Genomic DNA, 144,179 nt, shown 5'->3' with positions numbered 1-144,179 from the left:
TGCTCACCCAGGATGCGTGACCCTCGGCTGACCGCCGGGTAGCTGCATTGTTCAGGGGTTACCGCGTGCCCTCCCAGCCCCCTGCCTCCTGTCTGCTGGACAGGACATCTTGCAGCTGGCTTTGGCAGCCTGAGCCTGTCCCCCACCCACTGCGAGACCTGCTTTCTAAATCTGCCATTCCGCCTGGGACCTCAGAGCCGTGACCTTAGGGAATTCTGGTCCAGGAAGCTTCTCGATTCTGTCGTGTCTGGGTGGCTTGCAGTGTGTGATATGGGAGGCTCTCGCTATCCTCCCAAATCTCTGCAGCACTTACATCTTTGGATATGGATGACTGCTGTTTTCTCAGTCCTGTGTCCAGTGCCTACACACTCAGCTTTTCTAGTCCTCTTCCAACCAAACAGCTGTCCCGGAGTCCTTCCCGAAAGTGAACTCCTGGAGCCGCCACTGCCCTCTTGCCTTCTGCCTGGACATGCCTTGCCGCGTCCTCGTAGCTGTCCCTCAGATGGAGCCATGGCTGTCGTCTCACATGCAGCGGCCCAGCTGCCAGGGCTCCGGCTGTCTGTGGGCCCTGGTGTCCTGACCACCGTGGTGATCACTCCTGTTTAAAAGACCTGATGGTTCCCCTGAACTGTCCCCATGGCACACTCAGTCTCTTTATCCTGAGACTCGGGGGAAGTTGTTGGTACTTCTGGACCAAGTGGATGGGGGGAGGGGGATGGTGCAGGATAGAGATGGCATCCTTCAGGCTGACAATCTTTACTTATTTATTTTATAAATTTATTTATTTATTTATTTATTTTTGGCTGCGTTGGGTCTTCGTTGCTGTGCACGGGCTTTCTCTAGTTGTGGCGAGCGGGAGCTACTCTTCGTTGCGGTGCGTGGGCTTCTCATTGCGGTGGCTTCTCTTGTTGCGGAGCACGGGCTCTAGGCGCGTGGACTTCAGTAGTTGTGGCTCACAGGCTCAGTAGTTGTGGATCGCAGGTGCTAGAGTGCAGGCTCAGTAGTTGTGAAGCACGGGCTTCGTTGCTCCATGGCATGTGGAATCTTCCTGGACCAGGGCTTGAACCCGTGTCCCCTGCATTGGCAGGCGGATTCTTAACCACTGCGCCATCAGGGGAGTGCCTAGGCTGACAAACTTTAAATTCTGCTCGACACATTTAGAGGGGGCAGGGACAGTATGGGGAAGAACTGTTTCTAATTTTTACTTCAGAACCTTGTCTCCTTCTGTGGCAGAGAAACCAGTTTACTTTTTGACCATTCTGTAATGAGTCCAGATGTGGGGTTCTGCGGTACAGTGGGCCGCGCTTTCGGGTATATTCCCGTAAGATTTTAGCTGTCCTTGTAGATGGAAGCACCAGAAAGCATAACAGGGCTCTGGGCCTCTCCAAATATCCTTGGCACCTGGACATGCCTCACCTTTCGCTGAGCTGTCTGCAGTGTGACATGCCAGCCTCTGTCCGTGACTCCAGCTTGTTCAGTTTTCCCACGTAAAATGCTTTTCCAACCCACTACCCTTGAGATACAACCAGCACTTTGCAAAAAAACCTCAAAAACCAAAAAAAACCCTCCAAAAACCCAAAAGCCAAAAAAAACACAAAAAACAAAAAAAACCCCACCACTGTGGCTGTTAGAAACAAGGACAAATTCCAACATATAGTAGTCTGTCCTCTGGGGACCAGTGGAGTTTCTTCTCCAGGACTTTCTCTGGTCCAGATGAAAATGACTCTTTCAATGAGCCTTCCATCCGATCCTTCAGGACGTGTTTCTACTCTCATAAATTTTGCTATCAGGATCATTTTAGGAAAAAAAGCCATTTTTGCTTCTTCTCCAGGAAATTGATTTTGACATTTCCATCCTTATGGGAAGATTCTGATGGAAGACTTTGAGCACAGCTGAACGACTGTGTGATGTGGGATGGACTCAAAGGTCCTCAAGAAAATAAATGAAGTGGCCAAAGTCCTTTGAGGGAGAATCTATTTTCTTTTTTTCTTTTACTTTTTTTTTTTTTTTTTTTTTTTGCGGTACGCAGGCCTCTCACTGCTGTGGCCTCTCCTGTTGCGGAGCACAGGCTCCGGACGCGCAGGCTCAGCGGCCATGGTTCACAGGCCCAGCCGCTCCGCAGCATGTGGGATTTTCCCGGACCGGGGCATGAACCCGTGTCCCCTGCATCGGCGGGCGGACTCCCAACCACTGCTCCACCAGGGAAGCCCAAGAGAATCTATTTTCTGATAGTTTTCTAGATTTTAAAAAGGGCACAGGTGAGGCTAGTTTCAGTGCGTCCAACAGGGTCACAGAAAGTGGCCAACTGAATTTGAAATCTTCTCACGTCACAAGGCTGGGAGCTAGACTGATGATCATGGCATTTTGCTGCCATTGGACGTGATGATGAAGGGCAGAAGCCCTGGGATCAGACTGCCACTGTCTGTGTCCTGGCTCCACCAGGACAATGTCCCCATTCTCTGCCCCTTAGAGCAGTCTGCCCAACCTCAGTTAGGGCAGGTATTGCATCATATCGTAATCAGATGTTCGCCCTTCTCTTCTTCACTAGATTGTGTGCTTTTTGAGGGCAGTGACCATTTCCTTTTCCACCATCCATCCATTTGTAAGTTCCTCCTCATATGGTACTTATTCATCCATGTAGTGCCATGTAAGGAGGCACTTATGTTTGTGGCCCTACCCCATTCTACATACAATAGTAAGTGGTCTTTTAAACTCACTGCAGGCCTATGGAAGAGATGTAATCAGCCTCATTTTACAAAGGAAGAGACCGAGGTTTAAGATATTAAGTTATTTATCCCAAGTCATGCAGTTAGTATGTGGGAGAGGCAGGTCGACCACCCAAAATGAGAATGCACAAAATGATCCCCAAATCGACTTGAGTCCAAAACTCAAGCTGTTAAGCCTGATGCTGTTTTCCTTGCCTGATCACAAGCAGCTTGGCAGGCCTCCAGATCTTGTGGTTGACTGATGTGCTGTGCTTCTTTGTCAGAAGGTCGGCTAGAAGGCTTTCACCAACTGTCTCCTAATGTCTCTGATAATAAAAATGTATTCCTTTCATGATGCTGTCTTCTGTGGCCCAGGGAGTTTTCTTTTTTTCCTTTCCCAAGAAGTACTAAGTTACCAAGTAAAGGATATTTTGTTGTTCTGACTTCTCTGATCCTACTTTAAAAAACTTCTTTTTTGGAGCATTTCAAATCAGTCCTGGATAAAAACACACAACCTTCTGAGAAATATGGCAATTCTGGCTCCTGTGGGAAAACATGACTTTGGGCCTCAGTCACATCTTTTCTGGCCTCAGAGCAATACTAACGTGGGAGGTAGAAAGGCGATGGGTCCACTGAAGATGAAACCAGGCACAAGCGGGAAGGAAGTACGACCCTACTGTTTCCAGACAGTCACAGACAGGTAAGCATGTCTTTATTCATGGGATATATTGGGGTTGTGAATTCTGGGGACAGTGGGGTGTGAGGACCCAGAGTACTGGATACTGGGGACCAGAGTTAACAGACCCCGATTGCACATCTGTTTGTTTGTATTTTTAACATCTTTATTGGAGTATAATTGCTTTACGATAGTGTGTTAGTTTCTGCTTTATAACAAAGTGAGTCAGCTATACATATACATATACACATATCCCCATATCCCCTCCCTCCTGCGTCTCCCTCCCACCCTCCCTATCCTACCCCTCTAGGTGGTCACAAAGCACCGAGCTGATCTCCTTGTGCTATGCGGCTGCTATCCCAGCTATCTATTTTACGTTTGGCAGTGTATATATGTCCATGCCACTCTCTCACTTCGTCCCAGCTTACCCTTCCCCCTCCCCGTGTCCTCAAGTCCCTTCTCTAGTAGGTCTGCGTCTTTATTCCCGTCCTGCCCCTAGGTTCTTCTTGACCATTTTTTTTTTTTTAGATTCCATATATATGTGTTAACATATGGTATTTGTTTTTCTCTTTCTGACTTACTTAGCTCTGTATGACAGACTCTAGATCCATCCACCTCACTACAAATAACTCAATTCTGTTTCTTTTTATGGCTGAGTAATATTCCATTGTATATATGCACATCTGTTTGAATGAATCCAAAAGATTTCGAATACTTGGGCTTTGTGTACTGACACACCCCAGGGGGAGGCATGGAAAAATCATCACGGCTCAGCCATTGGGGGTTTCAGAGGTAGAATGAGACACAGGAGCCCGCTGACCGGAATCCCAGAAGATCTGGAGCTGAAAGCTGTGGAGAGCCAAAGAGGGCTGGGGGTGTGTGAAGTCTAGCCGCTCTCATGCCCACCCCCCGAAGATCGGGTAGGGACGCCTGCCATCTCGTTAGTTCGTGAGTCTAGCTCTTGGCAGTGGTGGATCCATGAAAACAATGTTAATCTGGTTCAACGGACTCTCCTGCCTTCTCAGCCGGAGTCAGCTTGTCACAGCCTCCAGGGAGGGAGGGAGAGGAAAGCAGAGCCAGGAAGTTCAGTTTATTTCTGAAGAAAATAGAGAAAGAAAGGTCGATGTTGAAGCCACCTGTGCAAATCTGTGAAGGGATGCATTACTTTTAGTCAAGGGATTACGAGGTTAAAACAATAACATGACACACACACACACATGCACACACCTACAAACACACACATGCAACAAACCCAAATGCCTTATGCCGAAGCCTGAAACCACTGTCAAACTTCTGGCCGCGTGTAAGTTATTTTACTTTTCACCGTGATTGATTCAAAACTCAAGTGTCGCGAAAGAAATTGGGTAGGATCTTCATCCCCTCTTTACTTGAGTTTCATTCACGTTCTGCTGGGTTAGCTGTTTGCTCTCTGGCCCCCGGCAACTAGTTTATTTTTTAACCTACGGATTGTATGAGCTGTTGGATTACTTATATTAAACATGTGCTGAATGCCGGGTGTTCTACTAGATACCTGACTTGTGTAGCTCATAATTCTAAGAGCTGATTATTATCACTCCCATTTTCTGGAGGGGGAAACAGACTTAAAAGTTTCAATGACTGGGACTCAAGGCCACAGAGCTGGCTGGACCTGGGATTCAAATGTAGGTTTCTCTGACTGCAAGGCCCTCCACGGCATTGATAAGGCTTCCTAGATCAGGTTTCTTCTTCTGTATTAGCTGCTAGCTTGCTGAAGACAGATTCATCACCTATATCTAGCAAGTGTACAGAATCTGATGAGAGGTATTAAGTGTATTGAATTAAATTCTGTCTTTCTTTTATTTTCTCTACCCTTATTTCCCCATTTCCAAGATGTATTTACTTACTTATTTGTATTATATATATATGATATATATATGATATATATATATATATATATATATAGTAAGCTGTCTAAAATGTTTTTTTGGCAAGATATTTAAGGGATGTAATAGCAACTGGGAAGGAAATACCTATGTAAATAAATACTATCTAGACTCAATAATTGTTTATAATTTTTCTTAGTCATAAAATCTAGCCTATCTCTCATTTCTTTACTGCCTTCCTTCTCTCTGTCTCTCTGTCTCTCTCCCTTCCCCTCTCCCTGTCTCCCTCTTCCCCTACCCCCTTTTTGAGTTGTAAAAGTCTAAACCTACTGCCAGACTTTTGGCTACAGGCAGATAATTTTTCTTTCTTTTTTAAAAAAATTTATTTATTTTATTTATTAATTTTGGCTGTGTTGGGTCTTCGCTGGTGCATGTGGGCTCTCTCTAGTTGTGGCAAGTAGGGGCTACTCTTCGTTGCAGTGCGTGGGCTTCTTATTGCGGTGGCTTCTCTTGTTGCGGAGCATGGGCTCTAGGCGCACGGGCTTCAGTAGTTGTGGCACTCGGGCTCAGTAGTTGTGGGTCGCAGGCTCTAGAGTGCAGGCTCAGTAGTTGGGGTGCACAGGGCTTAGTTGCTCTGCAGCATGTGGGATCTTCCCAGACCAGGGCACAATCCTATGTCCCCTGCATTGGCAGGCAGATTCTTAACCACTGCGCCACCAGGGGAGTCCCAAATTTTTTTTCTTTTTTAATGGATTGACTCAATCTTAAATATTGCTAAAGAAATGTTTGGAAGCTTTTCCCATTCTTTATTCTGGTGTCATTGAAGTTCAGCTGATTTTAGTTATGAGAGTTCCAACTGTTTTATAATGGGTCATTTGCCCAGGTAAAGTAGCAAATGAAATGCTTTATACAAAGCTAATGAACAATATAGTTTTATCCCTTTGTTGAGAGACAGAGAAAAAAATGACCATCCTGGTCACTGTTGGGCATTCCTTTAACCAAACACATTCTCCGAGCTTGGAGACAGATTAAATCCTTAGGTTGATGAAATAGCCCCAACTTCTTCCTAAGTAGGACAGTTATTTCCACCCGTTTTTGGAAAATCAAAGGCTTAGCTCACTGGCAGTTTAAGTCAGAATGATGCTTCCTGTTAGTCTCACCAGTAGGTGTACAGAATGTGTTTAATTGGCACAATAGGGGACTTTTTATTTTTAAAGTTTTATTATGAATTAGGAAAAGTAGAATGAACACATCATATCTGTTATTTTAGGGATATAATGATTCCTTAGTATCAATCTAAAATTTTAAAAATGAGTTGATTTTGGAGACAATAATAAGTAAATAATTGTCTTGGTGGCAGCACGCAGGGAAAAACTTATTAAGGTGATAAGACAATAACTTGGAAAGCTTCAGTGAGAACAGTCATTCATGGAGAAATATGGGATGAAGGAGGCCAGCTGGTGGATACCTGGATATCTTGCAGTAATTGAGATTGTTATGCACTTGGAAAGCCCTGATGCCTTTCTGCCCTTCTTCACCTCTCGAAACTTTGCTACATGTGACCTTCTTGCACTGAATAAAGGGTGCTTTGGTTTCTATCGTTAGCGTGCTGTTGATGGATGTTCTGCACATCAGCTTCCCTACATTGTGGCAGATTCCCTTTATGTTTCTTGGGTCATAGTTTTTCAATTTGAGCACCAGTCTTTAAGATTTTGCTTCCATATCCCCTAAATGAATTTTGAACATTTAGAAATAGGCATCTGATATTTTTCATCATCATTTTAAATGGTTGTCAAGGATCTAGTTCGAAGAATTTTATAAATATTCGCACAAAAATAAAAGCTGTTCATCACTCGTGTACTAAATCCAATGGAATCGTGACCTATTTAAGAAAAGAATGTACAGGTAGGTTCTTCTATACCAATCAAAAATTTTACATCAGTGCTTTTTCTCCTAGAGCTTCACCACTCTATGCTCTGCTGATTCCCTTTGTATGGGTTACATTAAAAATTCGTGGGCTTCCCTGGTGGTGCAGTGGTTGAGAGTCCGCCTGCTGATGCAGGGGACACGGGTTCGTGCCCAGGTCTGGGAAGATCCCACATGCCTCAGAGCGGCTGGGCCCGTGAACCATGGACGCTGAGCCTGCGCGTCCGGAGCCTGTGCTCCGCAGCGGGAGAGGCTACAACAGTGAGAGGCCTGCGTACTGCAAAAAAAAAAAAAAAAAAAAAAAATCCCCAATGTAGTGGGACTCATTGGTTTGGCCAGCTCTAATCCCGTAGACGTGCCTCTTTGGGCAGAGTTCTACAGCAGGCCACTTAATAGGCTACTGGTTCTCAGACCTGGTTTCACCAGCTGTGATCAGGTGGGGTAATTTAGGGAAAAGCATGGCGTGAGGTAGAACCGTAAAGGGCTGCTTACCTCCAGTCTTCCTGCTATGTGTTAAAATCACCATAAATTAGATTTTTCTGTTGCTTGCTGCCGACGGATGTTACTAACGGCTGGATTGTTCTTCGGTTGTCTGCTTAGATGGCATTTCCTCTTAGATGTCTTCCCACATCCTCAAAGATGCATTTGGGGTTCTCCCTTCCGAGGACCCTATTATAGTAAGCAGGGCCTCCTCTTACCTTAGCACTCAACTTATCTCTTTTTGTCTCATTAGACCATAAAATCCTTGACAGTAGGAGTTGTATTTAATATTCAGTGTGCTTAGCACTTACAGAGTAGATGCTCTATGATAGTTATTATACAAATTGATAATTTTTTTTTAATCAACATATTCCCTAAAGGAAAGGGCTTCAAAGTAAGAGTAGAGGACATCTCTCTATCTGCCATCTCTCTAACCACACTCTCTGTCCTTAATGGCTAATTTACTAAAGAACTACCTCTTGAAGGGAAGATTGCAACTTCCACGGACCTTGAATGGAGAAGCCCACCTTACCTCTCAAGAGCCCTATTTGCAAACATTTTTGTACTCAGTGACCTAAATGAACCTGGAATTTTTTCAGATATTATTTAACTGTTGGTTCAAAGCTTTTACTGAGTGTAAGTCCACAATCTCTTCAGCTAAGTGGATCTTGCTTTAAAAAAAAAAAACAAACCCTGCATAATTCAATTTCCACTGTACCTTTTTCGATTAGTAGCGTACCATCTGGCAAAATGTGTTTGTGTGTTTAAATGCATTGTACTGTATTTCATGAGTACTGGGCAACTTGATATTTATTTATAAAACCCATAATAACTATGGACTGAGGGCACTTAAAATGAAAAACACAAGATACCTTCTTGTTTAAAGGGTTATTTTGTCCTGTTCTGTTGTAAGTAATGTGCAGAGGAGAAACAAGGGGACACAGCAATGCTGGCAATTCTAAGAGCCATGAGTGACATGCTGAGTCACTCCAGAGAATAGAGGTGACACTGGAGTCACCTCTAGGAGCTTATTGGACATAACCGCTGGGCCTTGGGTATCACAGAAAAGCTGGCTGGACAGCATTAGCTGACCTATTTTATAATCACCCAGATTTACCTTAAATATTGCATTCTGTAATCCCTCAGTGGAAAACCTACCGCTATAGAATCAAGATGTATACTAGTCTTAATGGTGGAAGAGCCAACATTAAACATTTCTGCAGTTTCTGGTCTGATAAATGTGTCATGCCGTTTATTTTTCAAAAAGTGACACATGAAACACTATTTAATTTAGCAATAAGGTTTGGCTTCTAGGCAGTTTCTCATGTGTGACGTCAACAGGTTTTTCTGGGTTGACTCCTGGAATTTGTAAGGGGTAGCACATGAATTAACGACAGTTGTGCATGGAAAATGAAGTGTTACCTTGCTGTTTATGCTGCTATATCTCTCTATGCAAATCCCAATGGAAGACCTACATCATGAGCAATTCCTAGCAGGAATTGTTCTGCTGAAGGACAGCCTTGCAGTTTCATGATACTAGAGAGAGAACATTGAACATATGAGGGAAGAAAATGTACACTTGGGCCTTTCGTTTTTTATTACCTTGGTGGAGTGGTCACACACTTTTTTGCAAAGCCAGAAAGCTTTGGATGCAATGAAATCCTTCCTGCCAGGCTGCCCAGCAACAGCTGAACCTTAGTAAATGAGGACGATTTCACGCTGGTTACAGAGACAATCTTGTGTAGAATGAGACGGTACTATTAAGAATCCTCTATGTCATGTGTTATTCAAATTAGCAGTTTCAGTCCTCCCTAATTTATTGGGAGGCAGAAAGTCTGGGCTTAGTCCTGCCTGGTCTCCATCTCAGGTCTGGTTGTGTGGAGACACACATGGGGGTGCTTTGTTGATATTACCCTTGTAGCAAAATTGGGAAGAGGGACAATTTTGTCTTCAAAGTCAGCTCTGTTTCAATCTGTAATCTCTTCTCAACATGAATTACATGGTAATATATGAATACATTCTTCTTATAAAAATAACATGGTATGATGAGTCTGAGTTTCCCTTAACCACTCTTCCCAAGCCTACCCTGTTCCCAGAGGTCACTGTTATTATCAGTGCATTGAGGATCCATCCAAGAACATTGGTTACGTATTTACATACATGTATATGCATGTGTGAGGTTATGGGACATTGCTTTGTGTGGACGTATGTGTGGTATGTGTGTTTACTTTACCAAAAGGAAGATCAGACTACGGGTTTTGTTCAGTCAGTTGCAATTTTCAATCCACAATATTTCCTGGAGATCTTTTATATAGACTGTTCTTGTTAACTGCTGTGTATATTATTTGGTGTGGTATACAAACAAGAGTTGACTCAGCCCTTGTGTCTTTGATGAACAGGTACGTTGCTTCCAGTTTCCTTTTACTTTCCTACCTCCTGGAGTTGGCTGATTCCTTCTAATTCTTGGGCTCCCAGGGTCTACATGTTGTTTCCAGGACGCAGAGAAGGACACCCTAAAGCTACTGGGTCACCTCCTGTCGTGTAAAATTTCCCTTCCATCTGCTGGGAGGAAAGTACCCGCTAAAACTAACTTATTCTGGAGTCCTCCTCCATTTCAGAATTTGGGATTGCTCCCCGCTACCTGCAGCAGTGGTTCTCAAACTTTTATTGAATATAAAGATTGTCTGAGGTGCTTATTAAAAACGAAGATTCCCAGAATTTACCTCCAGAGAGCCTGCTTCAGGAATTCTGGGCTGAGGCCCAGGAACCTGCATTTCAACACATACTTCAGGTGATTCCACTGGGAGAGGCACCAACATTTTGAGCAATGACCTAATCACACATTTCTTGGCACTTTCCCACCCTCCCTTACCAGGTTCAACCTCTCACCCGCTTCTGTTCACACATCAGACTCCTTTCTCTAGTCTACAAACGTGCTTATGCTTCTGAACTTTTCTTATTTTGTTTCCTCTGCTTAGATTTCCCTTTTCACTGTCCCCTTCTAGCCCTTGATTCCACCTGGCAAATTTCTACTCATCGCTCAAAGCCCAATTTAAGCGTTGCTTTCTCCACAAAATCTTCCTTCACTCTCTCCAGCCCATCCTCTTGCACTTCGTCCTTTATTCTGTTACTAATAAAATGTGTGCTTGTGCATGCACACACAGGTACATGCATATACATACACACACTTTTTTTTTTTTGGTGGTACGCGGACCTCTCACTGTTGTGGCCTCTCCCGTTGTGGAGCACAGGCTCCAGACGCACAGGCTCAGTGGCCATGGCGCATGGGCCCAGCCACTCCGCAGCATGTGGGATCTTCCCGGACCGGGGCACGAACCCGTGTCCCCTGCATCGGCAGGCGAACGCTCAACCACTGCGCCACCAGGGAAGCCCCACACATATTTTTTATGTCCAGCTATACAGGGTCCCCATATACGGTTGTTAAGGCTGTATACTGCGCTTACCTGGGGGCATCATTTACACGCATAATTATTGTAGCATATTTATTTGGAAAAATTTCTGGCAGATGACAAGAAAGTGTCAAGAAAGACAGCTTTTTCAAAATTGCACAATGCACCATTGGGGAAACCCAAAGCCTGGTTATATAAGGCCTATTTTCTCCTTAGATTATGAGTCATTCAGGGGATGAATTATATAGGGCCTAGTGATCTATGATTTACCAAACTGTTAGCATAGCCATTGACACATAGTAATAAAATTGTCAACATCTACTGAACATTTACTATGAGTTACACACTTTCTAAAGACTTCTCATGTTTCAATTTATTAAGGTTATTTAATTCTCACAATGACCTTACGAGACAGCTGTAATTATCATCCTGTTTTAGAGACGACAAAACTGAAGCACAGGGAGGTTAAGTAACTTGTCTGATGTCACACAGCTGGGATTTAGCTCCGCAGCCTGACTCGTAGCTCAAGCTCTTGACCATCCAAATATAGTTATTTGAATTATTGTGTTCTGACCATAGCTAAATTTTTTTTATGTTAATAGTTATTTAAGTTTGTTGGAATATGAGTCATTGAACAAAATTGAGAAAAGAAAATTTAGCATGGTATACATTATGTTAAAAAGCAAATACAAGTAATTATTATTTTATTATTAGTATATTTAACCTAATGTATAAGAAATTTATTTTTTTATATTTAGTATACTGTTGTATTTGATTTAGTAATATTTGGTTTAGGATTTTTCCAGCTACATTTTTGAATCATATTGTCAATAACGGTACCATTTTTCTAGATTCCACATATGTGTTAATATATGATATTTATTTTTCTCTTTCTGACTTACTTCACTCTGTATGACAGTCTCTAGGTCTATCCACGTCTCTACAAATGACCCAATTTCATTCCTTTTTATGGCTGAGTAATATTCCATTGTATATATGTACCACATCTTCTTTATCCATTTCTCTGTTGATGGACATTTAGGTTGCTTTCATGTCCTGGCTATTGTAAATAGAGCTGCAATGAACACTGGGGTGCATGTATCTTTTTGAATTATGGTTTTCTCTGGGTATATGCCCAGGAGTGGGATTGTGGGGTCATATGGTAGTTCTATTTTTAATTCTTTAAGGAATCTCCATACTGTTCTCCATAGGGGCTGCATCAATTTACATTCTCACCAACAGTGTAAGAGGGTTCCCTTTTCTCCACACCCTCTCCAGCATTTATAGTTTATAGATTTTTTGATGATGGCCATTCTGACCGGTGTGAGATGATACCTCATTGTAGTTTTGGTTTGCATTTCTCTAATAATTAGTGATGTTGAGCATCTTTTCCTGTGTTTGTTAGCCCTCTGTGACCATAGCTAAATTTATTTACTTTTCTAAGGTAATAATTTAGGCATTACACTGTGTATCTTAGACATTCTGAGGAAAAAAAGATAAATTAATAATAAGTTATATGTGTATAACCTTGCACACAAATACAAGGCATATTCACATCTAATAATAATAGTTTCCATTTTATTCTTTTTATTAAGTGCCTCTTATATGCTAGGCATCCCTCTAGAAGGCTCTTTACATGCATTCATTTTTCCGTTTAGAAATTGCAATTACATGCAAAAATAGGTAATATTAGTTCCACTAAACAGTGAAGAAAACTGAGACTCAATGACAATGAGTGATTTGCTCAAGGCCACATCACCAAGTACAGGTGACGGCTCTGAGCTCAGGACTGCCCGACTCAACACCTAGGCCTACCATTGCCCATTTTACAGATGAGGAAACAGAATGGCTAAGAACCTTATTCTTATCTAGTGGCTCAAAAGCTCCTATGTTTTGCTCTACAGCATATTGGCCCTTAGATTGGCTTAATATTGGAATCAGAATGCTCCAACTGCTGTCATTTCAACTGTGACAAAACTTATTGATGGTAAATCTACATCGTACAGGTGAGGAGACTGGAGCTGAGACTGTCAATGACTAGTGGATGGCTAAGCAGGAACCTCAACCCAGGGATTCTGACTTCAAAAGCATTATCAATAGCTTGAAGTCCAAGTTCTGGACTGTACCATTAATAATTGTGAATTACTAATGCAGCAGGTCCGTTTCCCCCTGAGCCTCCCTAGGGTGTCCCTCCAGAGCTGGTACCTCGGACAACGGCTGGCAGCCCACATCACCAACCCCAATGATGTGATCCCTTTTGAACTTCTGGTGATAAAAGCAGAGATATACTTGGCTCTGACTAGAATGCCAGCAGTGCCCAGCTGGCTGAGGTTCCCTGGGGAAATGTGGAGCCTTCCAGGGAGTGGGGAGATCTGAGTCACACACAACCGAGCTGCCTGGAATCCAGGGAGGAGAAGCCACGAGCTCTCTGTGCTTGTAGGTTCTGGTTAGAGGCTGATACACTTGCACTGGCTCTGAAATTGTCTTCAGCTCATGTGAGTGCTGTTTTGAGAGGTGTAGCTGTGAGGCTGTGTCCCTGTGGGAGCTCCTTGGCTCACCAATCTGCCTCTTACTTGCCAAGGGGAAGGTGAAGCCAGGGCTTTGGGGAATATTTTAAGAGATGCCTGCTTGGAACACTGGAGATGGGCTAAGGCTGGTTTTTGAAGGGAGTTGTATCAGTTAGAGACAGATTGCCCGTCTGGAGTCAGGGGAGTTCCAGCTTTTGAATGCAAGGCCACCTGACTATAACGCCCCAGTTGTTTTCTCCATATCCCAACACCCATCTCACCATTAACTTCCTAACTTGGTATTACAGAGTAGAGAATGAAGGTTCAGAGGGGTTCAGTGATAAGCTCACACTTTAAGGCCAGAATTCGATTCCTGGTCTTGGGACTCAGAAGGCCATACTCTTTGCCCTGTGACACGTTGCCTTTAGACTGGCTTAATATCAGAGCCCAAATTGACGGCTTTTTGAATTTTTTGTGTTTTGTTTGTTTTTTGAGGTAACAGTACAAGAAACTTTTTATTTTCCTGGATCATTTAGGACAAGTTCCCAACCTGATATCCCATCACCCCAGAATACTATGACGCATATTCCTTACCAACAAGGACATTTTCCTACACAACTATAATACAACCACTGAAATCAAGAAATGACCGCCAAAGCATCACTAACATTTAATCCTCAGGCCCCATTTAAATTTCACCAGTTGTCCTAATAATGACCTTTATGATAAAAGGATCCAGCTTAGAATCACAGCATACATTTAGTTGTCAGGTCTTTTTAAAAATTTTTTTATTGGTGTATAATTGATTTACAATGTTGAGAATTTGTTGTTTGTTAATCTAATTTTATATAAAACAAATAATCAGGGACTCATGAACTAGTTGTGGGAAAATCACCCACTGTGCCAGCCCTCATCTATAATCTAGCCATTGCATGAGGTTTGAACAGTATGTTCTGCAGCAATGCCAGGGACCAGGATGCAGATGTGAGGCCGGCAGGTATGACTGCGGTCAAGTGTTCACGGTGGGCTTGAATAATGAAGTGGGTCTTGCGATTCTGTGCAGGATGTGCAGCCAGGAGGGGGTGTGATTCAGTAGTTAGTCCGTTTCCCCCACTGTGGGAGCTTTTCATGTTAAATCTATTGACGTGACCTGGCTCCACATCCCTTCAGTCCTTTGAGTGCTGACTTTGCATCAGTGAGTCTGAGAGTCTGGCTGTTGCAGTGGGGTTCACAGCCTCCTCGCTGGGACAAGTGGGCTTGGGGGCAGTTCCTGCCTGGGGCATGGACACTTCAGAGAGTGAAAATCCCCCAAGTTTTTGTAGCTCATGTGATCCAGGCACAAAATGATTTGAAACAAAGTAAAGCTGGGAAGGCAATCATGACAATAGAGCAAAGAAACAAAAACATAAGCAAAAATGAAAACAAAAGCAAAAATAAAAGGCAAGACCTGGAGCTCAGGTGAGGGGTGGAATAATATCTCCTCTGGGGCACATCCAGAGGCGTGACCTGGGACAGATGGGTGCAGCAGAGGGGAGCCGTAGCAGTCTCCTTGGGGAGCAGCACCTTCTAGACACGGGCAGCCCCGAAGTGGAGGAGAAGGGTGCATGGCTGCTTGGAAGAGAGAGAGGTCTCCAAGTAGAAGTGTTCATGGAGTCCAACTCTTACCTGTGATGGGGAAGGTGAAACTGTGGGGTCAGACAGTCAGAATCAAAGTCTGCAAGAGGTGGGCACCAACTAGGCGATGCTTGAGTCTGGTTCTCCACACGCTTGTTGCCCCGCAACAGCAGAGCTGACAGTCTGCAGTAGAAAACATCTGGTGCCGACTGATACCTGGCCCTGGTGAGCCAAGAACTGACAACATCCCCTTAGGAACCAGGTCCCGCCAGGCTCAAAGACCATGGTACATTCAGGAAGCAGCGATCTTCATCCCTCAGCTGTGATTCCTCAGCTGAGATTTAAGCTCATGCTCTTACATACCTTGTTTCCATAAGTCTCCAAATCACCCAGGTAGAAGCTCTGACCCACGGCTCTGAGACATTGTCTCTGATTCCCTCAGTGCTGATTTGGACACCGTTGAAGTAACTGTGGAAAATTCATGATTGACTGGTGGCCAATGTGGCCCTAAGAAGCATTTCTCAGCTCATGGTGGATTATACTGATGAACTAGAGTCTAATCCATGGTAGGAATGTTCCCATGTGCTTCTGCTACTAAAATTACTTAATTAACCTGCCAACTCCTCAATTAACAATCAGAAAGTACACTGTGGACTCAGTGGAAATCATATGTCACAGGCAGAGACCAATTTGAGGAAAAGCAAATCTGATGCACAAATTCCCAATCTGGGTTTTTTTAGGCTCAAATTCTTCAATGTCTAATAACAAAAGATGTCTCTTCCCATTAGGAATGCCAGACCACAAAGAGTTTTCCCCTGGGAATCTCACACATCCGGACTGGAAATTAAAAAAAAATCATCAGTTACTTCTACATAGTTGGAGGGTTAGCATAATGCAGATATAAGGGCCTGTTTTTTCCCTCCCGACACAGAGCTCTTCCTGACTCACCTGTAGAAAAATTACTAAACACTACTACAAGGTAGAGACTCCACTGGTGAAGATGAACTCTGAGCTCCTAAGCCTTTAAGACTTTGTTCTCTAAGAGTTAATGCTGGGGAGTTTGGGAGGTAGAGCAATGATTTTTTTTTTTTTTTTCGGTACGCGGGCCTCTCACTGTTGTGGCCTCTCCCACTGCAGAGCACAGGCTCCGGACGCGCAGGCCCAGCGGCCATGGCTCACGGGCCCAGCCACTCCGCGGCATGTGGGATCTTCCCGGACCGGGGCACGAACCCGTGTCCCCTGCATCGGCAGGCGGCCTCTCAGCCACTGCGCCACCAGGGAAGCCCGAGCAGTGATTTTGAATCACTTGGGGAGAATAAAAAAGATTCCCTTGTGCAGATGGCACCCAAGATCAATTAAATGGAGTCTCAGGGGAGACCTTGGCCTCTGTAATTTTATAAAAGTTCTCTAGTGGATCCACGTGTGCAGCCACTGCTGTTGGACAAATCATGCTAAGACCAACTTCTAAATCTAAACCAGGTTGTGGGTGTGATGGGATACTGATTTTCTCAGTACTTAGTGTACCAGGGCTCCTGGTCAGGGCCAGGCCACCTCTGGCCTCAAACCTCCCCACCTAGGTTGCTGAGAAATAGGATCTTTTTTTTATGTGAAACAGGCTGAGAGCACCTGGTGGTTTAAAATCAATCCTCTTATTTACAGGAAGTTGGCGTGAATGTCATCACGCCACAGGAGTGGATGTCCTCCGCCATTTGGCTCAGTGCTGCAAGCTGGCAGCTCCCCACAGAGGGCACCTGTCACGTCTGTGCTCCATTTCCCTTTCACTCATCTGTCTGTGCCTCTGTCTGCCTGCTTACCTGTCATTCAATCTACTTATTTAAATTATTTTTCCAACAGTTTTAAAAGGGAGCCCTAGGAAAATCTGGTTATACATCTTTATAAGTAGAAGACATGAACAGCTGGTTGCTTAGGGTCCTGTCCTGCTGGATCCACTCACCTGATCCCTTATTCTGGAATTCCCTTACCTGTGCACTTTCTTTATAAAAAAAATCTTTTTAATTTTAATTTTTTAAATTGAAGTATAGTTGATTTAAAATGTGTTGGTTTCGGGTATACAGCAAAGTGATTCAGTTTTTTATATATATAAAATACTGAGTAGAATTACAAAATATTGAGGTTATTACAAAACGTTGAGTAGAATTCCCTGTGCTATACAGTAGGTCCTTGTTGACCTGTGCGCTTTCTTGTGACTCAGGACTTACTTACTGGTCTCTCACTGGAACCCCCTTATCCACATTTCCCAGTTTACATACCATGCTTCATGGCCCACTAGCAATGTTGCCTTCTCGGCGCACCCCTGCCATCAGAAATGTAATCTTTTGCATTTTTGAACTGCTGTAGCGCTTGCCCGCTGTGTCTTAACGCACTGATCGCTTTGCACAGCAAGCAGGTGGATGTCTGAAGATATGTCTGATCTCCTGGTCGTGGATGTTATTGGTGGCCTATCAACCTCTCATTTACTTTGTGACAGACTGTGTTTTCCAAAATAAGTTGCAACAATCATTCCGGTCTCATATGTTTTTCCAGAATCTTGCCATGGAACCAGCAAGATGTGGAATTTATGTTCCTTCCCCTTGAATCTGGGTGCGCTTTTGTGACTTCTTGTACAAATAGAATGAGATGAAAGTGAGGCTAAGTTAGAAAAGGCTGCACAGCATCTCCCTGACTCTCTCTTATCTTGGGATAGGTGTCTTCAGAGCCCTGAGCTGCTCTGAAGAAATCCAGTGACTTGGAAACTACCGTGCCGGGGAAACGATGCAGTGGCTACATGGAGATAGAGAGAGATCCTGAGGGGCCCCTAGTGATCTTCAAGCAGCCCCCTCCCCCAGATGTTGCCACATGGCCCAGAGAAGAGCTGTCCCCACTGAGTCCTGCCCAAATTGCAGATCTGTAAGCTAAGTAAGATTGTTTTTAGTCACAAGTCTTGGGTGGTTTGCTCTGCTCATACATAAACAGGACGTTACTTTTCTTACTTCCTCTCAGTTTCAGTTTTGTTCAGCTCGCTCCCACCAGCTCTTGCACCCAGCCTAGAGAAAGCTTGGCACATCCTCAGTTCTAGGGGATGGTTCTATTTGGTCTAAGAGCATAGGAGCAGGTCCACTTGCCAGTGATTGTTTCAGGATTCAATTCAGACCCAAATACAAGAGGAGACGTTTGTTGGGGACTTCTTGTCATGTTCTTTTTCTCTCTTTTGGGAAAACTTCTGGAAGCTACCTTCTCCCTCCCTCTGTAGATTTTTGTCATGTGCAGATGTGAGCTTCAGAACCACTACACCTATATCATCCCCAGCTCAAGATGAGTCTCCATTATGGAGGAGAGCAGAGGCCAAGGGTATCACAGAGGAATAAAGCCAGAACCACTAGATCACACCGCTCCTGAAGCTCACCCTACTGCAGGACTTCCCGTTATAGGAGTATATCATTTGGGTCAGGTTTTACTGTGCATCATGCAGACCTGAAATAACAATGACTTAAACAGGATGGATGCTTAATCCTTTTTCATGGAAAAGTGTAGGAAAGTAGATCAGGGCTGGTGTGGCAACCACCATTCTTTGAAGTCCTCCGAGGCTCAGGATTCTTCCAGATCATCACTCCACTATCTCTAGGATATGGACCTTATCCTTAAGGTCTAAGATAATGGCACCCGTTTTCTAGGAGGCTAGAATGAGGAAGGCATAAGGAAAAAGAGGTCGCAGTGTATGTACCATCTGCCTCTTGGGGAAGATTCTTAGAAGCTGCCAAGTAGACTTTGGCTTCTATCTTGCTGGCTAAAACTTAGCGTGAGGGAGGCTGAGAAAGTAGTTTTTATTCTGGGTGGGCTTATGCTCAAGTAATCGTGGGAATTATATGGCTATGGGATATTGCGGGACAATTCAGTCTCTGACGCAGTGAGGCAATAAACTTCACCATTTAAAATGAGTTTATACTGGATTTTCTGTTAACTTGTAGCCAAAGCAACCTTGACGAATACACCCTATTTCTAGCGTATAATCTAAAATACTCTTCTTTCACCAGTCTCTTTGGCCAGAAGTTCAAGTCCTGGGGACCTCGAATCAACATAGAGAAAGAGTAGTTGTGTCTGTTTCCCTCATTCATCTTACATCTTTTTAAGGGAGAAGATGTAACAGCTTGTGGATAGTCTAAGTCAAGGATGGAAATATCTTTTGAATTAAATGCCAGCCTCATCATACTGCCCTTGCAAGAGGGCAGGGACCATATCCTATATTGTTCACTGTGATAGACTAGCACATGTTACAATGCCTGGCACATAGTAGGTGCTCAATAAATACTTGTTGAATAAATGAATGACGAGTTGAGTTCTGACATATTGATATAGATTGCCTAAGGAGCTGTGTGGAGGATTCCAGGGCTTTGTCTTTGCTGAGCAGCAGATATTACCGATATCTGCTGTGAGCTTAGGATGGGGATATTTGCTGTTGCTGGTGATTGATGGAGAAATACCTCAGATGATTCTTTATAGCAAGTGTCTGTTATTATGCATCTTACACATATTATGCATACTTATTTTCAATGAAAAACCATCTTTTCCTATAAAATGACAGTTTTTCCACATAAGAAATCCTGCCCCAGAAACTTGCCCGTGGCAGGAATCAATCGATATTTGTTAAGTATCAGTTACGTTTTTCCACAACAGTGACATGCGCTCCGTGTGCAATCAATCATCCGCCACTGACTGATGTGTTTGAATTAAATATTTCTACATATGCCTTCATGTGCATTTATCCAAACGATCATCTTTTGAACCTAAAAAATATAACCAGCACCTCACAACTTGGAGGTAATGCTAAATTGAAGGAGTAGCAACTATCAGTGAAGGACTTGAATAAATTAAAAAAAAACCTAGGTGAAGATTTTTTTTTTTTTAGTTTCAAGGAAAATAATTCAAAGTATATATTAAGCTCTAGGAGCAATGACAAGGACACAACTGTTGAAGTGGTCACGGTGACAATGGGAAGCCAGTGAGATCCATGTGTGTAACATGATCTAGTGGGAGAGAGCAGGGGTCTTTGGATGCAATGCCTTATGGAGGAGAAAGGGCCAGTCCCCCTTCTCAGCATCTTTTAGGTACCAGTGCATTTAGAATGCCACGTCCGGTTTTTACATCCATGTGTCCCATCTTTAAAGAGGCTCATATGAGTCGAATAAAAAGAGAAATGTACATGAATAATAATGGTTCATAAAAGCCAATATTGATCGAGCTCTTTCTATGTACTGGGCCATACTCTAGTGATATATTTATGTTTAATTTAGTTCTCATAAAAAGCCCATGAGGTGGCTACTAATACTTTAAGGAACTAGGGATTGATTTATGAGTAGAAATATAAGGAGAGCATCATGCACAGCTCAGTTGAGAAGGATCAAGAAAGAAGTCAGAGTTGTTGACTCAGGAATTCACTGCAATTATTTAAGACCAAACGAGGGTCACACGTATTTGACGTAGAACATGGAGAAGAGATGTGCTTCAGAAAAGGAACTCAGGCTGCATACTGTAGATGGCATTATAACGGCAGTAGGATGGTCCAGATTGGTCCTCAGGGTCGTGCCCTTTTGAGATGAGATGCTGGACTCTATTAGCACGGATGGAATGGGCAGCATCTGAAGGTGTTGAGTTTCCCTTCGGTAGCATCACACGTAGGATATGCCCCTCCTCCCAGCCCTCTGTCAGAAAAATGGTAGAAGAGACGTAGGTACAGAGAGGTTTCTTTGAGGTGATATTCTATGATCTTTCTAACCCTTAGAAGTTATACGTTAGAATATCTCCAATTCTATTTTATTTAAATAAACGTTTCCATTTCTTCTTCTATCTCTCATTGTCTTCTGTGTCATCTGGTTTAAAGGCAAGGATGGTGCTTGAAGCCCAGCTCCCTTCCTCAGGGAAGCTCTGGGTTACTCCAGGCCAGTGTCTGAAAGTCTTTAGAGAATGTCTAACTCGATGCTGTCCATGAGCTATTAGCTTGTGGAGGAGACTCTGAAGAGTGATTTCAGTGACGGGAGAAAAGAGGGTACACGTGGTCAGGAGTAGAGGAAGTCACTTAACACCTAGGAGGTAGAAAGTGGGCTAAGAATTTAAATCCTGCTGTCATCCTTGGACAGTTTCTCTCCAGTGTCCCAGCATCTGCCAGTTAACTGACGAAATAAGGGCTGTGGTTCCCTCTCATGGTTAGAACTCGTGATATTCTCTCGTGAAGTTATAAGAGAAATGAACATAAGGTGGTATCTGTTCCACATGTTCAGAGGTTTTTGAACTAAAATTGCTGTAAAATGAGAGTGATTGAACAAATGTATGAGATTCCTAAATGACTAAAGGGATAGACTTGACACTAACAGGAACTGAGTAACACAGAGGGGATGGAAGTGGAAGCAGAGAGTTGCCTCCTGCCAAGTGATGTGAAATAAGGAATCCAGTACGAAGACAACTGGCAAAGAAATTATTTTGGAAACAACTTACCAGCCACCAAGCACATTTTGGGATCTCTTCCCTTCTGCCATTTGGACCTCTAATCATTTGAGATCAATACCTCCAAAGAAATTTTTTAAAATGTTGATTGACTTTTAGGACTCACTCTCTGACTGCTGGTGGAGAGACTAAGGTGTGACCTTGGGCTATTTGTCAAGACTTTGATGTCTTCCTATTCTCAGGTGCCAACTGCAACATTCCTGCTCTGAAGGAGAGATTTCTGTATGAAGAGTCAGAATAGTTAAGGGACTCAGTTTTGGCAATAAAATAAAAATGTAATAAAATAAAATGCTTGCATTCTTGGAGTCTTTCCTCTGGAGTTCTTGTACATTTTAGGAGCACTCTAATGACTTAAACATTAGGAATAAAATCAGATCTTCTTGAGGTCTGCAGTGTTTTCCCCAGTGATCTCAGTCCTATGCCTGAGCCCTTCTGCTTTTTCTTTCCTTTATCTGTGGACTGAACGTGACTTGGACATTTTCATTTTAGGAAAACGGAGCCTGTCTATACCAGGGCGGGGTGGGTGTGCACAGTGTCAGGGCTTCTGGGGGCAGAGCTAAGTGCTCATTGATCACCCCCAGAAGCCCTGACACTGCATGCCCGTCTGCTGCAGGACTGGCCCTGCAACAGTTGCATTTTAACAGAAGCTGTTTGAAGAGCTTGCTGTACTCACTTGCAGATTGTTCTTTAGGCCTAGCTATGGTTCTTCAAAGTCTAAACTCAGTGTGCCGGGGCAGTTCCGCATTTCCCCCAGCCTCTGTTTTTTTAATTTTTTTAATATCTTTATTGGGGTATAATTGCTTTACAATGGTGTGCTAGTTTCTGCTTTATAACAAAGTGAATCAGTTATACATATATACATATGTTCCCATATCTCTTCCCTCTTGCGTCTCCCTCCCTCCCACCCTCCCTAACCCACCCCTCCAGGCGGTCACAAAGCACAAAGCTGATCTCCCTGTGCTATGCAGCTGCTTCCCACTAGCTATCTACCTTACGTTTGGTAGTGTATATATGTCCATGCCTCTCTCTCGCTTTGTCACAGCTCACCCTTACCCCTCCCCATATCCTCAAGTCCGTTCTCTAGTAGGTCTGTGTCTTTATTCCTGTCTTACCCCTAAGGAAAAAAAAAATGTCATGAAGAACCTAGGGGTAAGACAGCCTCTGTCTTTTCTCTGGCACGAGAGAGTCCCCACAGCCCCCATTCAACCAGATATCTAGATTTTTTGTTTTTCTTCTTTCTCCCCTCCCTTCCACCCTTCCTCCCTTCTCCCTTTCCCCTCTTCCTTCCTTCCTTCTTTCCCTCCCCCTCCCTCCCCCTCCCTCCCCCTCCCTCCCCCTCCCTCCCCCTCCCTCCCCTCCCTCCCCTCCCTCCCCCTCCCTTCCCCTCCCTCCCCCTCTCCCCTCCCTCCCCCTCTCCCCTCCCTCCCCCCTCCCCCCTCCCTCCCTCCTTCCTTCTTTCCTTCCTTCCTTCCTTCCTTCCCTCCCTCTCTTTCTTTCTTTATTATAGCCAGCATGTTTTACATGAGATCCTCAGACCTTATTCATCTTAGAGATGAAAATCTGTGCCCTTTAACCAATGTCTCCCTATTTCCCCCAGATAAGAATCTAGTTTCTTATCCTATTTTTAGTTGTTAAGTGGGTAAGTTTCAAACTAGATTAATGTCTCCTGCAGCCTCTAAATTTAACCAGGTTTCCAAGTTGAAACCTGACACTGATTCTATGATACAGGTAACCAAGAGGCAATTGTTAGGGGTGGGAAGCAGTTTCTGTGGCAAGAATTCAGAGGCTGAGAAGAATAATAATGAGTCTGACACCTGGAGACTCCTCTAAGGTGAGGAAGGAGCTTGGGATTCTCGAAAATAAACCATTGATTCCCTCCCCTTCCAAATCAGAGGGGTGATCCGTGACTTCATTTCTGCTGGGAGTCAATAGAATTTTTCTTAAAGAATTTATTAAATTTTCAAAACAATGGAAAGATTTCCTTCTGTTTGTTTCTTTTCTTTTTTCTTTCATCTTCCTCTCTCCTTCCCTCCCTTCCTTCTTTCTTTTTTTTTCTCTTGTGCCAATGTTTCCTAATGTGAAGGATCCAAAGAAAGTTATTTCTTCATTGAAAAGTAGAGGATCTGGGCTTCCCTGGTGGTGCAGTGGTTGGGAGTCCGCCTGCCGATGCAGGGGACGCGGGTTGGTGCCCCGGTCCGGGAAGATCCCACATGCCGCGGAGCGGCTGAGCCCGTGAGCCATGGCCGCTGAGCCTGCGCGTCCGGAGCCTGTGCTCCGCAATGGGAGAGGCCACAACAGTGAGAGGCCCGTGTACCGCAAAAAAAAAGTAGAGGATCTGCACAAATTATCCATTACATTTTACGTTGCCCTGGGTGCTCTAGTTAAACCACATTGCTATATTATGATGCCTACCAAGGATTGTGGGTACAGGCATTAGGAAAAATTGCCTTTTACGTTTATTCATTTCATAGTTCCTCCACCTACTGCCTTGACTTCCACATATAATAGGCAAGAAATAGAACCTGGAAAGATATGGCATACCAGGCATTTAAAACTCAATGTAGCCACTCAAGGGGACTCTAAGCCTGTCCCTGACAGCAGAGGCCTTGCCTTATACACTCTGGTGCCCTGGAGAATCCAGCCTAGCATCTTACACAGAGTGACATTCATTCAACTTTGTAGAAATGGAGGATATTAGTCTGAACTGGCTGTCTCCCTCACTCTACTGTGACTTTCTGGAAGGAAGGAACTGTGTCTTCAAAGAAAAAAAGAAAAAGAAACCAATACTTTAGGTCCCCCCCACTAGATATTATGTAGCACAATAATTAAACTATAGTACATGATTTGTGCCCGATAAGTTATGAGAGAGTTGATTTTTAGGTGTATAAGCAACTCCTGGATTGCTTATACACCTAAAAATTGCTTTTGAGAATACACACACACACACACACACACACACACACACACACAGTATTAGGTAATGTCTATTCTGCTATGATTTTAGAAAAGGGATAAAAGGACACCAAGATAGTTATAGCTTGGGCTGTAACAATCTAAATGTGCATGACCAGCTTGGGTATTATTTTAGTTCTAATCCCATGTTTTAGAATTCAGTGACGGTTGCTTATTGGCTTTTCCCTGTAGAATCCCCCAGAAATCTCCAGCCGTGAATAACTAGCATGAGAGCTTCAGCAATGCGTGAGCTGTGTGTGCAGAGCCCTGCACGGATGCCGTGTATGAAGGGTGAGCAGGGCAGGAGGAAGAGCAGACACCAGATAGACCGTCACAAGACAGCTCTTTGGCTTCTGGAAATTACCACCTTGCTGGGTGAATAGAAGACACAGGAAAACCCATCACTGCTCACCACCTGCCCATGCATATATGGCTGTTGACTAACCTCATCAGTAACCACAAAGAAGGGCTTCCCTGGTGGCGCAGTGGTTGAGAGTCCGCCTGCCGATGCAGGGGACACGGGTTCGTGTCCCGGTCCGGGAAGATCCCACATGCCGCGGAGCGGCTGGGCCCGTGAGCCATGGCCGCTGAACCTGCGCGTCCGCAGCCTGTGCTCCGCAATGGGAGAAGCCACAACAGTGAGAGGTCCAAGTACCGCAAAAAAAAAAAAAAAAAAAAAAACCCACAAAGAAGCTGTTTTGAGGCTGTTGGAATGTGGTTTCTTGAAGCAATGAGAGACAAACTCAATTTTTCCAGATGGAATTGGTTTCTGCAGGTTCTGACTGTGTGGCTGAATTTTACAGATGCACACACACTTGTGGTTTTCTTTAGGAATTTTACACATGCACACACACTTGTGGTTTTCTTTCGTTAGGGTGGGTCCCTTTTGGCCTTGTCTGAGGTTTGTCACATTCTTTCACACACACAGTGACTACTAAAGATATCAGGTTTTCCTCACAGCTCCTGGCAGCCCCTCAGCTCTCAGCAGGTGTGGTTTCAATTTATATTTAGTCTCTTAGATACTCTAAGCAGGATCATTCTCACCTTGAGGCAAACGACGTGGGAGGACCATACTATAAATCTCCTTCCTGAGCGTGTTCTCAGGGAACCACTTCTAAGGAAGAGGGTAAGGGCAACGGGTGGAGTATTTTCTACCATCAAGTTCAAAGCGATTGTAGAGAAAGCCCCATTGATCTCAGCACACCTTTTCTTCAGAGGAAGGTGGGGTATCCTATTTAAAGGGAGGGAAGCTGAGACACAGGGGTGAAGTTACTTTCTTGAGGCTGTGGAGAGCTTGTGACAGGAACAGATGCCTCCAGCAGCGTCCCTTCTTGTTTCCAGCCTCCTGCCGTAAGCTTGGGTCCGGCAAGACTGATTTTGATTCAGAGTGGGTTCCCTTCACTGATTCTCCATCCAAAAATGGGAGTGAGGGGACTTCCCTGGCGGTCCAGTGGTTAAGACTCCATGCTTCCACTGCAGGGGGTGTGGAGGGTTCATCCCTGGCTGGGGAACTAAGATCCCACATGCCACGCAGTGAGGCTAAAAAAAAAAAAAAAAAAACCCAACAAAACAAACAAAAAAGACAAAACCAAAAATGGGAGTGATCTCTCCTTAGCCAGCCTACTTCCCTTGAAGTCCAGGAAGAACTTTTGCACTTCGGGGCTTTGGCTGATCAAAATACAGGGGTTTGATACAGGAGATCTGATTGCCCAGCTAGTGGGACCTCTTAATAGCTGTGTGGTCTTGGGAAAGTCACTTTACTCTCTGAGATTCAGCATTTTATGTGTCAAATGGGGATGCAATATTGATGACAGGACAGAATTTCTGTGACGGCCAAATGTGTGTTTATTTTTAAAATGGAAAACTTTATACCAACGGAAATATGCACATATTAATATTCGCCCCTTTGGGAGCATGAACATTCTGTAGGAATCTATTTATTTACCACTCACTTTCTTTGGCATTTCTTGAAATCAGGATTCTTTTCTTCTGTGTCACCCACTGACCCTCACTCTCCTGAGGTCTTTCCCAAAGAACTTGTCTAGTGGTTTGTGTCTCCACGTTAAGTCTTCTAGAATAATGTAGCTTCTGACACTTTCCAGGTCTTCTTGGTTACAATTATTTATTTGTATTTTACCAAAAAAAAAATCCCTTAAAATACATGCATGTCGTAACAGATCAACCTATGCCCAGAAGTATATAAAGAAAAAGTTAATCAATTTTCCTCCCTTTGCTCTCATCCCACTTCAGTAACCAAAATTAACAATTTGATGTTTATGCTTCCCCTCTGATATCTGTACTTATACAAATGCATTTAACTGCATATGCATAAACAGGCATTTAATACAGAAAGGGAATCATACAATAAATATGGCTTTGCAACTTGTATTTTGCTTTAAACTATATCATTTAAGTGGATATATTCATTTTCATGGATACACAATATTTCATGGTATGAATATGCCATCATTTATTCAATTATTTTCTGATTTACCTGGATTCAATTTTTCAAGTCCCCCCAACTACCAAAAAATGATGCAAAAAACAATCAAATACAAGGATCTTTAAATATATCGGTGCTTTTACTTCTATGAGATAGATTTTCAAAAGAGGTGTCATTGGGTCAAAGGTATGTGCATTTGAAAATTTATTAATGCTGTCAGAGGATTATCAAAAAGTTAGTACCAAATTACACCTCCACCGGCAATAAATGAAAAAGCCTTACTTCATGTTGGACTCCTGGCCAGCACGGATGCCATCAACATTTCTGATGGGTTTTCTTTTGCATTTCCTTAGCTATTGATGACTATGAGTAGTGTTTCATACATAAGCCGGCCATTTTCAGTTCCATCTCTGTGAAATTACTATTCATCCTTTTTCTATGGAAGATTCTTTTCATGTCAATATCAACTCATCTGCCATATGTAATTCAGATGTTTTCTTGTAGTATATTGTTTGCTTTCTGCTCTTATTTATGGCATCTCTTGCCACATGAGAATTTTTAAGTAATTAGCTCTGTTTTCAGAAACCTTTCTCTTATCTTCTGTGGTCCTGTGGTGCTACAGTATCTCTGGTTTCTCCCTTTTTCCCGGAATGATTCCTTTTCCATTTATCTCCTTGTTTCCTCTTCTTTTTCTTCATTTCTCCCATAGCTATGAATTGTTCCCACTTGGTCTTTTTTTTTTTTTTCCTCCCTCAAATTTAGGAACATCTATCAATTCTTTGTCATGTCTCACCTTTATACTGATGACATCCTTGTCTATATCTCTAGCCTTAGGTGTTCAGTTGCCCATCACATATCTGCACTTGGATCTTTCTCCCTCAGAAAGATCAGCTTGGGTAAGAACAAATTCTTTGTTTTAACCCCCTAAACCAGTTCTTCACACCAACTTCCTTGAATGTCTCAATACAACTAGTTCTCTGTCACCTGGACTTGAAACTTTGGGTTCGCCTTCAACTCTTTTTTTTTTTTTAAATCAATTGTTATTTATTTATTTATTAAATATTTATTTATTTTTTGGCTGCATCGGGTCTTAGTTGTGGCACATGGGATCTTTCATTGTGGCGGACTCTTCATTGCGGTGCATGGGCTTCTCTCTAGTTGTGGCTCACAGGCTCCAGAACACGGGGGCTCATTAGTTGTGTCATGCGGGCTCTCTAGTTGTGGCTCACAGGCTCCAGAGCACGTGGACTCTGTAGTTGGGGCACATGGGCTCTCTAGCTGTGGCTTGGGCTTAGCTGCCCCGTGGCATGTGGGATCTTAGTTCTCTGACCAGTGAAGGAACTGTCATCCCCTGCATTGCAAGATGGATTCTTAACCACTGGACCACCAGGGAAGTCCCACCTTCAACTCTTATAGAAAAACACTTATTCCAGTTGTGTTAAGGCCAATCTTTTTCTTTCTGTGTCCAATGCCCCCTCCCTGTCACCTTGTGAGTAAATACTCTCAGTTTTACAGGCAGGTAATTCCTCCCATCTGGAAACAGTGTTTGGTATAGTGTATCAGGAAATGCTCTTGTACTTGGAAGAGTGAAGACACACTTCAGGGTGAAGGTTAGGGGCACAGGGATTCTGGACAGGAAATCTCACTGGTAGAATGAAATCATGTGTGATGTCAACACCTGGGGAACAGGTGGACACTCATATAAATCTGTGGAAATGAGGAAGGAGATCTTCTCTGAGTTAGATGTCTAGGTAGTTGCTCTGTATCACATGTTTTTTTTTTTTAAATTAATTTTTATTGGAGTATAGTTGCCTTACAATATTCTGTTAGTTTCTGCTGTACAGCAAAGTGAATCAGCTATATGTATACATATATCCCCTCTTTTTTGGTTTTCCTTCCCATTTAGGTCACCACAGAGCACTGCGTAGAGTTCCCTGTGCTACACAGTAGGTTCTCATTAGTTATCTATTTTATACATAGAAGTGTATGTATACACTTCTATCCAATCAATCCCAATCTCCCACTTCATCCCACCCTACCCACCCTTTCCCCCTTGGTATCCATGATTTAAAGATAGTTTTACCACATGGAACAAGCTAAAAGGTGAGGATCTCAGGCAAGAGGCATGCAGAGATATCAGCCCTTGGGGTGAGTATAGTATTCAGAGGAAATCATGTAGAACAGGGCAAGCTAGCTAGAAAAGGATTAAAGGCTTGTGCTTCACAAGTCAGATTTCTTTTCTGAGTACTCTTCCTGTGTTTCCACTTTGTTCTCCTGTATGATTTAGTAAAGACTTTTACAGGGGTTGGCTTGTGTCAGCACTGCAAAGGGACAGAGCCGACCTCCCCTAGAATCAGCACGGTGGCTGTGGGTGAGCTCAAAGGGAAGGTACCAAGTCAGAGCAGCCACAGTACTTGGGAGGCAATGTCGTGAAGTGACTGAAGGCGTGGCTGCATAGTCAGACTCCTGTCCCACCACCAGCTGGCCGTAAAAACGTCATCAAGTTACCAGACTCTTCCTTGTCTGTTTCCTCATCCATAAAATGACAACATATACTCAGCAGGTTGCTGGGAAGATTTAATATATTGATGTTTGTAATGTGCTTAGAACAGTGCCTAGCATATAATGCATATTATATCAACCTTTCTTTTCACCAGGAAACTCTACTTTGGGTACTAAATTTTGGAGGTTCCGCATTTTACTTTCTTAAGGGAAATGACATTATCCTACACGCTTCATGACTTGAAAAATTTACTAACCTCCCATTTGCCACTCGGATCCAGATTTTCTAGTCTCTAAACCATGTATTACATCTTATCACCAGGATACTCTTCCTTGGAGCCCATTTTCACCATAACCTTGGATTCATTCTGTCTGTGGAGCATCACCTTCTTTTTCTCCCCGTTTGCTTTGTTCAGGGTGGTCTCATATACTGTCCTTGTTCCTACCTCTTTGTTCTCATTCAGAATATTTCTTTACCTGGAATGTCCTTCATTCCCAATTCTTTCCCCCTTCCCTACCTCCCCTCCACAAACTCTACCTATTCTTTTAGATCTAAATTAGTCCAAACTTTTTCCAGGAAGTATTCTATGGCCACCTTAGCTTTCAACTACTTATAGGTCATCTCCATTAGATGGTTCGCATGTACTTTGAACTCATCTCCATTAGATGGTTCGCATGTACTTTGAACTCAACATATTTAGACCTGAGTTCTTTATCCTCCACTCTTCCCATTTATTTTCTTATAGTTTTTCTTTTGTTGCTGCCAGCCAGGGTGTGTGAGTTGAAGACACCAAATTATGACCCAGTAGAAATTAAGAACATCCAATAAAAATGCATCATCATTGATCCTGATCATATTTTATCCTCAGTATCAATTGGCTACCATGTTGTCTTGGTCCTACATCCTACGTAATTCTTTATTCCATACCTCTCATTAGCTTTTGTCTTAACTACTGAGATAGACTCCTAATTATTTCCTTGCCTCTAATCTTGTCTTAGTCCAAACCATCTTCCACGCAGCAATTAAGATAATCTTTCTAATACACAATACAATTGCCCTAGTCTCCTCTTCTGATATTTTAAAGGCTTTCTATTGTGTAAAGTTAAAATCTCCATCCCTATTGCCACTTGGTTTCTGCCTCTCTACCATTCTCATATTCCATCATTGCTCAATTTTTTTTTTTTTTTTTTTTTTTTTTTTTACCGTACGCGGGCCTCTCACTGTTGTGGCCTCTCCCGTTGAGGAGCACAGGCTCCGGACGCGCAGGCTCAGCGGCCATGGCTCACAGGCGCAACAGCTTTGCGGTATGTGGGATCTTCCCGGACCGGGGCACGAACCCGTGTCCCCTGCATTGGCAGGCGGACTCTCAACCACTGCGCCACCAGGGAAGCCCCATTGCTCAATTTTTACTCTGACTTCAGCCCATTAATGAGCCACCATGCCATTTCCTGACTCAGTGCCTTTGCACACTCAGTTCTTTCTACCTGGAAGATCCTTCACTCATGAGTCTACTTAGAAAACACCTTCAAGACTCTCCTCAGATGCCACTTTTTTTGTCATGTTTCTTCTAGTTCTCATGCTTATCTTAAGCATTATCTATCTATCTATCATCTATGTAAATTTTCTATCCATAGATAGATAATTATAGGTATTTGTAGGAATCTATCTACAAATAGTTCAATCTTCAAAGTAATAAAAAATATATATTACTACACACATGCACACACGCACACATACACACACACACTACACTAAAAGTAAACAATTTGTTTACAGTCTGTCTCCCCTACCAGCCTGAGTTCCTTGTGGGTGGGATTGTGGGTTATTCATATCCCTCTTGTTTAGCAAGATGCTTCCTATGTTACAGGTGGTCCATTAATCTTCATTGAACAAATTAATAAACAGAATAAATCATACTCTTTACAGCAAGAGTTTAAAGTCTGCAAGGGAGAGCACAGTGCCTTTTACATACACTCTTGCAGCTCATTCATGTTTGGAACTTAGTAGGCGATCAACAAATATGTATCGACCATCTCAGTTGAACTCCGCCACACAGAAGTAGAATCTGTTTTATATTATTATTAACAAATATTTTTATGCATATATGCCATGCTCTCATAATTAAAGTTCCTTTAGGGTAAGGACAATATTTTACACACTGCTTTCCCCGCAGTGATCCATGCAGTGCTGTTTAATGAATGTCCATTAATTGAATAACCAGGTAGCAGAGCCTAGATTATTTCTTTCCAACTCTTATGGCTTTTTGTTTCCTGGAACAGTATTTGGTCTCTCCCATTAACGGTTCCTAGTGAAGAAGTTGCTGAGGCCTCTGGGGACCAACTTCGTTGGGCCAAGCAGGGGCTCTAAGCTCTTTATGAGTGTTCTGATGTGCTCTGACAGGAATAATGTCTCTAGGTGTCTCAGATAACACACTCTTGAAAGCACCTGGTCATTGACTTTCGTCAGGAAATGGCAGTGCTCCAGGGCCTGTTCATTCTGGCTGGCAGTGAGTTGAGTGAATTCTGGGCAGCCTGTCAAACGTGGGTGGCCATTTTCCATTCTGCCCGCACCAGCAGAGCGCTCCTCTGCATTTCCTTATCTGCCAAGCAAAAATGATAATTGCCTCTCATCTATCTCAATGAGTTATGATGAGGCTAAACCAGACTATTCAATGTGGAGGAAGCACCCGTTGGAAGTGCTTGAACAGCATCAATGCTGAGTAGAAACCGGAAGATTCCTTCTCACCCGATATTAATACCTGCTGTGACCTATAGCTGAGTGATGAAAATTATAAATGATTAGGAAGTAGAGATTTGTTCCATTAGATAAGGATAATTATAGAATGATGAATATGGAAACGCCTCTTTTTTTCTTCCTTTTTAATACATTTTAATCCAATTACTATATTTGTCATCTGTGAGGATTATGTATTTTATTAGTCATGTAAAAGGAATGAATAGCGTTTTACGCCCATTTTTAACAGATGGGGCAGGCAGGGGTGGCTCCCCTACAAAATGATTGCTAGGGTCAGAAAAGTTGTTGTCACAGGTGGTCAGACACTGCCCCCTGGTGGTCCAAAATGATCTCACATTTCCTCCAGGAGGGAAAACCCGCAATCCAAAGGCAACACATCCTTAGGGGGTCTGAGGGTCTCTCTCTCTCTCTCTCTCTCTCTCCTCCTCACACACATAAAACTTCTTTCCCTACTGTTCTCCCTACTCCACCATGTTATTTACACCATCATAGCTGCCATGTTATAATTTTATTTTTAAGAAAATTATTTATTTATGTATTTATTTGGGGCTGCGTCGGGTCTTGGTTGCTGCGCCTGGGTTTTTAGTTGCGGAGAGCGGGGGCTACTCTTCGTTGCGGTGCGCGGGCTTCTCATTGCGGTGGCTTCTCTTGTTGCAGAGCACGGGCTTTAGGTGCGCGGGCTTCAGTAGTTGTGGCTTGAGAGGTCAATAGTTGTGGCGCGTGGGCTTAGTTGCTCAGTGGCATGTGGGATCGTCCCCGGACCAGGGATCGAACATGTGTCTCCTGCATTGGCAGGCGAATTCTTACCCACTGCGCCACCAGGGAAATCCCCATGTTATTATTTTTATACATAAAAGTTTATGTATAAAAATCTAAGTCTAATTCCAATGTAGGCTTGCTGAGCACAGTTTTGAAAGTTAAGGAAACATTTACTGAGCACCTCCTATGTGCCAGGCCTCCACCTCAGATAAGAATCTTTGGACAACTTTATCTTCTGTATCCCTTTAATCTAACAGAGTATGAATCTCATCATTTTCATGGCCATTTCCCCCAAGTTGTATGAATGTATCTATATGACTTATTTGTTGTCCATCTCCCCTCACAACCACGTAAGATCCATGAAAGCAAGAATCACATCTGTTTTACTCAGTATTGTATAGTTAACAGCTAGTCAAATACTTGGCACTTAATAGCCCATCAATAGTGTTTGTGGAGTGAATGGGTAAAACTGGAAGAAATTATTTCAATTGCAATGTGATCATTGTTGACACAAGCAAACACAGGGAGCCACAGAAGCAGAGGGAAGAGTCAGCCCATGGGGGGAAGTGGGAAGGGATGGATATGTGTTCAAGATAGGTTCCTAAAGGAACCAGTGGATGTGTGAGCTGTAGAAGAAGGCAGGTAAGCAAGTAGATAGGACAGCACGAGCAAAAGCATGAGCCTGAAAATGAGCATGGCGTGTATGAACAGTGCGCATCAGTTCAGTCCTGTTGGAGGGCACATGCTTAAGACCAACCAGTGGGCAACGGGCAACTATTGTAAGAATGTGAGATAGCTACCTTTGTGTTTTAGGCAGATCACCATTTGAATGGCCTCACACCTGAGGATCGGGTTCTATTCATTTATATATGCAGGGCTTGGTGTGCACGAATCACTCTCTAAATGTTGAATGCAAATGTGAGTCAGTAAGAACAGGAGTAAGAGAAGGGCAATCATGAGGATGGTCGATGCAAGTAGAAAATAAGTGAAGAGAATGGGCACAGGTCTGTGTGTAGAAGAAAGAGCAAAAGATGGCGAATGCATGTGATAGTTTTCTCAGATTGTGTAAACTCCATGCTGGATCCTCAGTGAATGTTTGCTGAATGACTCAGTGAACTGGAGGGCTTGTTACCAGAGAAATAGTGAGCTGAATGTGTTGCAACACAATTCTACAGATTGTGCAGTTTCAATCCCCGTTTACCATGTGCCAGGCATTGGGCCAATTGAATTAATCAAGTTCTACCTTTGTTCTTAGTTTGGTGCTGTACTGCTCATTCCGTGGTGCCTTGGTTGTATATGCCATTTAAAGAGCAAGACCATTGATTTGCTTAGATGTAACTTACTTTTCATAAGGTTTCAACTGTGAAGTGAGTGAGGAAAGCCCCCTGAAATCTGGGTTTCACTTCTGGAAATTGATCCCTACTTAAAAGTTTAGAAGCTTTGTTCTGAGTGTGCTGCCATGAAAATTATGTTTGTTTTGGCTTATTCATAGAGTAGGATCTTACCTTAAACTTATACATAGAAACAAATCCACTTTGGAGTAGTTTTTCTTACATGTTTTTCTCTTTGTGGAACCTAGCTGAAATTCATGGGTCTCTTAATAAATATATTACTTGAGAGTGAATTCCACTGCATGGCAAGCCCTTTCTAGAATTTATTGCAGTTTCTGGAGAATCTGAAAATTTAAGAATCAAGCACAACAATTTACAAGTGTTCTGGATTTTGTGAAAGTTTAAGGAATCATCTGCTTTTACTGAGGCTTCCTGTATTCTTAAATTTACTGAATTCTTTAGTGATAAGATAGTGTGGAAGGAGTCTGATAAGAGTCTTGAAAAGAAGCTTGATTTGAACTGCAGAGAGTTTCTCTTTATAAATAACACTTTTTTTGGATAACATTTTCTGAAAATTTCCAAATTGTTATTATTTTTGAAAAGACCATGACTGGTAAAAAGTCAATCAGAAACTATTTTAATTATGTCAAACTGAAAGAGATTTAAGGGAATTTGGTGTTTTCCAGAACTTTGTAAGTGCTGCAAGAGTGAAAGTCAGAGGCACCGTAGCTGTGTGGTCCAGAAAATCAGGAAGTGGTTGTTGCAATGTAGGAGTCTGGAGACAGCAGGAAAGGCCAGTGTCCATGGTCACAGTTGTCCTGAAGTAAGGCATTGTCAGAGAAATGTGACTGCTACAAAAGATCATCTTTGCTTTTCCCCCCAATTCCAGGGGGGAAAGAATGACTTTTATTTCCCTTCCACCTTCCAAATCTAATGCAAGCACATATCATTGGCAGAATCTATAGAGTACCAGGAACTCTGCTGGCAAAGAAGACAGGAAGTGTAGTTCACAGGCTTGTAGTCCTTCAGGAGAGTATAGAGGGATGAGAACGATACTGAATGATGTTAGACAATATCAAACATATTCATCAACAATAATTAGAAGACCTATAAATCTTACTGGCTCCTTATACTGACAGAGTATATCCTTGAGTAATTTTCTCAGAAATTGGGCAGTACCTTTTATGAGCTCTTATATATATGAAAATATCTTTATTTTGCCTTTGCATTTGATTGATCATTTGATGGATGTAGAGCCCTACCTTATTTCCTCAAGACTTTAAAGATATTTCTCCTTTATCTTTTAGCATTCAGAGTTGCCAATAGGGACTCAGAATCGATCTGATTTTCACTCCTCTGTAGGTAAATTATTTTTAACTCTGTTGGCAATTTAAAGGATTGGATGTTTCCAAATTTCAGCATTTGTGTGGGTGCAGTCTTTTTGCATTTGCTCTGTTTAGCACTTAGTTGGTTATTTCTATCTGCTGATTCATGTTGCTCTGTAGTGCTAGGAAATTTTCTTCTGCTATGTCTTTATTTCCTACACCAACTGCTCCCCCTCTCACCCAAGTAATCTAGAAGAGCTCTGAGATGAATGTTGGAACCCTCAATCCATCTTTCTTCTGTTCTTTCTTTTGGTGTCAAATCCAAAATAATCATTGCCAAGATTGATGTCAAGGAGCTTACCTTTGATATTTTTTTCTAGTAGTTTTATGTTCAAGTCTTTAATCTATTTTGAGTTGATTTTTGTGTATGGTGTAAGTTAGGGGTCCAGTTTCATTCTGTTGCATGTAGTTGTCCAGTTTTCCCAATACCTTTTATTGACGAGACTATGTTTTCCTCATTTATATTATTGACTCCTTTTCCATAAATTAATTGAGTATATAATACATGGGTTTGTTTCTGGACTCTTTATTTGGTTCCTTTGATTTGTTTTTATGCCAATAGCATACTGTTTTGATTACTATAGCTTTGTAATATAATTTGAAATCAGGAAGCATGATGCCTTCAGCTTTGTTCTTTTATTTCAAGATTACTTTGGCTGGTCAGGGTCTTTTGTGGTTCCATACAAATTTTAAAACTATTTGCTCTATTTCTGGAAAAATGTCATTGGAATATTGATAGGAATTGCATTGAATCTGTAAATTGCTTTAGAGAGTAAAATGAGTTTGAGTGTGTTCCCTCTTCTTCAATTTTTTTGGGGGAAGAGATTGAATAGAATTTTCATTAATTCTTCTTTAGATGTTTGGTAGAATTCATCAGTGAAGCCATTTGGTTCTGGTCTTTTCTTTGTAGGGAGGTTTTGATTATTGAGTCAATCCTTACTTGTTATTGATCTGCTCAGATTTTCTTTTTCTTCACAATTCAGACTTGGTAGGTTGTATGTTTCTCAAAATTTATCCATTTTTTCTAGGTTGTCCAATTTGTTAGTATATAAATTGTTCATAGTAGTCTCTTATGATCCTTTGTATTTACTGGCTATCAGTTGTAATGTTTTCTCTTTCATTTATAATTTTATTTCATTGAATCCTCCCTCTTTTTTTCTTGGTAAGTTTAGATAAATGTTTGTCAGTTCTGTAAACTTCTCTCTTAGAAATACTCCTGTCATCCGATAAGTTTTGATATGTTGTGTTTCCACTTTCATTTACTCTAATTTTTTTTTTTTTTTTTTTTTTTTGCCTCTATGTCCTTAGGGCTCACACTCATTGTTTTAGTTTGAATACAAAGATAGTGTTGTCTAACTCTCACTAAAGCCTGGAAAGTGGAAAGGAGTCAGCTGGCCTACATACTCAAGATATACGCTCTCAGTTAAACACTCTCATACCTGGTTGCCGCCCCACACCTGTTACCTCTTGACTCTGGATTTAGAACTGCTCCCAACTGCATCTACCTCTGAAATACATGCATTCCTCGAGCTGGATTTCTCTACAGATCTGAGTCCAACTGGTCTCCATTTTTCAAAGTTTGCTCAAAACTTCTGGCCTATTTACAGCACTTCTATTTTCTATTATTGCAATGGAATTACTCTATCTTAAATATATTTTATGCTATTTCACAGATTTGGGGCAAAAAATGAGCAATGAATGTATCTAACTCTCCATCTTGATCTAACTGGTGACTCCTCAATTACGTTTTCCTAAAGAAATAGTTCCTTAAACCATTTATGGTGTTGCTCAAATAAGAGGAAATCACCCTTTGCTTTCAGAATTTTAATTAAAAAATTGATTTTCAAAATTATTATCCTGCATTTACAACACAACTAAAAAGTTTTTGTTCTAGCTGTTCTGATACATTTTGTGCAGACCTACTCAATGACAGAGAAATCAATTTGTTAATCCTTTGAGATTACTTTTGATTCTGAATTTTTGTTTTTTTTTTTTACTCTCCGTACTTTTAAAATGTTGTCATCAGCCATGTTTGTGGGCTGAGCCGTGAAAGGAGGAAATGAATCAAATCATTAAAAAAATGGAGATATTCCCTTTGTTTCATTCATTTGTTTTCGATTATTATTATTATTTTTACACTCCACAAATGTTTTCAGGCACTCTGTTAAATGTTGGGAGGAGATAATCATGGTATTTTCCAGAAACTAAAGAAAGTAAGGTTGTTACATAGATTATAGGGCTATGATGATAAGAGATGAAAGCAGTGAGACCACAAGTTTGTAAATTACACTAAGGAATTTAGAATAACTTCAGGGCAATGAGAAGCCACAAAAATATTTTAAGTGGAGAAGTGATCCAATCAGATATCAGTTTTATGGACTCCCACCTTGGCTGTAGTATGTAGAACAGACTAGAAGTGGGTAAGATTTTTTCTTTGCAAAAGAGTGTCCTATTCTTACACGTTTTTCTTGCTCTTCTCTTCCATTTGCTGTTAGATTCATTTTACAAAAATGAAAACCTAGCCAAGAGAATACAAACCAGTTTAATAAGAAGGTTGCATGTGATTCTGTAATCGATCTTCTATAATGGACATTCTATAATTGCTAAAGTTTAATAGATTTTCCCATCCTTTTTGTGATAATATATAACTAGGCTTAGTTTATAGCTCTGGACTAGAAATGATGTGTCTTTCTTCTGTAACTGTCAATTTCATATTGAATGTATGAAACATAAAAGTTTCCCAAAGAGGTATTACTCAAAATGTTAATCTCTAGGGGAAACTTTGACGTACTCTGTTGCTTCTCATTATTTCTTTTCAGTATGTAATTTGGTAATTAACTGTCCATCTCCCAATAGTAATGAAAAAGACATATAGGCAAAATATTGTGGTTACACAAGTGCTTGTTAATGAGTAAACAAATAAATTACATATAGAAGGTTGCTGACAACTTCTTAAATTTATAAGTGATTCTTATTGTTGTGTTAAATGTTGTGTTCCTTCAGCAGAATAAGTATATTTTACTAATATGTTTGGGCTTTGTGGCTACAATAACTGTGAGTGGAAATATATTTATTTAATGCCCTACTCTGTTACAAAAATCATCTGAGATATTTATATGTGTAAATATAAGCCCTCATTGCAAGCAGAGAAGTGTTTGAAAGCTAAAAATCTGTAATAAAACTTGTATGAAAATCAAAGTGGCCTGGGTGTAATTATAAAATGTCTTCCAAATAGCTGTTCGTGATGAGTTTAATATAAAGTTCAGGACAGAAAAGTTTGCATTTCAGTTCCTTCTAGATAAAAAATAACCAAAGTAACTAATACTTTATAAATAGTAAGTACTCCTTCCTAGGAGTTAGGCTTTTTTTTTAGCGCTTAAAGTTGCTAATTCATTTAATTTTCACTATAACTTTATGATGTCGGTACTATTATCATCCTCCATTATATCTGAAGAAACAGAGGCAGAGGCGTTATTTGTTTACTGACACCTGACTGATAAGTAACCAAGGTGGGATTTGAACCCACACACTTTGGCCCCATGTTATTGGCCAGCACACCATGTTTCTACATTGTTAGAAGGCCCAGCAAATGATGAAGAAAGATTAGACGAAGGTGATAAAGTATCTATCTACCTACCATCAATCACCTATCTATCTATCTATCTATTGATTCTGAGAATAGAGTCAACAAAATTTTCTGATGTTTGCCTATGGAGTATGAGAGAAAGAAGGGGATCAAAGGTGACTACACAGGGGGCTTCCCTGGTGGCGAAGTAGTTGAGAGTCTGCCTGCCGATGCAGGGGACACGGGTTCGTGCCCCGGTCCGGGAAGATCCCACATTGCCGCGGAGCGGCTGGGCCCATGAGCCATGGCCGCTGAGCCTGTGCGTCCGGAGCCTGTGCTCCGCAACGGGAGAGGCCACAACAGTGAGAGGCCCGCGTACAGCAAAAACAAACAAACAAACAAACAAAAGAATGTGGGAGCTTCATCTATGTGGATATTATCATTAACACAGAAATAGAGTTGAAGAGAGTAACAGTGATCCAAGAACTAAAAATCATAGAGAAATGTGGGACCGTGACCTGGGGGTTTGTAGTGAACCCCAACAATGAAGAAAAGAGGTTGAATAGTCTGGTGACATGAGATGCAAGAGTGGGTATTTTAGGGAGGAGTTAGAATGATCTGAATGTGGAAAACAAGAACACACTTCTTGAGAAGCCTACAGGGGAAGCAGAATCCCCAGGGGAGAGAGGGAAAGACATTGTTTCCATTGGGAATTTCCATTGGGAAAGACATTGTTTACCTGGGGAATTTAAGGCTTAAAGGAGACAATGCACGTACAGTATTCGGCACATAAATGCCAGGAATTTTTTTGTCACCAGACCCTGAGAACTGTGCCCTTGCTGTACTTTCCCATTTTGGAAGAGAGTTCAGTTTAGTTAGACTCCATTTCCTCAGGAACAAATGGGAACTTCAGGCTTCAGAGCCCTGGACCAGCTGCTGCTTTAAGTGGCATGACTTGCGGGCAGAATCAGCAGCCCATGTGGTGTGACCTGCTGGGACCAGTGTTGGTTTCATGGTATGTTGCTGAAAGTGTTACCATTAAATTCCTAATTAAAGAGTTGCCTCCAAGTGATTTTATTCTGTTTTTCTCTATGGTTAGATGTTAAGAAATTTTCCCTTTTTTGCAGAGGTTTATTTTTCTGATCATCTAAAATGGTGTTGTATACCTAAAGCTTAATTTCAAGCTCAAATAATTTGAAACCAAGAAGACACTATTAGACTATAGCGGAAGGAAAGAAGATGGGAACTCATATTAAGCGTTGAATATGCCAAGCACTCCGGTAAGTATTCTTCTCATTCGAATTCATCAATTCATTTTGTTCATTCATTCATTAACTCACCAAAAGTATGTCTGTGTGTGTGCGCGTGTGTGTGTGTATTGAACCCTTGCTAAATACTAGGGATTCAACAATAAATTAGAAGAGGACTCTCTGCTTTGGAGGAGCTTATGGTTAAATGAGAGAAACAGCTAAGCAAACAGAAATTATAATATAGTGGGATATATGTTAATAATAATTATGGAATATTTACCATGTACCAGGTGCTCTGTAAAGATCCTTTACATTAGCTCATTTAATCTTGTCAGCAGGCTTCTCAGACACTACATTAATCATCTCATAACAATGCTGTGTTACAAACCATTTCAAACCTCGGTGGCTCATGACCATAAATATTTACTTTTCTTGCATATACATATATTTTTTCTGTTTCAGAGTGTTGGTCAGCTGGGCTTGGCTCCAGGCTTTTGACTGGGTTCGGGTCTGCTCACGTGCCTCCACATTCTCCTTGTTTACAACAGCTCCTCCAGGACATGTTTCCATGACAGATCATAGGAGTATAAGCTGGCAAGCCCCTGCTTGGTTAAAGCCTTGACTCATAGCAAATCCAGTATTATTCCATTGGCCAAGGTCTGATGCGTAGTCAAGCCCAACATCAGTGGGTGGGGAAATGTACTCTGTCTTCTCCAGTGAGAGGTCCTGCAGTCGAGTGAAGAGCTGAGACAATGATTCAGTCAAATGTAGGCGTTGACTATGAGATCATCCCTAGCTTCCCGGTAAGGACATTTAAAGAAGATAAACAACTTGCTCAGGGTCAGAGAGCTAGGGACCTTAATCTCCAAAGCCCATGCCCTTGACCACTACACTATTTTGCACAGGGTTCTTTGGGAGCACATAGGCGATGCGGCTCGCCAGCCTATTGGGGCGTCAGTAGGGAAGGAAGGGACTGGAGCTGATCCTGAGTAGTATTTGGCCAGACTGGGAGTTTAGTAGCAAAGGGGCCATCGGTAGTGGTGAAAGCAGTTTCACTGGAGAGGTGAGAGCAGAAGGCAGATGGTGGTAGGTTGAAATGTGCTTGGGAGGTGAAGGAAGAGAAACAGGTTCTAGAAGCTTGACTAAGATGGGTAGAAAAAAATATGACAATAGGATTGGAATAGGACAGAAGATAGCATTTTTTTTTTTTTTCTTCAGAGACCTGAGTGCTTAATGCTAACCTGAGAGTTAGTAGAGAGGACCCGTTGGATTGAAGTTTGGCTTCCAACACATCTTTGCCCCTCCATACGAGATGACCCCGCTGGTGGGAGGTGAGGGACAGAGAAGAGATGAATGTGACTCAAAAAAGAGGGAGGGGAGCCTTCCTTGGTGGTACAGTGTGGTAAGCGTGGTTAGGACTCCACGCTTACATTGCAGGGGGCATGGGTTTGATCCCTGGTTGGGGAACTAAAATCCCACATGCCGTGAAGTGTGGCCAAAAAAAAAAAAAGAGAGAGAGAGAGAGAGGATCATTTCAATGATTGTATGTGCCATTGCACATAACATGTAGTCTAGCTCAGTGTCTGTCATGTAGCCTACAGAATTGAATTGATACATTTATTTAACTAGTATTTAGGAAACATCACAAGCAGGTTTTAAAAGACTTTCTGGAAGTCCCCATTAATTGAAATGGAATCCTTCACAATATTCCATGCTGTGTCAGGTTAGTCAAACGTATTACTTCCTTTCATACACAAAAGGGTCTACTGAAGCCTCAGTCATGGGAATATGTGTCTTAGGAAAATAACTTTTAGAGGTAGTTGACACAAGTATGTATGTGAAGATTTTTGTATGCTAGAATTTGTATAAGGTTTTAAACGTTTTGCTCTCTTATCTTTTAAAACAATGCAGGTGACTATAGTTCAAAATAAACCAATGAAAAAATTCAATTTGCCTTTTCATATTTGAGATAAATAGTTCAGCTGGTCAGGTGAGGCCCCCTTCCCAATATCATAGTGTTAAATGGTTTCTTTGCCATTTAGGACTCAAATGAACTGAAAATACGTAAGCCACTTGAAAGCTGTTGAAACGTTCAATTTCAGACTGGGGATGATGTGGTTGGCTAAAAGTCATGGTGCGTGATGGTAAAAAGAATTTCAATTCATTAATAGTTATTAGTGAATAACAACCTCAGAGCTCACGGGCATAAAACAAGAAGAGTTTACCCCATTCCTGATACATGTCTCTCACAGATGGGGGCTGAGCTCTGTTTTCTTCTTCCAGGTCGTGGGAGCAGGGGGAAATTGGGCCTGATGAATTGTGAACTTCCTCTCAAGTTTTCCACCTGGAAGGGGCACAGGTTACTCCCGCACAACGTGCCCTGAGCAAAGGGAATTGCACAACCACGCCTAACTAGAAGTGTCAGGGAAGCAATCAATCCCAGAAAAAAGAAGCCAGAAATATTTAGTGAAGAGCACGAATGACAAACAAATGGAAGGTATCCTAGTTGTCATGAGCACTGTTCTCTAATTCTGTTGGCGGTCTGTACTACAGGTCGCCATATCCTCTGTTTGTCCTTCCAGATTCTCTTTCTGCCTTTCTTCCTCCTACTCAGCCCCAGAGGCTGACTTCTACGCACTGCCTCCCCTGGACTCCCTTGCCGTCTGGTTTCTTGTTGGATTTGGCCAGTGCGAGTCCTTGGCTACAGAGGGAAGAGTAAGAGAAGAAGGCTGCTCTATTCTGTGGATCCCTCCTTGCTGGGCTCCATTTGTTAGAGGCTGAATTCCTCTCTTTAAGGTCATAGCCCCTGATCAGACAGCCTTCTTCCACAGCTACAACTTTCTCTTGGATCTATCGGCCACAGGTGGAAATGGCTTCTCTCTGGTGGTACACGCTAGGTCCTTCACCATCCTTTGTTGGTTTCTTTTAATCTGTCCACATCCTCATAAAAGAATCTTCATTAAATATGCTTCATTTACCCCTTCATAGTATGCCATCTATTTCTTGCCAGGTTGAGGACTAGTATGTGAGGGTATGGTAGTAAAAACGTAATGAGTCTTGGATCTGCAAGTTTGGTGGGCAGCAAGATGGCAGGGAGCTGCTAAGGTTCCATGGAGGGCGTATTCCCCAACGCGCCAAGGGGAATAAAGGGACAGGAAGATCTGCTTAGGTAACAGAGCCAAGAGCCATGGAGTGGGGAGCCCCTCTCTGGGAGTAGAATAGAGACAGAAGCAAGGAACGTTCCCTATCCCAAAGGAGGACCCTCATAATGACTGGCCAATGGGTCACCAGAATTTCTATCTTCAGTGAATGCCATGTATTCCCTATCGTTCCCCTTTAGAACAAGCTTGTTTATTGTGATTTATCTGTCCTCATCTCACCACCGTAAATTGAATACATTAGGGAAGATAACTTGCATTTTAAATTGATTTGTCTCTTGTCAGGAGGACTCACATCCACATCTGTCGGAAAGAGTACTGTGTACCACCGAGATCCTGGACATTGAGCTTGATGTCATGGACAAGTGGCACTTGGGGATTTTATATCTTAGGAACAGTGTGAGTGTACTTTACGCGTGGGAAGGAGAGGCAACCTGCTATTTGGTGACCAGTAGGGTGGTAGTCATCAGTGCTGCTTACTTCTGGCTTTCCTCCTTCTGGGCTTATGATGGGCTGGAATCTTTCCTGATCGTTTAGAATCAAATGTGGTTGTATCACTTACTTTGACCAATGAAATATAACTTGTGCTATTTCTGGGAGGAAGCTTTAAGAGAGCCAGCACGTGATTGGCCATGTTTACACTTTTCCTCTTCTACGGTGGCCAGCGATGTTCCAGGTAGAGGCAGTCCTTGTAGGCCTTTGGCCCCAGAGTGAGCAGTGAAACAGAGCAGCGTCCACTGTGACTCATGTTGGACATGTACAGCAGGAGAAGGAAATAAACTTTTCTGGTTTCATTTCACAGAGATTTGGGGGGTTTTATTACAGAGCAAGCTAGGCTCTTGTGACTGACATTGTAGTGAAGGTAATTCTAGACAGAGAGTACAGCATACGCATGGAGGCCAGACATGTCATGTCATTGGTATGTCAGGATGCATGGTTTGGTGTCTAAGGAAAATGATATTCTTGAGAAAAGAGAGGTGTGTTGGGGACAATTTAATGTCATGTAAAGACGTGCAGATTTTATTCTGCCGGTAAAGGGGAGGTAGTAGTAGAATGTGGGAGGGACCCGATCAGTGTGTAGAGGAGACTGTAGACTGGCACGGAAGAGACTTCTCAGTTGGCTCCTGTGAGAGTCTGATAGCATCCAAATTAGGGCAGTGGTTATGAAAGCAGAAAAGCAAGGAATGAGGGGCAACTTGGAAGTCAAATCAGTGCTGTTTGATGGTCACTCGGAGGTGGGCAGTGGGGACAGAGGGGAATCTAAGATGATCTGGATAATTTGGGGGAGCTTGAGGATGTCAGTTTTGCTTTAGGCTCTGTGTTTGCCTTAGCAGTTTTCAGCAAATTGCCTGATTAGAAGTCAAGGACCGTTGTCCTGTCCAGCCTGGGAATGCAAGAGGTGATTGCTTGCTGAAGTCAAGGGTGCTGTGTCTCCCTTCTCATTCTCTCCCTCAGTGGGAGGGCTGATGGGAGAGTTAGAGTACGGCTATCAGTGCAAGTGTTGTAAAGTCTGGTGCTTGATTCAGGGAGGGGAATAACATTTATCAGTCCTCCACTGTTTCACACATTTTTGAGAGTAGAAGAGATGAGAGGAGGGTGAATCTTCAAATCCATGGGATTATGTGAGTTTTCTTTAAAGAACATTTCAAAGTCATATACGCAATTTAAACGTAATCCTGAGGAAATCCAGGGCTTAATCACAGGTTCTGGCCCAGTGGAAGCCCTTCAAGTAATGTTTACTGAATTAAGCAACATAAAAATCAGTGTGAAAGTATAGTTTATTTTATGCTAATCAGAAGCTCTGATTGACTTCTGAAAGGAAGATCATGGAATTCATGTTTTTAAGGATGTGTATCAATGGTTGCAGTGTTAGATGCCCACAAATAAAGGATATTCAAGATAGGGACCAGGTGGCCTCCACCTTAAACTTGGCGTGTTAGCACTCCTATGGACAATAGCTCCGTTTGTTTATTCGTAAGTCTGTGTGGTTTCAATTATTTATGATTTTCTGCTAAAACTGGATGTGGTTCCTTTGGTCCTGCAGTATCCATCTGGGTCATTGACACGCCCCCGCTGTGTCCGTGTGTGCAGTGTGTTTATTGGCAGTGCAAAATTCGGCAGTATGGCAGGGAAATCACATTTTAACAGGCTGGGGAAGGTGTCCTGTGGCCGCGTGGGAGAACGTGAGGCGGTGCCAGGAAGCTTCCAAGCTCTTTGAGAAGGGCTCTCTCCTGCAGAATCATCAGTCTAAACCTGTGGTATCTCCTTCAATTTTGAATGTTTTTTAAGGGGAACAGATTGAAGCCCTCTCCTGCTGTGTTGGACTGTCAGAGGGAGAGAGAAAAGTGATGCTTCCTGCTGCTCCAGAAGGGAAGTGAATCAGCAGGACCCTGGTTTCCTTCAAACTCTAATTACTGTCTTTGCTTCTGAGATTGCCTAAGGCAACGGCCACCCTTTTAAAATCTGAACTCCAGGGTCTGACACACGGAGGGGCAAGAGAACAGACCAAACCTGTATTAGTTCACAGAACTCCAATTCTTTATTAATCACAGCTTGCTCACAATGACATACAGGAAAATAGCACTAATGAAGAGTAAATATGCAGGCAGCAACCTTCGGGAGTTGGGAGTTGGGGGAGAAACGACTTCAAAACTGCGATAGGTACTTATGGTGGGTATCTGTTGATTCTCTCAGTTGGCACAAACGCCCTGCTTAGCCCCCTTGACTGCGTCAGCCCTCATAGATGGAGTAATATATATAAATATTTTTTTAAATAGGCAGGATTGCCTCACACTGGGGAAGAAAGACCAGCTTAAGTGAAAGTCCGCAGTGTTTTTGATTTTGTTTGCGTGTGTGTTTGAATGCAACAATTCAGTAGCATCATGTACTTGTACTATAGGTAAGAGCTTAAAATGAACATCATCAATCATGGCATCCACAAATAAGCCACCTGACACATTAATTCATTCCATCAAAAGAACTTAAACTAGAGAATAAGCCCACTTCATGAAAAGCGATTTCACGGCTGCTTGAACCATCTGGGTTAGGATCTGTGTTCAGCACTTTAAAAGGTTCAGCTTTTTGCTTCTACCCAGATTGATCTCAGATCTGTCTTTTTCGTCCATCCCTTTCTAAAGCCAAAGCACATTTGTAGCACATAATCCAGTAGAAGCAGAAGTAAATGCTACGAGTAGTGGTTTTTCTTAGCCTGGTTTTGTAGTTCTTAGGCAGTCAGTAGATTATGAGCGGACAAATGTGGTGATTTGTGTGGAGTTGTAATACCTGTGATCTAGGTATGGTCTCAGTCAAGTTCAGAGATTACCAAGCTGTCTAGGTCAGTAGGCAATGGTGGGTTTCTAGCACCAAAGACTGTCTATTGACCTCATTTTTCTGCTGGAATGAAAAGGGCAGGGAATGGAGTCAGACATGGGGAGCTTCAAAAAGAACAGACCTAGCAAATTCATTTGAGTGGAAAGACACAACATCAAAAGCCTGTTACAGGACATGTAAGATTATGAAATAACTTGCATAATGCAATACTTGTATTTTTTAACAAAAATGTAAGTATTTACAAAATAAGATCCAAGGTATTTTTTAAACATCAAGCAAAACATTCTGCAAAGAGACCGCATTGATTTTTTTTTATTTTTGATTCTGTTTTTTGTTTTTTATAATGAGTTCTTTTTAAACCATGTCATACATTTCCCATACTGATATCGCATGATCCATTATAATATAGGCAGGGGGATTTACTAATGGTGGGGCGTGCCATACCCTCCGTCGCTTCAGCCAGACAGTTCGACCTGGAGTTCCTTGTTCCTGCGCACCTCCGCAGCATGCCTCTCCTGAAAAACACCGAAGGGAGACGAGACATCAGGAGCCTCGCCTGGTCCACAGAGAATTAGGAGGCCCCGCCCACTAATTTGGCTACTATGCGCTTGACTGGAAGTAACCCCTTTTAGCGTCTACCTTTAGGAAATGTTCTCATTTCAAAGAAAGGAAAACGTGGAACCCAATAAGGGTCACATTACAGAAGATCATAGAAGACTAATAGTGTCTAAAAAACTTGTATCACTGTATTTGATTAAAACGATGAACAAAAGATCATATGATTAAGAGAATTTAAAAATTTTTAAAAATTTTTTGATTAAGAGAATTTCGACTATTAGGACTACTGTATAAATCCAGAGAATAGCAATACAATATCATCCTGTCTTCTCTATAATTTTGAACGGTGTTTTTCCTTTTCCCTAACATTTTAAGGGCTTTATAGTTGCCAGTGGACATTTTGGGAGGATGAGATGCAGGAACAAGACTTGTTGTATACTTCCTAAATTCTTAACCCCTTAGTCAAGGGCTTTCAAAACTTGAGTCCAAATGACCTCTCCAGTCTTAGCCTCCACCCTTCTCCTACGCCTGCTTGATTTCTCGGTTTAACGGAATTGTCTTTTTTTTTTTTTTTTTTTTGCGGTACGCGGGCCTCTCACTGTTGTGGCCTCTCCCGTTGCGGAGCACAGGCTCCGGATGCACAGGCTCAGCGGCCATGGGTCACGGGCACAGCCGCTCCGCGGCATGTGGGATCTTCCCGGACCGAGGCACGAACCCGTGTCCCCTGCATCGGCAGGCGGACTCTTAACCACTGCGCCACCAGGGAAGCCCCGGAATTATCTTTTCATGCACTTTTCAATGCTGGAGATTCCAAGTCTTCCAGTTCCAACCACCAGGATAGTAAACAGACTCTTTAATCCCTGTAGCGGTTGTCTCTTTCTCCGTGAAGACTTTCATGAGACTGAAAACGATCTCACTTTCCATTTGAAAACCTGCATTAATCTTCCCTTTTTATGTGGCAGCCGTTTTATTCTAACTTGTGCTTTGGTCATTTCTGTTCTTATCTCATCAGCTCTCTTAGGCAGATGCTTACTTAGAAGCTCGCTGAGGGCCAGGGCTGCATTTTCTCACTTTTGTTGCACTTGCAGGGCCCAGCAGGTTCTCTTGCACATAGTGCATGATCAATAGATGTTTATTTACGTGAGGATCTGGGGCACTAAACTTGATTTGGGAACTAAACTCTCTGAGAAGGGAGCTGATAGGAAAGGTGGAATTCTATTTTTAGTGCACAGTTCTGCCTTGGATGACTATAAGCACAGGGTCTTGCCTATCATAGGTGATAAATACGTGGGTGTTCAATTGAAACTGAATTTTTAAAATATTAATTGTTATTAGTATTATTTATTTTTCTATTTAGAATATTATTTATATTGCTATTTTACTCCCCTGAAGCTCCAGAAATTTCTTGTGGCTCTATAGCAGGGGTCCCCAACCCCCAGGCCACAGACAGGTACTGGTCCGTGGCCTGTTAGGAACCGGGCTGCACAGCAGGAAGCGAGCAGTGAGAGAGCGAGCGAAGCTTCATCTGTATTTACAGCCGCTCCCCATGGCTTGAGTTACCGCCTGAGCTCTGCCTTCTGTCGTATCAGCGGCGGCATTAGATTCTCATAGGAGCGCGAACCCTACTGTGAACTGCGCATGCGAGGGATCTAGGTTGTGCGCTCCGTATGAGAATCTAACGCCTGATGATCTGAGGTGGAGCTGAGGCAGTGATGCTAGCGCTCGGCAGCTACTGCAAATACAGATTCTCGTTAGCAGAGAGGTTTGACTGCAGAGACCATAATAAATCAACTGCTTGCAGACTCATATCAAAACCCTATGAGTGAGTGGCAAGTGACAGTTAAGCTGCATCTTACAGAGTAGACTGGACATAAGCAACACACTTCGGGTGTCTCTGTCTCCCATCACCCCCAGATGGAACCATCTAGTTGTAGGAAAACAAGTTCAGGGCTCCCACTGATTCTGCATTATGGTGAGTTGTATAATTATTTCATTATATATTACAAGGTAATAATAATAGAAATAAAGTGCACAATAAATGTAATGCACTCGAATCATCCCCAAACCATTCTCCAGCCCCCGCCCTGGGTCTGTGGAAAAATTGTCTTCCACGAAACCAGTCCCTGGTGACAAAATGTTGGGGACTGCTGCTCTATAGATTCCTTTAGTTCAGAGGCAATGATCTTGACCAGCTATAAAGTAAATCTTATCATGAAGCTCTATTAATCTCAAGTAGTCTCTGCTTATAGGTTCCTTATAATACTAAGCATTTATTAGGCGCTTAATATGTACCAGTTCTGCATAGGTACAGATTTTACCTGTATTCATTCCCTTGATCCTCGAAACAATCCTGTGATGGAGGCTCTATTCTGGTGCCCATTTTACAGATGAAGAAACTGAGGCACAGAAAGGCTAAGTCACTTGCCCAAGATCACAAAATTAAGAAGCAGCAGAGCTGAGACTCCAACCCAGGGAGCCTGGCTATACAGCCCCCATTCAACCACTGCTATGTAGCCTCAATGTGAACGTGAGGAGAAAATTTTATAGTTGTATGGAAAAATGTGTCTTTTCAAATGTAGGTTCTGGGAGAGGAAGGCATGTACAGCCCTACGTTTCCTTCAAAGATACAGAGTTAGAGTAAACAGGAAGTTGATTCTAGAGAAAGAGTTTAAAAGCAATTTTATTTAATTGGTTTAAATGAGTTTTTTGTCTGTATTCAAAAGCCATGAAGAGAAGAGGGAAAAAACATGTATAGAGAAATCATGTCCTGTCTGGAAATGTCACAGGGGAACTAGCATGAATGCAGCTGACTCTTCTTTCTTTTTGTTCTGCTATGGTGAGGAAAAAGATGCCATAAAATCTTTTTCTCATGCAGAAACTAATTAGTAAGACCTGAGCTCTGACAAAAATTGAGAGAAAGCCCAGACCATCACTATGTTAGGAAAAAAAACCAGCCTCAAGTCTAAAGATTCATATAAACTCAAATGTGTAATATAACAGGAAAGATTATAATCAGTACTATTAGGCTACTTTGGAGCACACTTCTTATTCAGCTCAAAATTAGTTGCAAAGAAATGGATTTTGCCACAGGAAAGAAGAAATATAATCTGTGAGCTTGAGATAACATGAAAAAAAAAGGAAATTTAAATAAATGCTGAGCTTCTGGGAAAAATATTGTTTATTTTCAGGCATGCTAGTAAATCTATTATTTGAAAACCTTACATTCAAATCATCAAATATATACTCAAAATTGTAATGTGATTTCGTATAAAAATGTGGGAGAATCAAAGGCAGATAGGCAGGGGGCGTGTAATTTTCAACATAGTCTGTTTTTTTTTTTTTTTAATCAGCAAAATGTTGGCAATTGTCAGACCTTGAGTAAGAGGTTACTGAGGAAGTTGTGATGCTCTGAGAAAGTGCATCAAAAGGTCAAGCCTATTCTTTGATAATATTCATTTCATTATTGAGCTTCTAATATTTGCCAGGCACTGTCAGACACGCTGGGTTAGACAGAGTGAAGCAGATCTAAATTTACAATGTTCTCTACAACTTACCCCCTTGCTCCCATCAATATAATAGTGCTTAAGCGCTTGTATGCAACTATTCTTTTGATATGCAAAAATGTGTAAGAGATGGTTTTAGGAAAAAATTCTGATTCTTGGAGAAAATGTGATTAGAGAGATTTCTGTACTGGAAGCGAAGAAATATGAGGTCTTTCTTTTACTTTACCTTTCAATATCCCCTTCACCTCACTAGGTATCAAATCTAAACAAAAGACTTGAACTAGATGACTTAGGGTATCAATTCCAATCCATGAAATCCTATTATATGAGTATTTAAATGCAAGATGAGATTCAACATCATCAGACTCCTTCTTTTTACTAATAGCTATGAGCTTGCAATGCAAAAGAGGGGTCAGGAGTGAGTCAGGAGTGCCGCAAAGCACATTTTCATACATGAAGATGACATTGGTCATGGGAGCATATCAACATCCAATGCCGCTGCCAAGTCTGCTTACTGTGCAGTGTTTTAGGATGGCCAAAGTTACAGCTTTAGCTTAGAATAAAAGTTTGGAGTCAAAAAGACATGGGTTCAAACCGAGACTCTGTGATCTGCTTAGCTTTGTGATCTTGGCCAAACGGCTTAACCTCTCTAAGGACCAGGTTCCTTAGATGCAAAATGGGGATGATAACAGTATTTCCTTCTAGGGCTGTAACTTGGATTAAATTCCATAGCACGTGTCAAATGCCTGGCCTACAGTGAGAAATCAGTGAAAGCTAGTTTAATCCTCTTTTCCCTTTCATTTTTCATTTATCAGACATATTCCATAGGAAATAGTTACACAAATAGCATTCGTGAATCAGAATGATAAAGAAAAAAAGTCACATGAGAAGCATGAAAGGTTACAACAGACGGAAGTTGATAATGGTTGAAATCTCTATCTAAAGAGTTATATATCATCAAAATCAACTCTTAGAAAAAGAATCACAGAATGTTACTCCCTGAAGAAAAAACATTTTTTATCCTTTCTATATCCAGATTATTTTGCCTATGTCTTTAGCCCTCATGCAATTAAAAAAAAAGGAAACTGTAAATCATAGCTAATGTGATATAGGTGTGGCTAACACAAGGAAAAAGAAGGACATGGAACTCCAATTTACTGATCCATTTCTCAGACAGGTCCTGGTCCACATTCAAAGGGTGTAATTAGAAGTACATTTAAATGTTTGATGTTAAAGTTATATGTTTAATGAATGTATCTATGGTCAAAATGATTATACATGCTTTAACTGATTTTTCAAAACTAGCTGTTCACTACAGTTCCTGGTTGGGTTTGACAAGAGAGCTGCTACGACCCAGGGTTCCAAATGGGTCAGGTGGTGGATTTTCTGTGGGATACTGTCTAGTGGGTTAGGGGAAGAAGCACACGTGGGGGAAGGAGAACGTGTCTCTTATCCTTTCTGTATGGCGAGGATAGGTGTTGCCTCTCTCTCTGTCTGTCTCTTTCTATTTTTTAGAAATAGAAACTCCAAGAATAAGAACATTTTTAATTTTACTGCAGGGTCAGTCATAATCCGCAGTGTAGTCATAGACTACAATTTTGAGCCCTGAGCATGACTATTCATGTCACTCAATTTGAGTGACTGAAACAGGTCAGACTAACGCAGGTCTTTGTGGCACAGGCATCTTTTTGCTCACACCCTCTTCATTTGATTCTTTTCTATATGATAAGTTGGAGTGTTGAGATGAAGTGCTAAGGAAACAGAAACGGAAATTTAAAAACAGTGTAACATTCAAAATTGTACTGAGCACAAAGCTAATATGTGTCATGTGTTCAGTAAATGTATCATCATCATTACAACTACATTTATTATCATTAATAATAAATGAATGATTAATAAACTAATAATCATAGGATATGTTCTCATATAGGAGATAGTAGAAATTGTGAGAGGCATGAGGAATCCTGGGAATAGAATAGAGAGAAAAGAGAGATCATGAGCTGAATTATGTATGTACGTATGTATGTATGTATGTATGTATTCAAAAATATTTATTGAGTTCTTCCACATTCTAGGCACTGTGTGTTCAGTGGTGAACAATATAGACACAGTACCTGCCCACATACTACTCACATGTTAGTGTTTTTATATTTTTATAGGTGCTCATTTATTCAAGAAATGAATAGTAATATATGTTAAAAAAAAGAGTGTAACATTATTGTTGAAGGAAGAAAGAACATGTTTACGGAACAAAAAATCAAAAAGATTTAAATATCATTTATGACAACATAACAGAACATATTTAAGAAGGCTTTAGCTCAGTGCTTTTCAACCCTGGCTAAATATGAGTGCTTATGGGTAAGCTTTAAAAATGCTGATCTCTGGGTTCCGCCCCAGACAGCTACATCAGAAGCTCTCATTTTAAAGAGCTCTTCAGTAAGTTCTAAAGTGCAACTGGGATTGATTTTGCTTTAGGCTTTCAGTCTTATCTAAAGGCTTTGTGCTAACATGGCTGGGACTCTGACAGGTCTGTGGGAATTCATCAGTGAATGACACTGAGGATACCATCGTAGCCACCATCGAGGGACATGCTCTGCTCAAATGCTCAGTTCGATTAACTGAGAAGGAGGGGGACTGAGGGCTGGGTGGTAGGCAGATTGCTGCAAAAGCTCACGTGGAATTGTATCACATCTCTTGGCTAATCGGTAGGGCCAGTGAGGGCTGTCAAAATGGTGGGCACTTAGTGTGGTCGCCTGATGACTATCTCACTAATAGATGTCATTTCAGTAATAATCACCTTTTGACGTGGGAGATTCCAGAAAAGCTTATATCGGCAGTTTCATGCACTTTCAGCGTAATTATTATTATTGATCCTCTTTTTAATTTCTAACTTCATTGCAGTAATTTCATTCAGAAAAAGTCACAATAAAAAACTAACTTTGTCTTATTTTAGGAAGAAGCATAGTAGTTTTAGTACATACAAACACATATACCATATGTCAACAAAAAATCTACAATGTTCTTAAAATACATCAAATGGAAGTAAAGTTAGTATGCTCTAAGGAGTATCTCCACTTTACTGAGAAGATAACAGATCTTGGCTGTCACTGGTCAAAGATTCTATTAGATTTGAAAAGTGTCTCTTTAGCTATGGAATACCAGGGAAAATGTGGCCCTAGAAATGATGTGGGCTGCATCACTCAGCACAGGATAAAATGCTGTCAGTTGAGATTTACATCAGAAAAAGCTACAAACCGCTAGTTCTCAAACCTGACTGCATACTGGAATCATCTGGAGAGTTAAAAAAAATATATGGATGCCTGGGTCCCACCCCTGGAGAGTCTGCAGCTTGATGCCAGGAATATTAAGCATTCCACAGGTTGATTATTTCCAGGACAAACTGTATGTATGCATGTATGTACGTATGTATGCATGTATGTACGTATGTACGCATGTATGCAGACATGCAAGTGTGTATGCAAGTATGTATGCATGGAGGGAGGAGACCAATTCTGGGTGAGAGTGAGAAGAGAAAAAAAGGAGCTGGCCAGAGGGGTGGGTGAAGAAAAATACAGAGAGAGAAATAAATTGCCCATTAAAATCCAGCACTTCTGGAAATAATAGTTAAATATGCAAATTTTATGAACTATTTTACAACTGAAATCAAGAAGGATCTGCTGTGTGTTTGACTATGTGTAATTTTAAAAAACAGTAATGCTCCTGGATAGCCTTGGATTGATATGTCTTTTTTTAATTTAATTTTATTTTTTTTAAATTTTATTTTATTTATAAGCAGGTTCTTATTAGTTATCTATTTTATACATATCAGTGTACATATGTGAATCCCAATCTCCCAATTCACCCCACCACTTGGATTGATATAAATCTTGCACTGGATATTAAAGGTCTAATTGCCAATCCTGGAATAAAATCAGCATGCCCCATTCCTAGCAATGCCATTTGCTTTTATTTTTTTAGGGCCTAGGATGAGAGATGAAGGTTGATTCACAATTATCCTGAGTAAAAGATACAGTGGTTCTGAGAGAATAATTTCTAGAGGATTTCCGGGGCTGTTCATCCTGACTGATGGGAATAGTTATATGTTCAGGTTGGTGAGAAGAAAGGCACTAGGAAATTGAAGGCACCAGAAAACTGAGTAAATGAAGTTCCCCTACTAGCTTTTAGTGTAGATTTTCCTACATGGAGAGAATGGGTTTTCCGCTGTTCATAAATATTCTGTCCTTTTCTGACAAATGTTTTTCCAAATGTATGGAAATATGTCCAAATATATTTTGACAAAACCTTTACATATTTATTATATATTAATTATTAGACTAAATATTAAATTTATTATCTTACTATATATTGTCTTTTATTACTGATTGTATGAAATAGTTAATATTTCCAATTTAATATTTTTCCAGTAGATGGGTTCCTAAGATTTGTACCGAAGTCTGTTATACATTTGAAAAGCAGGAATCAGCCTCCCTCAAACTATTCACCATTGGAAAAATCTGACAGAATTCCAGCTTTAAGTCCTACTCTCATTCTTCAACCATGTTGCAGTGCCCACTAAGGCCATGCTACCCCGGGAAACCCTGCCCATGGGGTTAGGTGCCTTATGCACCCGCAGCAGAGATTGATTAAGTCTCTGGTGCCTGGGCATTTGAGAGTTCATCTGGCCGTGTTGCATACGAATGTGTGCATCTGCTCAGGACTCTGTTATGATTACCTTTTCCTGCAGACGTTCAATAATAGCAGCTAGATTAGCCTCACGGTTTTCCTTAATTTGTTCCATCTTCAGGATCAGCTTCTCCTCTGCCATTTTGCTGAAGTTGTTGTTCTCCTCCAAAGCCTTCTGGAGGACCTCTCGCTCGTGTTCCCGCTTCTCTGCCAATTGTTTCAGCACCTGAGCCTCCTGAGACTGGGGAAGAAAAACATATCCATCTTAGTATCACCCAGACACAAACCTGGTGGAATAATGGTCCACTGATTCAAAACAGCATTCTTTTCAAATGAATAGTACTTCTAGCCTTGAGCACTGTTGTCAATTCCCTGCTCATCTGCGTGCCTTAGAATTCTCTATAGAATGTGCTGAGTGGGGAAATGTAGTGAGCTGAATTTTCAGCTGTGAGTTTTTTGGACAGATTGTTCTAGAAGAAGAAGCATTTTACCCTCCTGGTAGAGTTTTTGTTTTCATAAGTTGCTAAGCATTTATGCAACAGGGAATGCTGTAATTAATCACCTGATGGCAACATCCTTGGAAGCCTGAGGAAAATAGGTGAGGATTGGGGCACGTTCCCATCTTTTTCCTGCCTCATTGTTTTTGATCAGTTGTAGGCTGGGCCCTGCAATGAGCCTTTCAACTTTCCCCCAATTGTTAAATCCACTTTCTCATTTTATTCCATGCCCACCTCTGCTCTTTTTTTTTTCCATGCACCAAATTCTCTTAGGAGACTTTGGGAACAGTGCAAACTCCATCTCCATATGGCCACAGACAACAGAAAGTCCTTTTCCGGCCCCATCTTGAATATGCCAAGGCCGCCCAGGTCACCTGTGAAACCCTGTATTTGCTCAGTGATTACAGCAGAAACATCAGAAACCTGTGTACCCCACTCCTGCACGTCCCACACATTTTTGCACACCGTAATTCTCCTGCAGCATCAGGAGGCTATACGGTTCTTTATGTTAACAGTCAGAGGGGTGCTTGATAATTATGCCGAGGCCCGGTATCCACCCGCGAGACTCTGACTCTGCAGTTCTTTGGTAAGACACAGGAAGCTATATTTTTCATAAGCAGCCCTAGTGATTGTAATGCAGGCAGTTCACAGCCTACTTTTTGAAAAATGCACTGGCATGCGCTTTGGCATCAGGTCTGTGTTTAAGTGCTAACTGTGTCAATGACCCTGGATATATTAACATCTTTCCACATTCACCTTCTCCTCCAATTATGCAGCTAAGAGCAGTCTTACCCAATACTGAACTATCCAGGTTTAAGACTAAATTATTACACATCCATAGTTCCTGGGTAGTTCCTTGGGATCAGCTGGTCCTCTGAGGTGAGGCTTCAGAGGATTCATTGTAAATGTGAATATCTAAACAATGGTAGATCAAACAAACATTTCATGGGCTAAATATTGGTTACCATTAAAAACATTAATAGGAAGATATTTCAGTTGACGGCAGTGGTCGTGGGCCCTTACTGGAGAGATTGTGATGTATAAACAATACGAAGTCTGACAGGGAAAGAAACTTTTCTTTAGATAAAATTCTACAGGAATGGTAAAATCAGACAGCCTTAAGAGTCTTTGTTGATGTGGTTATTCTGAAGTTTATCAGGAATATGTCTAGTGACTCACTGGAGATTAAACAGACAGTTCTGGGAACCAGCCCCACTTCTTGTTTTAACCCCGTAATCGTTTCACTGACATCTTTAGTGGACCCATTTCATTCTTGCTTTGTTATAGCTTGCAAAAAATCTACTATGAAAAATGATAAAATGTTAACACAAAGTAAGTTCAAGATCAAATGGAGCCTTTCTGGAAAAAACATGAAAAAATATTTTCTAGTTTATTCATCCTCCTGCCTCTAGGTGGGGCTACTGGTAAAACATCCTACATGGATTTTGCTTATCTACTGCTACCAGGACTACTGAATCGTGACACAGGGAAAGAGAGACTGACAAAAGGTGTGTGTGTGTTTAAAGTTTCTCTCTGAGAAAAGTCTTCACGAAATTATTTTTTTGGCATATGCATAAAGATAGTAGCTATCTCGTAGGACTATTTGTCAGCATCAAATGAAATAATATTTGCTAGGGATTCAGCACAGTGTCTAATATGGAGGAAGTTAGTACTGAGCAAACGGCAGCCATTATTATTGAAAGGAAAACTCAAAACACTTGTGACAGGAGAGGACGGCAATTGAACCTCCTGCTACACCTAAGCTCAGATGCAGAATCTTGGTTATCTCACGTGTGCAGGATATCTGTTCACATTCCTTTAGTTATGGACGGTGAGCAGATTCAGGGGTCCTCGTGGTTGGTGACAGTCAGCCCTTCCTTAACTCTGTCCTCTCCACCAGCACACGTACACTGAATGGGGCTGTACTGCTAAGAATTTTCACGGTTAAGGAAGCACCACAAAGAAGTAAGAGGAAATGACTTTGATCTTTCATTTCAGAAAGTTCAATTCAATTTACATAACCTAAGTCCAGAAAACTTTTTGAGGGAGAGAAGTCTGGGTTATCACAAAACAAGGGTGCAATGTGTCCAAGAATTATGGATAAGATTGGGGCCTTAGGTGTCTCTTGTCATGGGCAGAAAACGGTGGGGCAGCTTCAGGAAACCAAAGAACACCAAATCAATCAAAATAAAGCAAAACAAAATTTTTCAAAATCCTCTACAGCAGTGCTTTTAGATTGTATTCCTCGTAAGACATGGTCCATCAGCCAAGGCTGCTGAAGCCAGTAGATACGTGAACTTTCTGCTCGGTATGTTAGTAAGTTCCTTTCCCCGCCTCTTTCTCCCACAGATCAGTGCTTCCAGCACTGCCCTGGATAGGATCTACCTGGATTTTTCTGTGGCCCTTTCTCGCAGAGTTACCGTGGATAGTTGTCCAGAAGCAACTGCGTCGTTTTTAATTTTCAGATGCTCAAATTAACTTTGGCACTTTGTGAAATCGTGTTGTAACTTGATGTTTATATTTGTGCTCTTAATTTTCTTTTGTGAAAGAGCCGAAACCAGTCGGGAGACAGCAGGGGAATAGGATTGAGAAGGGAAGGTCTTGGCATTGAAAGGGTAATAGAGCAATACATTCCTTTCCAGATCTCTTGCCTTGGTGGGACACATTTGGTCTGTGTGAACACAGACTCCCTCGGGGGCCCATAATCACGAAAGGAGGGAGGCCTATTGCATTTGTGGAGTGTGGCATTTGGCTCAGTTCGAAATGCCTCAATGAATGGCGTTAGTACTTTTGCAGCCACTGGGGCTAAATGAGATTACCCAGCCTAGGTGTCAAGTGCGTTCCTTTAGCACAATTAATGGGGTGAAACAGAAACAGAAGGCAGTACAGAACGTTCTCACGTGAGGCCGCTGCTCAATGATGAAGACCTGCCTAACTGGGCCAGGCCACCCTTCAGGGCCACTCCATGGAGCCTTTCCTTACGCACTGGTAGGGATTGTTATAACCACCATTGCCTCAGCTCATGCATTAGTAGGATCTAATAATTATATATGTTTCAAATATTTAAAGCTCAAGTCCATGCAAAAAAAATACAGGATGAGAAGTTGATTATGGAAAGAATTCCTCACCAAGAAAATACGTCTGCCTCCCTGTTTTGATTCTTCCTCATACGTACTCAACTCTTAAATTCTTCCATGGAGTTAACAGCCCTGAGGGCTTTGACCTCAGTTCCTAGGGTCTCTGGAACTCCACTGCTTCAGAGAGTCATAATTCTTCTTCCTTCTTACATAGCCTGGCCTCCAGATATCACCACCTATAACCTCTAACTTAGTTCCTGGGGAGAAATTGATTCTATGAATACAGCTTTAATCCCCCCAGTCACAGCCTCACGGGTCCTGATTCTAATATTTCTATCAATAAGCAAATAAGTATTTTATCCAGAAAACTGCCTTAAAACAGAAAATGAGTGTGAGGATGTGATATATAAAAGTAGAAGCATTTTCCTTCATTTCGGTCGGAGTAAAGTTTTTGCTACGTGGTCGAATAGGTATTCTTACTTTACGCCTTGTTTGGGCAGATTAGCAGAAAGGAATCTTGATCGACTTATAGGGAGGCTGGAGAGGTGGGATTTGCTAAACGTTGTTAAAACTAAATTGTTTAAGGGAAAAGAATCTGACCACGGAGGAGCATTTCTGAATAGCATGTACCTAATGTGGAAGGTCACTGAAATGCGGAAATAGAAAATGAGGGCATGATTCAGGTATAATGCGAATGTCAAGGCAAAGTATTTATAGAGCTAAGACATCCAGCATGATGTTCTGGAAGATGAAGAATATCTCCATCTTGCTATTGTAATAGCAGAGCCACAAGGATGGTGAACACCTATTCTGGGCATAAATTTCCTCACACTGAACTCAGTATCACTGAAATAATTACAAGAGACATACGTGAAGGGAAAAATAATGAGATGGTGAGAAGAATTATTGTACATTTAGAAACACTTTAACTATATAATTTTCCAAAGAGGTTCATTACCATTTCTTATATTACTGAGTATAAGCATTTAATTACTGTATAATGAAATGGAAGATAAATTTGAGTTAAGTGGTATAATAAAACTCATTTTACTTTGTGTACACAGAGGAGATTTAAGACTATATTTTAGATAGTGCTAGTTTTTATTTCTATGTGTTCTGAAGTATACACGTTTTTACCTCTATTTTCTTTTAAAGTATTTTTTTTGATATGGACCATTTTTAAAGTCTTTATTGAATTTGTTACAATATTGCTTCTGTTTTACGTTTTGGTTTTTTGGCCGCGAGGCATGTGGGATCTTAGCTCCCTGACCAGGGGTCGAACCCTCACCCTGCATTGGAAGGTGAAGTCTTAACCACTAGACTGCCGGGAGGTCCCCATACCTCTCTATTTCTTGTCCCTTTTCATCATTTGGATATATTTCTTGCCTTCTAGAACCATTTATCAGACGCTAGATCTCCTAGTACCTAAGTGCTTTTACGGTAGTAGGTTAGATGATGTGTCTCTAATTATTTGCTTTACTGTTAACAAAGAAAATACATTATTAACCCAGCTAAAGTCACAAATGAAGCCTTGTTAAATAGGATGATTGAGTATAATTATGTAAAACAAAAGGGTTTAAAATTCACTATGTGTTGAAGAGTCGGAAGTATAATAAGAAATCTAAAATGAGTGAAATCTAAACACCTTTAGAATGAGTCCTTCTGCCAGAGTCTGTAGTGCATTTACTGTGGTTACCTCCTAGGAAAAGAATCACGGGGGTGCTCTTCACACACGGGGAGAGTCTGTGGACCATATGTCACATTCTCTAAGGAGCAGAACGCTTCCTGAATGTTGAACTGTGAATAATCCAGCACTTTAGCTCATAATCATTGCTATACAAACCACCCCTCTTTTACTGGATTCGACTTTAGTTGCCATCTACAACGTGAGATGCCGACAAATGGAAAAGGTAAGTCTATCATGTTTGGTGACAAATGGTCCACTTCGAGGCCATATTATTAAAAATAACCAACACAGATTTCTTTCGGAGGTTCGATGACTTTGGAGTTGATGGTGCCAGTATTGTCAGTATGCCAATTAGAGTTTACTGGAGTGGTTTGAATAACTTTCTTTTTAATTTAATTGATTTTAGCATGAGATTTTATCAATATCATTCAATTCCTTAAGTTTTCGTCATTTTTTTTAAGAATACTAATTTTTTCAAGCCACTTTTAGTTGGGATGAACTATTTATATATCTGTTACCTATCAAACCACCTTTGTAATTTGATAACTAATATTTTAAAATGTTTAAAAATATTTATGAAATGTATTATACAGTAACATTTCAGCATCTGTGTTAATGAGAAGCTTTCTTTATGAAATCATGAGTTTGCTAGATCATCATCTCTGTGAGGTTGGAATTGGATGTGTTTTTACACGATAATAGCTGACACTTTCACAGCGCTTGTGATATGGAATAACTCTTTTAATTCTCACCATAACTCCAGGATGTAGGTCCTATTGTTAGTCTCATTTTACAGATGGATAAAATAAGACATAGTGAGATTAGGGACTTGCCCAAGGTCACACAGCTATTAAGTGGCGAAACCAGACTTTGATCACAGACATTCTCTTAACCATGTGTTCTTAACCACTATGCTTTTAAAGATGTTCTTAAACACTGTGCTTGTCTTGCCATATCACATAATTTATTGTCCAAACTGGGATACTTACGAGATTGAGATAATAATGATAACCAAACAGTAGGAATAAGCTGGGGTTGTCCTGGGCCAGCTGGAATGTATGGTTGGCTTAGCTCTGCTGCCTCTCACTAAATAAATGTTTGTTGAATGAATAAATGGATAGATGGATAGATGGATGGATAACCGAAGAGTTCATATCATTTCATCCACATGGGTAAGCTGCTGTATGGAAACTTTAATTTCAAATAATGAGCTTCAAATCTGACCTCATGAGGTAATGTGGTCTCATGGAGGTGAATACTGATTCTCGGAGATAATCAAAGAAGGAAGAAAAAAATCAGAAAAAGGACTTATTCCTTTTATAATAATCTTCTACAACTGATCAATGGAGCATTAATTCTGGTTCAAAGGAGCCTAACGGAGGAGCATTTAACGTAGTGATCAGATGGTCAGTGCTGCAATAGTATCAACAGATGGAGTGAGGAATTGGGGAAACTGCCAAAACATCGAACACAAAGTGAATTGGAGCCCACACGGAGATGAGTCAGTGACAGCCCTCCAGCTCTAGATCCAGCAGGCTCCAGCAGCACGGCCGAGGTAGGTCACTGCTTCCCAGACATGATCTCTAAACTCAGGTCCCAGAAGCAAGTCTTTCAAGGGTACTAATGGACGGGGAGGGGTCTCATAACCTTTTTGTTTTAAAAGCCCTATCAGGAGCCATATTTCATCTCTGTGAAATACCTCTGTGTCTATCTTAATCCTTACTTTGAGTTAGAATTATGTTAATTTAGTGAGAGAATGCTTATTTTATGATAATCAAAAATATTAATTGGCAGTTATAGATGCTTTGATTATAACCATGACAAAAGGAATTGATTAATACTTATTTAAATGTATTATGTTTGGTAGGCGGAATCTTTACAAACTTTTAGCTTGTAGGAAAGGAAATGGAACCAGGGCAATATAAGTGCTGCCAGTCACTCGGCTAGGTTGGACATCTGAGTATTTCTGAAAGCCTTTAGTGACTCCTCATTTCTTAGATAAAATAGAGTTTGAATACCTAACCTAGCATTGAAGGCCCTCCACAATCTCACCTCGCTACTCCCTACCCAAGGCCACTAGCCCAAACTACTGGTCTACCCACTGCCCTGAAAACACACTTTCTGCACTCTCACCTCTGGGTATCCTTAGTTCTGGAACAATTCTCTACATCTAGCACACTTTCATGTCTTCTCTATTTATCTAACACTATTTATTTTTCTAGTCACCCAGCTTTTTAAAGTAGATATTTCTCTGAACAGAGGCTGTGATTCACAAGGAGTGAAATGGTTTCATCTTCCCAATGAACTTCTTTTTCATTTGAATTCAGAGGCCTTAAAAATGCTACCTCTAGGGCTTCCCTGGTAGCACAGTGGTTGAGAGTCTGCCTGCCGATGCAGGGGACACAGGTTTGTGCCCCGGTCCGGGAAGATCCCACATGCCGCGGAGCGGCTGGGCCCGTGAGACATGGCCGCTGAGCCTGCACGTCCGGAGCCTGTGCTCCGCAACGGGAGAGGCCACAACAGTGAGAGGCCCGCGTACCGCTAAAAAGAAAAAAAAAAGCCTCTAACCTCAGTTCCTACCTCAGTCTCCCCTTGCTCCTTCTGCTCCCACCATACTGTCCTCTGTGTTATCTCTCGAATAGTCCTAGCATACTCCTACCTCAGGGCCTTTGCACTTGCTGTTCTCTTTACTTCAAACTCTGTCCCCCACAGAAGAGTCCCATGGCTCACTCCTTACCTTCTTGCCTTCTTTTCAAATGTTTTCCCTCACTATCTTCATGCTTCTTTTCAAATGTTCTCATATTCAAGAGGCCTTTTCTGACCACCCCATATGAATAGCACTTTTCGCCCCAGAACTACCAATTCTCTTTGTCCTGCTTTATTTAGTACCATCTTACTGGGTTGAGCATGTGACCTGGCACAGGTCACTGAGACTCAATTCTAAGACTTCTGTTAGAACTATTAGGAAAGAGAAGCTCTCTTTCTGCTGGAGTTGCTAATTTGTGAGAAAAATAATTTGAGACTGACTGAAACAAAAAATACTTGGTACTGAGACCAATTAGTTGCAGAAATAAATGATAAATGTAAAAAGAAATATTGAGCTCCTGGATCAAGCTGTTTTTGAAGCTGTAACCACTCTGAGGATTTTAGTTCCATACCCTCTTTTTGCTTCATTTAGTTGAGTTGGGTTTTGGTTATATGCATATCCTCACTTAGATAGTTACTGAGATATATGCACTTGCTAAAGGCTCTTTAAAGAGAATTAAAGAAGTTAAAGAATTCTCTTTAAAGAGAATTAACAGTTCTTCAAATGAGTGCTAATTAAGTCAGTACAACCCAATAGAAAAAAATCAATTAATGATTTCTTAAGCTGTCACTTTCTGTTAATTAGTTGTATTTTCTTCTAATTAAAACCCTAGTACCTGGACATAATCTATATAATGATTTTTTTGAAAATTTTAGTAAGAGCAGAAATGTGACGGAATACTGATTTTAAAGGGCTCCAAAGAATATTTTTCCTGGGTGTCGCAATGCTGGATTATTACATTTGTAAATGTCTTTTAGCCACGTGGCCAATTTCTAGTTAAATTCAATGGTTTAAATGTGTAATTGTTGATAATTTATTGTTGTCAGAGTACATGAATTTTACCAGAATCAGTAATTGGTTAACTCAGGGAATTTTATGAGAACATCCAGTTAATTTTGATCATCTCTGTGTTCTTTTTCTTTTAATAATTTCCTTCAAATTAAATATACCAGCAACATTCTGAACTATGATGTGAATTTTCATCTTTAATTTTCAATTTCAGGTCAGTTACTGACTTCTATTCAAGTCATGGCATCTCCATATGTCAACCTATGACCTCCACTTACAACTGTTAGCTATAAGATGCCAATGCTTCGGTGAGAACTTAAATTACCTTGACTGTAACATGCTGTCTACTATTGTAGTTAGTTATTCATATTTATTGGCGACAGTCTCGAAGGACTGTAACTCTGAATACGTTAATTCAGTTTTACTATGAGAAGAAAGCTATAAATGACAACAAAAAAATGATAAATATTTCTAAAGCAACTTCCTGTATGTCTGCTTGGGTTAGTAGCTTAGTTTCCTTCCTTTGAAATCCAAATTTATAACAACAGTAATTGGTCAAATACAATAAATAATATGTAAAGAAATACTCACTGGATGCAAAGAGAACTTCACCTGAGTAAAAACTGAAATTGTGATCAGAAAGTTACACAATATAAGAAGATTTTCCAACCACAAAGATGAAAACAAAAAGTATTTTTGGTTCAGAAAACTTAATCTAGGATTTATAATCTCTGAGCCTTGTTATTTGATGCTATAGTTATGTATGTACATATGTGTGAGTGTGTTTGTGTGTGTGTGTGCATGTAGGTATATATAAACACATATACATACACACACATTTGGGTTTGTTCTGCACTCCCTGTTAGAGAATTCAGTCTTTAGGAGAAGGACTATTTTCCTTTTCTTTGTAAGTATCCAACATAGAAGTGTTTAATGTATTGGCTAACTTTTTATAAACATCTAAATAAAATTTAAAAATTATTATAAATGCAGAGTTTCCATTTAAATCATGAGACCTTGCATGGAGCATATTCTTAGTGACTACATGATTCTAAAAATATATCATGATAAAGTCAGTGGAAAATACAACATAGGAATGAATTACCTGCAGTAATTCATTTGGGTTAATCAAGAGCGTCTCGATGGGATGAACTCCCGTAATCACACAGCTGATACGCACATATTCAGACATAACTTCTGTCTCTATGTATACAGTCTTAGGGATTTCTGTATGCCCTCCATTTTTAATACCCTTGGCTTTTCTTATTCAGCTGATTGTGGAAAATTAAAGATTTAGCTTTAAGAAAAAGCTCTTTACAAACAAGGACCAATGGAAAAAAGAAAAAAATGCTATCAAGGCTTAGAAATAGGTAGAGGAAGATACTCATATATTCCCGAGAGGGTTCTGATCTTGGATGAACCAACTTCAAGGACAGGGAGTGAGGCCTTGGGGACAGGGGCAAGCTTCTGGCCCTTACCCTGGGGTGAACCGTGTTTCTGGGCAGGAAATATCTCAGAGGGAGTATCTGGTGCTTTCTAGTTCCGAGGAAAACCATGTAATATGCTTTGGGGCAGGACGCAGAGTCTGAGAGCGAGGACTCACCACTTGGGCACCTCTCTCCACCACAACCCCTGGAGTTACAGTACCTAAGGCTGTGCTTTCTTGACAGCAAGGATAGGCTAAGGCAGGGAGGCTTTTATCAAAATGGGTCCAAGATGGGGGGAGGGCACTAGGGCACTGAAGTTCTTTCAGTGTCTGAGATGTTTGGTTTTAACTAGCCTCAAAGCAACAGTTTTTACTTGAAGTAGCCTGGATCTATGTCTAGAAGACCTACATGTGCAGGTTCAGGCATCATTGTCTCCTGGAACTTCTGATGGAAGTATGTGTGTGTGTGTGTGTGTGTGTGTGTGTGAAAGTGGAGGGGTTGGGGAGGAGAAGGGAGAGAGAAGAGGAGAGAGAGAAGGCAAGGAAAAGAGAGAGCAGAATTTAAAAACCTATGGAAAAAGTTACCTTTCTTCTTTCCTCTGCAGCCTCCAGTTTCTTCTGGATCTCCTCCAGGGACAGATCTTTCTTCTTGGGAGAAGCTAAAGTTCGTGGGGCTTCTGAGATAGGAGATGGTGGCTTTAAGATCAGCTCAAAAGCCTGGCCGGAGGCACGTTTGTTGATTTGCTTCACTTCCATATCTGAGAGATGAATATTTGAGAAGGTTAAGCACACAGAACACAGGCATGGGTTTACTAAAATACTTTGAATTCTGGCAATTAAAAGTAGCCTTGTTATTCTGGCAAAGATGAGTAAAATGCTGCATAGGATCATTTACTCTACATCGTTTGAACATATAAGACCTCTTTCTTTCGTATAATTATAGATATATTTTAACTGGATAAATATTTACAGTGTGGGGAAATTCAATAATGTCCATAGGGAGTTGAATCATGGTAGACATGCCCAGAAAAAAATAGCCTGAATCGATTTTGAACTAACTTTATTTTCCTTTTGAATAAATATGAGCCTCATATGAAAACCAAGGAACACAGATTTAGATTTATTTATTGTTTTGGAAATTAGCATAGCTGGAAACATTTTCAGATTACATAATGCGGAAAATAACCAAGTCCTCCAGTTCTCACACCTAATCCTGTGGTTAGAAATCACAGGAGCTGTGTTGGAACCGATGTAGCTCCCTGAATGGTTGGAAATACCTGCAGCAGTCAAGGCTCATGTGCAAAGGCATCCTGCTGGTTCCTGGTTTGCCCTTCAGTGTGTCTGTTGATCTGAGTCATCAAGCAGTGTAATGTCCACTCTGGGGAGGACACTGTGATGGGGGTCCCTGTCTTCAAGGTGCTTATAGTCTAATGAAGACAATAAGACAGGGTACCATGGTAATCTCTTTGCTTCTACTTTGTTGCTACTTAGAATGTCCTTCTTCATCATCCCTCAGCTGTAGACAGGAACCGGGGGAAGAGGCATTGTAGTAGGGGAGGGAGGGGACAACTTCTGCTTATCTAATTTATACACTCTGTACATTTTAAAACTATTTAAACTCAATAGCTGCATAATATGCATAGTAATTAAATGAGCAGAAACCTGAAAATGCATAATATAATTTACAATGTAATAAATTATAATGTAAAATAATAATTTATAATGTAAAATAATATCATTTATAATATAAAATAGAGTGATAGCTAGCACCTGCTAGGATATTAGTGTAATTACACAACTTACAGCTTAGTAAAATATACTGATTTTTAAAAGCTCATTGGACAGCTCTAACTTTTAGATGACTGTTTTTTATTTTGAACCCCAGACTACACCCCTCTCATTTCGGCCCCCCAGTCCTTGTTTTGTCCTCTAAACCCACCCAAAGTCAGGCCAGTCTCTGTTGTGCATCACGATAGTATTTGAAAAGAGTTATGATTTTCCATTTCAAATTTTTTCCCCAGTCTAAAGCATCCTCAGTGTCCTAAAGTGACACGGTTTCTAGATCTTTACTACTGCATCACTCCCTAACCTCACAGAGCTCACTAATTTATTAATGTCCCTTGAAAATTGTGGCAACCAAGCTGGCCAGGTCTCCAGGCTAGTTCTGACTAGAGCAGAGCAGAGAAGAATTATAAATTAGCTTCCATTAACGTTCTTTTAGCAGCCTGGTTAGTGCACTTTCAGTTTGTGGTCACGTAAGACCCCAGGTGAACAGGAACTGACCTTACTCACTTAGATCTGTGAATGCTAACAGATCATATAGACAAAGTCAATTCAGTAAGTATGTTAAAAATGATGTGGCTTTTTTCACAAATGTAAGAATATTTTAAATCTTCCTGAAGGCATCCAAATTTGTACTTACATCTTAAGTACAATTCTATAAAAAGTGTGTAAATTTATGGAAAAGGATTTCAAGAGAACAGAGGCAAATAAAAATCACTTATTTGATGAGGTGATGGGATTTTAAATGGATAGAGTTAGAGACACCGAAATCAGAACTGCCTGTATTTGCATCCAAAGAGTAAGCCCTGCTTACTAGGGTGTGATACTGGGAAGGTTAATTCACTTCTTTAAGCTTTCATTTCCTCATCTGAAAGATGGAGATAAAAGGCACCTTTCTCATAAGACTGTTGTGAAGATTAAAAGATGAAGGATACTTGTCCAAATTAATCAAATTATATACATTAAATATGTGCAGTGATTTGTAAGTTACCTCAGTACAGCTGTTAAAAAAACTAAATTGTAAAGGTGTCCCAAAAAAAGATATAAAGGGTACTCAATGCAAAGCACGGGCCATAGCACTTAGTGTTTATAAATGTAAATAATAATAATAATTAATTCTTGTGATAATATTTGTCTACAATAAACACTTCACATTATTACCTAATATAGAAAGAGAAGACAAGGTTAAAGACATTGGGAATTTGAAATTCTCTACCAGTTCTTTTAGGAAGCAGTTCATGAGCTATGTTGAATTGTCTATTTGACTTCTAAGGCTCAGCTTATATATAACCTTTGATTTTCGTTTCCCTCTCTCCAGTCCCTAAGAGGGCAGAAACCATCCCTGTCTTCTGTGTCCTACCAGTAAATGCTGCCTTAGCAAATAATCACACTGAGTTCCACTTACTGGTTATTCGTATGCTGTAATTCTCTTCTACTAGGCCATGAGTGCCTTGAAGAAGAGGCCTGAGCTGTATTCATCACTGGAGCCTCAGTGACAACACATGGTGAGATACAGTCTCAGAAGAAACATAGCTGGATTACTAGTCACAGCCACATTTAGCAGATTAAGGATAGGACCAGTGTATTTGTTGACTGAATGAACTTATACGAAGTAGGCGTGGGACCTGCATTCTAAAGAGAGTTTTGATTGGAAACCAAAATCTTTTTGCATGGAAGACATTTCCTTGTGAAACAGTTAATTCATATTTGTGATGCTTGTGTCATGGCAGAATCAGTTTGAAAGAAAAACATCTTTGAGTCCTGGAATATTTTCAAGGTATAGAAGGGGTTAACTGCCATAGATCCTTTCACCTTACCTTTAATGTATTTCCTTATACATGTGGAAAAGAAAATCGTTGTGAGCCAAACAGGTAGCCAGATATGCCTCAGCTTTTTCTACTACATATATAACTGCACCAAACATTTTGATTAAATGGACTGAATTACGTAAAAATGGTATTGTTGATAATGTCAGCTACCATTTTGAATGCTTACAAGAGGCCAGGCTCTATGCTAAACATGAAACCATTTAAACCCACAACACCACTGGGCGGAAGATATTAGAGTTAAATCGGGCTCAAAGAATCTAAGTTACTTGCCCGAGGTCATGCAGATACTGGCAGAACCAGGAAGGTAATCAAATTAAGTCGTATGAATCAGGATAAATCAAACCAAAAGGGTTTTACTGCAAAATAAGGTTCATAGCTAATGCCAGTTCTTTAGGATTTTCTTTTAAAATCCTCTTTATCTGGGGCTTCATAGGTCGGTTTTACTACTGGAACTTATTAGGTTGTTGACAGCACACACAAAATACGGGGATTTTATAAAGACTACACTAAAAAACTGTGATGGTGGTTGATTTTCTCTCCTGAGTTTTCTAACTACAAAGCATTTTCTTGCAAATTGTGATCTCTAATTACAGCTTAGCATATCATGTTATTTGCAAAGAAAAGCCTCGGACATATTGTGGTTGTTGACATGCTGGATGCGATGGCTAATAAGCACTCAGCCATGTTTCTTAAGAGACATTAATGTGCTGTTATTAGCATCAAACTCATACTGTTTTGAGCAAACGGCAATCAATAAGACCCATTAGCTAGACCCGGCAGGTCAATAGTAATATCCACAAAATATTGATTTAATTATAGCAGGAACTTTGAGACAGAAACAAATATATCCAAGCTTTGCCAACTGATCCAGCCAGCAGGGGCATTTCTATTGTAGGCATCTTACCATCGTAAGTATAGATGTTGATGTTGCGAGGTTCCGGGTAGAAGCAAGAGCAGATCAGTGACAGCATGGACAGCTCCTTCATTTTTTCCTTGTAGGCTGAAACAAAAGGCTCAAGATTAGTATCTATCATTTTCTGAATTTCCTCTGAACGTTTCTTTTAACCTGAGTAATAATTGTAGCCTCCTGAAGAATGAATGTTGCCAGGGACACTGCTCTCTTTCACAAAATATAAATGAACGAAAGATGGAAACGGACTCTGGGGTGCAGCTTCCTTATTACAGAGGACATAAAACACAAATTGTTGCAGGTTAGATAAGAAGTGAGAGAAAGGGAGCTAGAGAAAGAAAGGAAGGTAGAAGGAAATGAGATCCAGCAGGGTAGGAGGGAGAGACAGGAAGATACAGAGGAAGCAGAAACAGACAAAATGGGCAAAGAGAAAGGTCCATTCCAGTACATTTGCACGCAGGTCTGTTGTATATAAATCAGCTTCAGGAGGTGTCCTTTGCTGGTTGACCCTGAATGGCCACATACCCATTTGGAGAGTCAGAGAACTCACCAGGATAGTTATTAAGCAAATATTGATATATCTTGCAGGGGCCAATGTTGCTTATTTCTCTTCATCCCAAGTGCACTTTTTTTTTATCTCCCTCTTTCCACACACACCAAAAACCTGGACCTGAGATCTGATGAGGATGTCTCTTCCTCTCTGCACACTCAGTTTGGATGCCAAGCAGCTGCTGGAGTTCAGACCTTCCTCCCCCTTCACTCCCCCCACCCCCCCATTTCATTTTCCCCTTTGTCCTTCAAGAGGTCTCCTGTCTAGGCAACCTTAGAGGGCCTCTTACCACGTTGGTCATCACCGGGACAAGTGACGACCAGATGGGGATAAAGAGGTGGGATCCTCTCACCTTTGTTGGTTATATAATTAGCAAAATTAATAAATTAAGGAAAATGGAAGAAAAATAATAGAGACAATGTGCACTGACTTGTGAGAAAGTATAAACAAATGGTGATGTCCTAACATATTGAACCTCACAGGGGGCATGTACCTCTTGGCAGGATCTTCTGATCATTATGTAACCCATGGAAGAGGAGTACCTTGGCAAGGCGAGAATCTGCAGAAGATTGTTTGGGCATTATTGCCACGTGCATCTTTGGTTAGCCAGTAGGAAACAGATTCAGTATCTGGATGTTTTAGAGCTACCGAAATTTAGGTTGGGAGGATTCTAAGCGATCATTTAGTCAACTGTCCACCCATTGTGCCATCAATTTTGCAAATGAAATGGCCCACAGAGGCTGAAGTCATATATGGCCAGTGACAAAGTTGGGATCTCTGGATAAAATGTAGTAAATCAATGTGTCTTAAGATTGCCAAGAGGCTTTCTTCTAGCTCTACTTTCAGAATGAGATTCAATGTGCCAAGAGGGCTAGACATGCTTGCACACCGTTGAACCATACACAAAGACCAATAGTGTCATACTGCATATGGTTCAACCTAATACATCCAGAGCATCTCTCTAAAGGAATCTCCATCCCTATTTAGCTTATTTCCTTAAAATAAGCAACACAATTTGCCTTGTGCCAGAATAGTCCTGCCAACACCCATTCTGAGAGATTTTTACTGGATGCCTTTGGAATTTTAGAAGGCTGAAACCATATTTATTTGTCCTATGTGTCTATAAATAAAATTATGTCACTTATAAAGGTCCAAGCCTATCTTCACATGGATGTTCAGCGTGAATCACAATATCTGTCACATAAAAGCATTTTGTGGTTCAATGCATTTAATTCCATGAACTGATTAAAACCAAAACAGCAAGCCTTTGTAGGCTTGTACCTTTTTCTGGTAAGAGGACACCAAATGGTACCCAAAATATTTTGCAAAATTAAGCACATATTAGAAGCACATGTTAAAGACATCAACTTTATTAGGGAAAGGCAATCCAAAAGCAAAATAAAAGATATTCTGTCTCATAGAAAAGGGAACCTTTCTATACTGTTGGTAGGGATGTAAATTGGTGCAGCCACTATGGAAAACAGTATGGAGTTTCCTTAAAAAAACTGAAATAGAAATACCATATGATCCAGGAATCCCATTACTGGATATCCAGAAAAGATGAAAACTCTAATTTGGAAAGATATATGCATCCCAATGTTCATACTAGCACTATTTACAATAGCCAAGACATGGAAACAACCCAAGTTCCCATCAACCAGTGACTGGTTTAAGAAGATGTAGGGAGTGTATATATATATATATATAATGGAAAATTACTCAGCCATAAAAAAGAAATACTGCCATTTGCAGCAACCTGGATGGACATAGAGAATATCATACTAAATGAAGTAAGTCAGACAAAGATAAATATTATACGATGTCTCTTATGTGTGGAATCTAAAGAATAATACAAAAGAATCTATATCAGAAATCTAATCTAATCTAAAACAGAAACAGACTATCTAATCTAAAACAGAAACAGACTCACAGACATAGAAAACAAACTTATGGTTACCAAAGGGGAAAGGGAGGGGGCAGGGATAAATTAGGAGTATGGGATTAACAGATTAAAAACTACTATGCATAAAATAGATAAGCAACAAGGATTTACTGTATAGCACAGGGAACAATATTCAATATCTTGTAATAACCTATAATGGAAAATAATCCGAAAAATATATAAAACAGAATCACTTTTCTGTACACCTGAAACTAACAATATTGTAAATCAACTATACTTCAATAAAAAAAGATTTTCCATTTTATAGAGAGGTAACAGATTAAAGCTGTAAAAGCAAATGAATTCCTACTGAAGAAAACATTCCTCAACATCTGTCCTCAGTTTCCTGTAAATGAAGTTCACCAATTTTCAGTAAGGTCACTGATCTAATTAAGATTGATAAGGGTGTAAACGTTGTCAGGAACCAACACACTTAGAGCCCATGTGTAATATATAACTGTGACTGATAAAAATGTTTGTTCTTTCCTCTCTTAGGTGGTCTGGGGACAAACCCCAGCTCATCTCCATGGGTGATTTCTTTAACAGCATCCTTACTTTGATTATTTTTTTAAAACATCAGGGCCTGTGACTCTACATGGCACGACTCTATCCAGTAGTAGTCATTGCATAGATTTTCGCTGATATAGTTGCTCTGAATCCTATGGAACCCCGTAAAACCAGTTGCAACCACAGCGCAAGCAAATTCTGATTGTTTCCATGCAGCAAAGGCATACTGTGAAGATGGGTCTCCTTTCCACTTGCTGCAGTTGCCCAAGACTTTCCCCAGATGGCATTACCCTTCCTAATCGTCTCCACTCATCTCCATCCTTCCCAAGATCTGAATCCCAATTCAGATCACCCCTCTTCAGCGTTTCCCTCTCTTCGGGGGTACTCCCACATTCATCCCCTGTTGTCCTTAGTAGGCTATACTACATAATCATGATTATACACTGTTATACTTGATTATATACTGTTTCAGGTCATTCACTACTGGTTTCTGATGCGTAAGTTTTGTTTACTAAACTAAACTCTTTGAAGGCACATGTTGCATCTTACTCATTTATGAAATAATTTACAGCATAGTTCTGAATGGAACAGAAAGCAGTTGCTTAATAAATAGTTGTTGGCTATTTTGCTCACTGATCTCCCGTTGTGGAGCACAGGCTCCGGACGCGCAGGCTCAGTGGCCATGGCTCACGGGCCCAGCCGCTCCGCGGCATGTGGGATCTTCCCAGACCGGGGCATGAACCCGTGTCCCCTGCATCGGCAGGCGGACTCTCAACCACTGCGCCACCAGGGAAGCCCTGATTTTAAATCAATCTCTCAATTGACAAGTATCAATATTTATGATCACCACCTATGGTCAAGAGTTTCTGTGAGGCATTATGAAATTAAAAAGAGATACAATATATGTGTCCTCATTCTTAAGGAGCTTTCAAGTCAGGGAAATGAAGTATATGGATATAAAAAGCAATAGAAACATGCAAAATAGGGTAAGTGTCAAATAGAGGTAGATGATTTGTACTAGAAATTCAGAAGAACCTCAAAGCCCTGGGGCTGTAGGGAGGGTGGTCAGCAATGGCTTTACAGTTAGAGTTGCCAGATTTAGCAAATAAAAATACCAATACCTAGTTCAGTTTTAATCCAAATATTGCACGGGACATACTGAAAACCATTCCTTGCTTTTGCGAAATTCAAATTTAACTGGGTACCTTGTATTTTATATGGCAACCAGAGCAAATGGACCAGGGTCATAAGACTGAGTAGGGTTGAGGAAAGCAAAGAAGAGAGGAGGTATATTTGTTATTGTTGACATGGAAATGGGTTTGCAAAGAGACCATATGGAAAACTTTTGTGAGTGGAACAGTGAGCTTACATAAGGATGGATGACTCAACTCAGCTTCAGGGAGCATAATTCAATTCCAGGTCTTTGCGAATGGCCTTCTCTGTGTTTCAGGAGACAGCTTTTTCATAGACTACACTACAAAGGGTTTTTTAGAAGTTGTGTCCTGATAGTAAGTCTTCTTTGAGGTCAATTAGGCTCCAAGATTTTGGGTAAGATGTTCTGAAATTTTCCTCATGTAAAAGGGTTGCTGGGACTTAAAAACATTATGTGTACATTAAAACATGGATATATACAAGAATGTTAGAATTTCAAGAATTTTAAATGTGTAAACTTAAAAGAAATTTGAATTTGAGAGTTTAGTTTTGAGTCCACCCTTAGGAATATTTAGGTGAGAAAGTTTGAAAAGCACAGAGTTGGCAATGGGTTGGTTCACTGTAAGTCCTGGCTTGCCTGCATCGTTCTGGTTTAAGCCCATTAGTAACATTAATACCGTCCCCATTCACGGTCGAAACGTTTGGCTATTACGAGTCATCCTAGCAACAGGAAGCCATTGAACGTTTTGAAAGTGGAATTACCTGATAAAAGCTCTTCTTAGACCTATTTGGCCGTTTTATGCAGGAAAGGTCCATCGCTAGGAGACACACTTAAGAAACAGTTGAATAAAGTTCAGCAGGTAATGCAGTGTGGTTTGGAGAAAGGGTAGTGCAGAGGAAAAGGAAAGGGAAGATGCAGGGGACTTTATGAAAGATGAATTGATAGAAAAGAATACCTAAATTTGGAGTCAAGGGTAGATGGAAGAGAGTGAGAGATCCTAATGGATGGGTAGCCAAGGGAAGCTTTCCAGAAAAAGGATTGCTAAAACTCAGTCCAGCTCATCTAGGATGAGCTGGCCTTGCAGAAAATAGACCATGGGTTGAGGTACGGAAATATATATAATTTGAATAAACTTTTTTATTGACAATAAAACAAATCCCAAGCAAACGTGAATGCTATTAGAAACATGTTATTAAGATTTCAGTATTAAAATTTCATACTTTGAATTGACAATCATTTTCTTCATTGGTTTTTGGGAATCAGCATATATTAATCTTTTCACTACACCCAACAACAAGCAGAGCGTGCATGTTTGTAAGGATGTGGGAAGAGATAGGTAATTCCATATAATGTTTTTCATTGTTGCTTGCATTTGCTATTTACTATTAATGTTTACAGGTAAGTGTATTTCTCTAGTAAATTCATTTAAAATTCAACCCACATGATGCGTAATGATTTTATAGCAATATCCACTTAACCTAATGGTGTATGAACGCTGATATTTTTTCCATTCTTCTAAATGGCTACAATGAACTATGAATAATGGCAACAGCTGCGATTTGTTGAGAACAAACAATGCACCAGGCATGGTGCTAGCTGGTTGCATGTATTTTCTCATTTAATCATCTCAACAATATGATGAGAGGTACTATAATTAGTCCAGATTTACAGATGAAATTAAAAGACTCAGAGAGGTGGTGTAGCTTGCCCGATGTGCAGTAGATGATAAAGTGTGGAGTTTAGTTTGAATGTAGGTCTGCCTGACTCTAAACGCTTTGCTGCTAATGTTATTCACTTCCGCAAGAATTTGCTCAGGTGTATTACACTTAACTTCACCATCTACATATTGTCTCTAACTAGAAAATAATGCATATTATTACTGATTTTTAAAATGACAAGTTCAAGACTTTTTTCTTTCCCATTTTTTCTTTGGCATTTGTTGTTTAACTTTATTGACTGCATGGCTATAGGTAAGTATAGGGGTTTATAGAACGAAAATGTAACTTTTCTTTTACGTGTGGATTTTACTTGGTACAGAGATGGCTAGAAAACACAGGAACAGTTTCTCAAAGCGAACTTTGAGTATATGTATATTTTATTATATGAGTAAATATATCCTTACACACTCATATTCCAGCTAATGAGGTAAAAAGAGAAAGTGGTAATTATCTAGGCATTTTAGGAAAAAAATACTTTTGCATCAGTTATTTGGATTATTATTTTAAGGATGATATATTTTGGCAGGCAATCACCTAAATTTTCTCAATTTTTTTTTTGGCTTTTTCCTCTGTGTGTGTGTGTGTGTGTGTGTGTGTGTGTGTCTGTGAATCTGGAGATTGTGCTTCTCCCTCGAGGAACAAAGAGTGGTTGAGGAGAACAATACAATCCGTACTAGAGACTTAATTATCAGATTAGATTTTGGCATAGATTAAAATAGAAGAGATTTTGTTTACTTAGTAAAATATGAAATAGACACACACACATATATATGTATATACATATAAAATTATTTCTCCCATTCTTCTAAATATATATCACAAGCTCTAAGCCCTTTGCTCAAAATTTCAAATACATCTTAATTTTATACACTTTGTGTTTCAACAAGACAATAATCTATATTATTCATGACAATATACTCCATTACTTTTGAAAGGCTTGAATAATTAAAATTAAGTGTTTTAAAAATGTTCAATGTTTTTTTCACCTGGCTTGTGTGGGAACGACCATCAATATGAGTTCTCATACTTACTTGGTTGTTTTTTGATTTAGAATCAGTAGTATCACAAAAATGTCTTCCATTTATTCATTCTGGGCAAAATTTTATTTGACTCAGTTTTGGCTAATGCAGAGTATAAAAAAGAAATAATATGCATTAGACTTCCTGTTAACATGTGAAAGACAGTTAAGGAATGCTCTGAAAATGTCATTAATATACTACTTTGGAAGAAAATATCTCATAATCTCTGGATGCGCTACTGGTCTGTGTTCCCATATAGCAGTGCTAACCATAAGAACAGAGTCATTCAAGGCACTCGTTGCCTGACCGTGGATTTGTGTTTTGGGGGCTCTGATGAGGGATGCTCAGGGTCTGTTAGCACATTGATTTTCCTCCTTTCCTTTCTCATGTTTTACCTGCAATCATTGATCATTTTAGTCCAGTAGCGGGTGGGGGTGGGGTTTCTTGGCAAGTCCTAAGTTACTCAGTTTGGAGTCAACCTAAATTTCTTCTTTTGAAAGGTCTCTGGCAAGAAAGTAAAGGACAAAGTTAGATGATATACAGAATGCAGGATATAAGTTCCTTGCAATGATTTTACAGCAAGTAGATTTGCATTGGTTTCTAAGAGATTTCATTGACAACATTTTTTTATTTGAAGCTTTCCAATTTATATAAGCAGTGAATTAAAAGCACCTCTTTTGGGCTTCGCTGGTGGCGCAGTGGTTGAGAGTCCGCCTGCCGATGCAGGGGACACGGGCTCGTGCCCCGGTCCGGGAAGATCCCACATGCCGCAGAGCGGCTGGGCCCCGTGAGCCATGGCCGCTGAGCCTGCGCGTCGGGAGCCTGTGCTCCGCAACGGGAGGGGCCACAACAGTGAGAGGCCCGCGTACCGCAAAAAGAAAAAAGAAAGAAAGAAAAAAAAAGCAGCACCTCTTTCTTTGGGAAAAAACGCTGTCATTTCCAGGTAGGGGCATCTTTAGGATCCGGCAAGCTGGGGGCGATAGTTGTGGACATTCCTGGCAGTCCTCGTTGCTGTTGCCAGGGTTTAAATGATAGATAATGGGAGAAACAGGGTACTCTGCTAATTGATTCTAAAAAGACTCAAGACTTACACCCACAGTCATTAAACACTGAACTCACACTCTACCACTGATCTCCTAGATCTGACTTCTCTCTGTGCCTCCTATTATGTGTCTTTAAATAGATGGGAATCCGTTACCTATAAGCTCTTTTTTTTGATGCCTTCTTTATCCATGTCATAAATTAAGCTCCCGCAGCTCATCTTAACTTGCTTTTGGCCGTATTGTGTTATTGTGTGTGTGTGTGTATGTGTATTGTGTTTGGTAGTCTGATTGCTTTGAGGTCCTAGAGCCTGAGGTCAGATTATCTTCTAAAAGTCAAATCTATCATCCCGTTTAGAAATACTTTCAGGAGTTCCGTCACTGTGATTTTCTTCTTGAAAGATGAAATAGACTAAAATGATTCTATTTAAAACATTTGCATACTATACTGGCTTCAATTTGGACCCTAAAAAAACCTTAGCTTGATGAATATGTAATTGAGAATTCAACATTTACATGAAAAAGAAATCTCTAATTTTTCAAGATCTATTTTAACATCCCAGAAGATCACTGATATGAAGTAATGTTCTAGATATTTCTGCCATGATGATGTAATGCTAATCCAAATAAATATGGATTCGGTTTGTATTTATTCCACTCACATCTCCCCACAAGGATTATGATCTCCTAAGCTATAATAACCAGGGAGGTTCTGAAAGATTAATATTTTCATCAGCCAGAGCAGCATACTTTTTCTGTAGGAATAGATATCAAATCAAATAAAGGAACATTTAAGAAGGTCAAAGCTGTACAACCCATCATTGGATTTTACAGAAACATATGAGGCTCTTAAATTTCAATTCCATTGATTCTTGGAAAAACAATGGTGACAAGGAAAAGAAATTGGGTGACATGAATCAGTCCTTGCGATCAAAATTGTAATAAAAGCAGTAAATTGTATCAATTTGGGACCTCACCTTACTCTTGATTCCAGGCCAAGCACCTGTTGAGTTTAATGAGAATTCCGCTGTGTCATGCAGGGTCTTGTTCTTTTATCTTTCCCCTGGTAAAGAAATTCTTGTAGTTCTACATGGAGACCAAACTGTGGTTTGGTCTACGCTGTGGTTTCCAGGGGTAATGGGAGCACTTTATTCTGTCTGCAATTCAAGATTTTATCAGCAAGCCTAATTCTGGGTACCGAGGGATGTCTTTTTCTTAAGTCACCAGTAGTCACAAGCCTAGGAGGATAGCTAAATTGGTTGGGGCTTAAATGAGACAAAGCCAGAGTGAAAGAACAGAGAGACCATGCATCTGGCTGAGTGGAGTTCTCGTAGAGGAGTGACTCTTTTCTCCCCTTCCCTTCAGTCTCCTGATGGGGAGGCAACCTCCATTTGAGGGCTGCCATGATGTTCTCTGAATTGTGTCTCCACAATGGCTGAATGTGACACCCAAGTGATTTAAATCTCTTCCCATTATTTCTTAATTTTTTGGTTGAAGAGTAAAAAAATATTTTGCATCCATTCTTAATTCAGCAAAACATACTTCTTATGCAGACTGACTATTGCATTTGTGGTATAAATTCTAGAATCAAAAATGTTTTGGTCATCGATGATGAGGATGTTGGCTTCCTTTTTCACTTTGTTGTAACATGTAGCCTTTCTCTAGAAAATAAGCCCTGGCTTCTCCTTCACATGGATTTTAGAATTAAGTCTGACTATGATTCATGTTTTTGTGTTGCATAAGGAAGTATAAAACTACATATATGGTGAATTCCTTATTATGTTCTCAGTGAAAGCAGGAACTTCCAGAAATGAAAAATGCAAGACTTTTATTACAAGCGCAAAACAAAAAACCTGTAATATAAGATTCACATGACTTTATCTCACTTAATAGGTCAGTTGAATTTCCCCATGAATTAACCAGTGGTTTAGATGCTGAGAAGACAAACAATGATTTCAAAGAGAAGCCTCTCTATGATTACAAGATGGGGTTGCCTGTATTCAGATAATGGAATATGCTAATTAATACAGAACACTGAGAAGAAACACAGTCCGATTAAGCGGGGACTCTGCAGTAATTTGTGTGATAAGCCTTATCAGTTATATCCTGATTTAATTCCTCTACCAATCTGAAAATTTGCCAAAAGTCGAAAGCATAGTTCTTGAAGTTTGCCCATAAACCTCAACTCCCTTGGAACGGTGTAAAGTTTCTACACATTTAAAGAGTCCCACGCTGTTGTTTTAGTTCTAAGTGCGTCTTACAAAACCCTTACTACTTGTAATAGTTACTAGCATCAACTGCGAACAAAAGAAGTATTTAACTTGCTGTTATTGCCAAATAATACTTATTAAGTTTCCATTGAATAGAATCCTTATCTGGGTAGTATACAAATTGTCCTTAGAGCAGTTTTTCTAAATTCTTTCTTAGGAAATGAATGGCATATAATGATTAATAGACAATATTTCAGGAAAAGGCCACAAAAGCCTCATGTAGGAGCCAGCATTTTGCTTGCTTCCCAAAACCTAAGAATTCTAGAGTCTTAAATGAAACTTTGTAAAATGCAACAGAATGTAACATTTACTCAATAGTGCTCTAAAAGTTGGATTTTTAAATCATATTTATTAGAGTTTGGTTTTAGTCATCCATTCAAAACCTGTGTATTAAAAGCTTAGGTAACTGGCTTAGTGAACAAAAACTGAGCAGTCAGGTAAATTTTTTCCCCTGAATGAAAACAAGTCTTGTGACCTTGTTAGTCACACTTAAGTAATGTGTCCTGCAGTCACTTTGTGTCAAAGAGAATAGAATGAACAAATATATATTTAAAAATATAGGAAATGTAAATATTGTCAAGGTTTAGAATTGCCACTGATATTTAAAAATTTGAGCGATACCATTGATTGAGTATCTCTGCAAGTATGTGAGAGTACTGGAGCCTTTGAGATGAATGTGAAACCTCTTAATATTACGGCTTCCACTGTGTAATTATCTTCAGCGTCCATTCTTGAGGCAGGTAAATAGTGTGGAAGAAATCCTCAGGTTAATGTAGATATGCCATGAAAACTGCTTTTTTGTTTTGGAAATCAAATGCTACTTCTTCAAGCTTTGCCATGTAAAGACTCATTTTCTGAAATAGGATTCATCCCATCATATACTAGAACTTGAATTCGTATAATTTTCTGCCAGGAATGAAAAGCAGTGTAAAAAGAAAGTAAGAAAAACGTCGGGAGCTTCTGAATTCCACAGTCCCTTTTGTGTCATCACTGTTACAAACAAGATTAAAATATAAAAGACAACTTGGTCCAAGAAAAGTATTTCTAAATTTTCTTTCTTTCACATGCATTTTGTTTCTTCTGGAAATAAAAGCTCTTCTAAGAAACGGTAATTTTCAGTGATGCAAAAGTTTTGTATGCTCATGCTATGATAAATGTAGTTTTGTTAAGTTATTGTTCTTTGCATGCCAAAGTATCACTTTGCCTTTTTTGTAATAAAGTAAATGGCTACAGAAAGGATAAAGAGATTGAAATTTGGGTTTTGATTTATTTGAAATAAGCAATACACATCACAAAAAAAACCCAGAAAGATTAAAAAAGTAACTGTATGTTCTCTTACAGGTGGATTTCATAATACGCTTAACCTATAAGATACAAATAAAAATACCTGAGTGATCAGGAGGGTTTGTTCATACTTTGAGGAAATATATTATGAGGTTTTTAGTTTGTTTTGGTTATGCATTTTGTTTCTGTACTTTAGTTAAATCTGGTTGACCTGGATTGGTGAGCAGTTTCTCAAAGAGTTACTTTAAGGTCACCAATATAAATATGTTTAGATTATTAATAAGTCTGCATTTTGTCTAATGTAATTGGAATCACTAGCCTTAGCTCTGTAGAACTGGAAGGAACAGCGGAAATAATCTAAATAATCTAATGATAGTCTCATTTTATACATGAAGAAATCAAACTTTATAACCTTAGTTTTTTAAAGGTCTTCCCCCACTTTGGGGATGGTAGATGGTGTGGTGGTGGTGATGACAGGGACAGAGGGAAAACAGCAATGGGAGAAAGGTGTAATGAGTGCAAGTGATGAAAGGCTTTTAAAAAAATCATCTTTCTTTGATATTTGACTCTTTCTCCTGCTTCTAAATCTGGTTGTGCATTTTTGATGTGGGGTGATACAAAGCAATTTATTTGCATTGTGGCAGTTTTTTTTTTTTCCTTTCCTAAAACCTAAGCATCATTGATCTCCTCTTCCAGAGCACTTGGAACAGCCTTTCGGAGGGCTTCACACACTTTCATCCTTCTTGGGAAGCAAATTCATCTGCATGTGAAGACCAGTGCCTCACGTATACATACAAAATTCTTGGAATGCACCCAGAATGGTGGTACTTGCTGCTTCTGCTGACCAAGGCAATATATACGTACCATGTATTACTTGTAGAATTCCTCCATTTACAAAATTTTCATGAAGAATGGCATTTCTCTTTTACTTTACAAAATTATGTAATGTGTTGCGATTAAACTACGCTCTTGGATAGTAGCTCAAGCCTTAATTAACCCCATGTTTCAGGTGGGAAAATAAGTATTAGATGGTGACTAGATTATATGACCTTTGAGGTCTTCTCAAAACTTAAGATTTTTCTGTTAAGAACTTGAGCAAGTCATTTAATTTTTCTGGACCCTTTTTTCATTGAGAGTTGGTATTTCCAAGCTCTGGAATTCTATGATTTTACAAATTTAGCAAATATTGTCTATAAATGAATTAACTTCCTCATTACATGCAGATTCATTTTTTTGTGTTTTCTGCACTAAGGGCTTTCTTTACTTACCTTCTTTTAAACAAATTATTTTAAGGCATTGCACTTTTAAAGAAAAGGAAAACTTACTCTTCATATTTCTGCTTTGTAAATTGTTTCCTCTTTCCAAATCTTGGTATTTCACAATAAATATTTACATGATAGACACAAAATGTTATATATAATGTGATTCATAAAGCAACTCATCATTTGAATTTCAAATTGTCAAACTATTTGAGCAAACTTAGCTTTTTCCCATACTACAAGGAAGATCTATTTTAAATATATATAAAAAAATATATTTTATGATTAGGCAGAATAGGTGATTCATAAAATATGAGCTTTCTGGATGCCATCTGGAGCCCCGTTTGAATTCATGATACTCATTCCTAAGATATGAGAAAGATTACATGTTGGTATAACAGGTTGAGTGAGATCAGAATAACCTATGCTTCTTATTTTCTTTGTGGCAGCAAGTACTACAAGACTTGGTCATAAACACTCCCAGTAAAAAACTGAAGGTAAAATGGTATCAAGTGTTTGCTCTGCATAGATAAATATGAATCAGAATTTGGCATAATAAATTGCTGATATTATTTTAAAAATCATAACTTGGTAATACATAATACTTAAAGGCACAATATGGGCTTTCCTTCACATTCTGTTTTCTCTAGATTCATTCAGCCTAAATACATTCATAAAAAAGTGTACTTGTGGTTTGGGATATTGCTCACAATTTCAAAAAGTTGGCCAAGTAATAATGTGTAGAGCAGGACAGAGGATCTGTGTACGAGGATGTGGTGACAATTCAGAAATGTCTCCAATGGTTGACTCATGCATTTCCATAAGGCTGAGTTTGCATCTCCCTAAAAATAGAAGTAACTCAAACTTAATGGTTTCCATCACAAAGGGCTTTGAGTCTCTTCTCCTTTCAAAGACACAGTCATGTTCCTGGCTTGTTTCACAAAGCTTAGCCCTTATTCCTCTACTGTTGGGTTCGCTGCTAATCATTCCTTCCCAACTATATTTAAGGTTTTTGAGGGCGAGAGAAGGTGTCTCATTTAATGCATGCATGTAGTTATATGTAGCAGTTAGTGTTCTATAAAAGCTTATCTTCTGGTGGCTGAGCAGGGAGGAGCTGTCACCAGCTCCAGATGATATCCCCTGGATCTGTCAGTGACTCAGCTGGCTTCCCATTGAGACTAGTTTAAGAGTGGGGATTAAGAGTCCAGATGTTGGAGCCAGATTGAGCTCACCGATTATCTTCACTAAATTTACTAACTTCCTTTTATGCTACAGACTGGTATTTCCAGGTGCTTTGAAGTGGCCTACTTATCTCACTTAGCCCTTATCCCATAGCTGTAGCTATGGCGATAGTTTCAAAATGGCACTAGTTAGTGGCACAACTGTAATTGCTTGGCTCCCAGGCAAAATTTAAGCAGCCCCACCTACCTCTATGCTTCATAAAGTCAACTTCATGAAAACAGGTAATCACCTCTCTCTATGCAAGGAGAAAAAGGAGGCAGGTGAATGTTTCCTCTGCATTCATTTGTATGTTCTGTTGCTTTTTTGGCCACAATACTGACTTAAGATGAGTAGATATTACCTTGGGATAATGGAAAAAACTATGAGTGAGAGCTGAAGACTTACTTAGGCTCTAGCTCAGGATCTATCCAAACTTAACAATTTATTAAACCTTCTAAACATGAGTTTATTTATCCACAAAATGGGTATATTATTGTAAAGATTGAATTAAATCATGTATTGCGAAACTTAAGTGCTAACTCATGTAAGATCTTGTTAGCAAAGATTCTCTGATTTGCTCTTTATTCTTTGAGTGACTTTTGAAGTCTACAGGCCGTGGCTACAGTGAAATGCTGTGGCATCTTGCTTCTTGTAATGCTGTGGCTTCTCTTCATCCTTAGCTCATCAAATTACCGAACACAATCAGAGCCCCTACTTATGTCCAAGGGAGACTGTAGGTATAGTGGTTACCTAAGAGGGCTCCAGGGACTGATTTGTTTCAAATCCTGGCCTTAGCACCTACTGGCTGCATGTGGCTTTCCTTCCCTGCCTTCCTTTCCCAGCTGTGGAAATGGGGGTGATAATCTTCTCAGGGTGCTTGGGACAGCTGTCACTGCACTCGGCACACTACACTCAATACACGTTACCCAACAGTATCATTACTGCCGGCCACACGATGCTGTGAAGGCGACAAAGTACATGAAACGTGGTTCTGGCCTAAAAGAAGCCCTCAGTATAGTTGCATATAAGATAAAGAAATGTCTGTAGCAAAACACAGTTAACAACTGTTCCCAGTGAGGCAGCTGGAATGAAGAGAGAGGGCTTGAGATCTGAAACCCACCTTTGCCGTGAACAAGGTGTGTGACTTCCACAGTCACTTAACTTCCCTTGGCTTCCCCTATCCTTCCTTGTCCAGTGGGAATAATGAAACCTAAGAGTTGCCATAAAAATGAAATGGGAAGGGCTTCCCTGGTGGCGCAGTGGTTGAGAGTCCGCCTGCCAATGCAGGGGACACGGGTTCGTGCCCCGGTCCGGGAAGATCCCACATGCCGCGGAGCGGCTGGGGCCGTGAGCCATGGCCGCTGAGCCTGCGCATCCCGAGCCTGTGCTCCGCAACGGGAGAGGCCACAACAGTGAGAGGCCCGCGTACAGAAAAAAAAAAAAAAAAAAAAATGAAATGGGAACAAGGGCATAGGGACACGTGACATGTGACTGGTTCATGCATAGTAGGGGACAATAAATGATGGGAAATATGATGACGACAAAAATGTGCTGCAAGTAGGTATGTGGCTAATCCCCAAGCTCACTGTTAAACAGTAAACCTGTAGAGTTCACAGGAAGAAAGATCAGGCAAAGCTAGATTTGAGGCTGCCTTGCAAAGCCTGCTACTCTTTTTCTCAAGCAGAACAAAGCTTTTTCAGAAGCAATTCTGAGAAATCCTATTTGACTTTTTAGCTGACCGTCCTCACCCTATGTATTCACCATTCACGTCTAAAATTTATCAAAAGTGATCGAATGTTGCCTATCTGTTGTCAGCAGCATCGTCCCTTTGCAGAAGTGGGTAGGCGTTTATTCTCTTCAGCTATGCAAGCAGGTCATAAAGTTCATCATTCTCTCCCAAGTTATATTTTTCTGCAATTCTTCTCTTGCATAAGTTGGAATACAGGTTCCTGCAACTCATAACAAATACAGACTGCTACTGTACACGCTAGAAAAAAATTCATTTTAAGAAAAATTTCAGCACATGGAATTCAGTTCTTTCAAAGCAGCATAATTCAATGTTTCTTCAACGTTAATGCTGAACTTAGAAAAAATTCTCATCCTAGATACTGAATTTCATTTTCTTTTATTTGTTCTACTACTAAGCTTTTTTTTTTTTTTAAACCAACTTTTTGGTTGATAGAAGAGACACAGTTCTTTTCTTTCTACCGTTGTGTTTTGGTTAGCCATTTCGGAAGCTTGTTCAGTTTTTTTAAAATGAAAGAATGTCTACATTGTCTTTAAAGCTGAACTCTTTTACCCACTGTAATATCTCATGATCTCGTGAGGATTTAAACTGTATTGATGCTTTCATATAAAGCTCCTCCTTTGTCATTATTTCACGTTTATGAGAAAGTAGGAGTATATCTTATCCTCTACATTTTATGGCCTATAAATATGAACAATATTGAGTATTTTTATATGTAGGTTGTTATTATCAACAGATTATGCTCCATCATAGGTTACTAGGAGAAAAGCTATAATTCCTTGTGCTATACAGTATATCCTTATTGCTTATCTATTTTATACATAGTAGTTTGTATTTGTTAATCCCATACACCTAATTTGCTCCTTCCCTCTTCCCTTTGGTAACCACAAATTTATCTTCTATGTCTGTGAGTCTGTTTCTGTTTCACATATACGTTCATTTGTATTCTTTTTAGATTCCACATATAAGTAATATTATACAGTATTTCTTTCTCTGACAACAACCATGTAATTTAGGTGGTCTTATTTACCCGAGATATAACTGAGCTATACCTAAGATATACTGTGAGATATAACCAAGAAAACAGTAGTATAGAAATAATAATTCACTCAAGGATTATCAACTAGTGAATAGGTGGAGCAAGATTTAAAATTACATCCATCCGGCTTCCCTGGTGGCGCAGTGGTTGACAGTCTGCCTGCCGATGCAGGGGATGCGGGTTCGTGCCCCGGTCCGGGAAGATCCCACATGCCGCGGAGCGGCTGGGCCCGTGAGCCATGGCCGCTGAGCCTGCGTGTCCGGAGCCTGTGCTCCGCAACGGGAGAGGCCACAGCAGTGAGGCCCGCGTACCGCAAAAAATAAATAAATAAATAAATAAAAATAAAATTACATCCATCTAATTCCCATACCCACCTTTTATCTGCAAGAGGTCTCTTAGAGCACTTGAGTGGCTCTCTGTACTTCCTAATTGATGGTCTTAGTATATCATTATATGCTGCCTCATAATATTGTAGGGCAGTGTAATAAGATTGTTAAAATGGTGGAGACTTCTATTTATAGTTACAAGCTACAATTACTGGTTATTAATTTTTTTGTATGTACAAGGTCCTGTTTTCTTCAAAAGACTAAATTCTCCAAGGGTAAGGACCATGATTATTTATAGTTTTACAATACCTAGCATAGGCTTCAGAACAAAGCTGGTATTTGAATCTATTTTACTGCAGTTAATGCCATTAACTATTTTTTTTAACATCTTTATTGGAGTATAATTGCTTTACAATGGTGTGTGAGTTTCTGCTTTATAACAAAGTGAATCAGCTATACATATACATATGTCCCCATATCTCTTCCCTCTTGCATCTCCCTCCCTCCCACCCTCCCTCCCACCCCTCTAGGTGGTCACAGAGCACCGAGCTGATCTCCCTGTGCTATGCGAATGCCATTAACTATTAATAAATTTAGACTGAAGGTAAACCCACTTAGTGTGTGCCTTTCCTCACTTGTGCATATTGTTACTGGAAAGGAGAAAGTGCTACATTTTATTAGTTTTTTTTATTATATATTATCATATCTAATATAAATGTAATATATATTAGATATATTCATATATATATCTAACCTAATCCTATCTAATACATATATATTAATATATATTAGATATCTATATCTTTTTATTGAAGTATAATTGACTTCAAAATTGTATTAGTGTCAGGTGCACAGCATATTGATTCTGTATATATATATATATTTTTTCGGTACGCGGGCCTCTCTCTGTTGTGGCCTCTCCCGTTGCGGAGCACAGGCTCCGGACGCGCAGGCTCAGCGGCCATGGCTCACGGGCCCAGCCGCTCCGCGGCATGTGGGATCTTCCCAGCATGTGGGATCTTCCCGGACCAGGGCACCAACCCGTGTTCCCTGCATCGGCAGGCGGACTCTCAACCACTGCGCCACCAGGGAAGCTCTGATTCAATATTTTCATACATTATAAAATGATTCCCACAATAAGTCTAATTACCATCTGTCATCATACAAAGTTATTACAATATTATTTATTATATTCCCTATGCTATACATTACATCCCTGTGACTTATTTATTTTATAACTGAAAGTTTGTACCTTTTAGTCTCCCTCACCTATTTTCCCCAACCCCCCCTTTCTGCCCCCTGGGAACCACCAGTTTGTCCTCTGTATCTATGACTCTGTTTCTATTTTGTTTTGTTTGTTCATTTGTTTTGTAGATTCCACATATCAGTGAAATTACATACACACACACACACACACACATATATTGTATGTATACATAGATACATATATCTTTGTTAGACCTGTGTTCTGGCCCTAGCTCTAAAACTTACCACATGTGAACGTTACTAAATTCTTTGAGCTTAAATTTGCTCATTTTTAAACAGAGTGACATGTATACTATGCCCATCTCATAAGAATTATAAGAAGGTTACAAAGTATGGCACAGGTGAGTATTTTCTGAGAACTACAAGGTCTCACATTGATAGATCATGCTATCCAATTTTTCTTTTGAATGTTTTCAGTCTTCTGTGTTTATCTGCTCCTTTTTTTTTTTTATTCTAAAAGTAAAGATTAGGTCAGAAATTGAATGAAAAGATGATTTTAAAAGTGACAGGAGTCTGTGCATGAAAAGGCTAGAATCAACTCTGGTAATTTGTCACGTGTTTGAACAATGAGACAGATGCTAACTGGCACTGCTCAGATAAGGCTGTAAGACTTAAAAAACAGCAGTAGATATTAGTGTGTCAGGAACAAAAAAGAACCACGCAGTAGTAAAGACAATTATGTACTGAAGCAGGGTTCCAAGGCAGGCTGCAGTAACTCTAGCTTCTGTTCAATTGCCTGAGATGGTTGGTGCCCCTCCCCATTAGAGTCTGGAAGTGGTAACAAGTGACATCTTGATGTGATTTTCTGGTCTCAGTTTTGCAACAGTCAAATGTTTTATACCGTTGAGCTTTATCATGTGAGTTAGGTTTCTGTTTACTAGGAAGCCCAAACTGAAAGACTGTTATTAGGTTTACTGTAAGCAGTTTTGTTGAATGGAAATTAAATTTTATGGCTGTCCTTAATAGAAAAAAAAATCTTCCGAAACAGGGAGTAGAATGAAAATTTAAACTTGAAAATACTTTCTTGTACAAGTATTTGTGGAACTAAGTTTAGATGAATTTCATCCATTTCTTTTCCGGATATAAAGGCGTACAACTAAAAGGTTGACAGATTCATATTACTGATCATCTATTGTGATACTAAGTACTTGTGCTAATGGATGATGTACAAATTCTGACATCCAAAGTACAATTATTCCAGAAGAATAACTGCTAAATAAGCACACTTATGGTCATTGCTTTACAATTAAAAAAAAAACAATTCCAGATAATACTATATTTAATGGAGTATACAAGAACTGTAATTATTTTTGATCACAAAAACAATTTTTTTAAATCTTATAATTGTTCAAAGTATTAAATATTTTAATCTGGAGGTCAACAAAATTGCAAATGAGGAAAAGCCTTAAAATTTTATTATGGTTTTACAGTATAACGTGTGGCTTCTTAAGTACAATTCCTAGAGAAGCTATATTTCTAGATGACTAGCAAAATGACTGCTGAAATGCATTAATTAACCTTTACATTCACATAAAAGTGTTTTGTGAGAACAAATGTACACAAAATGTTATCTTAATCATGACTAATAAAAATGGGTTACATAAACACAGGTTTTACTACTGCAAATGTCTCCTTGACAAATGACAGGACCTGATTCCTTTATTAAAAGATAATTAGAAATGTTTTGCAAGGGAGTCAGAGCCTTCCCACAGATCTCTCTTGCCTGAGTGTCTGCTCTTGAGGTAACAAGATGGAGAAAGTCTTGAAGCAATATCTAATGATTATGTTAAATGTGGATGCCATGGCCGTATCTCTCTTTTAGCTCTAGATTTATTTCATAAAACAAAATATTAAGGTTAAACATCTAGGGTCTACGGAACCAGCTAAGAGCCCATTTTGAAATGTGTCAACCGGAAGATACTGATTAGATTAAGTCAGAATTCTTTTTTTCCAGAAAAAAAATCACTGTGTCCACAAGAGAAGTCCCTGCTGTGTTCTTAGTTGAGCCTTCAGAGAGCAAAGTGATCCCATACATTAGAGCCCCCAAGGTCTTATAGCTCTCTTTCACCAAAAGCCTAAATCATAGCAATTATTTTAATAAGCCCCAGGTTAGCTATTAAAAGTCATTAATTTGAAGGTATTTCATCTTCAAGGTGGATCTGTGCTCAGAAAGGATAAGACCATCTGGCTTGTTAAACAAAATAGCAGTATCACTGGTTCAAACCCCATGATGGGAACACCTCTGAAGTCTAAGGGTACTGGTTAAAGGCAAAGATTCTGGAGCCAGAAGGCCTGGGTTCAAATTTTGGATCTGAATAACTGTGTGACCTTGGGCAAGTCATTCCTCTTTTCTGCACCTCAGTTTCCTCATCTGTAATAGTACATACTTTTTAGGGTTATTGGATGACGAACATGTTATAACATGTTATAAATGAACATAGCTAATATGTGTAAAGTGCTTAGTGCCTAGCATGTTATATACACTATATAAGGATGAAAGCAATAAATTAAAGTAACTTCTTATAGACACTCTGAAATTTACTTCTATGCCAGAGAAATGATCCTTGAAAACAAGCAATGTCACAGGAAAATTGTTGATTGAAGGACCAGTCAGGAAATTTTTTGCCTCATTCTTCAGGGTCCACTAGTTTAAATTTCTGTTATCTCCCAATGAAGTATACATACAGCTACAGCAGACTGCTAGGATTAAACACTTAAAACACACATTACTTTTATAATGCTGTCTTAGCATGTCTTCTTCCTTTTTAAATGTACCAGGAGTTGCAAAATTGAAAGTTCCCTAGCTTTTGAGAGACCCTGAAATGAACAGTTAAGAACAACAGGAACAAAGGGATGGATAAGCTTTAGGCTTAATCCAACTTCATGGGGAAAAAGTACATCTTATTATCTCTATGGCCAGTTTTATTTGGGACCATGTTTTTAGTGCCCTATTTGGGAAACGGTAAATTTCTAATTTGAGATATTTCATGCATAGTATCATTTTTGCAGGAGAGCATTTCCCGAGATGTGGTGATGTTTGCAGGGTCAGCCACCCACTGCATGCCAGGACTGACATAGTACATCTTTGATGATATTCCCTGAAGACCCATTTTTTACCTCTAGGTTGACTTTCTTAGAAAGTTAGTATAGAATAATGGAGTTCCTTTATTGGCTTAAGTAAGCAGAAAACACACACGTAATGTTTTCAAATATACAGCCATACTCAATAAATTATTAATAATTTGCTCATGTGGTATCCAGGAAGAAATGTTCTGTTAGATAACTTGGTAAGTAAACAGTATGGGATATGCTGAGAGACAACTTTAGAGCTGCTCAATCCTCTGTGTTAATTTCCTTAGTATGTAGAGTATTTGCAATGAATTAACTATATGGTAAATGGGGTTACAGACTTTTGCACTATATTCCATAACTAAAAGTTTCCGAATTGAACTTTTTGTTCTGCGCATTGTTTTGTAAACGACAGTAAACTAGCAGTATTGATTTATCGTCCTTCTCAACTGTGCTGCAAGCCACATTCATTTTTTTCTTACACACACACACCCCCCCCCCCCCACCCAAACAGAGTCAAATTCTTATTTCCACATTTCTCTTGAAGGTCTTTTGCTGAATCCTGCAATATGAATATATTTTAAAAATCCAATTAAAAGAGAACGATGGCACAGAACACATAACTCCCAGAGGAATAAAATCCTTAAGTATATGAGTTTGGAGGTGAAATATTTTGTAAAGATTGCCATAGATTTGAATGTTAAGACATAATGCCAGAGCTTACTGTGGGAGGAACGTGTATATCACAATTTTATATTGCTTAAACTGATGTGTTTGGTGGCTAGAATTGGCATCTTCTGGAAGCTTGTTAGGAATGCAGAATATCTGGCTTCAACCAGACCTACTGTATTAGAATTTGCATTTTAATGAAAATCCAGGGTAATTCGCATGCACATTAAAGTCTGGGGAGCATAGTAATATGAACCTATTAAATATTTTACGGTTGGATTATAGTACATGACATATAAGAGAAAAAGAATTTCCTACCATTGCAAACATTAAAAAATCCACTTTTGATAATCCTAAAAATTAGTTTATGCTTATCTATTTCTTCTTATTTCATGAAAATTAACATCAATTTTCTACTAAATAATAAAACTACAAGGAGGTACTCAATAATTATTGAAAGCTGACATAACATTAGATTTAAATATTCAAGCTGAAATCACACTGGATTTGGTTTAAAAGTTATCCTTTAAATGGAAAAAACAAAACAGGAAGTGGGAAAAAGAGTAACAGCCAGTTTGGGGGGCCCCCTCTCAGTATCACATTGTATCCACCTGCTTTATCTACTAACTTGACATCTCTCTGGAAGTGGTGAGTGACATTCAGGTGTGTCCTCAACACTGAGCACATTTTAAATAAATGAATAACTAAACAATGTTTTTGTTTAATTATTCCTTTATTTAAACATTGAAACATTCTGTTCCTATATAATCTTGATATTACTACTGACCACCGTATACTATTTATCCACTACAAACCCCCTAATAACATAAATGATGTTACAGTAACAACGTAATGATACTAGAAAGTAAAATCATCAGAATACTTAACCAGGACCCACACCTACTTCCAGATTATGAACATGGCTCATTTAATCTCGTCTCCTTGAGAAAGTGTACAAACTCTTTTCATTCACTAGGCTAAGCGTGGCATTAACTTATCCAATAAGCAATTGAATGCTCCAGATAAAAGACATTCTTAAATAGCAAGTATTTGGAACAGGGTTTAAATCAATCTACTTCTTTGGAGAACCTGAGTGCCCTCTAGTGGGGTGAAAAGTTAATGCAGACTCCAAGCCTTGGTTCTGGAAACATCTGGGTCACTGGCTAATTCCGTTTTTTTTTTTTTTTTCCTTGTCCGGAAAATTTCTTGCATTCTTCACATAAGGTCACAGGTTCTGTGACAACAGAATAATGTGTGTTTTTCTAAGACCGCGGAGGAAAACTGGTGTGCCCTGGAGTTAGATATAACAGCTTGGGGTGGCCACACCCAAAGCAGTTAGCCACTAGCTCTGAGGCCAGCTTCATCCAGCCTGTGTGAGCAGTGAGCTATTGGGGTGGGTGTATAGTCGGTTGGAATAAAAAACACGAGTGACCGATAAGTCAGGAATTTTCCTAAAGATGGTCTGGATTTATCAATGACAAAAATCCTCAATTAATTATGTAATTGACTTATCCTCCATTTCATTTTTAATTGTACAGATTTAACTTTAAAACTCTGCTTAATGGCTACTACCAAATATTCACAGAATTGAGTAACTATGTTGATTCTAAATTACAGGGAGGAAAGCTATTTTATTGCGTGAACCGGCTTTATGACACTCTGAGAGGACATTTCTTGAATCTGAGGAAAATGTAGCCTCCTGCAGCATTTCACCATTGAGAACAAGTTATTTGAAGGTAAATATATTGTGCCAAATGATTAAATGCTTATTCCACGATCTATCCATTAACAATTAAAAGAATATGAAAGTAAGGAAAAGTATTTTTAATGCAACAGATACAATTCTACTAAAACTGTTAATGATTAAGGGCAGAGACAATTGCTCTGACAATAAAAACACTCCCTTCCCCCTTAGAATAATTTAGTACAATTATTCGGTAAGTCACATCACAAAACCATGGTTAATTCTAATTAACTTTAAAGTTGTGTATTTTAATATGACAAACCATCCAATCCAATAATCATTGATAATTATCATTGAAAAATTTATTTTCTTTCAGAGAATTTTACCATGTGTAGGTAGACAACCACCACCCGGTGTATTAATTTATATCATTAAACCAGTTACCTGCCTTGAGCTACACTGGGTCAGTAATGCTGCTACACTGGGTCAATAATGCTTACTGCAGGCTCAGCTTACTCTCCTGGTACGAACTATGCATATAAGATTAAGTGATAAACTACTGCTATTTCTCTTTCAATTTTATCCTGAAAATTTGACAAAAATCCTCCTCTTTACACTTCTAGTTATTTATATATCCATTTATAAGGTGCCCACTTCATTAGAGAAGATAACAGGGAATATTATATGCACCTAGTACAATCTTGCTGAATACAATAATTGTTTAATGAATCAGGAAAAAACTCCCGCCCTGGTGATTAACTGATTATGCTTTGCAACTGGAATGACTTCAAAATCCATTATTTTAATAATGCAGAGGTTGTTCTTCTTTTCATGATTTGCTTACTCATGGCAGAAAGGGCCTTTACGTTTGTCATATTTGGGGTGGGATTTTTATTAATGGGATGGTGGCTATTTCACCATCCATGCTTCTGTGCAGAATCGAGTCGGTATTAAGAATCAGCAATTGGAAGAAGAGTTTAGGAATAAAAACAAAAAGTTAAAATTTTGTGCATAACCTATATTTATATATTTATAGATAGGGTCTATGGACTACAAGGTGAAGATCAAAATATTTCAATTATATACGGATATTTTCATCCATTGCGGCCACAAACAATTCTCCGCGGAGAATTTTCCAGCAATCTTTGGCACACAAGCCCTGCCCTAAGCAAGCACCTGCACTTGTATCTGACCCACATGAACGTACAAAGTCCCTACAGGAACCGAACATGTATTTGTTTTATAACGTAAAATGAAAGGGGGAATGCATTCTTTTTTTGGGGGGGGGGTTGGGAACAGGAGGAAGAAAAGAAAAGTGAGCACAACAAGGGTTAATCCTTATTCAAATGCAGTCATTCAAACCTTTTGAACAAATATGGCCAGTGAGTCAGGAAACAATAATAATAATTTAAAATAATAGCAATAATGCTGCTGCTGCTGAGTTTGCAGACGCCCTCCTGCAGCAGAAACCTCTGGGTGGGGGTGCAGAGTGCAGAGCGAGAGAGCCCCCACCTCCCATTCTCAGAACCTTGCCGGACTGCCAGGCGAACCGCGAACCGCGGGAGGCCGGGGTAGTTCAAGACACTGCGCAGAAACCCGTCTCCCGGCTGCACCCACGCGGGCGAGCGCCCAGCCCTGGGGAGGGGAGCGCAGGGCGCGGCGCGGAGCTCTGCAGGGCTGGCTGCGCTCCACTCGCCGGCTCGCCACGTGCGCCCCCATCCGGCCAGTGGCTGTCGGGCCTGGGCCCCAGCTGGGAAGGGTGGGGCCGAGGCCCTCGCTCAAGGAGCGAGGGTCTCTCCTACCGAGACCATCCAAGGGGTCTCCACCCAGGAAAGCATGGAGAACAGGGCGTGGGCCGTGGGCTTCGGCTACGGGAAACAGCCCCATGCTCCACGTGCTGTGGGAGGGCGAGAAGAGACCCTCCCCGCGCTCCTAGGAAGGGGTCACCTCTGCGGTCCCGCGGCCGGCTGGGGTGGGGCGGCGCCTTTGTGTGGCCGGGCGGGGCTCGAGCCGGCCTTTCCGCAGAGCCACGCACTTGGCTGGGAGGGGCTCGGCGCTGCGACTCCGAGCAACGCCCACTGTCTGCGCACATCGAGGGGCCCCCGGACTGTTCTGGACTGCGGGGCTGGAAAAAAGGACTCTAGGACGGCAGACCGCTCAAGGGCCCCTCCCCAGCCCCTTTTCCTTGCCCAGTATCTGAGCCTGAGGTCTTTCCGGCTCCGCCTGGGAGGGTAGGGCAGGGCGGAGCTGACCAGCGCAAGCCCTTTTGGCCTCTTTCCCCCTTCTCCGCATCCCGCACCGGGTCCCGCGGAAGGGTGCTTCCAGCCGCCACCCGACCTCCGGTCCCTCCCTGCCTGTTTCTCCCGGGGCCACCGAGCGCCTAACCGAGGGGTACTGGAGGCGCAAGACCCGTTGGGGATGGCGGCCCTGGATCCGGAACCTCGTTTGGTCTCTGCGTCTCGACCGTCTCTCCGATACAGGCTGAGCCTATGAAAATTGCCGATATTTGGCCCTGTCTGACGTACAAAACATGTTTCACTTGGCTCAGTTTAAGACCTTGACCTCTTTTGTGTCTGTATTATTATGTATACTCTTATCTAGGTTCCAGAAGCTTTTCCCCCAAACGATCAAATGAGTTCAAAGAAGGCTTTATCGCGTTTATGTCTAATAACCCTATGCAATGCGGTTTTGAAAAGAAAAATGTTAACCCACTTTTCCCCCCTTCCCTCTGTAAAACGGAACAATATGGCCAGGGTGGGGAAGGCGGGGGCAATGGTCAGGTCTCACTCGGAAGCCGAGGCTGGGAGTCGGGAGCGCGAGGCTCCGGGCGTGGCGCTGCTGTCTCCCCAGGGCTGGGCTCCTGGGCGTCGCGCTGCGCTCCGCACCCGGCCCCCTTTCCGCGGCACCGGGTTGGGGGGAGGGGGGAGGGGGAGGGCACCAGCGCGGCTCCGCAAAGGGTGGGGCCATCCGCATTGTGTGCCCAGCTCTGCAGGTGCCTCCCCCCCGGGACGGCTCGTCCTCACACAAAGAAACCCCACCCCAGAGCCTGCGAAACCGCTGTCCCTCCACCCCTCCCCAACCGCGCGCTTCCCCGCCCCTGCAGCTGCCCACCCGCGCCCTCCGTGCCCTCCCGACTTCCTGTCTCCTTCCCCTCCCTTTCCCTAAAACAAAAGAGTGTAGGTCTCCCCCCCCCCACTGCCAACCCCGCCCCGCGCCCTCACCTCTCCGCACCGCGCCCCAGGACTATCAGTTTTTCCGACCAGACAATGCGATACATTTGCCCGGTTCTTCTCCCGCCTCCCTCGTCTCCACCCATCTCTCAAACAGCCTAGATGGGACCAATTTGACTTTGCATTTTTCTTTTTCCTTTCTCCCGCCCTCTTTTCTCTCCCCTCTTTTCTTTCTTTTTTCTTTCCTTTTTTTAACTAAAGAAGAAATAAAGGATGTTACAAAGCACTTTCCAAAATGTCCCTTAACCCCATTTAAGGCATACAGTTCGAGTAGACCCCTCCCCCCCAACGACTGAGCCCTAATTTTAAATATGGAAACAGAATAAATTCGCTACCCATGGGACGGCAACTTACCTTCTTCCACCTTTAAAAAAAAATCCTTAGCTTTAGATTTTCAAGGATCCCCTTTTTGCCCTCCCTCAAACCCCAGAGCGGCCTCCATCCTTCCCGATTGCTATGTTAACAGTAATGTCTTTTTCTCTATAAAATATCTCCGAATGTCTTCCAAGCTGTAAGAGAGAGGGTGAGAGGTGGGCTCCAGGTCGAGCCGAGGAAGAACGAGGCGCGATGCCTTACCCATTGCTGTTTTAGCCATTGTAGGGATGTGCAGATGCTGAGCGTTGGCGAAGGCGGAGGGTCCAGCTACAGCAGCGGAGAGAGCGAGAGAGAAGACTGAATAAGGCACTGAGTCTGCAGAGTGGGACCGTGCGAGAGAAAGAGCAAGAGGCAGGAGCCCATGAATAATTATCACTCAGAAGCTCAAGCAGATTGGCTCCCAAGGTCCCCTGACATGACTCCCGCAGAGTCAGAATCTCCAAGCATTAAATATTGATCGGCCAATGGTGCTGGAGTACAAAGTACCAGAATGCAGTTTGAAATGGAAATCAGTCCTTCCTTGCCAGCTCCCCCCGTTTTGGGGGCCTGATAGTACAGTCCAAGTAGAGTGGAGCCTTAGCCCAGAATCCTTCTAGGAGCTAAGAACTGGGCTGTACCTACCTGGGAGCCAGGAGGCTTGACTTGATTTGCACGTGTTTCATTGAACAAATAGACATAAAACAAGGAAAGGGATTCAGAGGCCTGAGAAGTCTTCATGCCATGCTGACTGTCAGAAACATTTGCTTCAACACTGTTTTTACTCGTTCATGTTTCCTCTTTCACCTTTGGCCATGTCTCTGGTAGATTCTAGTCTCTCAGGGTGACCTCATGTCTGGCTATGGTGGTAACTCAGAGGAGAACTGCACTATTGTCCTTTGTCTCCTAGCACATCTGAACTAAGATGTCGCTGGACTCTTGAGGAGCTCTCAGTAGAGCAAGGCCTGATATTTTCTACTTTGGGCACAGAAGGAAGGGGCTGCCTGGGTTGCTTGGGAATAAGGACAAGTAGTTATGGTCTACCTGGGGACTTTGTGGAAGAGGATGAGAGTTAGCCTCCTGTGACTGGGTCCTGTCCGACTGGTAACAGGACAGAACCAGCTTGACTGGTTGGCTTGAGCATTGGAGGAGCCACAGGTGGGTGGATGCCATGCTACCCTGGAGATGTAGGATTACATGGATGGAAACTTCAGTGACCCTTCCCGGGCTCTAAGGAGAACCCTTTACACTGAAAGCTTAATGGAGCTGAGAGGCGTGATCTGGGGCATGATTTTTTCTGAGATCCAGAGCACCATTGATACAGGGCAAAGCAAGATGTGTCCGTGTTTCAGGCTGAGCAATGTGAGGATCTCTGAGACCAGTTGCAGAAAGGGATTCATTACAAACAAGGTATTCCTTAATTCCTTCCTACTCACTTAATGAAAGCCATTCATTAATTCATTCTTTCTCACTTGACTCACATGAATATTCATTGAGCATTTACCATGTGCCAAGCTCTGAGGATAGAGCAGTGAGAAAGATTTTAGGACTTGTTCTCATGGAGCTTTTTATTTTTTAATTTATTTTTTATTGAAGTATAGTTGAATTACGATGTTGTGTTAATCACTGCTGCACCTCAAAGTGACTCAGTTATATATATATATATATATATATATATATATATATACACACACACACACACACATTCTTTTTCATATTCTTTTCCTTTATGGTTTATCACAGGATATATATATATATATATTTAAACATTTTTATTGAAGTATAATTGCTTTACAATGGTGTGTTAGTTTCTGCTTTATAATTAAGTGAATCAGTTATACATATACATCTATCCCGATATGTCTTCCGTCTTGCGTCTCCCTCCCTCCCACCCTCCCTATCCCACCCCTCTGGTGGTCACAGAGCACCAAGCTGATCTCCCTGTGCTATGCGGCTGCTTCTCACTAGCTATCTGTTTTACGTTTGGGAGTGTATATATGTCCATGACACTCTCTCACTTTGTCCCAGCTTACCCTTCCCCCTCCCTGTAACCTCAAGTCCATTCTCTAGTAGTTTTGCATCTTTATTCCCGTCTTGCCCTTAGGTTCTTCATGACTTTTTTTTTTTTTTTTAAGATTCCATATATATGTGTTAGCATACAGTATTTGTTTTTCTCTTTCTGACTTACTTCACTCTGTATGACAGACTCTAGGTCCATCCACCTTACTACAAATAACTCAATTTCTTTTTTTTTTATGGCTGAGTAATATTCCATTGTATATATGTGCCACATCTTCTTTATCCATTCATCTGTTGATGGACACTTAGGTTGCTTCCATGTCCTGGCTATTGTAAATAGAGCTGCAATGAACATTGTGGTATATGAATCTTTTTGAATTATGGTTTTCTCAGGGTATATGCCCAGTAGTGGGATTGCTGGGTTGTATGGTAGTTCTATTTTTAGTTTTTTAAGGAACCTCCATACTGTTCTCCATAGTGGCTGTATCAATTTACATTCCCACCAACAGTGCAAGAAGGTTCCCTTTTCTCCACACCCTCTCCAGCATTTATTGCTTGTAGATTGTTTGATGATGGCCATTCTGACCGGTGTATCACAGGATATCGAATATAGTTCCCTGTGCTATACGATAGGACCTTGTTGTTTATCTGTTCTATATATACCAGTTTTCATCTTCTAATCCCAAATTCCCACTCCTACCCTCTCCCATGACCCTCCGCCTTGGCAACCACGAGTCTATTCTTTTTGTCCCTGATTTTGTTTCTGTTTCATAGATAGGTTCATTTGTGTCATATTTTAGATTCCATATATGTGATGTCATATTGTATTTGTCTTTTGGACTTACTTCATTTAGTATGATAATCTCTAGTTGCATCATGGAACATCACTGTTAATTTAACTCTTCTGTGACTTCGCTGAAACTTCCTGCAATCTAAGTCCATCCAGAATCTGTGGTTTTGACATTTGAAAAATAGACAAATAATCTCTAATTCCATTGCATTTTGAGCTAAAAGAATAGTGCATTGTTGAAATCATGTACAGGTACCAAACTGGCAAGTTTTTAATTTTATAGAAATGATTAGAATTTTTCTCATGAATGAAATAAGTTCTTAGCAGCTTTCTGTCAAACCACCTTTCAAAATTTCTTTCTAGCCTCATGAGTAATATGTAGTTTTGAATGTATAAAACCATTTGAAAAATAACAGGGTACTCTCCTTGGTGCTGAAATAAATTTCTTCACCTCCTATTAACTTGTAAGACATTTAACTCCATGGACATCTTGCTGAATGATAGAAAGCTACAGGAGCTGGAGCAGTTCTAACCTGCTGAATCATAGGAAAAATAAAAGGTAAAGTGGAGATCAATAAAATCATTTCTTGAACAGGAAGATTAGAAATTATCTTTCCTGTCATTGTACAGGTCTGTGACTATGACACAGCAAGAGAGCAATATGGAAGTTGGCAGCGTCTGGAAATAAACAGCCCTTTTCTCCCTCTCTATAGTCACTTCCCACTTTAAATGTGAGAGCTAATTCCCTCTCAGTGGAGTAGCTTCCAATCGTGAGATGAGGGATCTTCAGTATGTCTGTGTGATTAATATCTTTAAAGTATTCCTCTTCTCCCCACCACCCCCTTTCCCCCCAGGCTATGTGTCATTACTACCCGTTCTTTAGCTTCCTTGGAGAAAAAGGTCCCTAAGTCATGGCATTAATGTCTTTAACAACCACCACTAACAGCTGAACAAGATCTATTGCACTTTTGATCACTGTGAGTAAAACAAAACAAAACACACATTTTACGGTCTAATCTCTCACTCTCTGGGAACATTACTTACTGATGTATAGGAATGTGAGATGGAGGTCAGTATTCACAGGGGCAAGTGTTAGATGGGTGACTCTTATCTATTTCTGACTTTCTAGGTGCTAGCTACTAAACCCCCGTTATGTATGATTTTCAAATAATGTCAAGCTGGGGCTATCATCAACTGCCTAAGAAAAACTAAATAAATTCAAAGAGCTGAGTTACATCAATTATTGTTATATATTTATGTTCTTTTAACATAACAATGTCAATCATGCATCTTAGCCTGTTGGGGTAGGGGCAAAATAAGGACAGAGAAATTATCTCATATTCAGTAGTTTAATCATTATTCATTCATTTGTTCAGTTCATTCATCCAGCAAATATTTATTTAATGACATTTCAGGTTTTTATGTTATGAAATCAGCTAAGCTTCTCCTTACTGTCTAAAAAATTATAAAATAAAGGAAGCTATAACCCCCACCTTCTTAAGAAAATGTTATTAATTTTGAAAGATGAATATTATCCTGTGTATCAGTTAGAGTGCTTTTGGTTGCAAAGAATAGAAAAAACAATGCAAACTAGCTTTGATAATAGAAGGGGATTTGTCAGCTCATCTAACTATAGAGATTGAGCAGGTCCCAGAGGTCTGAAGATGAGAATCAGCTTTCCATGAAGCAAATGTTTTTTTTTTGGTTTTTTTTAAACATCTTTATTGGAGTATAATTGCTTTACAATGGTGTGTTAGTTTCTGCTTTATAACAAAGTGAATCAGTTATACATATACATATGTTCCCATATCTCCTCCCTCTTGCATCTCCCTCCCTCCCACCCTCCCTATCCCACCCCTCTAGGTGGTTACAAAGCACCGAGCTGATCTCCCTGTGCCATGCGGCTGCTCGTGAAGCAAATGGTTTTGATGAGGGTGGGTGGATGCCAAAATTAAAGAATAGGTACTAGATCTGTACAATGTAAATAAGGACAACAATTCCTATATTACAGAATTTGGGATAGGCTGAAGGGTTACCATGTGTAAACTGCCTAAATCACCATGAATGTTTAATAAATTATGGCTACGATGTTTATGGTTTTTAATACAATTAACATTTTTACAGGTAGGGACTGGGTAGTGTATATCTTTATACCCCTTTTAGTGCTTGGCTTCATGATTCACATGGTAGATAGTCAATAAATGCGTGTGAAATAATAACAACAACAACAATTTTCAACACTGTTGAAAATAAATCAAGATGACTGAACCCAGTGAAACCATAGCGATGCTTCTAACAGCCTTCTTTGCTTAGCTCATCTTGGGAGCAGGTACTAAGCTGTTTACTATTGTTTCTTTATTTATATCCTGCCCCATTCCCAAAAGGACTTAAGGGGATAAAGCTCATGTCAGTAGAAGATCCTTGGTAGTTTTAAAAATCTTTAACAGCAGTAAGAGCAAGTTGTGGAAATCAAAGGCGTGCTAACAGAGATTTTAATTACTGTGGCTTTTGGTGGTGTATTGTGTATTATCTCTGCAAGGAGGCATGAGGTGTTGGTTTCTTTCCAAACTGTAGAGGAGCAGTTGCTTTGGAGGATTAGCTGATGTCATCTAATACAGTCATATGATTTTCTGCTAATACTAATCAAGGGTCTGGGAAGGAATCTTAAAGTAATTATTAAAAGTTAGTGAGATATGAAAAATATTGTTAGAATTGAATTAATTGTTTTGATCTGACCTCAGTTGATTACAAAAGAAGTTTATGAAAAAGAAAAAAAAGCCATAGAATTTTTTTAGGTGATTGGAAATGCAGTAAAAGCTGAAAATATCTAGAGATGCACCTAAAATAGTAACACATGAAAAAAGTTAACTGATTAACATTTTAATCATTTTGCCACATTTAAACCCTTATAGGTTAATGAAAAATAAAAGGACCTGATGTTCTTTATCATGTATTTATTTTTTGTTTTTGTTTTATTTAAAATTTTTATTTTATATTGGAGTATAGTTGACTTACAATGTTGTGTTAGTTTGAGGCGTACAGCAAAATGATTCAGTTATACATATACATGTATCTATTCTTTTGAATTTCTTTTCCCATTTAGGTTATTACAAAATATTGAGCAGAGTTCCCCTGTGCTATACAGTAGGTCATTGTTGGTTATCTATTTTAAATATAGCAGTGTGTATATGTCAATCTCAAACTCCCAATCTATCCCTCCCCCCAGCTTTCCCCCCTGGTAACCATAAATTCATTCTCTACATCTGTGAGTTTGTTTCTATTTTGTAAATAAGTTTATTTGTATCGATTATCTTAGATTCTACATATAAGCGATATCATATGATATTTGTCTTTCTCTGTCTGACTTACTTCACTTAGTATGATAATCTCCAGGTCCATCCATGTTGCTGCAAATGGCATTATTTTGTTCTTTTTTATGGCTGAATAATATTCCATTGGATATATGTACCTCATCTTTATCCATTCATTTGTCGATAGGCATTTAGGTTGCTTCCATATTTTGGCTATTGTAAATAGTGCTGCAATGAACTCTGGGGTGCATGTATCCTTTTGAACCATGTTTTTCTCAGGATGTATGCCCAGTAGTGGGATTGCTGGGTCATATGGTAGTTCTATTTTTAGTTTTTTAAGGAATCTCCGTATTGTTCTCCATAGTGGCTGTACCAATTTACATTCCCACCAACAGTGTAGGAGGGCTCCCTTTTCTCCACATCCTCTCCAGCATTTATTGTTTGTAGTGATGTTCTTTAATAGAACCATCCAATATGGTTTATTTAAAAGGAAAATCATTCCAAGGAGGGAGTTAGTGTTCGCTATTAACAATGAAATCTACATTGTTCAGTAAGTTCTGGTTGATTCTGCAGTGGTGAATGAACATATCATTATTTTCCTCTTAGGTTAGTTATTAAAAATGAAGAATGCTTAGTTAATTATTATCTCCTTTCTTATCCCTGGGGTTTTCTTTATGTCCAAATGGGACTTGCACATATTAGTAATAAGAATAATTTACCCAGAAGCAAAATGACTTATTGAAATTCATAAGTGTTATTGACGATTTTATAATTGAACTTTTCTGGAAATGAACTTGCCCTAATCATAAGAAAGACAATGTACATTTAATAAGTTGAATCCCTACATTAAATTGGTAATGTTGAAAAACGATTTGCTATCTTGACAGCAACTACTGTAATGTTTTCCTTCTTTCTGTGTGTTGACTTACAACTTCAGTCCAAGGAGAACATTAGGTGGACACCACTGAAGCTGGGAAGTTGATTCCCCTTGGGATTCCACTCATCATTTTAGCTTTCAACACTCGAGTGAGAACACAACAGAGACAACATTGAAGTGCTTGGAAGAGAAACCTAGAAGTATGACTCACTCCATTTATCCCACAGGGCTTATTCTATTTTATTTTTTAAACAGAAGCCCCACCATAAGCATTGCACTATACACACAGTTAACATTAGTTGCCTAAGAACTTCGTTTTATTTAAGTCCCATCTGGAAGGACGAGGAGGGGGAATTAGGAAAGAGAAAAGCAAAAGCAATTTATTGTACAGCCTTCCAAAGATACTTTTCCACTAATCATTTATTAACACATTCTCTAATCCTCTGAACTTCCCCCACCCCATCCTGCTTTATTATGAGATGGAATTGAATTAATAGAGTAGGTAGAATTTTTTAAAAGTGATTTCATAAAAAATTCAGTTTGACAGTAACATTAGCCTTGAGCTCTGCTATAGACAGTAGAACCATGGCTCACGGGCCCAGCCGCTCCACGGCATGTGGGATCTTCCCAGACCAGGGCACGAACCTGCATCCCCTGCATCAGCAGGCAGACTCTCAACCACTGCGCCACCAGGGAAGCCCATCTTTTCACACCTTCATGGACTCTTCCTTCTTCCTCTTTTTTTCTCCAGTTGCTTCCTTAATCATAGGGTGACTAATTACAGCTAACTTTTCAGGAATTCAGGTCAGCGACAAGGGAGAAATGTACAGATTAGGTAGCAAATGGTGCCTACAGTTTTCCTCTTTGGGTTTATTTAGAATATGCAGGAAATGTCCTCTTTTGGAAAAACGGTTTCAAAAACTTGTGCACACTTCTTATATTATCAAAATTAAGAATATTTACTAAGAATATTTTTGTGATGAACAATTTGAAATGGACACAAAGGAAGAGAGAACAGTTAATGAACTCATATCAATCAAGTTAAAAAACTATCAAGATTTCCTTGCTTCTATTTTTAAATTTTTTATTTTTTCCACCTTTGTTGAAATCTTTAAGAGGAAATAGACATTATTTAAATTTGCTCTTACATACTTACGTAGGTATATCTAAAACATATGCACCTTTTCTTACATAAATACAATTCTATTGTCACACTTAACAATTTTAATAATTCATTGGTAACATCTAATACCTGGCTCATAATCACATTTTCACGATGGTTTTGAAAATGCCTTTTTACAGTTTATTTTTTTGAAATGGTACCTAAATATGGTTCACACATTCTATTCAGTTTTATGTTTCTCAAATCTCTTTTAATCTGGAGCAGACATCCCTTCATTTAAAAAATTCCTGCCATTGAGTTATTGCAGAAACTGGGTCAATTTTCCTATGAACTATTTCACATTCTGCAGGTAAGTTGGTCACTTAACTTTTTACTGAGTTTCCTGTAAATGGAAGTCAAATTTCAAGTCTTGATTAGATACAGGATCATCTTGTCAAAGAATAACTCAGATGTATTCAGTTTAGTTAAAAGCATAGCTGATATTTATTCACATGTGATGAAGATCAGTCATGGAACTGAGGCAAGGAATGGTTTATAAAAGCAAAAACCACAGCATCAGAGGAACAGTGAAATATTATTTTCAGTCCATGGGCAAGGTGGTTAGTTAAAATTTATTAGTTAAAATTTATCAGGGGGAACATTTTCCTTGAAGCAAGGTGGCATTCATCAGGGACTGACAGTTATCAGGGAAGGCAACTTTAGTTATTTATGAGTTTTCTGAGAAATCCTGTGACTGAAAGTGATTGTCTTATTTCTGGGTATGGCTTTTGCTGAACTCTTGGCTGGACTTCTGCTGAACTCCGCTCCTTCATTAAGGTAAGACTGTAACATTTCTCTATTAGAATAACTTTGTTCTCATTTTGGTCAAAGTCAGCTGAGTGAGCCATAATGGCTTCAGTCTTCTTCTTTTTTTTTTTTTTTTTTTGGTGGTATGCGGGCCTCTCACTGTTGTGGCCTCTCCCGGTGCGGAGCACAGGCTCCGGACGCGCAGGCTCAGCGGCCATGGCTCACGGGCCCAGCCGCTCCGCGGCATGTGGGATCTCCCAGACCGGGGCACGAACCCGTGTCCCTTGCATCGGCAGGCGGACTCTCAACCACTGCGCCACCAGGGAAGCCCATTCTTTTTGATGTAGTAACATCAGCTGAGCTTCAGCCTGGCATATTGGCACTGTGGTAATTTTTAAGCACCTGCATATCTTTCAGTAGAAAAGGCAAGATGAATCATAAATATCAAAAGAAATATTTGGAATCCCACTATTTGTACCTAGGTTTTTTTTAAATATAAATTTATTTATTTATTTATACAGCAGGTTCTTATTAGTCAACCATTTTATACATATTAGTGTATACATGTCAATCCCAATCTCCCAATTCATCACCCCACCCCACTCCCTGCCGCTTTCCCCGCTTGGTGTCCATACATTTGTTCTCTATATCTATGTCTCAATTTCTGCCCTGCAAACTGGTTCATCTGTACCAATTTTCTAGGTTCCACATATATGCATTAATATATGATATTTGTTTTCTCTTTCTGACTTGCTTCACTCTGTATGACAGTCTCTAGATCCATCCACGTCTCTACAAATGACCCAATTTCACTCCTTTTTATGGCTGAGTAATATTCCATTGTATATATGTACCACATCTTCTTTATCCATTTGTCTGTTGATGGGCATTTAGGTTGCTTCCATGACCTGGCTATTGTAAATAGTGCTTCAGTGAACATTGGGGTGCATGGGTCTTTTAGAATTATGGTTTTCTCTGGGTATATGCCCAGTAGTGGGATTGCTGGGTCATATGGTAATTCTATTTTTAGTTTATTAAGGACCCTCCATACTGTTCTCCATAGTGGCTGTATCAATTTACATTTCCACCAGCAGTGCAAGAGGGTTCCCTTTTCTCCACACCCTCTCCAGCATTTATTGTTTGTAGATTTTTTGATGATGGCCATTCTGACTGGTGTGAGGTGATACCTCGTTGTAGTTTTGATTTGCATTTCTCTAACAGTTAGTGATGTTGAACATCTTTTCATGTGCCTCTTGGGCATCTGTACGTCTTCTTTGGAGAAATGTCTATTTAAGTCTTCTGCCCGTTTTTGGATAGGGTTGTTTGTTTTTTTAATATTGAGCTGCATGAGCTGTTTATATATTTTGGAGATTAATCCTTTGTCTGTTGATTTGTTTGCAAATATTTTCTCCCATTCTGTGGGTTGTCTTTTCATCTTGTTTATGGTTTCCTTTGCTGTACAAAAGCTTTGAAGTTTCATTAGGTCCCGTTTGTTTATTTTTGTTTTTATTTCCATTACTCTAGGAGTTGGATCAAAAAAGATCTTGCTGTGATTTATGTCAAAGAGTGTTCTTCCTATGTTTTCCTCTAAGAGTTTTAAAGCATCCAGTCTTACATTTAGATCTTCAATCCATTTTGAGTTTATTTTTGTGTATGGTGTTAGGGAGTGTTCTAATTTTATTCTTTTACATGTAGCTGTCCAGTTTTCCCAACACAATTTTTTGAAGAGACTGTCTTTTCTCCATTGTACATCCTTGCCTCCTTTGTTATAGATCAGTTGACCATAGGTGTGTGGGTTTATCTCTGGGCTTTCTATCTTGTTCCATTGATCTATATTTCTGTTTTTGTGCCAGCATATTGTCTTGATTACTGTAGCTTTGTAGTATAGTCTGAAATCAGGGAGGCTGATTCCTCCACTCTGTTGTTTTCCCTGAAGACTGCTTTGGCTATTTGGGGTCTTTTGTGTCTCCATACAAATTCTAAGATTTTTGTTCTAGTTTCGTAAAAAATGTCATTGGTAATTTGATAGGGATTGCATTGAATCTGTAGATTGCTTTGGGTAGTATAGTCATTTTCACAATATTGATTCTTCCAATTCAAGGACATGGTATATCTTTCCATCTTGGTATCATCTTTAATTTCTTTCATCAGTGTCTTATAGTTTTCTGCATACAGGTCTTTTGTCTCCCTAGGTAGATTTATTCCTAGGTATTTTATTCTTTTTGTTGCAATGGTAATTGGGAGTGTTTCCTTAATTTCTCTTTCAGATTTTTCATCATTAGTTTATAGGAATGCAAGAGATTTCTGTGCATGAATTTTGTATCCTGCAACTTTACCAAATTCATTAAATAGCTCTAGTAGTTTTCTGGTGGCATCTTTAGGATTCTCTATGTATGGTATCATATCATCTGCAAACAGTGACAATTTTCCTTCTTCTTTCCCGATTTGTATTCCTTTTATTTCTTTTTCTTCTCTGATTGCCATGGCTAGAACTTCCAAAACTATGTTGAATAATAATGGTGAGAGTGGACATCCTTGTCTTGTTCCTGATCTTAGAGAAAATGGTTTCAGTTTTTCACCATTGAGAGTGATGTTTGCTGTGGGTTTGTTGGATATGGCCTTTATTATATTGAGGTAGGTTCCCTCTATGCCCACTTTCTGAAGAGTTTTTTTTCATAAATGGGTGTTGAGCTTTCTCAAAGGCTTTTTCTGCATCTATTGTGAAGTTCATATGTTTTTCTTCTTCAATTTTTTTAATATGGTTTATCACGTTGATTGATTTGTGTATATTGGAGAATCCTTGCATCCCTGGGATAAATCTCACTTGATCATGGGGCATGATCCTTTTAATGTGTTGTCGGATTCTGTTTGCTAGTATGTTGTTGAGGATTTTTGCATCTATATTCATCAGTGATATTGGTCTATAATTTTCTTTTTTTGTGGTATCTTTTTCTGGTTTTGGTATCAGGGTGATGGTGGCCTCGTAGAATGAATTTGGGAGTGTTCCTTCCTCTGCATTTTTGGAAAAGTTTGAGAAAGATGGGTGTTAGCTGTTCTCTAAATGTTTGGTAGAATTCACCTGTGAAGCCATCTGGTCCTGGACTTTTGTTTGTTGGAAGATTTTTAACCACAGTTTCAATCTCATTACTTGTGATTGGTCTGTTCATATTTTCTATTTCTTCCTGGTTCAGTCTTGGAAGGTTATACCTTTCTAAGAATTTGTCCATTTCTTCCAGGTTGTCCATTTTATTGGCATAGAGTTGCTTGTAGTGGTATCTTAGGATGCTTTGTATTTCTGTGGTGTCTGTTGTAACTTCTCCTTTTTCATTTCTAATTTTATTGATTTGAGTCCTCTCCCTCTTTTTCTTGATGAGTATGGCTAATGGGTTATCAATTTTGTTTATCTTCTCAAAGAACCAGCTTTTAATTTTATTGATATTTGCCATTGTTTCTTTGTTTCTATTTCATTTATTTCTGCTCTGATCTTTATGATTTCTTTCCTTCTGCTAACTTTGGGTTTTGTTTGTTCTTCTCTCTCTAGCTCCTTTAGGTGTAAGGTTAAATTGTTTATCTGAGATTTTTCCTTCTTTCTTGAGGTAGGCTTGTATAGCTATAAACTTCCCTCTTAGAACTGCTTTTGCTGCATCCCATAAGTTTTGGTTCATCATGTTTTCATTGTCATTTGTCTCTAGGTATTTTTCTATTTCATCTTTGATTTCTTCAGTGATCTCTTCGTTATTTAGTAACGTATTGTTTAGCCTCCATGTGTTTGTGTTTTTTACATTTTGTTCCCTGTAATTCATTTCTAATCTGATAGCATTGTGGTCAGAAAAGATGCTTGTTATAATTTCAATTTTCTTAAATTTACTGAGGCTTGATTTGTGACCCAAGATGTGATCTATCTGGGAGAATGTTCTGTGCGCACTTGAGAAGAAAGTGTAATCTGCTGTTTTTGGATGGAATGTCCTATAAATATCAATTAAATCTCTCTGGTCTATTGTGTCATTTAAAGCTTGTGTTTCCTTATTAATTTTCTGTTTGGATGACCTGTCCGTTGGTGTAAGTGAGGTGTTAAAGTCCCCAACTATTATTGTGTTACTGTTGATTTCTTCTTTTATAGCTGTTAGGAGTTGCCTTATGTATTGAGGTACTCCTATGTTGGGTGCATATATATTTATAATTGTTATATCTTCTTCTTGGATTGATCCCTTGATCGTTATGTAGTGTCCTTCCTTGTCTCTTGTAACATCCTTTATTTTAAAGTCTATTTTTTCTGATATGAGTATTGCTACTCCAGCTTTCTTTTGATTTCCATTTGCATGGAGTATCTTTTTCCATCCCCTCACTTTCAGTCTGTACGTGTCCCTGTATCTGAAGTGGGTCTCTTTTAGACAGCATATAGATGTGTCTTGTTTTTGTATCCATTCAGCGAGCCCATGTCTTTTGGTTGGAGCATTTAATCCATTCATGTTTAAGGTAATTATTGATATGTATGTTCCTATTATCATTTTCTTAATTGTTTTGTGTTTGTTTCTGTAGGTCCTTTTCTTCTCTTGTGTTTCCCACTTAGAGAAGTTCCTTTAGCATTTGTTGTAGAGATGGTTTGGTGGTGCTGAATTCTCTTAGCTTTTGCTTGTCTGTAAAGCTTTTGATTTCTCCATCTAATCTGAATGAGATCCTTGCTGGATAGAGTAAGTTTGGTTGTAGGTTCTTCTCTTTCATCACTGTAAGTATATCATGCTACTCCCTTTTGGCTTGTAGAATTTCTGCTGAGAAATCAGCTGTTAACCTTATGGGAGTTCCCTTGTATGTTATTTGTCAGTTTTACCTTGCTGCTTTCAAAAATTTTTCTTTGTCTTTAACTTTTGCTAATTTGATTACTATGTATCTTGGCATGTTTCTCCTTGGGTTTATCCTGTATGGGACTCTCTGCACTTCCTGGACTTGGGTGGCTATTTCCTTTCCCATGTTAGGGAATTTTTTGACTATAATCTCTTTAAATATTTTCTCGGGTCCTTTCTCTCTCTCTTCTCCTTCTGGGACCCCTATAGTGTGAATGTTGTTGCTTTTAGTGTTGTCTCAGAGGTTTCTTAGGCTGTCTTCATTTCTTTTCATTGTTTTTTCTTTATTCTGTTCCATCGCAGTGAATTCCATCATTCTGTCTTCCAGGTCACTTATCCGTTCTTCTGCCTCAGTTATTCTGCTATTGATTCCTTCTAGTGTATTTTTCATTTCAGTTATTGTATTGTTCATATCTGTTTGTTTGTTCTTTAATTTTTCTAGGTCTTTGTTAAACGTTTCTTGCATCTTCTTGATTTTTGCCTCCATTCTTTTTCCAAGGTCCTGGATCATCTTCACTATCATTATTCTGAATTCTTTTTTCTAGATGGTTGCCTATCTCCACTTCATTTAGTTGTTTTTCCGGGGTTTTATCTTGTTCCTTCATCTGGTACATAGCTCTCTGCCTTTTCATCTTGTATATCTTTCTGTGAATGTGGATTTTGTTCTACAGGCTGCAGGATTGTAGTTCTTCTTGCTTCTGCTCTCTGCCCTTTTGTGGATGAGGTATCTAAGAGGCTTGTGCAAGTTTCTTAATGGAAGGGACTGGTGGTGGGTAGAGCTGGCTGTTGCTCTAGTGGGCAGAGCTCACTTAAAGTTTATTCTGCTTGTCTGCTGATGGGTGGTGCTGGGTTCCCTCCCTCTTGGTTGTTTGGCCTGAGGCGACCCAACACTGGAACATACCCGGGCTCCTTGGTGGTGCTAATGGCGGACTCCGGGAGGGCTGACACCAAGGAGTAGTTCCCAAAACTTCTGTTGCCAGTGTCCTTGCCTTCCTGGTGAGACAGAGTCACCCCCTGCCTCTGCAGGAGATCCTCCAACACCAGCAGGTAGGTCTGGTTCAGTCCTATGTGGTCACTGCTCCTTCCCCTGAGCCCAAAGCACACACTACTTTGTGTGTGCCCTCCAAGAATGGGGTCTCTGTTTCTCCTAGTCCTGTTGAAGTCCTGCAATCAAATCCTGCTAGCCTTCAAAGTCTGGTTCTCTAGGAATTCCTCCTCCCGTTGCTGGACTCCCATATTGGGAAGCCTGACGTGGGACTCAGAACCTTCACTCCAGTGGGTGGACTTCTGTGGTATAAGTGTTCTCCAGTTTGTGAGTCACCCCCTCAGCAGTTATGGGATTTGATCTTATTGCAAATGTGCCCCTCCTACCACTCATTGTGGCTTCTCCTTTGTCTTTGGATGTGGGATATCTTATTTGGTGAGTTCCAGTATATTCCTGTCAATGATTGTTCAGCAGTTAGTTGTCATTCCAGTGTTCTCAAAGAGGGTGTGAGAGCATGTCCTTCTACTCCACCATTGAACTAATCTCTTGTACCTAGTTCTTAATTGGCCTAGAATCAACCAGGAGTATAAGCCCAATGGATCAGTTTGCTCAACCTTAAAAACTATGTGCCTATTTCCACCCCCTTTAAAAAATTAATGATTCCACTTCCATGGATCACATATTTCAGTCTGAGGAAGAAATCCTCATGATTTCTGGTGTCTTGAATCATTTCGGATAAGTTACCATGAAAAGCTCCCCATCAAAATTATGAGAAGAGGGATTTGTTATGAATCCTAAGAAAGGCAGTATGATTTTCTCAAAGTGTAGGTCATTTTTGATGTCATTAGCATAGTATGCCCATCTAATTATACAGGAAAAGTAATCCCTTGTGTGTATATCAAGAGGACATAAAGATAAAAGGAACTAAAAAGAACTAGGGCAGGATGATGTAGTCAGTATGGGAGTACGATCTAGATACATAGGAAGAAAGATCCCCTAAGGGTACATGTTGTACCCTTTTCATGTAGTCAGCATGGGAGTACAATATAGATACATAGGAAGAAAGATCCCCTAAACATACATGTTGAGGGTACATAAATTTATAGATATAATTGTAGAGAACAAACACTCTAGGTAGACTTAAACCATGTAGTGGTTTCTGAAGAGCTTGGAGATATGGTTGATTCTACAGCTGGGACAGAAAAAAATTCAAGATGAGTCTGAAGCACTTCATTGTGTCAAAAAGTAAGGAAGTTCTAAAAAAAAATGACGTTGTAAAAGTGACACAGGAGCCAGTTTGAAGGGCTCTCAATCGGACAATGTTATCATCAACACAAATATAGCAGTAATGGATGAGAACACATTAAATAAAAAGCTCCTCTTTATCATAGAATGTTATATAATAAATGTAGAAGGAAAGAAAATTGGGGAAAAAAAATTCATCATTCTGCAACCACCATAGTGATAAGTGACTTAGGCAAGAATCATTAATAAATGCTAACACCATTAGGTGAAAGTTTGATGAGGGACAGATAATTAAACTGTCTCAGAGTATTTCCCCACACATTACTTATTCCCCCCCCGAGATTACTTATTAATTACAAAGGGTATATTGATAATTTTACATGGAGAAAACTTGTGGAAGCCATTTAAACCAAGTGATTGAAGCTAACATCACTAGTACTGTGATAAACTAATGTCATGTGCTTCTTGATGTGTTGCACTAAGGATACAACATCGGTTACTTGGTATTCCTGACAAACATGCAAAAACTAACTGTGACAGAACATCAAAAAGCCCGTGTTAAAAAAAAAAAAAAAGCCCGTGTTGATGGAGAGTTCATAAAACAACTAGCCTGTGTTCTTAAAAAAATATCAATGTCACAAAGGCAAAGACAGGTGAGAAACTGCTCTAGATAAACTAAAGAGACATTACAACTAATTGCAATGGGTGATCCTGGATCGAATTCTGGATCAAGAAAAAAAGTATATAAAGGACATTAGGAGGTAATTAATATACTATACTATGATATTATAAGAATATTGGGTTTTCTGAATTCAGTGACTATACTGTGGTTTCGTAAGAGAATGTTTCTATTCTTAGGGGATAAACAGAAATATTTAGGAATAAAGGGTCATGATATCTGCAGCTAAATTTCAAATAGTTTAACATTAGTAATAATAATTATTTCATTATTTATATGAATATATAATATATATAAAGAGAGGGAAAGAAAGAACGAGAGATATAAAGCAAATGTGTAAAATGTTAAGAATTAGTGAATGTAGGTAAAGTGTATACAGGAGTTAATTTAACTGTTCTTTGCTATAAATTAGGATTTTTAAAAAATAAAAATGTAAAAAATTAAAAATATCATTAATTCATTTTACCTCTCCAGGGCTTTGAGGCTTATAGGTAAGTGACAGTTTTGTTTTAAAGGAAGACTCTTATATAGCTTCTTGAGCAGTTCACCTGTGAAGAGGAGAATAAAAAAATACACAACTTCCTCCCTGCCAAAAGTTAAAATTGTTAGACTTTCATCAAGGAAAACTTCAATCTAACCAGAAAACTTAAAATTATTACTAAAACTTACTTAAAGCTTTGTGATTTGGGCAACTAAATGAAATCCATTCGTAAATGCTCAAATTATCCTTGAGGTGTAGTTGTAAGTCATGCCCTACCTTTATAGTTTTTTTCTGGGTTATGATAATTATAGAAAAGGCAATATTTGGTCACCTATTAAGTCTCTCAGGGGAAATTTCCCTGCTAATATTTTTGAACAGTTTGGACCAGTTTGCCTTTGTTACTACGGGTGATTTATGTAGCATGTGCACTAAAGTGCTGGACATTCACTTGGGTGCCACTGAGTAAACGTCCTGGGAATGTACAGATCCCTTGCTGTGTTGAGACAGTGCTGAGATACCTTTTCTTTCCTATAGGGACAGATTATTATAATTGAATAAGTACTTCTTATTTAAGTATGGATTCATGAAACCATAGGGGAAACTTTCTTTTGACACCAAGAGTAACAAAATCAATAAAGGGTACTTTTGTGCATAGTGGTTTCTGGATGGAGTAACCCCCTTTAACTTCAGAAGTGCATAACTAGGATGCCCTTTGTATGTTGGACTGCCTCTAAAACATTATTTGTTTCTTCCTCATGTTGGGGCATCTCAGGAAGTTAAAAAACTTCTCTGTTTTCATACCATGCCTGTAGTGGAAATTGACATGATGCCTGCATCCCCTTCAGGACTGATGGACTTGGTCCCCCAGCTGTCAGTTCTTCTTGAAAATTTTTCTCTCCAACTGTTTCACCCAAGTTTATGCTCTCTCCTCAGGGGAGGTCTACATCCAATGACTGATTGATTCAGAGTAAAATGCCCTACCTTCTTGATGTAATGGAAGACAATTCTGATGGGCCATTCCAGCTTTAGATTCTGTATAGAGTCACCAGAGCCCTTGGTTGAGATTGTACCACAGCTCAACCTTATTCTCTGTCCAATTCTGCTTCAAAGGTGTTGAGCCCAAGTATACACCCTAATAAATGCTCTACACAAACAAATTTCAGTCTTAGATGTTGTTTCTTGGAACTCAACAAAGCTGCAGTCATAACCAATTTCTAAGTCATATCTATTATCAGCAAAGATGTTCACTTAAAACTTTAAATAAATAGGTTCTGTAAAGAGAATGTCCAGCACAAAATATATATTGATTATTTTTAAGATATATGTCATCAAAAATAATATATTGAGGCTTCTAGGAGAACATTAATTGAGTCAGGATGGGGCATTATAGACAACTGCTAATTTTGATTTCTTATTTTTCCCCAGCTTTGTTGAGATATAATTGACATATAAAACTGTAATTTTAAAGTGTACAATGTGCTGATTTGATACACTTATATATTACAAAATGATTACCACCATAGTGTTAGGGAACACTTCCATCACAACACAAAATTTAATAACCATTTCTTTTTTGTGGTGTCAAAAACCAAACTCTGCATACTGACTAAAATAAAGTGGAAATGAAATGGAGCAGGACCCTATGGTCCTTGCCCCCCATGTCCTCCACCTGCCTTTTGTCTGTGGAAAAACTTTAGCCAAAAGTAAGTTTAATCAGATAAGTTAGAAAATGCAGAAACACAGGAAAGCAGTCCAACAAGACTAAATAATAATAGTTTAGTCATTAAGCAAAGTCAAGGACCTTTAGCTCCTTGACTAATATTCTGGGCCATATCCTGTGAGCTGTCTTATAGGTAATGAAATCCCCACCACATGGAAGAAGTTAACCACATGATGCCCAGATTATAGCCATGACGTTAGCTGCCACAATTCCAAGAATTGGCCTCAAGGAAATGGAAACAAACTGACCCTGGAACTGAAGATTAACTGTACTTAAAACAATCAAGATGTTGCAGATTAGACCCCCGATGACCAACTTCAAGATGACTGTCAGAGCTGACTGTGCCGTTTCTGCATGTAGCCCCCTACCTCCTTCTATAAAAGCTCTTGTCCACTGATTGACAGTGTGGGGAGTTGGCATTTGGACAGAAGCCTGCCCCTCCCCCACTGTTGTTGGCATCCAAAACAAAGGAAACTTTCCACCAACCTTGCCTCTTCATTATCTTTTGAGTGGTGAGCAGCAGAACCCCACTTTTGGTTTCAGAAAGATGAGTTTATTGCAAGGTTTTTGACCTGCAAGCCAGGAAACTCAAGGCTGTGGTACCAATGAGTTTCAAGTTGCTCACAGACGCAGGGTTTTTTGTGAGGTAAATGTAAAAGTTATTTGGCTTTTTCAGCTGATTTTCTTCCCTATTTGGATCAGCGTTGCTGAGTCATGGGAACAAAGAAGTTCTGAGATTGGTGTGAACAGATTTGGTGTTTGGGGATTGGTTGGTGTCCTCTGATGATTTCTGAGAAGAACTATAGATTTCTGTAAAGTTCGGTTAATATTCCTTTATGTTCCTGTGTTGACTGTCTCCATTTCGTCCTTGACATAAGTGTTTGTCATTTTCGTTTTGTTCTACAGTGGTGAGGACATTTAACATCTACTCTCTTAGCAACTTTCGAATATATAATAAAGTATTGGACAACGGTTAAATAGTCATAGAATTCATCTTTACCAGGAAGGGAAAGTAAGGTAGCTGGATTTGGACTGGAAGAGCATTTGACTATTCTATGGGAATCAGACAAGGTAGAATTTTGTAGGTGGTAATAAAGCTGGTTGAGAAGTGCTGGGTATTAATTTGGGGTAATGAGGCTTGCAACCTATTAAAAGTTTATAGTGGGACAGGCCAGGCCAGAACACTCTTTGTTGTGACTTTAACTCGTAAAGCCACTGCCATGCCCACATCTAAACACGATGATCAAGAAAAATGCCAATACAGATTAGGAACCAAGATGGCGGAGCAGAAGGACGTGCTCTCACTCCATCTTGAAAGAACACCAGATTCACAACTAGCTGCTGGACAGTCATTGACAGGAAGACACTGGAACTCACCAAAAATGATATCCCACATCCAAAGACAAAGGAGAAGCCACAATGAGATGGTAGGAGGGGTGCAATCACAGTAAAATCAAATCCCATAACTGCTGGGTGGGTGACTCACAGACTGGAGAACACTTATACCACAGAAGTCCACCCACTGGAGTGAAGGTTCTGAGCCACACATCAGGTTCCCAACCTGGGGGTCCGGCAATGGGTGGAGGAATTCCTAGAGAATCAAACTTTGAAGGCTAGTGGGATTTGATTGCAGGACTTTGACAGGACTGGGGGAAACAGAGGCTCCACTCTTGGAGGGCACACACAAAGTAGTGTGCACATTGGGACCCAGGGGAAGGAGCAGTGACCTCAGGGGAGATTGAACCATACCAACCTGCTAGTGTTGGAGGATCTCCTGCAGAGGCAGGTGGTGGCTCTGGCTCACTGTGGGAACAAGGACACTGGCAGCAGAGGTTCTGGGAAGTACTCCTTGGCATGAGCCCTCCCAGAGTCTGCCATTAGCCCCACCAAAGAGCCCAGGCAGGCTTCAGCGTTGGGTCGCCTCAGGCCAAACAACCAACAGGGAGGGAACCCAGCCCCACCCATCAGCAGTCAAGCAGATTAAGTTTTACTGAGCTCTGCCCACCAGAGCAACAGCCAGCTCTACCCACCACCAGTCCCTCCCATCAGGGAACATGCACAAGCCTCTTAGATAGCCTCATTCACCAGAGGACAGACAGCAGAAGCAAGAAGAACTACAATCCCACAGCCTGTGGAACAAAAACCACATTAACAGAAATATATACAAGATGAAAAGGCAGAGGGATATGTACCAGATGAAGGAACAAGATAAAAACCCAGAAAAACAACTAAATGCTCTAGGCACATGGGCTCAGTAGTTGTGGCACACAGGCTCTAGAGTGCAGGCTCATTAGCTGTGGTGCACAGGCTTAGTTGCTCCTCGGCATGTAGGATCTTCCCAGATCAGGGCTCGAACATGTGTCCCCTGCATTGGCAGGCGGATTCTTAACCACTGCGCCACCAGGGAAGTCCCTCAAATAATATAATTTTAAGGGTCAAAAGTTTATGCAAATATTTCTGGTATCATCTCAAATAATGTCAACTCAAACTCATCCTTGAATTTGACTATAGATATTTTATGCCAGGTCTTATTTAAATGCAAATTGATTTAAAACAGAAGCAAAATTTTCAAGACAATATCCTATGCCATACAAAGATGTATAAGGCATAGACTTTGTAAGTAGGAGCTTATAGTTAAATGAGAGATGGATATGCAAAAAGACTATTTCAGTATATTTTTCAATATAAAGCATTTGCAAAGATATATATGTGGACTTGTATTGTTCAAAAACAAGATATAAAGAAACAATGAAGGCACAACAATTGTATTTATTTTATGTCTACTTCCTGATTATTATTGGCCTTGTTTGTTCTAATTCCTATTTTCAAAGTAGCCCTAGAAGACTAGCAAATCAAGCTGAGCAGATTAAGAATAATATGCAAATAAGGAGAAAAAATTAGTGGTGTGAAAGGCAGAACACAGGGCTGATAAATTTTTTGGGTTCTGGTGAAGAAGAAACTCTGCATTTTATATTTAAAGCCAGGGAACTTTATGAAAACAGGGAAACTTTGAATTCTCTTCGTATCTGAATGTTTTCCCACTTAAGCAGAGGTTTCTTCCGTTTGGTGAATTGCCATCCCCAGGGCCGGCAACAGTGGATTAGATGGAATACTTTGCAACCATGTGGTCACCTGGACTTGCTTTCTGCCTGAGGTTTTTAAAGTTTTAATTGACTCCCCCCTCCCTTTTTGAAAGTTTAAGAAGGACTTTCATTATTGGGAAAGGAAGTTCTACTTTTCCACTAAGAAGGTCAATTAAAGATCAATTTTATTCCTTCATGCTTGGCATTTGAGTGATTGGAAAAACTTTCCCTTATCTTTCAGATGCTGAGGAAGCTAACTGAAGCATGGATTCCTGGGTAAAATATGTATCTGCTTCCTCACTCGAGACCCTGTTCAGGAAGAGCTGCAGGTAAGTGAATTTCCCTTTCAGAACAAATGTCAATTCCAGACTAGTATTGTATATTGAAATGCTGCCCTGGGGAGGGAGGAGAATGAAAGGAGTTAAAGAGGTGTCTTAGCTAATAGCCTTATGTGAGAAATAGCATGCCATTTCTCAATCAAAGTCATTTCCAAGTCCTGCAAGGAGATTATTTATGGGGAGTGGTTATCTGGCAATTCTTATATCATGTGGATCCATATCTGTCCCCTAGGTTTGTTCAGATGGATTTAGAGATTTAATTTTTAAAATATCACCTTCAACTGCTCCTTTGCAGTTTGGTTGACCTCCCAGGCTGAGGTTGTATTTGTATTCATGGAATTACTGCATTTGCTTCCTTAAAGCATGGTAGAGGAGAATATTTGAACACATACCATGGGACATAATAAAATCATGAGAATTAGAGATGAAAAGAAAAATGAAATTGACCACCTAGCTACAAAATAGGACTTGTGTACTTTCACCTTCCAATATACTCTCCACAGAAGAGGACACAGAAACCTATTGTTTCTCAATGGCTTCCAGGTCAACTAATTCTTTTTGATGTTTCGCTCGTTAAATAGATAAAATATAACCATTTCATAGTAATAAGTTTCTGAGTACTCACCTTGTACTAGACATGATGGGCTTAATCTATACATTAATTTGATTTAATCCTCATGTCAACCCTATACGATAGATACTATTATCCTCATTTTAGAGATGTGGAATCTAAGGGCTAAGAGAGTTTAATAATTTGTGCAAAGTAACAAAACTACTAAGATTTAGACTCAGATCTATCTGATTCCAGAGCACATGTCCTTAGTAACTATGCTTTATCTGTATGGAAACCTAAAAAAGTATTTTGGATTCAGAACTTTAGATTTAAAATATATGTCAGAAATCTGATGTAATATCTTGCGGAACAATGAGACGAGATCATGACCAAGGATTTGAGTCTGAACACCAGTTTCTATGGCATAGTATGTGAATTCTAACCATCTATACTTATTTAGCTATGTGTGTATGAATGAATAAATGGGGTATTAAGTGTTTGACTGAGAAATTAATATTTATATATGCACGGTTACTGACATATATAGAGATTCCTTAACTGACTGATGGGATTGTTGCATGCTGTAAATTGGTTATCAGGAACTTAGCACACAATTTCCTATGGCATTGATGTTATTCATCATGCTTATGTATTAAGACCAATCCATAGAAAGGTCCATAATTTTATTTGTTTTTTGTAGTAACAGACTCATGAATGGTGCCTGGAATATAGTAGACAATAAAGCAATATTTTGTTGAATAAATGAGTGAAAGAAACTGAAGAATACTACTAATCCCATTAAAGATGTAATTGTTATTTATATTACTGGTTCCATTGGAGGATACATTCAGAATTCTAACTTGGGATGTCAGTAGTTTACCTCTCCTCCCTCCTTTCCTGAATACACAAAGGTATGAATGGAGACCCTTCATCACGTTACTAATTTATTTTTCACAGTTTGGGAAGACAACTCCAGCAGGCCTGGAATCACTGTTTTAGGATGAAAGCACGAGGAGGAGGATAATGAAGAGGTGTATGAGGGTGTGGTGGGGATGTGAGAACAGGTTAGTGTGTGGGAGGAAGTGAGGAAGGAAAATCTTCACTGATGGTGAGGTAGAAAGAAGAATTTCTCCTGCCTCCTGGCTGGGGTGACCCTCAGCATGGAAGCATTGTGTGTATCAGGATGTGTGTGTGTGTGTGTGTGTGTGTGTGTGTGTGTGTGATGGGAAAATATCATTTTTATTGTAGATTCATAACAGAAATCAGTCATTTTGTAGCCATGGCACAAGCATGTGCATTCAAACTTCACATCCTAAACCATTCATAAGGAGCAATCTTCAAAAGAGACAGGAGATTCAGCTACACTAGACCGACAGGATTTGGAAGTCAGGCAATTGCATTTAGCATAAAACTGAGGAAAATGTAGCTCTTAGACCACTTTTGATTTATTCATATTTCTTGAGAAGAGCTCCTTGCAAGCCAATGATGGTTTGTGCGGCAAAAAATGTCCACAGAGACAAACAGAATACACGCATGGAAGTGCTTGGAGGTAAGCTCACATTTCTTTTTGCATTATCAGTAATTTATTGAGACCAAAACCTATTAGCAACTCTGGAAGAAGTGAAAGGTATTTGATTTCTTTCCCAGGCCACATGTGTTTCCCAGAAGATCTGAGTTCTCTGAAATTTATGTTAACGCTGACTACTGTTGTGTCAACAATATCTAGGTATTGCAGTTTTTGTTAGAATTCTCTATTCTGGCCAATCCTGAAGTCACTTCTTAGCAAAAAATCTTGTTGAAAAAGAAAGCTCTTTAATCCTTTCACTCCACCAAGATACAACCTCGTGCCTTACAGTAGCACTGCTTACAGAAAAATATTCCAGAAAGCCATAAGAAAGTTCACAGGTGTAAATCTCAAAGTACTAAAGCATATTCAATGGCTGTCAAAGTCGAACCATTTGTGCATAGAGCTTCATAAGATCAACTTGTATCTAAAGTTACTCTCGTGGTTTCTCCTGAAGTACATGAATTAGAACGTGGGTCTTGGGGTTTCTCTTAAGTTTTCTTAGCCAGCCTTTATTTTGTAATATATTTCTGTTGTAATCAGTGATCATTTGCTGCTTACCAAAACCGACTCAAATTATTTTAAGCAAAAATGGAAATATGTTAAAAAGATACAGTGATCCAATAAGAGGAAGTGAAGTCAGACACCACAGAGAGCTAGGCCGGAAGTGGAAAGCCCTCCAGATCCACTGCAGCCTCGCTCTCTGTCTCCCTCCCTTGGGTATCTCTGCTCTTTCTCTTTCTCTCCCTGGGTACCCTCATTTCTCTCTCTCTTAGCAGATTGATTCACTTGTGCACATAGGAGAAAATGTGTGTGTGTGCCCGCGCGTGCGCATGGGAAAGAGAAAGAGAGGGAGAGAGAAATGATTTTTTTACAATCACTGTTCAAAATTGCAAAGTTGAGGCTTCTATTTACGATCACTCATCATCTGAGGTTGTCTCTATTTGATTTTTAATAGAAATTCAGCAATCTTCTTCCAAATATTCATACTTTAGAGCACGAAAATGAAATTATCGATTTATTTTCTCTGAAGTTTATGGCAAAGCCTTTTGCAGTGTTGTCTATTTATTCCTTAATCTCCTATTAGAAACTTCCTCCATAGCTTCCTCTTTCCAGTGTCTTGAATTCCTCTCATCTAGTGACTTGGGATGTATGAAAGTTCCTTCACTGTGAGGTACATATTCTCATCTATTTTTATTCCTTTGGGCAATTTCACTTTTAACTCTTTAAAAATGCCTAATTATTTACCCAATTTATATAACCCATCTCATCTACTAGCAAAGTGGGAGTTTAAAACATCTCAAACTTGTATTTCTGAAATTAGGAAATTTAGATACAGAAATAGGACACGGAAATAATGAAATTATGCCACAGTTATTATGGTGACACAGTGAGCTAACATGTAAAAGTCCTTACTGCAGTGATTGGCATGTGGAAATCACATTTTGTGTGTGTGTGTGTGTCTGTGTGTGTGTTGCCTTATACAATGAGGAGTAGGATTATCTAGTGGTTAGGAGTCTGGCCTCTGGAGCTATACCTACTTGGTTCACATCCAGGCAACACCGCATATTAACTGTGACTTTGAGCCACCTTCCTAACCACTTTGTGTCCAGTTTTGTCATCTACAAAATTGGGATAATAGTACGTATCTCAAGGGGTGAGAATTAAATGTGATAATTCAGAGTAGAACTCATAGAGCTGTAGTACCTGATATTCATAACTACTTGGTAGATATTTAGTTATTATTATCATTTAACAGACAACCTTCCTTCTCCATTCTTCACAATATAATATACAAAGGCATAAACTGGGTTGTTGTTTCTCCCATGATATCCCACGGCCTCTATACACACACTAACTGATTTTTCACCAGCTCTGCCTGAGGGGTTTGGTCAGCTTTGTATTCTTCTGGTCAGCTTCTGTGAGAAGGAGCCCTTGGTGCGGAGTCTCCCCAGTTTGAAGGACTTCAGGAAGACTAGATGAGGGGGAAAAAAAAGAGTTTCAGCCCACTTTTGTGTGTCCTCAAGAATGTATTTTGATATAAAAATTTCCAACTTAGAGAAAAGGTAACCAACTGAACATTCTTGAAAAGGATTCAGTATTTTCAGGACCAGTTTTACCCAGAGATAACCTCCATTTTCTCAGCCACTCTAAGGATAGCAGCAATTTATCCCACCTCCATGCTCTTTCCCTATTTTAATATAAGTAACTTCTATACCAATCTTCACTTTACCCATGCCTATAAATCTGGATGTCTCTGAAATTCTTTTATGGTAATAAGGAGGTCCACACATGATAGACATTAAAAAGCCTAGCAAGAAGATTGCAAAGGACTATGATGTGGTTTGAATGTGTCTCCTGGCCCTCCACCTCCGAATTTATATGTTGAATCCTAGCCCCCAAAGGCCAAGATATTAGGAGGTGGCACTTTTGGGAGGTGATTAAGTCATGAGGTGGAGTCCTTATGAATGGAGTCAGTGCAGGCTTCAGAAAGAACCCTCTCCCCTTCCACCCAGTGAGGATGCACTGAGAAGGTTCTATGTCTAAGAACCAGGGAGAGAACTTTCAGCACAATGTGAGCATGCTGGTGCCTTGATCAGGGAATTCCCAGCCTCCAGAACTGTGAGAATAAATTTCTGTTGTTTATAAGCCACCCAGTCTGTGGTATTCTGTTATAGCAGCCTGAACAGACTAAGACAGACTATAAATTGCGTCCTTACTGTAAGCGCCAACTCAGCTGTCCCTTGGAAGTCAGCTTTTCTTTTTTGAATAAAGCTTCCATAGCAAAAGATTAAAAAAATTAAAAATATAACATAGTTTCCTCAGAGGATAGAAACATATTGAAAAATAAAACAGATAACAAGTTTTGAGCATGGGACACTTGAGCGGGGAACATTGAACTCAGGGTCAGGAGATCTGAGCTATAGTCACTCTGACTATAGTCACTCCATGTGTCTGACATGAGCTCGTCACTGCCTAATGGGCATCATAACTGCCCTGTTTCAAGCATAAAATAACTTGAAATATGAAAAATACCTCATAAGTTATTGGCTATGTCATCCAGAGTTATGTAGGTTATTTGACTCTTGAATATTTACCATGTACTCACAGAAGAGTCATTTAGCCTTTTAATATATACCCGAAATGGAAATATTTACAAATACTTATTGTAAAATATTTGACAGCTTTGGCAATGTATAGCTCCAGGCTTAGATGCAAATGAGTTTAGAGTTTGCCATTACTCTCTTGAAAAGAAAGGTCTTTAAAGAAAATGGGATAAGTGACAGCAGAAGCATCCTGTTTTAAAATCTTATCCTTCGGAAAAACATTGCATCTCTCTGCAAAAGACAATAGCTCTAATTTGTTGAATCAAATAAATGTAATTTGTGCCTTTCACCATCAGGGGTTATAGCCTATAGGCATATGTATAGCACCATTAAAGGAAAATGACACCCTTATGATACCTGAAAAACAAATGAGAGTGAGGTCAAAGCAAAGAAAGGCTGTTTCCTCTGCAGTAGAAAAGAGGACTAATCACAGAATTGGAAGAGAATCTAAAGGAGCCTTTGAAGAAACTGACTCCCTGATAAGAAGTCAAGTCAGAGAACTGAGTAGGTCTTAGGAGAGGCCCCCAAAGCAAGACAGCACACATCTGGCTGTGCACCTTTGTCAGGACTGCTTCACTTCTTTTTTTTTGTGTGTGTGTGTGTGTTTTAAGAAGTGTATTTAGGAGTCAGGGTGTATTTAGGAATCAGTACAGGGTACAGCATTCAGTGGTCTTGGGCCCAGAGGTGTCCAGGGGATTCAGGAATGCACAGCTACAGGCCAAGTAAGATGGACCCAAAGGTGCTAAGTGTTCAGGAGGGTGCACCTGTTGACCAGGTGTGCTGACACAAAAGTGCTAGTGCATTAAGGCTGTCAAAGAGGACAGGCTGAGGCAGGCACAAGGAAAAGGTGGGGCAGCCAGGAGGAGCAATGATAGGGCTGGGGACTCTGGATTGGGGAATTACAGATAAGAAATAGGAAGAAAGTAATGTGAGCAGTAGCACAGACACAATGTCCAAGTGAAGCAATGGCAGGAAAGAGTTGAAATGCAAAAGTTGCTGAAATGCAGAGAACGGGTTGAGCCTTTCTGAGTTCACAAGAACCACAAAAGAAGGCAACAGTCTATCTATCATCTATTTCTTGTGAGATATCGTTCTAATTCCTGTGCAGAAAAAAAAGAAAAATCTCTTTGTTAGGGAAGGAGGAAAGCCCTGTGTGAGCCTATCATTTGGGTAACTTCTGCTTTGGGACATATTTGGTGTTGTGATCTCTCGTTACAGCAACATAAGTGTTGTGAGCAATTTGAGAGAGAAAACTCAGCCTGGGAAAGGGAGAAGGCTGATCTGACATCCTCCCTTCACAGCTCTCCAGTTCCCAGAGAAGCAGTGGCTGCACCAGAGAACAGAGGCTCACGGGTACCTTAGCCTCTGGGGTCATTTCTGTTTCTAGTAGGGTGGAGGGGGTGGGAGGGGGACTTTACAAAATTCTTGGCCTGAAGACCAACTTTACTTTCACCTTCCCGATGCGCAGGCCCTCCCTGATTTGTTCCCAGTAACCACGCTTTTACCTACTTCCTGTGGGCAGGTCGCTGCCTTATTTCAGTAACCAAATCCCAGTCATAGCCCCATCTATCCTGGTTCTCTTCTAATACTGCAGCCTTGCCTCAGGCCATCTCAACCTTCCCAGGGATTGGAGTGCAGGCCCTGAATCACAGCTAACTTGGCCATGTACTTGCTTTCTACTGGTCGGCTTGCTGACTGCAAGATTTCCTTGGCACCGTGCTCCACTGTGCAGGGGCCACCTCTGAAGTCTGCCATGTTCTGGACTGTAAGACACATACGGGCAGAGATTGTTTCTATCTTGTTCAGTATTATATCTCTAGGGTCCCAAATGGTGCCTGGCACATACTAGGTGTCTAAAAAGTTGTTTGTTTTTTTGCTGCTAATATCTGCTCTAGTCATCTCTGTTGACCTGACGAATCCATCTCATCTAATTCTGGATGTCTGAGCTCTCACCCTCCCTCTCCGATTGATTCCCAATACTGACACACATAATTTAGTTGGAGTCCCACACTAATTATCATTCATCAGAATACTTAGCACTTTTCATCATCAAAATGTCTTCCAATTTTAGTTAATTAATCAACCACAGATTTGTAAGGAGGTGACTATAAAATCTTATGTGTGATGATAGATCATTGTAAAGTAGCATGACAGTTTATATGGAAAGAGATCAATGTGAAGTTACTTTCAGATTAACCATGGCAGGGAAGTCAGCCTGAGGAGTGTGTGGTATCCCCAGTAGAGCCTCAGATTGCCTTTGCTCAATGAGTCAGGGGTACCTGGGTTTAATCTTGAATCCATCAATTCCTGCCTGAGTATTGTGAGCAGGATTATTCACCTGCCATCTCAGTAGCCTTGTGTGTGAAATGAGGATAATGCTAGAACCTACATCAGAAAGCTGTGAAGATTAAATGAAAATGACACGCAGAACACCAAATACTGTGCTTGGTACATACGGACGGCTCAGTAAATACCTAATAACTGTGTAACTCCGTAAACTGCTACTCAAGTCACAGTCGTAAAATTTCCTAAAATTTTGAAGCAATGGAAATTTACTTTTTGGTGTGGTACAAAAGAGTGGGGGCACCGGGGCTTCCTCTTCTGGTTAAATGGGTGGACGTGGGCAAGTTACTTCACACAGCCAGTTTGTACAGCTCCTGGGAAGAATGATCCACAAAGAATGCAATGGAATGGAGCCCCTTAGAGTTTGATCTTGTATCCTGACATCTTCATTTCCTTATCTATAAAATATTCATATTAATTATTACTTTTCAGGGCTGGAAGGATTAACTGAGGCAATGTTTATAAAACTCATGTCCTAGCATATAGTACGTACTTGAGAGATAATTATTATTTTGGAAAAATATAAAATATATTTAATGCTTAACACCATGTACAGAGTTAGATCTAAAGTCATTTGAGTTAATGAATATTGAAATACATTATATCTAACTTTTAATTAATTAATTAATTAATTAAGTTTTGGCTGTGTTGGGTCTTCATTGTTGTGCGCGGGCTTTCTCTAGTTGCAGCATGCGGTCTTCTCATTGTGGTGGCTTCTCTGGTTGGGGAACACGGGCTCTAGACATGTGGGCTTCAGTAGTTGTGGCACGTGGGCTCAGTAGTTGTGGCTCGTGGGCTCTAGAGCGCAGGCTCAGTAGTTGTGGTGCATGGGCTTGGTTGCTCCCTGGCATGTGGGATCTTCCCGGACCAGGGCTTGAACCCGTGTCCCCTGCATTGGCAGGTGGATTCTTAACCACTGTGCCACTGGGGAAGCCCCTCTAACTTGGTTTTGATATAAAACTATAATGTTTAGAACCATGAAGGTCTGAAGAAAATTTCTACTTTATAAAAAAAGCAAAATAATCTTCAGAAAAAGGACTTTTTCTCCAGTTTTCTCTCTCTCTCTCTCTCTCTTTTTCTTCTCTGAGCCTTTTGAAGTCTACTTCATGTGCGTCTCTCACTGTATTGATATATAGATTAGTTTTCTTTATTCTATTTTGGGTTTTTCCAATGCAGAACTCCTTTCTTTGGTGAAATCCCATTATCCTTGAACTTGGATTATTTTCTCTTTACATCTGTATTTCTTCTAGACATCACTATAATCATCTTCTATAATTTAATTTTCAGTTCACTTTCCTTCTGTTTGTATTCACTTTCTGCATCTCCTTTGCCATCTTTTTCTCTGATTAGATCTGCCAGATTTGAAATCTGCCCTAGCATCAGCTCAGGCTCAGAGCAGACCAATGCCATCACATGGGTGACTGCAGAAAGCCTTAGAAGGAGCTGTATTAAAGTTCCAAAGGGGTCTATGGTCAGGCAGTTGGGGCAGATTATACATGAGAGACCTAGCACCATGTTACCCCCTACCCAAATTCGTCTACAGTCCTTCCTTCAAGGCCACTGCATACAATTATTGTGTGGCCTGTTCACTGTAGCCTTTTCTATTCCTATTCTATTCTATTCTATTCCTGGACAAGGGCACTGGCTGAAGGAGTGGGACATGAAATCCAGCCTGCACGCCATCCACAGAGTTGTGCTCTATTTGCGGTGGTGCACATACTGGCAGGAAGGTTGTCTCTATCTAACTCACACAAAGACTTCCATCTGAGTTAGCAGAAGATCTGCCTTCTTTCGGGGAATTCCTAGAAATTCACACAAGGTGGAGAGAACAGAGGTCCTTTTACTTCATTGTGTGGACTAAGTACTCTTTCAGAATGTGTTTTGTACTTTCTCCCTCTGCTCTGTTGCTCATGCTTTTCTCCTTGGTTGGAATGTCTTTGCCTCATCTCTTTCCCCACTCTCCACTTCAGCTGTCCAATCAAAGGCAAGCTCCAAAGCTTATCTCAGACAACATATTTATGAAGTTTTTGTGTCATCTTGTGGCAGATGCACCCTAAGGTGACTCCCAAATGAGTCTTCATATAATTTTTTCCTTTTAAGTGCAGGCAGAACTTGTGATTTGCTTCTAGCCAATAAAAGAGGGCAGAGGTAATGGGATGGTTACTCCTGGGGTTACCTTAAGTTATATAAGACTCTGTCTTAGCAGACTGGAGAGACAGATTCTTTTGCTGGCCTTGGAGAAACAAACTGCCATGTGTGAGAAGGCTTGTGAGAGGGCTCTGTGGCAAAGAACCATGGGTGGCCTCTAGGAACTGATGGCCAGGAGGAAAGCAGGGACGTCAGTCTTACAGCTGCAAGGAACTGATCCTGCCAACAGTCACATGAGCTTGGAAGAGCATTCTGAGGTCTAGATGAGAATGCTCCTCAGTCTGTACCTGGATTTCACCCTGGTAAGACACTGGGCAGAAGACCCAGCTAAGTCAAACCAGGACTTTGACACGTAGAAACCATGAGATAATCAATAGGTGTTTTAATGTGCACCTCCTTCATTGGACATAGTATACAACAGGTCTCTGACTGCTTTCATGATGTGTTATGATATTGTTTCACTTTTATAACACTTTTACTACAGTATCTATCAAATTACATTGTTATTGATGGTTAACTTTGTTTATTGTGCTTGGTTTAATGATCCCAGGTTAGGTACAAACACCTAGGCAGAGAAACAAGACATAAAAAACAATGCACATTTGTAGAACATGTCCAAAAGGGAAGAAAATGACTGGGCTAGGTGACGTCTCGAAATCTCAGTCTTTATCTAACTAAGAAGAGCTGGACAATGCTATCAGGTGTCTTTTACTATTGCCCACAAGAGCATCACATGAGAAAAGGAATTTATGCCATTGTGTCCATTTGTAGGAAAGGAGAGAGATGGTAAAAAGGTATATTTTGGTGGTTTACAGGGCAAAGAAATGTATGGAGAAAAAATACATCTTCAGAAAATTAGTAAACAACTTTTATTTATTTGATAAGTGTTTAGAATTGCCGTGAAGTTCTTAGAAGAAAAAATATAATCTTTGTCTTTTATATTAAGAAAATACAGAATTATCATATTTTCCCCAAATCAACATCTCATTTTAAAAATTTAAACCAAATGCACAGATTAAGATGGTGACATACGTGATTTCCAAATTCAGCCCCCCTCACAAGAAGACCAGCTAGCCACTATCCATAGGCAAAACACCATTGTGAAAATCCCAGAAACCCAGGGGTGTGGCTAAAGCATTCCCATGGACCACAGAGATCCCGAAGGACCGAATTAGAAGGGTAAAGGGAGTGGCTACATTGCCCCTCACCCAGGACCACATAGCAACACACTAAGGGGCCCCTCTGGATCTATGGTTTCTCCAGTGGAGGGAAAAAGAGCCCAAGGTGGACATTCAGCTTCCTCATCATTGCTTGGCGCTTCCCAAGAAGCCCACTTAGGTATCCTCCCAGGGATCGCTGGGGAAATCTCTGGGGCTTGACCACTGAGAATCAGATAGAAATGGAGCAGGGTGGCAGGGCTTATAGCAGCCAGCACTGTACCTGTTAGAATGGCTACTATCAAAAAGACAAACAGTAACAAGTGCTGGGGAGGATGTGGAGAAGAGGGAACTCTTGTGCACTGCTGGTGGGAATCTAAATTGGTGCAGCCACTACAGGCAACAGTATGGAGGTTCCTCAAAAAATTAAAAATAGAACTACCACATGATTCAGTAGTTCCACTGGAATATATATCCCAAGGAAATAAAATCACTGTCTTGAAGAGATATCTACACCTCCAGGTTGATTGCAGCATTATTTACAATATGCAAGTCATGAAAACAACCTGTGTCCCTTGACAGAGGAATGGATAGAGAAAACCTGAATGGAAAGAAAATAAAGAATATAATATTATTCAGCCATAAAAAGGAAGGAAATCCTGCCATTTGTAACAACATGGATGAACCTTGAGGACATTATGTTAAATGAAATAAGCCAGGCAGAGAAAGAGAAATACTATATGATCTCCCTTATACATGGAATCAAAAAAACTGAGCTCATAAAATAGAACAGATTAGTGGTTGCCAGGGGCTGGGAGTGAGAAGTGAGAGGGGAAAAGGGTAAGATAGTCAAAGGATAAAAACTCCCAGTTATAAGATGAGCAAGTTCTGGGGATGTAATGTACAGCATGGTGACTCTAGTTAACAATAGTGTATTGTATATTTGAAAGTTGCTAAGAGAGAAGAAGTTTTCACCACACACAAAATTTTGTAACTCTGTGAGGTGCTGAATCTGTTAACTAATCTTTTTGTGTCAATCATTTTGCAGTGTATAAATATATCAAATCATTATGTTATAGACCTTAAACTTATACAATGTTTTAACATAATGTTATAATGTCAATTATATCTTAGTAAAGCTGGAAGAAAATAACATTTCCATAGTAATGTTGAATGACAAAATATTATATAAATTGATGTGAATAGTGAAAGAGTATCATTGATTATGAAGCATGCACTCCTTCCTACCTGTTCTAGTGCTTCTTTGACCAAAGTTCCATTAAAGCAGCTACTTACTGTATTGTATTGAAATTATATGTTCATTATCATGTGGGCTATGGTGTGCAAGGGTCTGGTGAGCACAAAGAGAGAGCCTGTGCTGCGGATGACAAATCAGAGGAAAGAAAGCTTGGGCCAGTGGCTTTTAACATCTGATCCTTCCACCAGAAGCGAGAGACCCATTGGGTGTCAGATCCCCACCCACTGGATGGAGGGGAGTGGGTGATCGTGGAGAAGGCAACAGGAAGTGTTCACAGCTATGCTCTATGGAAATGAAAAGAGGGATGGATTAGGGATTTTATCTTCCCACCCACAGCCCTTTGACTAAAAACCCTCCTCCTTTAAAATATTTGTTAATTTTTTAAAGTCTTCACCCTTGTGGCTCAGATCTAGAGCAGTGTTCTTGACAAAGAATAAAGTTCATGCAAACTTAAATATTTAAGAATATTTACAACTGCCAAGACATGGAAGCAACCTAAGTGTCCATCAACAGATGAATGGATAGAGAAGATGAGGGGTACACACACACACACACACACACACACACACACACACACACACAAAATGGAATATTACTCAGACATAAAAAATGATGAAATTTTGCCATTTGCAGAAACATGGATGGACTTGGAGGACATTATGCTAAGTGAAATGTCATACAGAGAAAGACAAATACTGTATGATATCACTTATACATAGCTGTGTAGCTTTTGAGCACTTGAAATGTGGCTCAGCCACAAGTGTATACATACTGAATTTCAAAGGTCAAATATGAAAAAGGAATGTAAAATATCTCAATAATTTTTCTATTGACAGCACATTGAAATGATATTTTGAATATATTGAGTTAAATAAAATATATTATCAAAATTAAAAAAAAACAATCCAAGTACACAGGATTCACCTTCATATAACATTTTCAAAAGCTTGAAGTGAGAAAAACTTTGCTTTTGTGGTTCAGTATTTTACATATTCAAACTCTTTTTACTTCTAGTGCATGAGCCCATCATTTTTCAAGTTCTCATTTTGATCATTATAGCCTCAATAAATGAACCTATTTTCTTGCCATCAAAAGAAAAACAACCTCTTATTGCACTACAGAATCAAAAAAGATTATGAATAATTATTCATATAAGCTAAGTCTGCAAGGCAATTTGAAGAGCAATTCACTTTTTTTTTTATTGTATCTGCAAAATTCCTCCTCTGCCTCTGTTATTAGAGGTGTATGCTTTCAAATATGAGAAATGGCAATAACTTGGTTTTCAAATGGAAAACGGTAAAGAGAAGCCTACAAAAATCAAACATCCAACCAAGCGCTTTATTCTGAGGTATATCTTATTTTATTCTTTCTCTCTCTAACCGGTCCCATTATTTAAGAATAAAATGAGCCCCTTGAACTATTTTGATTTAGGGCCATTTGTTGAGCTGATTTCAGGCTAAATTAGGAAGTAGGCAATGCTCGCACTTAGCGTCCTTTTTGAGCCACCTTACTCTGTCCCATTCATCTGTATTGTCCTCAGGCCACTTGGGGAGGGTCCCCCACTGAGGTGAAACAGTTGGTTCTCCCTTCCCAGAACTATCTCACATCAGAGCTTCCTCCCTCCCAATCCAAAGTTACTTGTGCCTAGTCTCTTTTCCTCATCATTTTATTAGGTAATAGGCTAGCAATTCAAGTAAGTTTGTTCAGAGAAGTTAATGGCTTTTTCCTACAGAAGGGTAGTAATTCTTTATTTTAGATGGCATTTTAAAGTTTGCCAAATATGTTCCCATGCATCTCATTTGACATTCATAGAAGCCTAGGGAGCATAGATTTCTTTCCCTGTTTTGCAGAGGAAGAAACTGAGAGGTTGAACGACTTCCTCAAAGTTAGGTGAGTAATTAGGAGAGAACCTAGGTCTCTTGATTCTAGGCCTTTCCCTTCTACTGTTAAGTTGCCTGACCATGGATAATACATTTTCAGCCAAAGAAGAGACAGTGTAACTTCAGGCACTATATTTGACCAGTGGGGGGTTGTATTATTAAAACAAATTATCTTGTTACCCCTCAAATCATATCACATTGTTAATGTCTTCCCTTGCTTTTACTGGTTATTCTTATTTAGCAGTGTACAGGCAATTTCTTGTGATGTTAAAACAAAGCAGATGTTGGCACTCCATCTCAGACTGAATGAATTAAATTTCCAGTAGGTGGGGGATAAATTGTAGTTTAAAAAAGTCCACTGGTGATTATTATGCCTGTTCCAGGTTAAAAACCATTAGCCCACATCCTGACCAGTAATTAATTTTTGCCTCGTCTTATATTTCTGGTCTTAGTGGCAATCTTGGCCCAACCTCAGCCTAACTCATGATGGAACCATGTTTCCTGGCAGCCTTTCCTATTCATGATATAAAGTGAATGATAGTGGGGCAGGTATCTTGTGATCAATCTAGTCATGCAGTCATGAACTAATCTAATACTGAGACTGCTTCCCAGCATCCACTATTAACAAGTTAGGAGATGTGGTTTACTATATGGATTACTTGGATAGTAGAATAGTTTGAATTGAAACCGTTTGGAAGTTACATATTTCTATAATTTTAGAACACTGTAAGCCAATTTAGAAGACTAGAATTAGACAGGGTTAGTGGTGATATAAATTGCAATTGGTTGAGACTGAGAATTAACATAACTCTCATACTTTAATTTCCTCATTTTCTTCCAATTAAAGCATTGCTTTGCTTACCAGCACTCTTCTTTACCAATCTCTTTAAATGGATGTTGCCTATTTCAGAGGATAATAGGTCTTAGCATGTCATTATCTATTGCTGTGTAACAAATTCTAAAAAATTTATTAGCTTAAAACAGCAACAATTTTATTCACTAATGATTCCACAAGTTATCAATTTGGGCAGTTTTTGAGTTTTTGTGTTGTTCTCATTGTCTTTCCTGGGCCATTCACTTGGCCGTAGACTTCTAGTGGCTTAACTGGGACTGGATTGTCTAAGATGGCCTCACTCACAAGTGAAGTGTTTAGTAAACTGTCCAGCTGGGGTGCTCTGCTCCACTCCAAATGGTCTATTCAATAGGCCAGTTCAGGATCATTCACATTGTGGTCATAAGGTCCCAACTGGAGTTGAAAGAGAGCAAGCCCTGATGTGCAAGTACTTTTTAAGTCTTTGTTCATCTCATGCTTGCTAGTATCTCATTGGCCAAAGCAAGTCAAATGGCCAAGCTTAGATTCAAAGTGTGGAGAAAAAAACTTTACCTCTTGATAGTGCATGGCAATCTTTGCAAATGACCCACAACAGATAGAAAAAACTGGTATATGATTATTAAAACACAGAGAAATCCAAATGACAAATAACCTAAGAATAAAAAAAAAATAACACAGAGGAACAGAGTAGAAGGTTATAAAATAAATTGAAGCATTTATTCTAAGCATTAAGCAAATATAGATTTAAGTAAAACATTTTCTTAATATCATTCAAATCTTGCTTTGTTTTTTCCAAAATGATTTTATCTATTGGGAAAGATTATATTAAACATCATTTAAATATTTAATCCCTGAGGCATACCAGGTCATGAATTGTGTTAATTTGCACAAAATGAAAGTTTGCATAAATGACCAAACATAATTTCCATCCTAGAATATTTTACCATAAATATGAAATATCATATTAAAGTGTGAGTGCATTGTCTGAGTAAACTAGAAATATGTCATCAGTTCAGTGCTCTGACTATGAAATGAACAGTGTTTACTCTTGAAAACTTCACTCAAGTAATGAGGCACATTAATTCTGAGCAGTGTTTCAGTTATCGCTCTGAATTTAATGATCTTTTAATTCTTCTCTGCCTATAAAAAATTCATGGACTGGGTTTGGTGTATCCCATGTTTCTGGTAGGCACACACACCTTGCTTCTAATTTGAGATATATTTAAGAACAAGACAGGCAGGGGAAAATGCTTGATCTTGCTATAAAGTACAAAGTACATGACCAAAGAGAGCTCATTAAAGTCAAAAAAACACCTTATGTGAAGTTTTATGGGAGTCTCTGCCTAACTCTACTCTTGTGATAGTCTACTTATTTTGGAATTGAAATACTGCAAAAATACTCCTTTTTTATCTCTACAGTTCCCAGGCTCTGACATCACCCATTTCTGTCCCTCTAGTTTATCTTCCTTTTTCTTGCTTTTATACCTCAAAACTCATTTCAGTTCAGCTTATCCTTTAATTCCACTCATGGGCTATCCATGTCTGTCCCTTAAGTATCATCTCCCGTGCTTTTTTATGTGAGCTTTAGTTCATTGCTAGAAACTTTCCTTCATCGTCATTCTTTATTCCTTCAGTGGAAATGCGGTTTCCTCAAATAACACTATAGATATAGAAATAGAAATAGATATAGTTATGTATATAGATGATAGACTGTTGCCTTCTTTTGTGATTCTTGTAAACTCAGAAAGGCTCAACCCGTTCTCTGCATTTCAGCAACTTTTGCATTTCAACTCTTTCCTGCCATTGCTTCACTTGGACATTGTGTCTGTGCTACTGCTCACATTACTTTCTTCATATTTCTTATCTCCCACTAAATAATTAGTGACTTTAATATCCACATTGAATATAAGATGTTGAATCAAAGTTCCTTACTCATACTACCAGTGACCTTAACTTCCACTTCCTAACACTACTATTATTGCTCTCATATCCTGGATTTTGCCATTACCAACCCAGCTCCATCTCACAGATTGCTGACTTGTTTTTATCTGACACTTAGCTAACATTTTTTAACATTCACTAAATCTTACCCTTACTTTTTTTTTTAATGAATAAGCATTTCTCTCTCCTTCTTTGCACACTTTGCATAAGTTGGTGCAGTAGAAAGAGTAAGAGGCAGAAGGTCTGAGTCTCAATCTTCTTCCACCATGTGATACCTGAATGACCTTAGCTAACTTTGAATTTCAGCTTCTTTTTTTTGTACGGAGGAGCTTCTTTTTTGTACAATGGAAATAAAATAAGATGAAGTGAATTCTTGAAGGACTGAGTTGAAGATTATTGAACATGTAAATCTTCTTGAAGCTATTGTTTGCTGTTATAAGAACAAAAGAAACATTTTTAACAAAATACCATAATGAGTAGTCATCAAGCATGCCCAATCATATTGTAACTAAAAAATGACGACATGTTTGTAGGCATGTGTTAGGAAAGGTCATCAAGAAGACGTGACCACTGGTTTGACCTGTAAGCTGGAAGGCTGCTCACCCCCTCCCCTGACCTTGGAATGTGTACTCCACTTACCTTCCCCTCCCTAGAAGCTACCCAAGGATACAGTTTTGAGATAGTAATGTGGTATTGTAAACATTTGGACGGTGTATATGACTAAACCCTTAAAGCCTCTATATAAACTTACAAGATTTGGTGGGGAGTGTGGAAATCTTGTTTTGAGGTTGCCCAAGGCAAACTGCACAACTAAGGTCCCTTGCTTATAAAACCTGCCACCTACCAATATGGAGTGACCTGCCTCTCTCTTTGGTTTCTCCCTGCTCTCTATGTACAGGGGCAGACTTCAGCTGATGACCTGAAAACTCCTGAGGATGTTGCAAACAAATTGTGTATGGAAAGTTTTAGGAGGTCTGACTAATGTAGGTCTGACCAGGGTCTACTATAGTCTTTAGCAAGTATCAATTGAGGTGCTATTTGTAAAACATTTGGGCACAGAGATTTATTTACCTCTTTGCCATTTCTGTGGTACCATTTCTCAGTAGTACACCTTCTGTTTTACTTGCTTTTGTACCTGGATCACAGAATGTTGCTGAAAAAGTCATTTAAAGTGAAATGATTTATTACACTGAAGATTCATGGTATTTAATTTAAACTGGACTTTTACCAGTACTCCTTTCTTCTCTTGTTTGTTTCATAGATCACTCTCCCTGGGCTGTCATCTTTCTTTTTTCTTTTTCTTTTGTGTGTGTGTGTGTGTGTGTGTGTGTGTGTGTGTGTTTTCTTGTGGTATGCAGGTCTCTCACCGTTGTGTCCTCTCCTGCTGCGGAGCACAGGCTCCGGACACGCAGGCTCAGTGACCATGGCTCACGGGCCCAGCTGCTCCGCGGCATGTGGGATCTTCCCGGACCGGGGCACGAACCCGTGTCCCCTGCATTGGCAGGTGGACTCTCAACCACTGCACCACCAGGGAATCCCTGTCATCTTTCTTTCTCCAGCCTCCCAGTGTCACCCTCCTTCTTCATTCAGGCCAGCTCATCTCACGAATTAGACTTATGTCTTTTAACTGGACTTAGTATCTGTGAGGCCTCTATTTTTAATTAATGGAGTATCATTACTATTCCTTCCAAGGTGAATCATAGAGGCAAATTTGAGTCCTTTGCCTGTTAATTATTTGTATATTCAATTACTTACCAAATCCTATTTTATCTCGTATTTTTCTCCTCATTAGAATTTGTGATGTGCAGTTGCCCTGGGTCAGGTTCTCGTAACCTCAATCTGAGTGTCCTCTGAGAGTTCTAGCTATTTTTTATCCAGGTTGTCCTGCACATTTCTCTCAACCTGGACTTTCCACCAGAGCCAGGCTGCTGGGCAACACACCCTACCCTGGGCCCAAATTTTTCTTTTCTTTTTTTGGCAGGCCAGTAACATTTTTTAAAAAATATATATATTTATTTATTTATTTTTGGCTGCATTGGGTCTTCATTGCTGCGTGTGGGCTTTCTCTAGTTGCAGTGCTACTCTTCGTTGCGGTGCGTGGGCTTCTCATTGCGGTGGCTCCTCTTGTTGTGGAGCACAGGCTCTAGGTGCGTGGGCTTCAGTAGTTGTGGCACGTTGGCTCAGTAGTTGTGGCTCACAGGCTCTAGAACTCAGGCTCAGTAGTTGTGGCACACGGGCTTAGTTGCTCCACGGCATGTGGGATCTTCCCGGACCAGGGCTCAAACCCGTGTCCCCTGCATTGGCAGGCAGATTCTTAACCACTGTGCCTCCAGGGAAGTCCCTGGGCCCAAATATTAAATGCACTGCTCAGCCTCCATTATTGCATGGAAGTATGGAAAAATCACCAATGTTTTTACAAAACATTAGACCTATTGTGTAAATCTTCTCGAGAAAACAACTTGCTTTGATTAAAGGAGGGAAAGCATGCTTCCAAGGAATGAGAAGCATGGAATAGTTTCCAAATTTATATGTTGGATGTGGAAATCATGGGATGAGTGAAGGAAGGAGGTATTTGGATACAAAATTCACTTTTCAAGTTCTGAATACTTGATTTTAAGATGGTTTAAAGGAGTCTTTTGCTTTCATCATCTGAGAGTTCTCCATGAAACAGTTGCTTTTAATGAATCTGATATCAAGAAATATTGAATATATTGGCACTGAAAATGGCCCACATCCTGAGATGTTGTTGCCATTAGTAACACATATTATGATTAGAAAAACTTAAATATTTCTTTCTTCACTAATTCTTTATTAATCAAAATACTTAATGCATGTCTATTACATATCAAGCACAGAGCCAGTAGGTGACAAAATCAAAATTTGTAGTAAATCTCATACACCAAAGCCCATGTTTACTATACCACAAAATGACAGTTTTTCCAGAACCCTAAGCACATGCCCCAAAGTAAAAATATTTTGCTTGTTTCCATTGTACAGTAATAGAATTATTCCTAATCCCTAGTAATTGTAACTTTAAATGAAAGCAGTCAGATTCATAAAGCCCAAATACTTCAACAGAGCAACTAATACTTTTGATTCTTGGGCCATTGTGAGAACAGAACAAAGGACGATAGATCATCTAACGCTATGATTAGCTGAGGTGGTTCCAGAGATATTTCCAGGGTTCAACATGTAGCAAACATCTGAAAGCTTCTTCATAAACATAGATTCTTATGAAATTCTGAGACCAAGTTCAGACAAATGCAATTTAGTTCCATTAATGTGTAAGATTGTTTTGAGTGTTTTGAGGATACACACACAAACAGGCACAAAAATAAGTTCTAGTCTCTGATTTCAAGGAGGTGAGAATCTGGTTGGGCATAAAGGGTATATACGACTGAAACAATTAGAAAGCAATCCTACCAGATTCTATTAATTAAAATAGTGTGGTGATGACACAGGAGATAGACCAATAGAGCTAAATAGGCTACAGAAGTAGAACAAAGTATGTCAAATAATTTAGTATAGAATAAGTTGAAGTTTCAACCCCTAAGAAAAAATGGGCTTTTGCGATTAACTTATGTTGGGGTACTAATTAATTATTTGGAAAAGGAAGGACAAATTTGTTCTCCTGTTAACTATGCACAATAAATTACAGGTGAACTAAGACATAAAATTAAAATAGTGAAATGATAAAGATATTAAAAGAAAATATGGAAGAATTAGAAAAAAAATTATAGAGTATGTTAGGACAGACTGAATAGAGCTCTGCCCCTGTATATGTGCATGTACACACACACACACACACACACACACACACACACACACACAGAGCAAAAACTCACTGAAACTAAAGACAAGATAGAAAATATTTGTATCATCTATGACAAAAATTTAATATTTTTAACAAACAGCAAAGTTCATAAATAAAAGAAAAAGATGAGTATACTGTTAGAAATAAAATCATATGATTAGGTAAGGTAGAAAAGAAAAAATATAAATGGCATATAAGTATATATAAAGATGTTCAACCTAACAAGTAAGCAGAGAAGCAAATAAAATAGTAGAATGTTATTTTTAACTTCTTAGATTGGAAACTCTGAACAAATATTTAAGATATTAATGGATATTTAGAGTGTGACAAATTCATTTGAACTAATGAAAGGCAGTATGTTAATATGTTAATATGTATCAACATTTCAAATATGTATGCTTCTGACCCAGTGAGTTCACTTGTGGGAATATTTTCTTAAGTTCTTAAAAATGAATAATTATATTTTTAATATATAATATACATATAATTGTATATATAATATATATACAAAAAGGCTTGTGGCAGTATTATTTACAATTGGGAAAAAAACCAACAAGAGGTAGTGAAGAGTTGTTAACACTGTCAACATTTTAGTCAAATTGCATGAATTTGAATTCTGGCTCCATGACTTCTGAGTGACATTAGACAAATTATTTAAACTCTCTTGGTATCAGTTTTACCATTTACAAAATGGAGATATCAAAAGTGCCTGCCTTGTATATTTGCGAGAGTTATAAATAGTATAATACAATTAAGGCTCTTAAAACAGAGTCTGGGACTTCGTAAGCTCTCAAAAATGTAGGCTGTTATTATTAAGAGATTGGCTAAAAATTATTGTTTCAATTTGCTGTAATGATAGACTGGGTAATTTTCACTAACATTTCCCCTGAAACAGCTAGAAAAGTTGGACAAAAATATACAAATCCCATATATTTGAAGTCATGGAAGACCTACGAAGGTAATGAAAAATTATAGGGCCAAAAACTAGGAGAAGAAAGAAACCTAGAATAGTGGGTATGTATTTGGGCCATTCTCCCCTTCAGTGAGGGGCAAAAATTGGAGCTCAGGGCCTGTGAAGGAAGATTTGGTGAACACACCAGGTTTTGGGTTGAGAATCAGAAGGAATCTTCCCTAGAAGAAAGTGAAAGCCTTGATAGAAGAGCACCCAGGGTAACTAAAGCTCAGGTTTAATAACCTTAAATGCTAATTGGACTAAAATAATTTTGGATTGCTCATATCTCTACTGTTTCTGAATGCCCAGAAGAAAAGTTAAACCCTCTTTCAGGGAAGATAACAACATTTTAGCCTCAAGTGGTCTCTCAAAATCTTTAGAATTTAGTGTCTCACATAAAAACAACAAAGTAAGCCCAGGTATACTAGGTGACAAGGCAATATGAACAAATGCCAAGAGAAATAGGTAAAAATCCAGATAATTAATTCATTAAACATGGACTTTAAAACAACTCTGTTTAAAATATTCAAGAAAATAAAAGCTGAATTGGGAAATTTGGCAGGGAAATGAAAAAACCTGCAAAAAGGAACCAAATCAAGATTCTATAATTGAAAAATATATCAAAAATTTATTCAGAAGTCAGTGGATGTACTGAACAACATGTTAGTCACAACTGAAGAGACCATCAGTTAAGTAGTTGGGAAAAATATCCACAATGAAGTACAGAAAGACACAAAGTGGGAAAACATAGTTGTAGAGAAATAAAGACAAAGGTTAACAAATTAGGTAAAAACTCAAACCCAATTGTATGCTGCTTCAAAGAAACACTTCTAAAATATAAGGATTCAGAAAATATTAAAAGTAAAAAAATGAAAAAATGTATACTATGCAAACACTAACTAAAAGAAAGATGCTCTGCCTATATTATTATCAGGCAAATTAGAAAGTAATGCAAAAAATCATTACTAAGAACGTGAAGAGATGTTCCATATTAATAATAAAATTTCAATTTGCCAGAAAAGTATACCTATTCTAAACTTGTATGTGTCTAAAAATAGTTTCAAAATATAGAAAACAAAAATTGATCAAATTTAAAAGAAAAATAGACTGATTCACAATCATAGTAGGAGATTTTAAACAATTGTCTTGATAACTGATAAAACAGGCAGATAAACATCTGTAAGGGAATAAGTAATTTACAACATGAGTTACACACCTGACCTAGTTCACATTTATCAAACATTGCATTCACCAACTGACATATACATATTCTCTTCAAGTACATATGAAACAATTAACCAAAATTTACATGCTGTCCACAAAGCAAGTTATAACAAATTTCAAAAATTGTTACTTATACAGAACATGTTCTTGTACCTCAGTGGAATTAACTAGAAATACATAACAAAAGATAATTTAGAAAATCTCCTTGTATTTGGAATTTAATCAATACACTTCTAACTAAACGATAGGTCAAAGAAGAAATCACAATGGATTTTGCAAAATGTTTTGGACTGATAAAAGAAAACACAACATATCAAAATTTGTGATGCTGCTAAAGTGGTACTTAAAGGAAAATGTGAGGCCTTAAATGCATATATTAGAGAATAAAAGCTATTAAGTGTCAGTTACCAAAACCTGAGACACTACAGAAAAACAGCAATATAAATCCATAAATTATGGTGCATTGTAAAATTGTATATACCTGATATGCTATGTTGTGGAAGGATACAGCTTGTAGGGGTTTTAGAGTTTTTTCCTGTTTATGTAACATTATATATGCCTTGCAATATGTACGAAAATACACATAGCAAACTCTAAAATAATGATTGCGTATGGTGATCGTATTTTGGGTAATTTTTCATTTTTTCTTTATATGCTTCATATTTGAAGAATTTAATTCATAAAAAGTAACTTTAAAAAACCAAATCAAACACAATAATAAAGCTTTTATATTCTAAAAAATAAAATATTGGCATAAGATTATGAAAGAATAATCTGTGACTAACCTGTGAAATGTGTGGATTTAGCCATCAGGTAATTGGTTTGGTCAGGGTAAGGAGAGATCAAAGAAGTCTTAGTAGTGGTGATGGTCAGGAAAGCCTTCAATGAAAAAGTCAAGACATAAGCTGGGCCCTGAAAAATGGGTACCACTTGGATAGATGGAAAGTAGTAGGTCTGGTATGCCAAGGTGAGCATACTCTGTTTACAAACCTACATTTCACTAAAGATTAGGTTTTCTCTTTGTGTGTGTGTGTGTGTGTGTGTGTGTGTGTGTTTGTGCATGCACAGATGCATTGGGGGGTTGTCAATGGGAGATAAAGCAAGTGTGGTTGATTCTAATCTCACTTAATGG

At 39.8% G+C, this 144,179-nt stretch overlaps 1 protein-coding gene across 1 annotated transcript; it reads right to left on the bottom strand.

Annotated features, from left to right (window-relative positions):
* Window positions 1–46,291: 46,291 nt before the first annotated feature.
* On the bottom strand, window positions 46,292–98,381 carry STMN2 (stathmin 2). The gene is made up of 5 exons (XM_030839263.2): window positions 98,222–98,381; window positions 70,647–70,742; window positions 66,717–66,889; window positions 55,899–56,090; window positions 46,292–47,620 (listed from the first exon to the last, which is right to left on the bottom strand). Exons 1-5 carry the CDS (start codon window positions 98,238–98,240, stop codon window positions 47,561–47,563), a joined length of 540 nt encoding a protein of 179 aa, XP_030695123.2. The 5' UTR covers window positions 98,241–98,381; the 3' UTR covers window positions 46,292–47,560.
* Between the last annotated feature and the right edge of the window lie 45,798 nt (window positions 98,382–144,179).

The sequence above is a fragment of the Globicephala melas genome, chromosome 17, assembly GCF_963455315.2.
Source record: "Globicephala melas chromosome 17, mGloMel1.2, whole genome shotgun sequence".
NCBI classification, from domain to species: domain Eukaryota; kingdom Metazoa; phylum Chordata; class Mammalia; order Artiodactyla; family Delphinidae; genus Globicephala; species Globicephala melas.
Note: the sequence above shows the minus strand (reverse complement) of the source record. Positions and strands in the feature narration are given on the sequence as shown.

Coding starts and splice junctions, on each gene's coding strand:
- STMN2 (XM_030839263.2), bottom strand. Junction 66,890..70,646: donor CAACATCTATACTTACGATG/GTAAGATGCCTA, acceptor TTCATCTCTCAG/ATATGGAAGTGAAGCAAATC. Junction 47,621..55,898: donor TTGAACGTCTGCAGGAAAAG/GTAATCATAACA, acceptor GGTGTTTTTCAG/GAGAGGCATGCTGCGGAGGT.